Source organism: Euprymna scolopes, chromosome 1, assembly GCF_053919585.1.
Source record: "Euprymna scolopes isolate OS-2025 chromosome 1, ASM5391958v1, whole genome shotgun sequence".
Taxonomy (NCBI): Eukaryota; Metazoa; Mollusca; class Cephalopoda; order Sepiida; family Sepiolidae; genus Euprymna; species Euprymna scolopes.
In genome coordinates this window covers 101,983,648-102,109,272 of record NC_136482.1, presented here as the reverse complement: position 1 = coordinate 102,109,272, position 125,625 = coordinate 101,983,648, and the positions used below count along the sequence as shown (strand labels likewise).

General features: G+C 32.3%; 1 protein-coding gene and 1 pseudogene across 1 annotated transcript; one reads left to right on the top strand and one right to left on the bottom strand.

Moving 5' to 3' along the window:
- Window positions 1–5,926: 5,926 nt before the first annotated feature.
- On the bottom strand, window positions 5,927–11,428 carry LOC145281009 (uncharacterized; annotated as a pseudogene).
- A 16,491-nt stretch (window positions 11,429–27,919) lies between these two features.
- Window positions 27,920–117,429, top strand: LOC145260599 (mRNA (2'-O-methyladenosine-N(6)-)-methyltransferase-like). Its single transcript, XM_080118922.1, has 14 exons — window positions 27,920–28,032; window positions 76,802–77,500; window positions 82,650–82,864; window positions 84,378–84,532; window positions 85,936–86,167; window positions 90,573–90,672; window positions 98,071–98,233; window positions 100,007–100,182; window positions 103,924–104,010; window positions 105,450–105,634; window positions 108,304–108,397; window positions 109,366–109,466; window positions 115,492–115,566; window positions 116,928–117,429. The coding sequence occupies exons 2-14, from the start codon at window positions 76,826–76,828 to the stop codon at window positions 117,064–117,066; spliced, it is 2,397 nt and encodes a 798-aa protein (XP_079975048.1). The 5' UTR covers window positions 27,920–28,032; window positions 76,802–76,825; the 3' UTR covers window positions 117,067–117,429.
- Window positions 117,430–125,625: the final 8,196 nt, after the last annotated feature.

Genomic DNA, 125,625 nt, shown 5'->3' with positions numbered 1-125,625 from the left:
GGAGAGAGAACGCGTTCTTTGCCCGGCGCTGAAGATGAATTTTGAAGAGCCCTCCTTGAAAGAAGTAAACCCGGCTGTGACGAGACAGGCTTCTGGAGATTAACTACGTGGCTGCGGTCCTGCACGTATTTATTTTATTATTATTTTACAAGGAGTGAAATTTAAAGAAAATACCTTTTACGTGACAAGGTATTATGGAATTTCCTATCCGGACAAGCGACGAGGTCTTGCTCCTGTAATACCTGTGTGTCTACGGTTTTCACGCAGGAAAGGAAAATTCTAAAAGAACTTTGAACATTATTTTTGTGAGTACGTTCCTTTATTCAAGGCTTTATTTCGGAAGTACTTTTACTTTTAATATATTCTGTGGTAGTCGGGTTAACAAACGACCCTTCCGTTAAAACATTGTTTTATATAGAAGAACCAGCATTTTTTGTTTTGTTACTGTAATATTGCGAGCGTGTTTTGTCTTCGTTATTTTGGCGTTTTAAGTTTAATGCCCGCAAAGGGAAAAATTTGCAACTTATTGTAAATAAAGTTTCTTCTTCGTTTTAAAACAAGACATTTATAGTTTATTCCTTACCCCCCCCCCTTTTTGTTTCATGCTTTTTTTTCAGCCTAGTTACTTTAGCGTCGAATTTATCTGGAAGCAGGATAAATTCCGACATATTATTATTATTATTATTATTATTATTATTATTATTATTATTTATTTATTTATTTATTTATTTATTTTTTGGGGTTTGTATTACTGTACACATAGATTCGAAAAAGTTGTCAAAAAACAAATATATAACAAATAAATGTTATCAAAGGCAAGATAAGTTATTTTTCTACCAAACTGGATATATTTTTCGTGTTTTTATTCAATGTAACATGTTTATTCAGCTCGAAAACCATACAGTGTTTACCGATGTATTATAAAATTCCAAGATGGCGTCTGACTCTCTCTTTAACACGGTAAGTTTGGGAAAAGGTGTTATAAATAAAAAACTGGATAAAATACTGTTAAAAACTCGCTCAATATATGTTACCGTGACATAGGTTGACATATTCGGCAGGTTTTTAATAGTATTTTGTCTAGTTTTTTATTTATAACACCTTTTCCCAAACTTACCGTGTTAAAGAGGAAGTGAGGAGGCGCCATCTTGAATTTTCCAATACATCGGTAAACACTGTATGTTTTTCGAGTTGAATAAACATGTTACATTCAATAAAAACACGAAAAATATATCCGGTTAGGTAGAAAAGTAACTTATCTTGCCTTTGATAGCATTTATTTGTTATATATTTATTTTTTGACAACGTTGTGTATAGTAATACAAACCCATTTTTTTTTTTTTTTGTTCGGTGATGATGGTGTTTCTTAACATGGGGAAGTTGAGAAGGGATGTCTATTCCGAAAGCCGCTCGTAACATGAGGTTCGGGCGCATTGTGCGCGTGCATACTGCATCTGAGAAATATCTGAGAATTAGAAAAACATTTGTGATGGAAAATCATTTTTTAAAGTTATATTTGGAAAAATTCAAATAATAACTTTTATTCAAAAGAAAAATTCATAATAACTATTTTATTCAAAAGAAAAATTATGACAAATGATGAAGGTTATTATTTGGAAAATCGGAATCCAAATATGCCCTAAATTTATTGAAAACATCAGAAGAATCTGAATGTTTGTATTTTACTCTGAACAACCAATTATTTAAAATGTGTCATTGAAATTAATACTCATTTATTCCAACGATAAATGAATAAAAAGAAAGAAAAAAACCTTATATATATATATATATAATATAATTTGTGGGTTGGCGTCTCACTCTTTCTCTCTCTATATGTGCAGCTTGTCCCTGGGGGTGCTTTCGCGTGGCTGGTTGGTGTCGGCCCTCTGTCCTTTGTCTTCGTCTGCGCGCTGGACTGTCGTTCTCGTTTCTACTGTATTGCTCACTTCTCTTCCCACGTGTGAACAGACGATAGTGAGATGAACACACATTTCCTTTTCTTTCTGCACTGCCGGTCCCGCAGCAAACGATGGTTGCGACCGTGCGAACATGGGCGCGTGTTGTGTCTGGGACATTCATTCTTTCGGCGGTGGATGGGCGACGCGTTTGTCTTGTCCGTCGGTTGAGTTTTTGTTTCCTTCAATTCCATTCGTTTCATTATTTTTCTTTTGTAACGGGATTAGGATGTATATATATATCCTAGCCCTCTACAAGTCCAACAAAAACACGTTACCAGCGATTAGCCATCCAAAACACTCTTCACAAAAGAACACACTCAAAACATTTATTTTTTCACAAGCTCCACCAAAGTAAACCAGTCAATAAAACAATTTGTCACCGACATTTAGTAACGAGCAACTTAACGACGTCAAATTCCACTAGAATCGTTCAAATTTAAAGAAATTATATTTAATTCTACAAAACAAATTTGAACACAGCCACAAGCATCAAGCCTCGTGTTGACATAAAAAAACGGATTTTACAAGCAACTGCCATGGACGGACATATTACAAAATCCTCGCTACTTCAGAATTTTCTAAATTACAACTGACACACATAAAAGAACCTTTCTTTTATTTTGACAAACATTTTTGATTTTCTTTTGAAAACGAATCCAACAAAGGGGTATTTGTAGCAGTTGACACTTGCTACAATCACAGGCAGAAGCTAATTCTCTTGACTTGAGATTTGAAATCCATTTTCTCCCTATCTATCATGTGACAGAGTATATAAAAGGCGAAATCACAAACCTTTATTCCTCTTTCATCTTGACCCTGCCTTGGAGCAGACGTCGCCTGTGGCTTCACCCCCAGGCAGAACGTGAGTACAACAAGCTAACTATGGCTCTCTCCAAACTCACATTTATTTCCATGTGCGGTATTCACACAAACTTTATTTATCATGTTAAAGAACTGCTCTCGTCGATACAACTTACACTCACCCACGAGAACACGCAAACACACTGAATACCTTGCCTCTTTCTTTCTCCTGTAACTGGCTTCCTCCATCCTGTTGACTACTATCTATAAACACATGTAAACGGAACTGAACTATCCTCTCCTTCAACCAGCAGCATGATATGAAATCTTTACACAAGAACACTTCAACTTACTTACTCGTTTCTCTTTTCTACTAACGAAAATGACAAATAAAGCTGTTTATTAAATGTTAAAGTGAGACTTCCATCTCATTGTTTCTTATATTCTATAACCCTTAATAACCACTCAAAATCAAAAATTAAACATCAAATAAACGTCAACAATTGTGCAAAAATGTAATTTCTACTAGTATTTTGATTAGTTTTCGATTTTTTGAACGATTTTATTAGATAGGATCAGTGGTAAAAAAATTGTCAGTGTCCATAAAAAGTTAGAATCGGTTGGAAGTGATGGTCATTTTATGTTAAATTTATATATAAAACTGATTTCTTATTCAAAATTCTAAAAGAATTTTTTTTTCTTTCAGCCACGTAATCATCTTTTTTAGAATCTCATTTTGTGGAAGTTAAAGGCGTTAACCTACAGTGCTGCCATAATAATAATAATAATAATAATAATTATCATTACTACTACTACTAGTGAGAACTGTGGAAATTCCATAGCAGCAACTTTCATATGTATTATATTGCTGTTAGATATTCTGTGGACGTTCAGCGTGAATGGAGACCCTGCAATATTATTGTAGCACTTTTGTTAAAACTGTGAAAATATTTATCTAAGTAATCTGGTTAATGTAGTGTCAGAATATATCTGGTTTTATGGTTTATCTCCAATATCCTTATAGGTGTCTGTGACATATTTTCATTGTATGGACACCTGGCACAAACGGAAACACCACAATATCATTATACTATATTCAGACAGAATAGATGCTACTCTTGGATCCTAGCCAGAAAATCAAGAAAGTATATTTTAGTCTCACATATGGCCTCAAAGCAACATTATGTTATTTATTTATTTATTTTTTACATTGCGTATTCGGTGATCAGGAGAATAGAAAGTGATAACATACTATGGACATTAAATTATTGCATCTATATAATGTAATGTTTGTAGTATGTTATTACCTTCTATCCTCCTTTTTAATAAATAGGATCTCCCTATCGAATAATTTAGAATTTGGAAACTGTGATACACTTACGTACATATTTTAAAAGTACTACGGTGGTGATGGTGATGGTGATGGTGATGCCGTCGTCGTCATCATCATCTGTATCTTGTTTTTCTTTTACAGTAAAGCAAATCAATCTGATAACTGACTAAATATTTGGGAGTCATCTTCCCCATGTCAAGAATGGTTTTCTAAATAATAATATTATTATGAAGAAACTCATTCTTGATATTGTAGAGGACTGGTAGTATAGAAGGAAATGCGTGTTCATCTAATGTTCTGGTCACCAATTTGTAGTGGATATGTTATATAAATCCCCCAGTTGTATAAAATAGGAAAAATGAATTGAATTGAGGAAGGACCGAACAATGCGTTTATTGAAATAAACGAACTAGAATTTATTTCATGAAGAAACAAATTAAATGAAAAGGGTACAGCACGTGTTTAATTTGGCGTGCGTCTCTCGCTGTTAGCCGGTGAGAAAGAAGGTCTATTGTTATAAGAGAGAGAGAGAGAGAGCGTGTAAAAGTCAATCCAGTTTGGCACGCGTCTCTCATTGTTAGCTGGTGAGAGGGAAAGTCTATTGTTGTAGAGAGAGAGAGAGAGAGAGAGAGAGAGAGAGAGAGAGAGAGAGAGAGAGAGAAAGTCAATCCAAGCCATGGAGAGAAAGCATGTAAGGTGTACGTACTGTCTGTTGGCTCTTCCCTCACACCAGCGCGCCCCAAAAAGGAGCGGTTGGTCCGTGGACCGCTCAGCTCAGGAGCCGAATCAAAAAGGAGGAAACAGCTCAGATCTCTTGCTTTTGTAGTTGTTTCCAAAAGTTTTAAAAGGAAGTGACGTTGCCCATGTGTGCGTACGTGTGTGTGTATGTGTGCGTACATGTGTGTATGTTAGTGTGGGTGAGTATGCACATGAACATGAGTGTATATACATGAACGTGTATGTACGTGTGTGTATGTGCGCATGTATGTTTGTGTGCGCATATGTGTATCACAAGAAAAGTGGTTTGAAATGTGAACGCATGTTTTTGTGTGAGACGAGAAAAGGCTCGCACAATACTCCCTTTCCCAGGAAAAAAAATATGCAGTGTATATTTTTTTTTTTTTATAAGTAATGTTTTGGGCAATTGACTTTTTGTCCTGTTTTTTGCTGTTGGTGTGGTTGTTTAAAAATAAAATGGAGTGTGTTCATAAAAAAAAGTATTTACTTACGCATGGAAAACGCGTTTACTCTTTTTTTTAGGGTGACATTTGTTTTTTTTTTTTGTGCTAACATGTGCAACGAGTTGCTTGGACAGTGAAGTGAATTGTTCGTTTGGAAGGAAAATTTTGTTTGTGTTGACATGAGTCTTCGCAAGTGAGTCTGCGGTAGTGTGTGTACATTGTCTGTACGGGCATTTGTTCTGCATTCATTCGTGTTGAATGGTGAGTGTCCAGTTGCCGACTGTCAACGAAACATCCAGTTGTGAGTTTATTAGTGAGTGTGCGTGGTGCATCTCAACTCGTATTGTTGATTCAACTTCTTCCTATGTGTTGATAGGGATGTCCTGTAATTGTTTCTTTGTTGTTGCATCTGCTGTGCGGGAGAGAATCTATATAGGCCTATGTGATTTTGCTCCTCGCATTTGTTGCAGGGTAATGTCAGGAAACTGTGAAAAATGTTTGTCAAGCTCAATTTTTTTTTTAATTTGGTATGAAGTCGACAGCTCTGTGTTTATTTTTCTGCTGAGTCTGATGAGGGATTTCGTCATTGTAGTTCATCCGCTGCTAGAGAAATTCTTTTTCCTCGCCGTCTGTATACCCAACATTGGTTGTGTTTAATCAAATAACGAGGTGATGTACTGGTTGTCTGAAATGGAAAAAGAGTTCTGGAAAAATGAGGTCCATTAGTGCGAAGAGGAAAAGGGGGGTTCAATGGCATTGTTGCTTGTTGAGATTCTTGTCGGTAGTAGTTTACTTGTTTTTCTTTGTTGAAAAGTTTGTTTTTTTGTTTATCAAATAAAACCCGCGTCTCACTCAAAACAATTCATTAAAAAAAAAAGTAGGGTCACCATGCTTGTTCGTTTCACATCAGTCGGTCGCCAGTTTGTTGTGAACTAGTGGTATAGAAGGAAATGCATGTTCATCTCACGTTCGGGACACCAATTTGTAGAGGACTGGTGGTATAGAAGGAAATGCGTGTTTATCTAACGTTCGGATCACCAATTTGTAGTTGACTGGTGGATATGTTATATATATCCCTCAGTCGTATAAAATAGGAAAAATGAATTGAATTGAGGAAGGACCGAACAACACGTTTATTGAAATAAATGAACTAGAATTTATTTCATGAAGAAACAAATTAAATGAAAAGGGTACAGTATGGGTTTAGTTTGGCGTGCGTCTCTCGCTGTTAGCTGGTGAGAGGGAAAGTCTATTGTTGTAGAGAGAGAGAGAGAGAGAGAGAGAGAGAGAGAGAGAGAGAGAGAGAAAGTCAATCCAGGCCATGGAGAGAGAAAGCGTGTAAGGTGTATGTACTGTCTGTTGGCTCTTGCCCCACACATAGTGGTAGGGGACATGAGGCGAGTAGGCGCGCGCGCCCCGAAAGGGAGCGGTTGGTCCATTGACTGCTCAGCTCGGGAGCCAAATCGAAAAGGAGGAAACAGCTCAGATCTCTTACTTTTGTAGTTGTTTCCGGTGGTCTTTTGCGCATGTGTGGATTTCCTTTAAAGGGAAGTGACGTTGCCCATGTGTGCGTGTATGTGTGCGTACATGTGTGTACGTTAGCGTGGGTGTGTATGAACGTGAATGTGAGTGTATTTAAGTGAACGTGAATATATGTATGTGTGTGTACGTGCATGCGTATGTTTGTGTGCGCATATGTGTACAACAAGAAAAGTGGTTTGAAATGTGAACGCGTGTTTTTGTGTGAGATGAGAAAAGGCTTGCACAACATGGAGACGGTCTTTATTAACTATTCTGTTCCAACAGTTTTTATTTATTATACCAATCATCAATTGTTTATGAAAATTTGAAATATCATTAATGATGACCAACTGCAATTCGGCTTTGTTTTAAATGAAAAACAAACCCTGTCTCACAATTTTTAATCAAATGGAAAACATTGGTGAAAAATATTTAGAAAGATCTACTCTTGTAATATACACCCAACTCCAAAGTGTATTTTTTCCGTTTTGCAAAATATATGTGGGGTTTACCATAATTTTAACATTTTTTTAAAAAGTATTAAATCCTTAATTAAACATTTAGAAATTTTTAAAGAATTGGAATCGGAACTGGTACTTGTATTGGCATCGGGAATTAAAAAAAAAAAAATCAGGAATTTTATCGGAATTGGGGAAAATTTTAGAATTCTTTCATCATTAATTCTTAGTAAAAAATCACTGGCATTAGAAATAACAAAATTTTTAGCATGAAAAAATGTATGAACTGTTGGAAAATAATGTTATGCTGAAAATATTACTTGTACAGTTTTAACGTTATTTTAATAAAAAATTATTGTCTACCCTATCCTCATACAGAGTTTTTTTATGAGAATTTCTTTCTGTCATGGGAACATATTTTTTGTTTTTAAACTCATTTTCACCCCTTACAAAGCATATCGCCACTTGGACATAAGGGGCTACTATTTGGGGCTATGTCTAGGAAAGATTAACAAGATATTTTTTTATGTTACATTTAAACTTTTACATATCAGTACAGCCAGGGGAGCAGGCATCAGGAAGAGAATTCCAAAGTCTAGCTGTTCGAGGGAAGAAACTATTATAATAGAAAGCTTTCTGGCATTTAGGGACAACAACTGTGAAGGGGTGAGATCTTATTGCTAAACAGGTTTGTCGGGATATGTATGTCGAGGTGGTACAAGTGAAACAAATTCATCAGAACACATTTCATTAAAATATTTGTAAAACAGGCACAGTGATGCAACATTGCGGCGATGGGACAGAGGCTGGAGCTTAGTTGATAAAGTGGGACCAATTAGATTTACAACTGTTTTTTAGACTTTATCTAAGAGGGAGAGACTAGTGGTAGATGCACCAGCCCAGATGTGGCAACAATACTCCATGCATGGGCGAATGGTGGCCTTGTAAAAATACAGGATACTCTCAGGCGTGAGTAGTCTGCTAGCTCGATAGAGGGAACCCACCTTCTTTGCAGCAGCCTTTGCAATGTTCTCTATGTATTTGTTCCAGTTCATATTGGCCGCAAATGTTTGGCCAAGGAGTTTGAAGGTAGAATTCTCAGGTAGGTTGCTATTTGTCATTGATATAGGGGGTTGAAAAGGCGTCTTGTAATTGTTAAAGGAGAGCTGATCTCATCATACGGAATTTTTTTTATTTGTGTTTTTTACTAATGTCTTTGTAAAACTATACAAGCACCTTTTGTTCTAATAAACCAATGCTAGCATTGGTTTGTGCAACTTTCTGCCATTTCAGTAAAGTACTATGGCCTCGGTATTTATAAAAAAAAGGATTTAATAAAGGAGATGAATGTTCGTAAAATGTTTGTAGGTATGTATAAATTTACAAGGAATGAATGTTCGTAAACTGTTTGTAGGTATGTATGAATTGACAAGGAATGAATGTTCATAAAATGTAACTTATCTTTTGGACGATGGAGAGGGTTAGGGTAGGCCGGTCATCCTGCTGTCGGTGATGCGTGTCCTGGCTTGTAACTGGAAAGCGAGTCTCTTCTTTCATCAGCGCTAGCAGCCCGGCGTCTTCGTCTTCTTTCTCCTCCTCTCCTTGGTTTGTGTGAATTAGGCATTGTTTAGAATTGAAGGCGTTTGGCCCATAACATGAGAGCGTAGTCGGCTTCAGTTCACTAGTGCCTTATTTCTTTTTCTTCTTCATCTCTTTAGGTCAGGTGGGAAAATCCATTTGTGCGTTCACTGACGCAGCAGGGCGAATCTCTCTCTTTTCCCTCCTGTTCCCTAAAAACCCTCGTTTTTATAGTCGCAAACCGGCTCCCAGCGACTGTGATATTTGAGGTGTTTATTTTAGGCGCAGAGCTCTGCCATTAGTCGATAATTATTTTGTGGTTATCTTATTTTTTTCTTCCCAAGCGGAAGCGATGCATGGAGCCATGTGCAAAAAACACTTTTTCATTTTGTTTCTCATGGTGGATGCGTTAACATCCGGTTCACTGCTAATTCTCATCATGTTCCCACAGTACCCAGAAAATTCCATTAATAGAACTGTATTATTCCATTAAAATACCAATTTTTTAATAATTATTTTGACAACAAGGACAGCGACGACAATGAAGAAATAGGGCAAATATATCTTAGTCACACACACAAAAAGGGTAATTTGAAACATAAATTAATTTTGTAGTAAAAGAAAAATGGAGATAGATATTATTATTAATTATTATTATTATTATTATTATTATTATCATTATTATTACTGACACAAATAGGTCTGTACCGCTGACAAATAACTCACTTAGGGCGTCATTGTTACCATAAGAAAGTTTCTTGTCACACGGGGTAGCATGTCTCTATGGAGCACAGGTCTATAATACATTCCTCTGAAAAGGGCAATTTTAAAACAAGAGTAAAAGGGTCATTTGCTTGAGCACCCCTAGTACCCCTCTCTGCACATTCCTGAGAGACACCAATCAATAAATACCCCTTAAATTTCAGTTTCTTTAGGGTATTTTAAGACGTTTTTAGGGGACAAAATATGGGCACAACCTCTGATTTGAAAATTCAAATGTATCAGATTTCCATTTAATTTTATCCATAACTAGCAGGCCACCCGGCATTGCCCGGTCGTAAAATATGTTTAAATATGATATTTTGCTTAATGTAGATTTCGTATTTATTATTATATTGTATTGGACCCAATATATAGTAATGATTTAAAAAGTTAAAAAAACAAAATGACTTGTGCACCACCACCAAGAATTGAAACCAAAACGATTAGCTTACGATTTACTTTTCTTTTGATGTTAATGCCTGAGCTATGAAGACATGTTTACAACAAGGCTAAAAATTAAAATATGAACTAATAGCTATTACGTTATGCATGCATATTCATAAAGCGTCGTTCGACCTTCACCTGGCAAATTCCATAATTTTAATTTTCACACTTTTGCATGATTTTTTTCCGGCTAAAACCCAAATATAACGTTTTGCATGGGTTCGAATACCCTATATATTAAGTTTCATATCTATAGACCAAAGACTGACAAAGGAGTTTGGTAAGAAAATTTTTTTAAACATATATATATATATATATATATATACGCATACATAAATATATATTGTTGAGTGGTGCATTTTAGTGGAATAGAGATAAAAATGAACAGGAATTTAAAGGAGGAAAATAGACACACGTGTTGACTGATGAGAAGAACTCTTTATTAAGGGGAAGAACAAAAAAGGGATTATGGGATATGTACAGGGAAAGGGAGGTAATAGAGATACAAGAGTTATCGGACTTTCAACACCCCTGCTTGCTCTTAGAGTGTGAGCGTATTTTTTTTTTTTTTTTTTGGTGTTTATAAAAAAAAGAATATGCGTATATATAAGAGCATCATATCGGCAAAAAGACGAATTTAAAGTCCGAATAAAAGTGGTTTGAATTTTTCTAGTTTTGCTCGGGTGGAGGGTTTGGTCATGATTCTGTGAGCATGTCTGTTGTGGGGCAATAGATAATTTTTATGTTGCAGTTGTTCAAAGCGTCCCTGATGAAATGATATTTTATGTCTATGTGTTTGCATCTTTGTCGATGCACTGGGTCTCTAGAAAGTACTATAGCACTTTGACTGTCCTCAAATATTTTAATGGGTGTGTATTCTTTGTACCAGTCCATTTCTTTTAGTAATTGTGTGAGGTACATACCTTCTTGGGTTGTTTTTGCTAATGCCACGTATTCGGCTTCGCATGTGGATAATGCTACCGTGAGTTGTCTTTTCGACTTCCAGGAAATGGGTGGACTGCCTTTTGTTAAGCTGAAACAGTATCCAGATATACTGTGTCTGTCGTATTGGTTTGATACCCAATCGGCATCGCTGTATGCGAATAACTGGAGTTGATCGTTTGATATTGTATAGCATAGTTGGTGTTGCATAGTACCTTTTATGTACCTCAGTACATGTTTGGCTGCTGTCCAGTGCTGCTCATGCGATTTTGATAAGTGTTGGGACAACTTGCCGACGATATAGCTTATATCTGGTCTGGTACAGATCATCAGATAGATTAAGCTGCCGACGACTTCACGGTACTTTCTGGGGTCGATGAGGTCAGAGTCATTTTCGGTTAGATCACACTTTAATTCACATGGAGTTGTCCTGGGTTTGTGATTGGTCATATCGAACCTTTCCAGTATTTTTGTGACGTACCGTTCCTGGATCATCAGTATACGACTTTGAGTTATGTCGAAGTCTTTTCCTAGGAAATGCCGGAGTTTTTCAAGGTCTTCATCTGAAATTCGGACATCAACATCTGCTTGGTAGTGTTGAGCGAATCATTATTATTAGCTGCAATAATTAAATCGTCAACCCATGAGATGATGGTGATTCGTTCCTTGCTGTTGTGTCGCATGTAGACGCAATGATCCACTCTATTCTGAATGAAACCATTTTTGGTGAGGTGGTCATGCAGGGTTTGATTCCAATTTCTGCCTGATTGTTTCAGTCCATAGAGGGATTTGTTTAACATACAGACTGCTTTCTCGCCCGTTTTCCATCTCACTTCAAATCCCTCTGGTTGCTCCATGTAAATCTCATGGTCAATTGGGGCATGGAGGTATGCTGTTTTGACGTCCATTTGGTGTACGATGAGATCGTATTGGATAGCTACTTGCATTAGTATGCGGATTGATGTGATGTCAGCTGTTGGGGAGAAAGTCTCTGTATAATCTACCCCCTTGGTTTGGTTGTAATCCTTTGCAACAAATCTTGCTTTGTATTTCGGGGATCCATCAGGGTTTTCTTTAATTTTATATACCCATCTACCGCTGATTGTTGTTTTGCCTTTGGGTAGAAGTGTCAGCTTGTACACGTCGTTTTCTTTCAGGGAATTGATTTCCTCCTGCATTGCTTTGATCCAATGGTGTGCCACTGGGGAGGTCGTAGCTGCTTTATAGGTGTGTGGTACACCATGTGCGACTTTGTAGCAGTAGTCGAGATTGACAAGTGTGTGACCACTCTCGTTTTGAACTGTCGTTACATAGTCCTCTAAGTAGCTGGGCATCTTGTGTTCCCACTCTGGGTATCTCCATGTATAACTGCTTTCTTCTATGATATTGAGTGGTTCATCAACACTAGACTATTCTCGGTCTTCTTTCGGTTTTAGACTTTTTGTCAAATCTCTTTGGAAGAAGTCCTTGTCATTATTGCTTGGTGGAGAAGTTTGGTTTTGTTGTACGTCAGAGTTGTTGATGAATTTTACTTGTCTGTGTTTATACACTTTCCCACTTTCAGGGTGGTAGATTAGGTATGCTGGGCTGTTTCTGTCGTATCTGATAAATATCCCTCTCTGACATTTTGGGTCCAGTTTCCCTCTTGTGTTGGAGTAGGTGTAGCACACTGAACTGAAGATGTGCATTTTCGAGAGGTCGGGTTTCCTCCCAGTTATCTCGTAATATGGAGTTTGTTTCAGGCGGTTGTTGAAACACCTGTTTCGTATAACTGCGGATGTCATGACAGCATAGGTCCACAGGGTTTTGGGTAATCCACTCTCTATGATCATGCATCTCGCCATTTCGAACAGTGTCCACCAATTTCTTTTGGCTGTTCCATTCTTGTGAGGTGAGTACGGTGCTGAGGTCTCATGTTTAATTTTGTTTTTGCGGACTAATTTCTGGAAATCGTTCGACTTAAATTCTGAACCGTTATCTGTCCTCAGTATTTTTATTTCGCCATAGGGTGAGATATCTGCAATGAATTTTTCGGCGGCGAGTGTGGTGTCACTTTTATTTTTAATAAAATACACACATACAGAACCAGAGAAATCATCGGTGAACGAGACAGCGTATCGATTTCCGTTTAAGTCTGCCGGGTTTATAGGGCTGGCTAAGTCCGAGTTAACTAGATGTAGTATGCTGGATTCTCATTCGTCCGGGTCTTTGTTTCTGCTTTGAGAGAATTTTCCTTGAATGCAAATATTGCAATTTCTATTGTTTGCGTTTTTTGGTTTTATTTTCATCCCATGAACTACAGCGGGTAGTTTCATTACGACGTCATAGTTACAGTGGCCGAGTATTTTATGCCATGTATCAACGTCATAGCATTGATGGCAGCTGTCTTCGGGGCTTTCATTCTGTGTAGTCGTTAAATAGTACAGTCTTTTATGTACATATATTTTGAACCTTCTGCCGTTTTTATGTACGAGTTCATTTTTATTTTCTTTAAAAATGACTGTTGCTCCGTTTTTAGTAGCAGTTTTTACAGAGAAAATGTCTTGTGGGTAGGAAGGTATCAATAACGCCGACGCAGTTTCCATTTTCGTCTACGAAGTGTATTTCTGCATCTCCTCTTTTTAATGCAACGCCGCTGGTTTTTGTATGTCCACTAACTCCATGTAGTGGTTTTCTGGCTGGAATGTTTGGTCGAAATTTTTTAATTTCTTCTCATCTCTAATGATGTGAGAAGTGGCACCAGCGTAACAAGCAAACCTGTGGGTGACGTCGTCTTCCACACGTGGTAGTCCTTCATTTTGAGTGTGAACGTATATTCTTCTTCAATATCCACTGCCTTTCCATAGTGTCCCTACGTTTGTAGCGGCAAGACTCTCTTTTATGAGTGGTGGCTTTGCAGTTGTTGCACCACATTTTTCGTTTGTTGTTGTCACAGTCTGTAGATATATGCCCTTTTCCGACGCACATATAGCATGTAGTGTCTCGCTCGTCATGGTCGTTGTTACTTACAGCAATTCTCGAAAAGGAGGAAGTTAGTTTCATCATGTCGTCGCTGCTAGACTCGTTTTTGTGCTTTAGAGTCTCTTCAAAGCTGTGAAGCTCGGTTTTAAATACAGAGAACGTTAGTTCTTTGTTGCTGTGAGTCACATATATAGAAAATGAGTCGAACTGGCTAGGTAATCCCTTTAATATCATCACGATGATTAAAGCATCGTCCACTGTTGTAATATATTGGACAGGATTATCTCCCTTGCACTTCAATGAACTACGGATTATCTCCCTTGCACTTCAATGAACTACCACTAGAGGGCGCGACAGTCTTAAAATCTGTTCTTTTGTAAATAAAAGGACCGGGAGACGATCTTTCCCTACGAGACGTACCGTCTGCCGATCTATCTATAATGTTATTTTGTCTTGTGCATTTTTATTCATTATGCATTGTTAATGTTGATATACATCAATTGGCGATGAAGAACGAATAATGCGGAGGAGTAACAAGACAATTTAAAATTAAAAGCGAACACCCACAACAAATCGAACGAGGAAAGTTGCCGAGTAGCGGATAAAAATGGCTTTATTAGGCACCATTGGAGAATGGAATAGTGTGGAAGAAGAATGGTCGCACTATATTGAGAGAGTAAAGTTTTTTTTACTGCCAATGATGTGTTGAATGAAGGTAAGAAACGTGCTATATTTTTGTCGGTTATTGGGGCAAAAAATTATGCTATTCTCAGGGGTTTAGCCGAAAACAGGCCAGAGCAGAAAACATTTGAAGAATTATGTATTCTGATGGAGAGGCACATCAGGCCGGCCCCCAACGAGATACATGAACGTTTCTTATTCAACACAAGAGACAAACAAGAAGGTGAGTCCATTAGTGAATATGTGGCCACACTGAGAAAAATGTCGGAACATTGCAACTTTGAAGAAAAAGTAAATGAACACATACGTGATCGTTTGGTTGTGGGAGTGAAAGATGAGAAGATACAGGAGCGCTTGCTGGGCGAAAGAATGCTAACTTTGCACAAGGCCATTGAAATAGCAGTGTCTATGGAATCGGCAAGAAAATATTCCAAGTTGATGTTGGGAGCACAGACGAGTGGAAGTGAAACGTCCGTACACAGGTTACCATTAAAACGAGAGTGTTATCGTTGTGGAAGCACTGGCCACCAAGCGGACAAGTGCCAGTTTAAAAACAAGGAATGTTTTAAATGCAGGCGAATAGGGCATACTCGTCGGAAGTGTAGGCAAGAAGAGAGCAGGCCTCCTAGCTCCGCAACACGAGGTAAGGAAAGCAGGATGGTGAACAATGTGGAGGAAAATTGTTGTGAAGAAATGGAAATAAGTATGGAAAGGCTAGACTTGCACACAGTTGCTAACCTTCGGACACCACCAGTATTAGTGGAACTGCTAATTAATCAAGAGAAAGTGGTCATGGAAGTGTACACTGGAGCTGCATGCACAGTAATGAGCCTAGAAAAATTCAATAAAATTGGCCAAGTTTGTGATCTAAAGGAAAGCCATGTCAAGTTGAGAACGTACACTGGTGAATTAGTGAAACCACATGGGACCACAGACGTGGAAGTAATCCAGGAAGGGTTAAAGCATCGACTATCTTTGCTGGTGGTGAAAGGTAATGTACCGACACTTCTTGGCCGCAACTGGTTGAATAAGGTAAAGCTGGATTGGAGAAGCATGTTTCCTTTATACCAGGAAGATTCCCCTTCGAGGTTGGAAAGGCTTTTAAAAGAATTTGATTCGCTGTTCAGTGAAGAAATGGGGTGTTTAAAGGATTTTAAGGTCAAAATACTCATTGATAAAATGGTTAGTCCCAAATTTTGTCGGGCAAGACCAGTACCTTATGCCATAAAAGCGGATGTGGAAAAGGAGCTAGATCGCCTGGAAAACCAGGGAATTTACAAAAGAGTGGAATACTCTAGGTGGGCTGCCCCCATTGTACCGGTTGCCAAAAATAATAATGAAGGCATCCGGATCTGTGGAGATTACAAACAAACAGTAAACCGGGCATCACCATGTGACTATTACCCTCTTCCTCGGACAGAAGATATATTTGCTACTTTGAAAGGGGGTCAAAAATTTAGCAAGCTCGACTTGAGCCATGCCTATCAGCAGCTGGAATTGGATGCAGAAACCCAGGAACTGCTAACAGTAAACACTCACCAAGGATTATACCAGCCCACCAGACTACAATTTGGGGTACACAGTGCTACAGGGATTTTTCAAAGGGAGATGGACAAAAGATTGAAGAACATTCCTTTTTGCAAGGTGCGTGTGGATGACATCCTGGTTTCAGGTAGTGATGACAGTAGTCATCTGAAGAATTTATACAGTGTATTTGCTGCTCTAGATAAGGCCGGATTAAAGTTAAAGAGAAGTAAGTGCAAGTTTCTCCTTCCTGAAGTGACATATCTGGGTTTCAGAATTAGTAAGGAAGGCATAGCGCCTCTTCCAGACAAAGTAGCCGCCATGACAGAGGCACCTCGACCGCAAAACATCACAGAATTAAGAGCCTACCTAGGGGCACTTAACTATTATCATAGTCATTTGCCAAACTTATCAACTATACTTGAACCGCTTCACAACTTAATGAGGAAGGGTGCTCCCTGGGTATGGGGTGCTGGACAAACCAGGGCTTTTGAAGAAACAAAGAAAATGCTGTGTTCTGCACCTCTTTTAACTCATTTTGATCCATCTAGACCGATTCTGGTGCAAGTAGATGCTTCTCCCTATGGACTGGGAGCTGTAATGGCTCACAAAATGGAAGATGGAAGGGAGAAACCAGTATGCTACGTATCATGAACGCTGTCTGAGGCAGAACGGAATTATGCGCACATTGAGAAGGAGGGGCTGGCCCTAGTCTTTGCGGTGAAAAAGTTGCACCAATATCTGTATGGGAATAATTTTACGTTGTTCACTGACCACAAACCGTTATTGGGGTTGTTTGCTGAAAACAAGCCGATCCCTTCTCTTGCTGCTGCCAGAGTTCAACACTGGGCCATATTTCTGGCTGCCTATAATTACAGGTTGGAGTATCGTGCCGGGTCCCTTAATGGAAATGCAGATTGCCTCAGTCGTCTTCCAATCAGTGTGCAGGAGCAAGATGTCACACCTAATTCTAACAGGATACACATGATGAACTTGGTTGATGCTCCAGTGACTGTGGCGGCAGTGAGATTGGAGACAAGAAGAGACCCTACTTTGAGTCGGGTGTATGAATACATCCTGAATGGCTGGAGTAGGTGTATTCCAGACACGGCAATGAAGCCCTACTTCAACAAACGGACAGAGTTGACATGTGAAGATGGTACCGTATTATGGGGGAGTAGAGTAGTAATTCCGGCTATACTCAGAACAAAAGTGTTGCAGCAATTACATCAGACACACATAGGGATCGTGCGAATGAAGGCCCTTGCTTGCAGCTATGTGTGGTGGCCAAATCTTGATGCAGATATTGAGAGAGCCGGTAAAGCTTGTGGAACCTGCATACATTATCAAAGCAACCCCGGCAAGGCTCCCATTCACTGCTGGGAATATCCAAGTTCACCATGGGAGAGAGTCCACTTAGATTATGCGGGTCCATTTTTGGGGCACATGTTTTTGATAGTAGTGGATGCTCATTCAAAGCGGACTGAAGTTTGCATTACAAAATCATCTTCTGCTATGACCACAATTGAAAAATTGAGAGGGATCTTCGCAACTCATGGACTACCGGTATTAATTGTGAGTGACAACGGTCCCTGTTTTACAAGTGAAGAATTCAAAGCATTCATGAATGCTAATGGAATTCGACACATTTTCACAGCTCCTTACCATCCTTCCTCGAATGGACTAGCAGAACGCAGTGTACGCACCTTCAAGGAAGCGCTTAAAAGGATGAATACAGACGGCAAGGCAACACTTGAAACCAAGGTGAACCGATTTTTATTCACTTATAGGATAACTCCAAACTCATCAACTGGGGTTTCTCCTGCCGAGCTGATGTTCAAACGGCAGTTACGAACAGCGTTTCATTTGGCAAAGCCAGACACATACAAGGTTATGGATGTAAAAAATAAAATGGAAAGGGGAGCAAGGTAATGGTGCCGCTCCGTGAATTTAAAGTAGCCGATCCTGTGCTTGTGCGTAACTATGGATCTACTCAGCGATGGATTGAAGGTGGCATTACCAGACAGTTGGGAGCAGTGAATTTTGAAGTGGAAACTGGTAGAGGGCTAGTAAGGAGGCATGTGGACCAGCTTGTGAAACTCTCATCACCAGTAGCAGTGGAACTTACGCCTGAGATACAAGCTGATAATGCTGTAAAGAATCTTGAGAGTTTCGGCACACCTGAAGTTTCCAGCACACCCGACAGTCCTGAGGAAAGTTTAATACCTGAGAGCAGGCATATGGAAGAGGTTGCAGAGACTCCAGCAGTGGTAGAAAAATCGGCATCACCACCCTCTCGCAAGTCAGGGCGTATTCGGAGACCACCAAAAAAATTTGAAGACTATGTTCGTGATCCAGAGTAAGATTGAAGGGATGTAATATATTGGACAGGATTATCTCCCTTGCACTTCAATGAACTACGGATTATCTCCCTTGCACTTTAATGAACTACCACTAGAGGGCGCGACAGTCTTAAAATCTGTTCTTTTGTAAATAAAAGGACCGGGAGACGATCTTTCCCTACGAGACGTATCGTCTGCCGATCTATCTATAATGTTATTTTGTCTTGTGCATTTTTATTCATTATGCATTGTTAATGTTGATATACATCAACTGTCTGTCCAGCATTTCTGAGGGCTGTTAGAACAGTTTCTGTTCTTATAACGTAGTCCGTGACACTTTCATCGCTATTCTTTTTGAGAGACGTTAGTTGGGTGTATAAAGAAATGACCCTAGGCTTCCCTTTTCCTGCATAATGTTCGCGTAATATTTTTAGAGCTTTTCTTCCATTGTCTGCAGCTTCTCTCATTATCAGGGATAAGCTTTTATCATCTAGAAACTGTACCAGTTCGGCATACGCTTCCTCATTTCTTTCATTGTCGTGTTCATTTGTAGAGTTTACACCTAAGATGGTGTCTTTTAGACCGAGCGTACGTAAATGGCCTAAGAATTTTACTTCCCAAATTTCGTATTTGGCTTCATCTCCGTCAAAAGATAATCTGCTCCATCTGTTTCCATTATCACTTCTGGGCCCATAACCTGTTGAGTGGTGCATTTTAGTGGAATAGAGATAAAAATGAACAGGAATTCAAAGGAGGAAAATAGACACATGTGTTGACTGATGAGAAGAACTCTTTATTAAGGGGGAAGAACAAAAAAAGGGATTATGGGATATGTACAGGGAAAGGGAGGTAATAGAGATACAAGAGTTATCGAACTTTCAACATATATAGAAAGAAAGAGGTTTATATCTGCATGTAATATTACATGTAATAGTTAACTAAAGATGATCATCCCATAAGAAAACTGAAAAAAAAAACCTAATAGGGAATTGATTAAAACGAATGTTTAAAAGAATATGGAAATTAACTAGATCTTTTGCAGATGAATACAATTCCATAACCCATTTATAATGAAGTTGTATTTTCTTTTTAAATAAATAGAAAAAAATGCTTACCTTTTTTCTTTGTTGGCTCGGAGGCTAAGTTCAAAGTGTAGTATCAAAGTGTAGTATAACCACGGTCACCAAGAGTAAGAAGAAGGCCTGTTAACTGAAAAATGTCTGCAGGCTATGTAGGTAAGATTTGTCAGACTGTCAGTACTATATGAGGGCCATTTGAAAAAGAGCAATAAAACATTTTTAAAAAGAAAAAGGAACACAGTTCGATTGCTACTTTAACTGAACTTTATTCAATATAAAATATAAACATTATCTATGTAAAATTAAGTAATTTTAAAGTAATATACAATTTAATACTGATAAAACTGAATTATGAATTTAGTGGACAAACAATTAAAGAAACATTAAACAAATATTTTTTGGCCTTCGGAACAAGATCAGTGTAGTATCTGTTTTGATGCTACACTTTACCTTTTCTGTCTTCGGTCGGTGGAGGAGAAATCTCTCATGACTGAGATTATTTTTGTTCCTATCCAGAGTGCCCCTTATTGGGAAGCTGGATTTTCTCCACAAGGTTATATGTTGAAATATTTAAATAACTATTACTTTAAATACAGAAATTAGTTTTAGTTTTCTGTTCTATGTCCATTTTTTCCCCATGTTTTTCATCAAAATGTGTAGCGTATTAGTTGTCTCACAAGCCATCATCAGTGATTGCTTACTGGCAGTAACCTGTGGTGTTCCCTGGAGACCAAGTGACAAGTCTCCACAGATTTCCAGTGTTCTCCACCTCTTGACCACTTGTGCAGATGATTGCATGTTATCGCAACAGATGTTGTCACTGATTTCTCGTTGGCATCGGCCATTGGTGTTTCCTGGGGTTTGGATGACAAAATGCCTTCCCAAGGTACCAGATTTGAACTGCACACTTCCAGTAGAGATTTGGTCAGTACTCTCTCACCTCGGTCTTTCCATCCTCCTTGACCCTTCACAACTAGTTGGTGTGATGTGGTGTGGCGCGAGTCGATGTCATCTACACCAGTTTTTTTATTATTATTACTATTATTATTATAATAATAAGGGTGCTTGTGCAGTGTACGCACATGTATTTTAAATATTATTTTCAAGTTAAATTAAATTTTAGATTTGTATTACTGTACACATAGATTCGAAAAAGTTGTCAAAAACAAATATCACAAATAAATGTTATCAAAGGCAAGATAAGTTACTCTTCTACCTATCTGGGAAGGTTTTTAGTGATTTTACTCACTTTAAAACGTGTAATCGCTTCGAAAATCATACAATGTTTATCAATATATTTTAAAAAGAAAAATGTCGCCATGTTTGTAACTTATCTTGTTTTTGATAATATTTATTTGTTATATATTTGTTTTTTGACAACTTTTTCGAATCTATGTGTACAGTAAAACAAACTCCTCATGTAAATTATTTACAGTTAAAATGTTATAAAAACAAAAAATTGAAGTTTTAAATATATTTCAGAGAAATGAATTACGCCCTATGCTAAAATATTGATAATTCACCAATCGTAAAAAAAACAAAAAACAAAAAAAAAAAACACTGCCGTGAAAAATGCTTACTTTAAAATATTTGAAAATACTCAGTGAAAAGTTTTATTTATTATTAAAAGAACGGGCTGAAAAATATTATATAAAAATTGGGGTTTGTATTACTGTACACATAGATTCGAAAAAGTTGTCAAAAAAACAAATAAATATTATCAAAGGCAAGATAAGTTACTTTTCTACCTACCTGGATATGTTTTCAGTGTTTTATTTAATGTAACATGTTTATTCAGCTCGAAAAGCATACTGTGTTTACCGATGTATTGGAAAATTCAAAATGGCGCCCAGCTCTCTCTTTAACACGGTAAGTTTGGGAAAAGGTGCTATAAATATAAAACTAGACAAAATACTGTTAGAAACTCGCTCAATATATATTACCGTGACATAGGTTGACATATATTCGGTAGTTTTTTAATAGTATTTTGTCTAGTTTATTATTTATAGCACCTTTTCCCGAACTTACCGTGTTAAAGAGAGAGGCGGGCCCCATTTTGAATTTTCCAACACATCGATAAACAATGTATGTTTTTCGAGCTGAATAAACATGTTACATTGAATAAAAACACGAAAAATATATCCAGTTTGTTAGAAAAGTAATTTATCTTGCTTTTGATAACATTGATTTGTTATATATTTGTTTTTTGACAACTTTTTCGAATCTATGTGTACAGTAATACAAACCCAAAAATTGTTTGTTTTGCATAAAATAAATAAATAAAATGAAATATTCGCCTTTCTCCAATAAAAATAAAAGTTCAAACACGAATTCACTTACGATATTTTGATTAAAATTATCCCAAATGTGCAATTATAATAATTATTTTCCGAATGGAGAATTGTTCTTTTTCTTTAGAACATACATGTACAATCGGTAACACATATTGGTAGCCATATTTTTTATGCCTGTTAGCATGACCACGTGGTTGAATACCGGAAGCTGTCTATACCTACAACTTAATTAGGAAATGACGTTACGCTGTCACATGCATCGGCCTTCTTTCTCGTTAGCCACGGTATAACACTATCTTAGACCCTGAAATAGATAAGATAGGCGGCGACGCTAAAGGGTAGGAGAAGTGCGAGTCCAGCCTGGCCAATCTGATGGCTAGATGCGGTCTTGTCGACAGGTTTTGGGTCGAGCATCCAGGGTGGGAGATATGGACATGGACCAATAGTCTTTCCTCCTATTCGAATACTTATTTGGACAGGATGTTAGTTAGAAGAGGTGACATAGATTTCTTATCTTGTCCCACATTCACTTGGCTAAGCCAGCTGGACCATAAACTAGTTATCTCCCAGCTGAAGCTAGTAAATAGGCTTAAGTTAGCGGGGCACTGGAAGTTCAACACCTCCCTTCTGGAGATACAAGGCTTCTGAGATGTTAATAGAGTTAATTCAAAAGACACAAGTGGAGGCGATTATCGGGAGTAAGTGGTGGGTGGGTTTTAAAGCTAAAATGAGAAGATTCTCCATTAAGTAAACCCAGTGCCTCATACTAGATAAGGCTGAAATGAAGAAGCAGCTAGAGCAGAAACTAGCTAAGGTTATGGGAGAGGGTGATAGGGTTAGTAAGGAACTAGCTAAGCAGGACTTTCTGCGCAAAACTAGCAAGCATTACAAAAGTCAAGTAGTTAGAGCAAGGCTTAGAAAGATATGCAAAGAAGCAGTCAACTCTGATGTGGAAATGTGTTGCGAGGTTTCTAAGTGTGGCTCAGACAAGTACATCGGCAAAGGCAAACATCCAGATGGATGCACCTTATAATTGACTTGGGAGATTTGCGAGGGGTTTTGAAAACATTTTGAGAAGTGTTTTACCCAGCATCCCGACCTTCTCGTCCATGATTTTAGTGACTCTCCCCACCTTAAGGTGGCTAGAGCGGCTAGTTGCAAAGACTGGATGATAGTGCGGGAGATTTTTACTGCGTTGATGTAGGTCAGCTGTGACATATTGCCAGGACTTGATGGTCTGGCATACAAACTGTATTTGAGGCTGTCATACATCTTTCTGCCTCTTCTGACAGATGTGTTCAACCATTGGTTTGCTAAGGGATCCATCCCAAAGCAAGTCACCAGGAGAGTGATCATAATGCTGAAGAAAGATTATGGACATGGTGGGGAAGAATTAAATGACTTCAGACCCATAACTCTGTTGAACATGAGTTAAAGATTTTGGCCCAGATCTTGTCGAATTGGCAGCAGATTGTTATTGGCAACTTGATTGAACCGGAGCAGAACTACACTGTGAAGGAGAGATTGATCCAGAACAACTTGTACTTGATCCGCACAATCCTAGAGGGAAGGATAAAAGATGACACGGAAGCTACGCTGATCAATTTAGACCAGTCCAAAGCTTTTGATAAGGTCGACCATCGCTTCCTGGCATCTGTCTTAGAGGTCGCCAGTTTTAAACTGAACTTCTGCAAGTGGATCTCTGTGACGTATCACCAGCCTAAGGTTGTCATACAAGTCAATGGAAAACACTCGAAACCCTTTGTTAATTCTCGATTGGTGTGTCAGGGTTGTCTGCTGTCACCCCTAATTTATGTCCTGGCTTTGGAACCACTGCTCCGCAAGATGTGGGGAGGCAAATTCGACCCTGTATGGAATAGCTCTGCTTGGTACGAAAGAATCACAGGGGACAAGATAAACCACAGCAATTTGGTTGGACTGCAGTTGGGCACCTGGAGTGCTAACACAAACTTCCCGGTGGCCTTCAGCTGGACGGATGGTGTGAAAGGATTCCTTCCCAAGGACCTTTTATCACGTAAAAGTCAATTTTCAGTCACAGAACCAAATGTGACCTCTGATCTTCTTCTAAGCCACCATCCCAGTCAACGGCTACCAAGATGTGACCTCATTCAGCAGGACCCCATCTGATTTGTTTCCCTGGTTGTACTTGGTCAGTCTTCAATTGTGGTCAGGTGTTTCTCAGTCCTCCTGGCGTCAAGGGTTGATATGCTGTAATTCAACAAATCACCATCTGGCAGTAAGACAATTCATCAAGAAAAAAACAAAAAAACTTCGTTTTGTCTTTCTAGTCTACTTATTAAGTCCAAAAATATATATACAAGTTTTCTTTACAATTCAGTGTTTAGACAAGTCTAAATGATTCACATTTTCTTGTAGTCTCTTTCTTTTTAGCGGTGAGGGTTGTGGCGAGATGTAGAATCACGGAGAGGGGGGGGGGGCGATCCAATCTACTCTTCTGCGTGTACACACAAGCTATCTCAAGCTCAATCAATCTCAATCTCCAATCTGTCGTTTTTCGGCTCTGCTCTTGTTTACATACGGCGGGGTGGGGGTAGGTTGGGTGGTCTTTACAACCAATCACCCACGACAGTGTCAACTTCCAGGATATTTCGATTGGTCCCTGTCAGAAAGTGGAGATTTGCCATAAGTTGTACCTGCGATCCTGCAGGCGATTTTCTCATGACAATTCGGTCACATCTATAACCTTAGGTCAGGGCAACTGTACTCAAAAGACTAAACATCTCTTCCCTAACCTTGAGTCATCATTCGTTTGCACCGACAACGAAAATATGTTTTCATTACATCTCTCAAAATGGCATTGTTTGTCGATTGATTAAACAAAATCATATATTATATTTATTTTTTTCTCAGCAGGGATTTTTGCTGTCGCTCAGGCACACCAATATTTAATAAAAATTCACATCTGCCCGTTTTTCTTCAGTGATTTTTAAGTTTTCACCCCTTTTTGGGGAGCTCAACCGCCCCCTGGGACGGTCATGTCACATGGCCTGGTTCGGATTCCCAGCATGTGGTTTGGACCAGGTCTCCGGCTCAAAAAGAATTGGTCAGAGGTAAAGTCAAAGGTGAAGGCTGTGGTCAACTTGTGGCTTCCTAGGAAACTTCCCTAAAGGGTAAAGCTAAGGTGTGTGCCACATACGTCTTGCCTCTCATCCTTTACCAAGTGGCCGTACTTCCCCTGCCTGCACAACACCTAAAACCTCTTGTAAAACTCTTGTCCTCACTTCTTTGGGATGAGGGAAAACACTGGGTGCTGAGACAGGTCTGTATTCAATGTCTGTATGACTTATGTATGGCTTGGCAATGCCGGGCTTGAAGTGTCATTGAGACGCTGAAAGGCTGGCTTTCAACTGTGGAACCCTATGGTTACTGCCGCCTTTCCCGACCTCATTCTCGACCCCTCTGTTGAGAGCCATCACAGGCCATGGGGAAAATCAGCCTTCCTAAAGAAAATGCTGAGCTGCGCTAAAACGACAACCAAGGTCCAGCGACCTTGAGACTGCTACCCATAAGAAACTCCACAGAGATCTAGTGAGTGGGGGGGGGGCGCCAACGATTCGCTATGTGTGCATTTGGGTTGGCAGCAGAGTGAATCCGCTCCGCGTAGAGCTGGGTGCCAGGTTCAAGTCATCTAAACAATTTAGAGTTTTCTTTGACCTGGTGATTGGCCCAAAATGTACTACCCCTCAACAACATACAATGCAGTTCCAGTTTTTTGGAGTCATCTGCTTGTCCCTGTTGCAAAACAATGACCAAAGAAACGACTGATCACGCGTTCTTCGATTGCTGCTAACTCTGCTGGTACTGATCGTATGTCAGTGAGGATTTGATTCTGAGCATCCTTGCCCGATTACCTTATCCAACGTTGTTGACAACATGAAGCTGCCATGGGACCAGGAAAGAAAAATGGTGAACATTAAGATCCTGGCGAGAATGGTGAATTGGGACGTCACGACTGCAAGGTGGCTGGGGGATGTTGTTTTTTTCTGATCAGGAACTGATCACTTTCTTTAAACACCAACTTCAGGTGAAGATCAGATGTGATAGAAGAAGGCTGCATTGTGTAGCATTTGACAGAAGATGGATACACATAGCTAGTTTGTGTGTATGAAAAGGAGCCAAATTTGAATGCATGTTCCCCGCCTAGGTGCGGAATTCGCAGTTTCGTCAAGTATTTAACTTTTAGCCTCTTAGCTAGCCGAGTGAATGCGTCATTCCTCCCTGACTAGGAAGCCTCCAAGATCCCCATCCCCTTTTAATTGAAATTTTTCTTTTTGCTCCCCTCTCCCCCTCTAAATTTTGCCCATCTCGAAGAAAAAGAAATCAATCACTAACATTCCTCCCCGTCACCCACCAATTTTTCTTTTCTCCCGTTCATCCCATTTAGAGGGTACCCCCACTTAGAGACTGTCCTGCAGGATCTTAGGTTCCTTTACAAACCAAAGTGAAACTGGCAGTCTGTCAATTAGATGAGGTTGGGAGGGTCTTACTAACCAGTTTTTCATTTTTCTTCCCCTGCCCTCAACACAAATGAATTATTGTATCATTATTGTTATCTTTTTTGTTTTTATACACTAATAAAAAATGTTTTAAACAATTGGGTTCTAAGTGGAATGTCATCCAGTATGAAAGGCTGAATGTGCTATGATGGTGAAAGAGGATGCTAGCTAAGAGAAACTTTTGTTTAGTTCTAGAGTGGCAAGGATGACCAACAACGATTCCCATTCTTCCCCACTTTTTGAGTTGGCCGTGTGCCTAAATTTTTTGTTCATGTTGAATTTATGTTGTATTGTTACACTAATTAAAAGACTTGATCCAAGTGTAGGATCTGTTCTGATACACTTAAGTTAATTTGTCCTTGGTCAATACTTCTATACTGATACAATTATTATTCTTGGTTCCTACCAGATTGCCCTTTTGCCCCCCCCCATTAAAAACGACCTTGTGTCACATTTTCCTTTCGTGGGGAAGCACATAAATACTAACAGAAAAAAGGGGTTTTAATATGAATATCAACACACAAAAAAAAACAAATTTCTATATAGATTTCTAATATATATAATATAATTATTACCTGGTATTATAAATAGATTTATATTTTCACTTATAATTATCAGATATACATGCGTAAATAAATTAAATTTGTATGGACTACTTAATAATCAGAAGCTCAACTAATGCAAAATATGTTAATATGATCAATTATACTAACTTATTAATTAAAAAGAACAATACTCATTTATATAACTTGTTAGTTGATAGTGTGTTGAATTTGGATATCCTTCTAATAAAATCTTAATAAATTTTTATATCTTATCTTAGATTTTATTCAGTCTTTCAACCGAATTTTTAATTTCTTAAAATTCATTTAACAAAATAATTTATTAAATATGTTTTGTTTTCTTGAAATATGCTATTTAAAATGTATCAAAGAGAATATCAGGTTTGACAGTTTAGTGAATAGAAATTTTATTGAAATATATTGCGTCTCTACACCTTGTCTCCCTTGTAAAAGCCGAGCTCCGTGGCAATCTAAAGGCATCCCCTTATAATGCTGAATCTGTCATGCCACGTCCGTTACGTGGGGGAATTTCATATTAGTTGTTTACTTTATTCCTCTCAATTTCTGATCCTAAATTTACTATAATAGAGTGGGATAAGGACCAAAGATAAATATCTGATAGTTTACTGATTTAATTCGAAGCCTTAAGTCGTAGCGTACATTAGAATAGTTTGCCTATTTTAGTAAGTGGGAAGCCATTTCTTTTGGTGGCCTGCATTATGGTTATAGCTATTTCAAACCAGCCACTTCGTCTACGTCAGTAGCTATATTTTTTCTAGCTCTTCGCCGTAGTGGAACGAACTTTGTTTAATTTTTCTCGATACAGCAAATATTTATTTATTTATTGAAAGCATCTTTAAAGTACGAATCTGTCTAATTTCATTATAATGTGAAAGTTTCGCCAATTCGCAACTCCACGCCAGCATGCCACTCCGTACCGTAACCCAGTTTCTATTTTTGTATCGACACATTGTGTTGTTTTCATATTCCAGCATGGCTGACACAATTGCTGCCTGTCCACGGCTCGACCTCGACTTCTACTTGATGGAGTAACCGTATTATAGCCTGGAAGGTCAGTAGTTGTTGATTAAATTCATGCAAGCCATTCGTTAGTGTCTATGTCGGCATTTATTTCTCAGCTGTTCCATATTGCCTTCCTGGAGAAATGATGGCTTTTCATTTCTGAAGTTAATGGTGACTACTTGACTATATAGAGAAACTGACTTTATTGATGTATATATATTTTTTAGCCTTACTATTATATATTTAATTTTTTTTTCTACTTATATAAAGAATTAATGTATTCTTAACATTGTTTATTATATGCGGAACGTCGAGTGCAGTGGATTTATTATGTATTTTTAATTGGGCGGGAATTTGTGTTCTGCAGCTTGACAAGCTAGACGAAGCTGTTTTAAATTCAAAAAGTGGGTTTGGACTTTTAGCAGCAGCGGCAACTACCAACGAACCAGATCTTTTGGAGGTCGTCAATGTCATTTCTTCTTCACATAAACCACTATTTTTCAATTTCATCGTTTGTTTTTATTTACATTTCCCAACCATTTTTTTTTTTTTAATTTTTTTTTTTAATTATTACTCAAATATTAATCTTAATTTATCAGTTACATTTTCTGGCTAATTTAGTGCTTTTTGCAGATTAAGAGAAGCAACAAACTCTAAAAACAAAAACACTTCAAAATGAGCCCTTTTAAATATTTACACCAGAAACCCCCAAGCCGATTAAAATGACACTAAAAATTAAATCTTACGGTCATTTCAATCGTGTTTTCTTTTTATTTTACCATAACTGATCGTATGGTTGGTGCTTACGCACTCATTTTCAAATTTTACGATATTTTTATTAAATTGTTAGGTGAAAGCACAATTACAAAACACCCTCCCCATGTTAAGAATGGCTTTCTAAATATTTCGGACTGATAACATAAGTACAACCATATATTTTGATAATTACATTTCACCTTTATTGTGCTCTCAAGTTTTGCCCCAACTCGATACCCAGTTTTTTTTTTTTTTTTTAAGAGAGGGGGAGGGAGATGGATTTTCTCCAGATTAAAAATAGACTATTTAATGCTGCCCGCGTGAGGAGGTAAGTAAATAGGGAGCCCCCTTTTCACCTAATTTGCGCTTTTAATTTTCCTAACTGAATGGATAGCAGATTAACCTATTTTCGCTCAATGCAAATGAGTAATGTACCGATCCACGACGCCCCCCCCCAAAAAAAAAAGGGTGGGTGGTGGTATAAGGCTGAACAAAATTTTACTTGTATAACCTCTCGGATAAGTGTTAAAAGTCTTAAAAAAAAAAAAAAAAAAAAATGCGGCAACTATTACATTAAACTACGCCTTAATATTGTTTAAAACTTAATTTCCAGATGGTACTATTGAAACATCTCAAATGAGAAAGTAAACCCCTTTATCAATCTAAAGATTAAAAATTTTTTTTTATATTTAATTTCTTAATAGGAATGCAATCTTATTTCTGCAATTACTACTGTCTAATGGTAGGTTGCCTCCATACCTAAAAGCATTATTCTAAATTAGCTAAAGCTGTTGAAGAGAGGGTTGGAGCGAAGTAAGAATGAAAAAGCAAGCTGATACGTTTCTGGTGAAGCGCTACCACATAAGACGTCATTCGAGCAATGGTTTGAGGCCTTCTGACTAACTTTGTAGCATGTTGCTGGCGAGCTCAACCATTACCTCGTTAATATTCATGAGCAACACTCGCTGTTCATTGGTCGAAAATTGCAACTGGTGGGACCAATACCTGATAGCTTTTATTTAGCTGTTTCACTCTTGGGGTGAAACACTTTCTCGCTCCCTATCTTGCTGATTTTTGCAAAGTTAAAATGTATTAATTAGGTGAATCTGTACATGAATACTACCCCCCCCTAAAAAAAAAGAGATTCTACTTTTTAAGCTATTATGTGAAAAATTTGTCGAAAAAAAAAAAAAACTGTTTTAGAGTGGTGGTGGGTGGACTGGTGGTCGGTGGACCACTACCAGTTTCATATATAATATATTTAAGGTAAAATTGGATGCTTAGTTTAAAAAAAACAAATATTTATGTATGTACTGATTGCGAAACGAATGTATTTTATTCCAAAAATTGCATAAATTGGTCAAGTATTTTGTATTTATTTTTTAAGAAAAATCAAATTTTATGTGGGAGCTAAGAGGATCCGAGAGCCGCCATATAGGTAAATTTTTTCCAAAATTCAAGGGCGGCAATTCAGTTCCACTACAGATTTTTTTGTATTTAAAATAAAACTTTTTAATCACTTAAAATCGTAATTTTTTTTTTTTTTTTTTAAGTTAACAAAACAAAAGTATTTGATAAATTTACGTAATTTTTGTAATATGACATCGTGGTTCCGGTGCAGAGTACGTACTTACATCATAAAGATTTTTCTGTATTTTTGTTTTTAATCAAGCGTAATTTTAAATAAGCACCTAAAATTGACACTCCCCGTTTTCGGTCTATTCTAAATGTTTAAGGCAATTAACTATTTAAAAAAAATAATAATAAATAAATTTTTAACCATTATTAACTAAGTCCGAATGAATTGTTTAAAAAGTTACAAAATTTATCCCCCATAGCAAAAAAAAAAAAAAAAAAAAAGTTAACTGCTCTAAAATGGTACAACGGAGAGTGGATAAAATCATTATTCTTTTGTACTTAAAAAGGGGCTTTTATTTTTTTCTCCATCTAAGTTGAAATGGCAAAATATTTGTAACCGATGCCGAATGCCACGGTGTTTAAGAACGATTTATAGAAATTGCCTCCAATGAACCCATTGGCATTTCCAAGTCCCCGTTCTTAACGAGGAAGTCTTTTTCGCCACCTCCCCAAGTAGGACGTAATATTTTGGAGGATAATCCTCCGGATAGTGATTATTAGACATCCCCAAAGCGTTGTGTAAAACGTCACTTAACAGCAACGTCAACAATTCGTGTTTACTTACAGTCTGGGTCAATTTCTGTGGAAGAGCATTTGGCGCTCTACAATGAATAAATAAAATTTACAATAAAAATATGGATGAAATCCATATAAGATTTACCTTTTGTAAAACTAATAGATTTTTCTTAACGAACTATACAGACGATAAAATTAATTTTAATGTTTTCTGTTGGCACTTATATATCTGAATATAATGTTGCTTACAAACCTCTCTACTTTTTTGGGAAAAAGGCGCAACAATTGATTATCACCTATCATTTTAATTAATCAAATCCAAACAATTTTTTTTTTTAGTCGATTTTGCTTTTGCAAGTTTTATTATCTCAAGAGTCATATATTCTATTATATAAATGTATTTTTTATTATTGGAAACCTGTTACAAAACATCTTTGTTTAAACTTCATACCGCATAATATTTAAATTTAATATCATTTAAAGCATTTTTTAGAAATAATTATTCTGTTAGAATTCTGTTTTTTATTATAATTTAAATAATTTTATTACCGAGGAAAAAAAAATTATCCAGAAAAAGTCTTTATTTTTCTTTTTTAACAATAATATTGATTTTATGTCCAATTTTAATTACAACTTTAAGGTAAGTGAGATAAATAATGGGATTATATATATATATATATATATATATAATTGAGCTTTTCAGCTTTAAAAATGTTGAAATTTTTATCAACCTACATTTATTTTGTTTAATTTTCATATGGAATGGGGTAGAACACCTAAAAAATATTTCCTCTAATATATTTAATGAAACCTACTTTTATTATGTAAGTTTATTTAATAATGAATAAATATCGAAAATTTCAGCAATATATGACGATTATTTGATTTTTGCTAAATTTTAAAAACATGGGTGTCTCTACGGCTTAAAAAACGTCACTACATAGGAACATTGTTTGGTGCTTGTCTATAAATGGGCTGAAAAAGATTTTTTACAAGAAAAATCGGAAATTTTTTATAATGTACGTATTTGTCACTGCATGAGGATGTCATATTCCAAAAATTATGTAAATCGGTCAAGTAGTTTTTTTTTTTTATTTAAGAAAATCAAATATTATCGCATGGTTTATTGAAGATTTGCTCCACGCCATCTTGTTGAAAGCTAATGACACTAACGACAACAGGCGGAAATATGGGATCAACAAGGGCAGACAATCGACTTTTTTTTCCTTAAATGTTGAAAACATTTTTTTTTTATAATACAAATACAAAATAATAAATTAACTTATTTAATAAATAAAATTGACTTCTTTTAATAAAGAGAATGTCGAAAACACCAAGGTTTTTTTTTTTTCGTTTGAAAACAGACTTTAATAAGCGAACATGAAAAACTTAGATGAAAATATACAAGATAAATCAATCAAGTATATATATTTTATTTTGAAAATGATTGTCTGCCCTTGTTGATCCCATATTTCCGCCAGGTGTCGTTAGCTTTCAAACAAATGTGGAGCAAATCTTTGATAAACCGTGTGATATTTGATTTTCTTAAATATAAAAAAAAACTACTTGATCGATTTACGTGATTTTTGGAATATGACCTCTTCATGCAGTAACAAGTACGTACATTATAAAGATTTTTTTAAGATTCTTGTAAATTTTTTTCGCCCCATTTATAGACAAGCACCCATTGTTTTAAAGCGTCGATAATGTAAACACGATTTTTTGTCTCGCATTTTCATTATTTTTGTATGCTGTAAAAATTTTTAAAAATATTTACAGTTTATTTGAACCTTCTTTTAAATGGTAAAAAATTTAGGATGATAAATTAGTTACATTGTGTTGCATACAGGGGTGGTGTTAAAACTGTGGCACGCGTTTGAGGTACCTACTGATCATTAACCAGAAAATCAAGAAATAATTGACAATTTGGGAACTTAGCTTATTGTTCTAAGAGAGGTAAATCTATTTTACTAAGCATTGTAAGAAAAAAAAAACTTTTTCAACTACTTTTATTTAACATAACAAAGTTTTATAAGATTAATAACAACCAAAAAGTAAAATGCAACAATATTGTAATTTTTCTTAAACAAAACCTTCGAGTAATTTTAAGAAAAAATGATTTTTTCAACTACTTTACCTTCCTTAGAACAAAGAGTTAAGCTTCCAAATTGCCATAATTGTCATCGCATGACAAAAAGGTTTCAATGTTATGAGAAACAGTTAATAGAGAAAAAAAATAACTTTTTTGATAATAATTAAAAAATCTTTTTTTTGACACTAACTTAATCATATTAATATTGAAAACTAGAAGTTCAAGAACTATAATATAATTTGGTACTTGTTTGTCATTTACGATCGCCACTTGTTTTCACTTTTTATGGAATAATTCAGTATATAACATCAAACCATTTATTTTTTTTAAATTTGGTAACACTCGTCCTCTGAATGCATGCACTTTGCTCCCATGTTTAAACACTGCATGAAACGATGCCTAAATGAACCTGAAACACACTAATTTGTCCATGCAACAAAAACTGGCTAAAAAATGGAGCTTGCTAGCACCCAACCTGACTTGTAAAGCCTCTATGGTAATAAGGGAAAAATGTTAATGAATACTAAAGTGAAATGTACACAGGAAAAAAAAATGGTGAAATGGTGATCATATTACATGAAGTTTATATAGGAAGTGATTAATTAAAATTATTTTATAGAAATTTAAAAGAATTTCTTTTTCAACAGGTTCTACTGAATTTGTTAATTTACTGTTGCATTCAAAAAATTCTTAATTGTAATTAATTGTTAATTTGCCCCTGTAAAAAACAAAACAAAACAAAAAAAAACAGTAGGTGATCAGTTTACATTGAATTTACACAGAAAACTTATTCTTCCCTCCTAAAATGTAACATTTTTGAACAAAAAATGGAATTCTCTAGTGACATGATAGCTAATTGTATACAGAAAAAGGACAATTTTGATGGTCATAAAGTGGGTGATCAGTTCATGTTATAATTTGTATCTCCTCCCTCTAAAATCTGATGTATTTGAAAAATAATGATGATGATTATCATAACATTTCGCTCCATCTTAAGATTAATCATTAGGCAGTACTTGAGGTGTCCCTCAAGTCTGCATCGAAGCATGCCTCGCTTAGGTAACAAGTCGGTGAGGATGTGTGTGATAGTCTGCACGTTGGCGCCACAGGGACACAGTGTCCTGTACATAGCCCCACTTGTGCAAGTTGTCCCATGTTTTTGCAACCTTTGCTTGGGCTCAGTTGAGTGTTAGCCATTCTTTCTGCTGGGAGATCTCTCAGTGCTGAAAGAGTACTGCTGTTGACGTCTTTGACTGACTCATTCCACTAACGCAGTCAGAAGGACACAGGTGTTGGTTAAAAATGATAAGAAATGAGAAATTCTTTAGCGACATGATAGATAATCGTACACAGAAAATAAAAATGAATTGGTATGTAAAAAAAACAAAAAAATGTGAAAACAAATGATAGTGGTGAATAATAAATAAACACTAATAATTTATATAAAACGTATTAGAATATAATTCTCTACCGAACCCACTTGTGGTAACAATTTGTAAGAGTTTTTATTTACTGCTTAAATGCTCTTACAAATCATTATATATTATGTGGATTCCACTATTTTTCTTGGTTTACACATTTTGGAGTATGAGGTAATCTGTATTTTAACATGTAAAAAAAATCTTACAAATTCTCTCCGCTCTTAAAACTATGCATGTTTGGGAGAGAATTTTATTCTAATGTATTTTATATAATTTGTGTTTCTTTAAATTTATGAGTTCTAATGTGTTAACTGATCTGTAGTTTTACCAAAATGTTCTTTGAAAAATTTAAGTTGAAATAATGTTGAGAAAAATATAATTGAATAATAACAAAAAAAAATATTAAAATTGGTCAGGTGAGAAAAAAATTAGAGGGGGGGGTACAAAATAAGTATAGTTATGTTTTTATAAAATAAATGTCATAATTTTGTTGGTCTTACAGAAATCAGATTTTAATTTTGAAATTTGTGTTGATAATAATTTTCTTTGTAGAAAGTTAAAAATTCACTTTAAGAAATTTGATGCAAAAAGAGTGTTACTGTTATTCATTTCGATTTTGATTTGCCTGTTGAATTTTATTCACTTGATAATTAACATATCACTCGTGTGTATTTCACTTACAGAGGGGAGAGAGAGATTCCTGCATTTTTGTTTTTCTTTCAGATATTTATTTTGCAAAAGCCATTCTCTGCAACTGATGTCCTGATATTTCATTGATTTTTGCGTGAATACTTGTTAAGCAACTGAAACTGTCAGTGGGAATATTGCCACCTGTGTTACTCTAAAAGTTTTTCTAAAATACGTGTAAATGTATAGAATTGATTGAAAGGAAATTTTTATAAATGACAAAATTAATACAATTATTCTTTTCTCATCTGATTAAGAAGCCATAGTCTATAGTTTTTTTTTTATTTAATAATCAAAGATCGGAAGTTGAAAATTTTTTCCTGTCATAGCAGTTGGAGGAAGATTTTTAAAACCAATTTGGGAATAGGACATTTTCAACCAACTCCTCAATTTTGATAACAGTATCTGGTTTAACACCAAGTATATATATTTTTATTTCTTTGTTATAAGAATACACCTAAAAACAAATTTGACAGTATATTTTTGTTTCAATTTTACAGTCTTAGTGACATGGATTTGTTTTCTCAAGTTTGATTTTAGCTTATTTTTATAATTTTTAGTTTTGAAAGATAATTATGTTAGAAAAAAAAGAACTTTGGATGGGTTCTCCAATTCAAGACACCATTGAAAGTAAAGGAGAAGCAATAAATAAACAACCGTGAAACAACATAACCAAGTTAAAAATTCAAAAATAATGATTTATGTACATAAATACAGGAAAGAAATATAAAACAAAAAAATCAAAAACTTCTATGGAGAGGAAAAAGGTATTTAGAAGAACACATCTGACAAGCAAAGAATACATTTAAATATACAATCTTGATTTATGGAAGAATATGTGATTTTAACATACAGTATACTTATGGAAGTTCAGAACGTAATCCACATAAACAGTTAATTAGTTCAAAATGTAATAAAGTTTTCCCGGTGGTAAAATAACTAAGCATTAAAAAACGTGGCTCAATTCATTTAGAGCATGGGGGGTGGGTTGAGGTTTGGATAACAGGGTTGTCATTGCATTCTTCCAAGATCAATTTAATAATCACAGATAGAAGGAAACGAGTGTGTTCACTTCAGTTTGTTGGATGAAAATGATAATGGCATTTTTATTAATGAGATGAGTTGGCAGTTTCTGAAATCATTTCGATAATTCAACTTCAACATTCGCAATAGAAAATAGAATATTTAAATTGTTCATAGTGGCATTTCCATTAACTTGAAAATTCGTTTTCTTTATGGCACTTGTTACCCAATCTTTTACCCAAGATAATAAAGGTTCTTCTTTTCTCCTTGTTTTTTTTCTTCATCTTAATGTGATGTGGCTCGACCAACATGTAAGATAAAACTATGAAAAACGTGTCTAAGTCCCTATCTACAGAGATCTATATTGGTCATGTGCCTGAGTAGATTTGTGTCAATGCATGATCTGACTGCTAATTCTGGTGAAAAATTTGAATGTATTTAAATCCAAGGTTGCTGAGTGTGCTGATCTATACTTAGTAGAGTGATGAAATCAACAAGTCGTGATTGGGATTGGTGAGACGTGTATTTACAGGAAATAATATGCATCTTAACTCTCCTCAAAATTATATATTGGCTTCCTGCATATGCTTGTAAAATTTTAAGTTTGAATAGTTGTACGATATGACACAATCTGCCAATAAATTGAGCTTATTAAACAATAATTCATATGGATTAATTAATAAATAGTATTTAAATTAAAGCAACAGCTGAAAAAAAAAGTAATACCACTTTATCCCGAGTCATTTTGAGACAATTTTTATATTACATTTTAAAATATCTACCCAGTAGATTTTTTCGCACCTAATTTGAATTCATGTATTTAAAATAAAATTTTAATTTTAACATCAAGCTTAATTTCTATTTTTAGAATAAAAGTAAAATAAAACCAGAAATAAAATGTGAAATTGTCATTAACTTCCAATTTCATATCTTCTAAGTTATCACATTTATGCGGTGCCAATGTTGACAAAATCATTCTTGTTGCATGTCAAGTAGTTTTAGAGAAATATATTCTGATCAGTTTGATAGATCTAATTACTTGACTTTGGCTCCAAGTATTTTAAAAGGGTTGGACTCTCCAAATTTTAAAACTTTTAACTGATTGTGACCTTAGAAATAATGTTCATGATGAAAAGAGACTGGAGTTAGTAGCCCAAGTGGCAGACTTTAATTCTGACCCTAACTATTCAACTCTGACTACATATCCCTTGATTTACTCTAGATAGAAATTTGACCACAAAACAAAACTTTTGATTTATACTCTTCAGACATGTTATAATATGGGGTTTAAAAAAAATGAATATGCTGCCTTTTCTAGTAAACTCATGAAAATGAACTCTTTTTATGATGTTCTCAAATAGGGCAAATTTTTTTAATGGTAGTAGTCTACTAAATTTGAGATTTTGTATTTTGGCTTTTCAGCTGTTTTTCAAGCACTATTAAAAAAACAAAGATACATATGACACTCAACATGATTAGATTTATATATTAACTATTCACATCATTTCACAGCTTGACATATCATTTTTGGAGTGACGGACATTTGATCTTGATTGAAAATCTTATTTGACGAAATGTAAAAAAAAAATTAAGTGAAAATTCAAGATAAAGATTTGATGTGGGATTTCAGTATGCATTTTCTAAAAGAATACCTGATTTTTTTTTCAGAATTTTTTGAGGATGGAGTCACATGGCTATTGGCTGAATTTAGATGCAATGATCCATATATATGTTTGCGTGTGTTAGTGTTTATATTAAATAACACTTTTTCATCATTCAAATGTATTTAATTGAATAAAATTGACAAGGAAAGATCCAATTCAAGAATTAACTGCCAAAATGAATATTTTATTCCATTCTATATGCTAAAGAATTGTTCATCTCAAATTGTGCTCAAAAAGCATTTTATAATATAAAATTAGATAATTTTGTTTTAAAATAAAGTTGATATCGGAAAATTATTGTCTGATCTATTTTGAATTAAATGCTCTTAAATGTTAAAGTAAATCTGAAAGAAATTAATCTAGTAAAAATGAAAGTACCTAAATTGTGATAGTTTTAAAACAAAATGTTAAGTGTTTTAATATTGTGCTTATTGAGCAAGCATAGTATGCATTTTGGGCAATTTCCTTGTTTGCTATTACTTGTAATAAATGTGATATTACCAGATTATTCAATTGACTTGGTTAAAGGTCACTATATATATATATACTGATAAGTGTCATGTCAGCAATCTAACATAGATCTAACCTTATTCCTTTGTATAAATGTCTGAGTTGGTAACCCAAACACTAGACTCTGATTCTGACTCTGAAATTTTAAAAGTTTCAACTAAGCCCCAAGAAATCCTCTTTCATGAGTAATAATTTATATATATCTTATAATATAGCACATGTACACACTTTGAAAGATTGATAATATTACAAATATGTATGAGTCAAGATTGTTGAAGTAGATACTTATATGGCAAGCTGCCTGCTGGCAGGTCATCTCAACATAAATCAAAGATATTGTAGGGATTATATTTACAAAGAAGTGCAAAATTTCTGTCTATTTCTGAAAGAATGGTAATTGGTAATAGAAACTTTATGTAAGACAACCTTTGAAATCTGTTATGTATACAAAAGTTTAAAAAGGTATATACAAAATGGAATGTTGTTGGACTACCAGAATGAAAAAGTGACTGATATAGCCTAATGCGTGTGGCCAGAGGTTGGGAGTCAGATTTTTTTCTTTTTTTTTTTTTTCATTGCTTACTCCTCCAGATTAGAAGTTGGTGGTCACCAATTTTTGTGGGAGACTGAGCCAAGTTTTTTAAATTTACATTATTTTCACTATGGCACTTAAAGAGTAAAAATAGTATGTATCAACAATGTTGGCCTGAAAAAATCTTTCAAACTACAGAGAGAGATTTGGGGTTGATTAGAAAGTTAAATTAGTTTACATGTATCTCACTTGTCTCAGGAAGTGCAAATGAACTGATATGATAGAGATTTGGTGTGATACTAATAGATGTTGCTGCTGATGCAGGCATAAAAGGAAAAATCACGTTCATTTACTTTACCAGTGAGATTGATATCACGTAGTGGTCATGCTCAACTGTGAGGTGGCAGCCACTTATATGTCATTTAGACATTGTTTCACTGTAACACAGCTTTTCAGTATAACTAGACAAGCAAGTGCCCATAACTGGGTTCAAAACTTTAAACAAGTCAACGCTTTTAACCACTTAATCTATTATTTGGCACCTACCAAGAATAAATGAAATCTTAAAATGCAGGGCTCTACTTTGCGAGTGAAATAGTCACATTTACAAGTGATTGTTCAAAGTGACGACTAGAAATAAGGAAATGCTTATCTTTTGGCGATTGCATTTCTTTCACTGATAATCTTGCAAAGCTCACTACTGAGTGGAAGATATCTTTTCAACTTTTTTTTTTTAATAAAACGAACAAAGTTAAATTATTTAAACAATAAAAGTTTAATAGAACAATATACTCTTTTTTTTTTAAGGAAGGCTGTTTTAAAAAACATCTGAAGAAAACAGAATGTTTATACTTCAAGTGTCAACATAAAATTTTTTGTATATTTAGAATTACACTTATTTAAAAATATACAGAAAAATCTTTATGATGTACATACTCGAAGATTTCATATTCTAAAGGTAATGTGGGTTTGGCTAGTAACTTTTCTATCTGGCTTGTAAACAAAAGTATTTAGTTGTCAAAGGTCAACTAAAGATAAATTTGTCCATAGAGCCCTGAAATGTAAACATTGTCAATTGCCTCAGAGCTCCATTTGTCAAAGAACAATGCATTTCACATTTCATTTACCAGAGAGGTGGCAGTTTGTAGTTTCACTTATCAGACAGCTTAACCTTTTCAGTCAACTTCCCACCTCATGCACATATGAGGTGAGTAGTTGGTTGAAAAAAAAAAACAGTTAAAAAAAAACTTTGTCTTTGCATCCCTAAAAAAATTGCCTATTATCTACCTCAAAGGTGAGGTGTCAGCTGAAAAAAATCAAACTCTTCACTATGGAGTCCAATTTAAAAAAGAACATTACTTGATATGCAAAGTATATTATATCCAGAGAGAATAGGAAATTTAGCTAATTGATAACAGTAGTTCCAGACCTGAAAATTTATGAATTAAAAGTGTGATGAATGACTATTCTATTTGTATATTTACAGTCTTCATTTTCAAATACATATATGGTGATGAGCTATTATTGCCTTACAAATAGAAATATATCTCAAAATCACATCAAAAGTAATTCTGCAGAATGTTTGTATCTCTATACATTCTTCTTTCTTCTCAAATCTTATATGTCTGCATATCAACCTTATTTATCTACAAAATAGACTACTAATTTTATGCATTTACTTCAATTTTTGCTTTTTAATTATTTAAAAAATCTTTTTCTGTAATGTTTTATTTTCATTCTAATTGCTTTTCTATAATTGTTACTATTCCAGGAAGAAATTGATATGGTTTTATTTTTATAGCAAAACAAGATTATTAGCTAAAATCTACAAAACTTATTCCCCAATATTTGCTTGAAAGTGATACTTTTATATAAGTCAGCACTTGAAAGTTTTTTGCTTTTTCCACTATTTATCACTTTATCTTTGGTACTTATTCTAGTTGATGTAAATGTTTTGTTTTGCTTGCAGAAACTTAGTTTTAATAAGCTTTTATTACAATGAAGAGTCTAATTAAAACTACATCACAATTCCTTCTGAGATTTTACCTTATATTTCAGATGATTTTATTTTGATATTTTAATGAAGATAATAATGTGGTTCATTATTTACATGTTGACCTCATTTGTCAACTGTATCAAATTCACTTTACAATTCGCAGCAAAATTTTCTTTGACAAAATGGATGGTATAGCTTAATTAACATTGATTTTTTTAAAACTGCTTTTAATAAGTTACCACTAATAAGAATTTCTAATTGTTTGTTTTTAATGCATATAAATAATTTTGTGGATAAATCTTAAGGGAAGAAATAAAACAAAATTAATTTCTATTAACTACTTTCTTTAGTTAAAAAGTTAAATTTAGTAAATATTACAATGAAGTAAGAGTGAATGGAAGAATCAGCATTTCTGTTTTATTATTTATATGAAATGAATGATTTTATCGGTCTTTTCAGACTTTTAATGTGAAAAGTTAGTGTTCAATTGATCCAAAGAAAAATAGATGATTAAAAATATTAGTGGTCAGCTTTGTATACATCTAATAAACCATATTTTTAAAATATTAAAAAAAACTTGCAAAAGATACTTTTTTGACAAGGATTTTTTTTTTTTAAATTTTATGCAGGACAGATCATGTTACATAAAAAACATACTTAAACTGGAACCTATCTAAAAATTGAACAATGAGAAACATGAGAATTTGCTGCTCTATTTATTTCATAATTTGAATTTTTTTTTTTTTCCAAATAAAATAAATTTTTGAGATGATGAAGGTGGAGAAAGACCTTGAAATAATTTTGTGAGAATTGTTTTATGAACTTGTAAATTCAATCATTTATTTAGGTTTAAAGAAAGAAAATGCTTTCTTTTCTATCAGACGCTCAACCTTTTATCATTGATAGTTTTCATCACATTTTATCTTTATTGAATTTTTTTTTTTTTTACAAGAAAGCCATTACAGAATATTAGTAGCAAAAATATGCAATAGGTGGGAATATATAATTATGTATTTCTTCTAAGCTTTATCTGAAATTAGTTCAAGTTTTTTTCATGAAAAAAGGTTTACTGCTTTTTTTTTTTTTCTGGTTTCATTTTAGAATTGATAGCTGAACAATTGTTTTTGTGAAGTTGATTTTTGTTATACTAGATGGTTCGTACGATCATTGTCCACTTGAAGACTTGCTAATTAATATTAATGCAATGTTAACCAATTAAATGTATTTAATCTGGATATAAGCAAATCTTATATAGGAAAAGTAAACTTAATGCAAGAATGTGCACATTCAATTATTAAACAAAGTAATTTTTGTACTTTAGTAAAAAGGAAGAATATTTATTAAAATCATAAGTACATATTTAATTTCATATGGAAGTCTACAAATAGTTAGCATTTGCTGAATAATTATTTAATATTGTAAAAGTGGACAATCAGTAAGAATTATGAAGTACATCAAAGTACATTTTTAAATAATTATATGTACTAATTTCGAAAGAAAATGTACACTCTTCAAGGAATTTATTTTATAAAGGAGATTTATAAATATATTTTTGTTTAGAGAGAAAGGGGTTGGGGAGAGGAAGAAGTTTTAACAGAAATATATTACACTTTTGTCCCGGGTAATGCTGAATAGCTATGCTAATTCATTTATAAATTAAAAAAAAAGAAAAAAAAAAGGAATAATGCTTCATGCATGTTGAACTTTTAGGATTTTATATTGTGAGTTTGCTTATTTACTATACTGATAGTGATATGGTGACTCCAGTTGTTAAAAGGTTGCATATGTTATGCTGTACTCAAATGGAAATGTGGTCTTATTGATCCCCTGATTTATCGGAGAAGGACCTATGTTTTTAGTGGCTTCCGTGCGTCCCTTATTCCGGACGATTGCCAGATAACCATCCATTAATCTTCCAGAAATTTGGCCATAAATTGTATTTCATTAAATAGATGTGCACAGTAAAAAAAATTTTTTTTGTAAAAATTCCTGTTGCGTCTCCAGGGGCTCAAAAGAGGTAAAAAATTGCCCTATAACTTTTGATCCACCCATTAGATTTTTCTGAAACTTGGCCAAAATGTTGAGCCCATTGTTCTTAATATAAATCCAGTATGGGTGACCCTGGCAAAATTCTGGTTTGCGTCTCCGGGGACTTTCAGTGCTAAAAACGTCCCTTTTTGTGGCTCTTTTTTCATATTTCTCAACAAAAACTTGATATGTCTGACTATATAGTGGTTTTTCACGGTGGTCAACTGAAATATACATGTGTTAAGGCCTGAAACTGCACCGTTATCCATATACGCTGTGATTCGGTGTACCCAGGGGCTCAAAAGAGGTAAAAAATGGCCAAAAATGACACTTTTTTTTTCCCTCATAGTGTTTGATCCATCGATTAAATTTTCCTGAAACTTGGCCAAAATGTGGAGGCCATTGTTCTTAATATAAATTCAGTATGGGTGACCCTGGCAAAATTCTGGTTCGCATTCTTCTGGGACTGTTAGGGCTAAAAAAAACATGCTTTTTTGGAGCTCTTTTACTCAAAAACTTGATATGTATGTCTATATAGTGGTTTTCCATAGTACTGAATTCAAATATACATGTCTTAAGGCGTGAAACTGCACTGTTTGTTCATTTTCACTGGGATTCAGCATTCCCAGGAGCTCAAAAGGGGTCACAAATACCCCAAAATTGCAAAATTGACACTTTTTACCCCATAACTTTCACTCCACTTTCAATTTTTTTCTGAAACTTGGCAAAAATATGAAGGCAACGTTGGCCCTTCACACTTCTCGCATTCATCATTTCTTCACTATTTTTTGTGGCGTCATCTCACATGCAGTATTGGAGGGGGACTACGCATGTGCGGCTTGTGTAAATATGTGTATACATGTCGGGCTGGGCTGTGTGTGCTATATTCAAGCTTTGTGGGAACTATTGTATCACTTTTCCTAATACTCTTGGGAAAGATATGAAAACGTGTACTTCTTCCAGCTATATATGGTTAAACTAGATTCAAGCCTTGGTAGGTCAACTAATCTAGGAAATGAAAAAATGTGATAAAACACCTTAGACCAGGTCATTTTCTGTCATGTGGCATTGAAAAGTCATCACTTATCTGATGAAAATATATAATATTCTTCCCAGTGCACATATAACACGTTTAGCCGGTTACTAGTGTGTGACTAACCCACGTGTCAACTTAAATGTCTTAGAAACAATCCCATGATGATGTGAAAAGGAGTCAGTCGTTAGGGTCTGAGGATCAAGAGGAAAAGCATACCTGAGATGTTGAATGTGGCTGTGTGGCTCCTTCATTCTCTCAAGATGTCTTCACTTAGGTGGCATTCGGGTTGGAACCTTCCCTGTCCTCATGGCCGCTTCATTCTTTAATGCATACATTTATAGCAGACACAAAAACACACAACACAGGTTGCAATTTATGTGAGAATATAATTATTTATTTTATAAAATGTATACAATATATATATATATATATATATATATATATATATATATATTACAATATTAACATACAATTTACAGATCCTACAATTGATTTTCACCATTACTTCTTTAAAACTAACTTAACTAGTGTTGATGGAGGGAGGTGCTCCCCACTCCTCTCATTTACAGAGGGACAGAAAATATGTGCTCACCTCATGGTGGTCCGGACAGAAAAAGGTTGATAAAAGGAAAGGAATCATGGAATTGCATTTTTTTCTGTGTATCCGTCGGCTTACGGCCAAATTATTACCTGGCCATGCTGAAGGGTGTGTTAACAACTACCAAAACCGGGGCACTAAGATATAGTGCCACACACAGTTCACTTAAAACAAATTCACATGTGCATACCATCTGCTAATTTTACACTGTTATTCTCCAGTTTAAGAAACTGACTTTTAAGACCTTAAAATTCTAGTCATTGAAATCTATCAAAACATCTTTATTTCTGCTCCAATAATAACCTTACGTTTAGCCATGTATCTCAAGCTTGTTTTTGTTATGTATTTTTTCTTTTTTTAAGATTAAGCTAATATAAACATAATCATTATATGATAGTTTCATTTGTGCTTTTTATGTATAAAAAAGCATATTTAAGCAAATGGACAAAATAATTGGTTACTGAGCTTAATTGATATAATCTATTTGAATAACCATCTATTATATAAATGACACTTGTTTGTATGTATGCATGTATATCCTGCTAAAAATGAAAAATATGACAAAACAAATACTCACAAAGTTGGCAATTTCTAGATTGGCGATACCCTGGATGAATATCTAAAAGCTAGAAAAAATTATTCATTTTTGTTTTTTTTGCCTTAAACTGGCACAGCTTTTGTCAGGGAAGGTCAGTTTTTTAAAGACTGTTTTATGTACGAACTAAAGGACAGTAACTGATTTATTAATCAAGGAGTTACTTCTCTTATGCTGACTCATTCCTCCAGAAATCTATATAAACGAGTTTTCTGTGTCTCCAAAGAGAGTAATGAGCTGCGCAGAGAAGAAAGAGGAGTGGGGGATGAATGAAGAGCAAAGAGAAATATATATAGGTGGATAGATAGAAGTCTTAATAAAAATGTTATATTTTTGTCTTGGGCAATACCGGGTAACCAGCTAGTATGGTGTAAATATTTTAAATCCAAGGCAGTCAAATATATTCTTTAAAAAAAAAATCTGTGTTCTTTAATATATTTATAAGTTAATATTAAAATAAGTTAAATGATCATTAAATCTACATTTTATTTTAATAAGTACATTTAATTGTATGTTTGCATCTGGAGCATTTTTAATAATTTTTCTGTTTAAAATAAATATTTAATAATTAATTTTTAAAAAATATTTTTTATAATATATAAAATAGTCAGTCTATTTTTCAAAGTTTTTTTTTCCTAAACAACTGGAATGGACTTTTCTTGGTGGCCGAACTGTTAACGTTGCAGATGTTTTTTTTTTTTTTTTTGTTTCACACTTTATTTTCCTACTTTTACTCATGACTCCGGGTTTGATCCTTCCTACTTACCTACCATAACATTTTTTAACCCCCCCCCCCGTCCCGGAAACAAACACTCGGGCAACGCCGGGTACCCCCGCTAGTATTTATTATTACAGAGTTAATTCTCTATTAAATATTGTGCCTAATGTATAGTACTGATTTCAAAAGATTAAAAAAAATGTCTTGGTGCCATCAGCTAGAACTGAAACCAAAACATTTAGTACTCTAGCTACGATTCCTACTGTTTGAGCTATCGACAGATAGATAAGATGTAAAATCAAATCATTTCTTTTGCTTTGAAAAGCCTTATTTCTATTATTACCTTGAAAAATCCTTGAAAATATAGAAAATGTCTTCAAAATCATATTCTTTATGTCCAGTAAAAATGTATCAAAATATTAAAAATAAAATCAGAATAAATACTATTAAATTTTTATTTAAGTATTAATAAAAATACCATAAAAATATTTGTTTAAATATTGAAAATAAAATCAAAATACATTGTTCTGAAATTACATTGTATTATTTTGGATACAAGAGTTATATCCATTTATCATGATGCTATCTGATGTTTTCCAAATAATAACATTGGGTAGCTTTGTGATAAAGAGACGTAACTCTTGTATCCATAATACTGTAAATTTAAAATTAAGACACAGTGTAGATAAATCTACAATGGAGAAAATAACATTTAATTGCACTTCACTGCCCAAATATACACTAGCGGCCAAAAATCTGGGACAGTTTAGTTTTTTTTTCAATTTCTTCAGAACATTCGGGGGGGGGGGGTTACAACCAAACTTACACACATTTAACATATCTCTTATGTTGATACACTGTATTAATTACACTTCGTTATAAAGGATAGAAAAAAGTTATGAGCATTTCAATTTTTTTTTTTTTTTTTTTTTTGAAATTCAAGTGGCCAAAACCGTGGGACAAAGAAAATAAATTAAAAAAAAATAACATTGAAACATCAAAATACCAAAATTGGTGGACATACATTTAATATCTAGTGAACAAGCCTTTATTTTCTATAACTGCAGCACACCTTCTATTGCAAGATTGAATGAAATGGCGACATTCACCATGTGAAACTTTCTCCCATTCTTTAAGTTTTAGCCACAAATCTTCAGTATTGATAGAGTTTCTTGCACTCACACGGTTCCCCAAAGTAGACCATAGGTTTTCAATGGGGTTTAGGTCCAGACTTTGAGAAAGCCAATCAATCCAAAACATCCACATTTTGCTCATTCAAAAATTCTATTACATGCTTAGCCATGTGGCAGGGGGCGTTATCCTGCATGAAAATAGATTTCCACACTCAGAATTTTGAAGTATTGGCATGACATGATCTCTCAACAAGTTCTTGTATATTGTTCCATTAACTCTGATGTTTAGATAGACCAGATCAGGCTTTCCTTCCCAAGAAATCATTCCAAACCCCATTATGCTACCCCCATGAAACTTAACCGTTTTCTTTGTGCATTTTTTATTAAATCTTTCGCCAGCAAACCTCCTTATAAATTTCTTCCCGTCAGATCCATATAGATTAAACTTATTTTGATCAGAAAAAAATATATTTACCGCTGATCATCTGTCCACAATACATGCTTTTGAGCAAAGCTTAATCTGAGTTTCTTGTTTATCAATGATTTCTTAACTGGTGATCTCGCAAACAGACCAATTTCATTCAAGCATTTTGATACTGTTTTGTGAGATGCTTTGATGTTATGATAGGCATGTAATTCACAAGAAATTTTGGCAGCTGTCTGAAACCTATCGTTCAGTGCCATCTTAATAAATCAATCTTGTCTAGAAGTTATTCGAGGTCTGCTATTTTTCTTCAGTGGTAGAATTTTCCCAGTATTCTTGAAATCCTTTATAACTCTCCCAACGGTACTTTTTGACAGCTTCAAGTCATCAGCTATCTTCCATATTGAATGGTTTTCCCCATGAAGTTTAATAATTGATTGAGCATCAATTTTAGGTGTCATAATGATGGTGGAACCAGCTGCAATGACTACAAAGTGACGTAATCGACATATTTGTCATTTTCGTACTTAAAAAAGTAGAAAAACTAACTACACTGCCCACAAATTATTTTCTTTGCTTTATCCCACGGTTTTGGCCATTTTAATTTCAAAATAAAAATTGAAATGCTCATAACTTTTTTTCTATCCTTCATAATGGAATGTAATTAATACAGTGTATCAACATAGGACATATGTTAAATGTGTGTAAGTTTAGTTGTAATCCCCCGCGAATGTTCTGGAGAAATTGAAAAAAAAAACTGGCTGCTAGTGTAAGTGGGTCAGGGAATATAAATATAATTGGCGACATGCATATTATTTCGTATGAAAATGACTTCTCTTGTTTTCAATTATTCAGTTTTTTTAGTTTATTATATTATATCATTGTTTATATAACAAATTTTGTTTTGAAAACTATTTTGTCTCGAGAAGGCCTTGAAAAACTTTGAAAACGTTTGAAAATCTGTATGAACCATCCTTGGTGTATGATTACTATTTCCTATTAATTTCAGTGTTATATGACCAATAGTTTAAGAGTTTGTCGGTTAAATGTTTTCACACAGACACACATACATAATCTCTCTCTCTCTCTCAAATATGGGAGTGACACTTTTATTAGTGGCCTGGCAAGGCTACAGGGGAGACAACCAAGCAAAAAAACCTAAGCAAAATTCATCCCAAAGCAGCAAAACTGAAGCTGGCCTGCCAGGATTCTATATATACAAATGTAGGCAAATTTGGACATATTTTATTGGTTTGAAAGTATAGGTTCTTTTTTTTACCAATTGTCACAAAATTTTAACCATAGATTAGTATTATAATCTTCAAAAAGCTTGCGAATTTTCATGTAGTTTTGTCCCATAAAACCAAAGATATAAGCATTTCAATATTCAATTTGGCTACGAGTATAGATATATCCATATATTAGTGGCCTGGCATGGCCACAGGGGAGACAACCAAGCAAAGAAAACCCCTACCACCTTTTTTGGCAATTTTATAAGTTCTAAATCTCAGTGGCTATTGATCAGAATTTAACAAATGAAGGCTAGTTGGAAAGGCAATGACCTGAATTGTGTATGTGACATTTGTCCTTAATGTAAAGTCGCACATTAAGGGAATCATCCATCATCCAAAGCCTATTTTTGGCACTTTTTTACAGCCATAAAATATTTCTATCATAATTTGTTTTCCTAGTTTAGCATATGAATTACAAAATATCTTATGTTTCCCCCCAAACCTCTCCCCTTTTTAGTTTTCATACATAAAATAAATTTTACAGTGTATAAGGATTATTTAATATAGGAGATATTCGTAATTGTACCCTATTTCCAAAAGAGGAAAGATATATAACATATAACAAATATTTGGAATCAAGTCTCCCCTTGCTATTATTTCAGATCATTTCAAACCATAGCAGCAAGTCTTAGTCTCCCCTTCATCAAGGCCAGAGGTTTTAGGGAAATTTGTTTTATATATCTGAAAACTATCAATTTCCCAATCACTTTTTATACTGTGTTGAATATCTGCATCAAAGTAGCACACTTCATCAGTATTTTCGAGAACAGTGTTTATCAATTCCCATTCATCTCTTATGACGTCATAAAGGATAAATAACTTTTGGCTTGGCAAGTATCATTCATCCTTTCTGACTTTACATTTCTTGATAATTGCAAGGTGATAACAAGTCATAAATAGATAACATCCACAGACTTTTACTAGTATATACATATGTATTATAATTATGATAGGTATATTTTATAGCTTTTCTCATTTATTTCAATGAAGTATTTACTCATTAAAGTTTGTTATTTGAAAAAAAAAACATAAAATAATAATGCTTAAAATGCAGCTTAAAGCAGTTATATCAATTCATTTAACCCATCTCTCCATTGACTTTGGTTGATTTTTATGAATCTCCAAGTATTTTGGTTTTCTACTGGGATTCATAAATCTGAGATTTCTTTTAATTACAGCCTTTTTGCAAGGCTGATAATACTGTTTTCTGTTATTGTTGCCTTTAAGTGCAATCAATGTATACTTCATTCTTTAGCTGATTTTAGTGTAGTATTTCTCCTAATAGTATTATATTGTATAATAGTAAACTAGTATGTGTGTATATATATATATATTGCTCATTTACAAGCAGCAGTTTTGCCATATGAAATATAGATGGGTGCTTCCAATTTTGATTCTAAATTATTATTTTTTTTATATTACACTTTCATCCCAAACAAGGCACGTTACCACTTTGATGTAGGGGGTTACTATCAGGGACCTAAATTGCAGGGGTACTATATAGGGAGTTTAGTAGCAAGATGTCTGTTTACATTACACTTGAACTTCTGTATGTCAGTACAGTTGGGGAAGCAGAAAACTGGAAGAGATTCAAAGTCCTGCAGTTCTGGGGAAGAAGCTATTAGAGTAAAAGGCTTTCTTACGTCTAGGGATCTCAACTGTGTAGGGGTGGGATTTCGCTGGTTGTTGGGGGTATTTTTGTCAAGGGGGTACAAGGGCTTGTAGATCGTCAGAGCATCCACCATTAAAATACTTGTAAAACAAGCAGAAGGATGCAACATTACGTCGGTGGAACAGGGGCTGAAGTTTAGATGACAGTTTGGGACCTATTAGGTTGGCTACTCTCTTTTGATCCCTGTCCAGGAGCCAGAGACTAGTAGCAGATGCACCAGCCCAAATGTGACAGCAGTACTCCATACATGGGTGAATGGTGGCTTTGTAGAGGTACAGGATACTTTCAGGTGTAAGTAACTTTATAGCACGATAGATAGAGCCCACCTTCTTTGCAGTAGTTTTAGCAATAATCTTGATGTATCTATTCCAACTCATGTTTCCTGTGAACGTTAAGCCAAGAAATTAATTTTCAATACTTGGGCATTGTAATAACTTGGCCATCAACCACTGCTACATGTAAGGGAAATGTGTAAGTGCTTACAATTATGAGGCTACCTGAGTGCTTTAATCTTTCATAAAGAACTATGCGCTTAAGCTTAGTGGAAGCTAGTTATATCTCTTACTAGAGAGCTCAACCCATGAAGTGTAAGGAGCAAATGTATTTTGTTTTTTTTCATAGAGAGCAGTTTCATTACATCACAGTTTGTGTGTGTACATATATATATTATTTATCTCCTTTGAGTAGACCACAAGGTCACGTGTGAGTTTGATGAAAGTTTTTCTGTGGATTTAACTGGATTCGAACTTGACACACCCAGGTTTTCAGTCCATGCCATTAACTACTTAGCCACCATCACCACTAGTGTGTGTGTGTGTGTGTGTGTGTGTGTGTGTGCGAAAGGAGTAAAATTTTTTGCAAATTATGATTTACAAGATAATTATTTCCTTATTCCGTGGAGTTTTAAAAATTGGCTTTTCTTCAGAGGAAAAACAGCAGAAAATAATTATATAGTCTGACTATAATTATTGTGCTGGTTAGCACAAAAATCGAAAGTTCAAAAGAAGTAATATTCTAAAGATTATATATATATATACACACACACACACAGATTTAAAGAAAGACTATTGACATTGAAGTCCATGTATGAAGGTGTATTTAAACAGTAACAAGGTCCAATCAATTAAGTTACAATAGAACCCCAGAGTACAGCATTAATCCGTTCCGGAGTTGGGATCGTAAGGTGAAATTTTTTTTTTTTTTTACATGGGGGGGGGGGGTGGCACCACTTATCAAGGCCCGGAAGCCACTCAGGAATAAGGATTATTGCGTGTACAGTAATCAATGGGATAGTATCGTAGTAATCGTTAGTATTGGAGATTTGATAAAGTGTCTTACTTAAGGGGGTGGTTTTTCAGGAATTTGTTTATGTTGGACTTGAAGACACCCAAGTTGTAGTCAGGTGGGAAACAGGCAAACGGAAGAGAGTTCCACAGGCGTGCAGTTCTAAGAAAGAAGCTTTGTTCATGGAATCTATGTTTTGATTTAGGCACAGATAAAGAGTGGGGAAAATTACTGACAGTGATTTCAGCTAGACAAGTGTTTTTTGTGAATGATTGGCGAGGGGGTACCATAGATTGGAGCTCAGATGAGCACTTGCCATGGAAGTAACAATAAAACAAAGACAGGCTCACAACGTCTCTTCTGTGAGAGAGAGGTTGCAGGGAAGAGAAAAGGGCATCCTCCGACTAAGCCATGACGTCTATTTTGTACTCTGTCAAGGAAGGATATGTTGTTTTTAGCAGCTCCAGCCCAGATGTGGCAGCAGTACTCCATCCTTGGACATACTTGGCTTTTATACAGATAGAGAATTGCATCAGTAGTGAGATATCTTCTGGAGGGGTAGGATCCCATCATTTTCCCAATGACCTTGGCAACAGACTTGATGTACGTGTTCCATTTCAGATCAGGGGTAAAGGTCAACCCCAGAAGCTTGTCAAAACATGGAGCCCTCCCAAGACGAGAGTTATCCATTTCAATTGATGCCAGATGGGGATCAGAGCGTTGATGATGTAAAGATAGGAGCTTGGTTTTAGATGCATTAAAAGTAACCAGCCACCTCTTCCCCCACTGTACCACGCGATGGCGAGGTCTAAGCAGAATTTTATACAGTACATATTAAAAATTAGTAACAAAAATACAGTACAGTATATAATACACATGTATATAATCTAATATTGTTATAAATAACACCGTAAGACGGGGCAAATACCATAACCAGGGTCCGGAAAAACATCGTATTCCACATCGTAACCTGAAAAAAACGTATCATAGGGCTACCGTATCCCCGGGTTCTACTGTAATCGATACATTTTGAAATTGAGGGGATGAAAGGATTTCTAAGTGATTTCGAGTTGGTTACATTTTAATTTTTTTCAGGTGTTTGCAGTGTGAAATTAGCTCATATTTCGTGTTAATATTTTTATTCTGAGAGGAAGTAATTATCTTAACTGCTTCTTATGTGCAAAACTGACTGATTTTGACTTAGAAAAAGGTGTTTTTAGACCAAAGGTTTTTAAGTAAGGTAGTTATAAATGTTCCTATCTTTGTATCATAGCTATCATTATTAAAAGAATGCATTTGGTTTGATATGCATAATTTTATTTAAGTGGAGGTCGCAATAATGTAATAATATCTATGGGTTTTAAGGGGTATCTGCATTATGTTATCAGTATAATTACTCCTATTAAGGTTAGGTCTTATTTTGATTGGTTCATATTTTGGATTTGGATTGTAGGTGTGGGGATTGTAGAATGGGTATCCGGGGGAATTAGTGGAAGGGTATGGAATTTGGTAGTGTAAGTATTATTGTGGTAAAAACTTGGATCATTTATTGGATCTGAATTATGAGTATTTATTGGTGGAGAAGTTGGAATAGGTGACTGTTTACTTGAATCAATTAGAAAGTTGTTATTTGGTCATAATTTGGTTATGGTGCATGAATAAATTACGTCCTTGTGGATGCAATCATTATTAAGTGAATATTGTTTAGCTTTGCAGTAGTAGTTAGTATTGATCTTCTTAACTAGAGCTATCATGGCATTTTCAAAGTCATCAATGTGCAGAGAATGTTTTGGGGGTGAGATGTAGTTTTTAGTCTGTAGAATTTTGCTGCCTTTCTTTTAATTTGCTCACTGGACGAGTTAATTCAAAGTTCATTTCTTAGAAGTTCTGTATGGAGAGATTCATCAATAGAGGTTCATTTGTTGAAACTGTTATTAGAGTTTATTTTGCAATAGTAAGCCTTCCATCTTACATTTTTTTTTTTTTTTTTTTTTTTTTTTAGGAAAATATTTACAGATTGAACACATTTATGGATGTATGCTTGATTAGAAGGAATCCACATATTTTTAGCAGGCAGAGGGTGGGTGGGTATTTCTTGTCAAACATATCAGGAAATTCTGAAATATATAGGTGTATCGACCTGTTGTTGCACAGAAATCTTTTTACTTTGATTTTCCTTTGGTTTTTCATTTTAAATTGCATAAAAGTTAGCATAGAAACAGTTCAAGTGAGTCAAAAAGGACATCTAACAGTATACTTCCATTCCTCAGTCAAAAACCAATTTGGTTTAGTTTTCTGTAGGTCTGTAGACTATAGCAAAACTAAAAACAATAATAGTCTCTGTAAAAGTTAGCTGAATCTGTTTTTAACTGAAAAATAGAAAAATGTTTACTGTCAGCTATCCTTTTCACCTCAGATTGTTTTTGTCATTACCATGTACTTACATTTAGAAATGTCAGGTACTATATGTAAAACACAATCCTGGTGATCTTGCAACTTGAGGAGTATCAATTTGTAAATACAATAGATAATCCATGTTTATTAGTTATGATCTTCATAGACCAGAGTTTTTATTTAATTCTAAAATTTATAAATACTAATAATAAGCTGAGACAAAAATGTCAAATTGAAGAACAAGTTGATACAGAGGGGAAATTCTATTATTACTACTAATTCCTGCTACTTTTGAAATATGTGAAAACACTGTAAAAGAGAAATAAAATAGAGTTCTTGGGTTAGATGTTGAAAAATTAAGATAGCAGATTCTGTTCACAGTGGAAGGCCAAGGAAAACATGGGAAGAAGTGATATGGGTTGATTTGAGAGAAAGATGGATAATGAAAGACTTGGCCAGAGATAGATTAGTTTGGAAGTCAATTTTCTTATAACCGTCCAACACATGCCTTTATGTAAAACGGATGTTAAACCAATTATGATTTTGGTACCACATTTAATATTTTAATAACAAAATTTATTTAACAGCTAGTACATTTTGATTCCAGTATATTATTTTTCTAGGGAAGGGTGGAATAGTAAACTAACAATTATTTTTACAAACATCCATTTCTTGTTATTTTATTGCTGCTGTTATCATTTAAGTGGTTAACAATTTCATTGTTTATCATCAGAATGAGAATCTTTTAGATTTTGACTCCTATTCTACAAAAATTGGTTTTCACCAAATATAAATGCCCCCCCCCCCCCCAAACTATTAGGATTTCTTTTTTGTTTTCTCATTCAGTGTCTAAATTGAGTGATAACTTATTGACAGTGGCAAAAAAAGGTAAGAAAAAAAGGCAAGTAGAACTAATCCAGTAATACAATATTTTACATTTATTTATAATTGTTAAAGTGTTTTGAATATCATAAGCATAATTATATAATTATCAACGTTATTATTAATTATGTTCTGTAAAATCTAGTACTCAACTTGGGCACAACGTTGAGTTGTAACTTAAAATTTATGTGCAAATCTTTCCCAAATTTCTTTTAAGATATTTTCTACCTGCCGGAGTATCATTAAATGCAAATTTACAAGTCAAGTTTTTTTTATTTAATTCCGCAGGTAAGTTTTTAAATATATTTTATACAGTACACTCGTATATTCTTTAAAATCAATTTAATTTGTTTAATTAATTTTGTCTTGTAAATATCATTCTTATTGTTGAACACTGCATTTCGACTCATCTTGTATAGAATACTTTAAAAAGATGATCTTTAAAAGAAATCTTTCAGTCTCATGTGTTGACAGCTCATCTGAACTATTTGTTGTGTTCAGACCTTTTAAATTGGGAGATCTGTTGATTTTCTTTTAGATATGTCTGTCTGACAGAAGATTAAATAGAAAGTGAAACATTTTACTTTTGTGCTTCAATAAATGCATAAGAAGTTTTCTTTGTGGATAGGATTGATTTTCATTGTGATATTAAAAGAAATGGCTTGTTGGGGGCAAGAAGACACCTTTATGTGCCAGCAACACAGATGTTATTTGGCATAAGAAGTTTTCTAATCTGATATCCATTTAAAGAAATTTTTTATCAGACATTGATTTGATATTATTTTTCCTAGTATGCATATTGTAAATAATTGTAATGCCCTTAATGCTACTTTTGGATATATTTTTGATGAAATATATACAAAAAAACATTTCCTATGTATACTATTTCTCAGTACTTATAACTACAAATAAGACAGTAGAATTGCTTATTAGTTATAAGCAAACCTAATTGTTTATTAAGTTCATACTGTCAACTATTATACTTGAAGTTGCAAAACACTTAAACTGCTGTGAGTTATTTGATATGTCACTTTAAAGTGAGTAAAACCTCTCTTGTCTCCTGAACCTTTGGATATAAAGATGAAGGTTCTCTGGCAACATAATTTAAAAGGTATTGTTTTCAATGCAGATAGTATTTTTTGCTTTACTGGTTGTCTGAAGTGTCTTTTTTATGATTTTAAATCATATAATTTTTACCTATTTTATTTTGTGTTGTCACAAAGTGGTTAACATATTTTCTTTAAAAGTTGGAAAAATTTAAAACAAAAAACTTTTGGTTTTGATACACATAATGAATATTGTCTCTCTTTCTCCCCCTCTTTTTTTCTCTCTTGTTGCCTGACCTGATTTTTGAAACTTCTTTCCCATGTCATTCCCAGGAAATCAAGAATGTGGACAAGTTTGTCTTTTCAGCTGAACACGGCCTACACTCATTCGTCATTGAAGCTGCAGACGTTTTACTTTTTGTGTTAAAACACAAAAAAATAATTAAAAAAAAAACAGCAAAGAAAAAAAATCAATTACAGCAAGCAGCAAAAAGAAACTAAAAGAAAAAACCAAAAACAAAACAATGACAAAGAAAATCCAAAACATGATTAAAGCACATAGAGTTGCTAAAGTTTCTCAAACTTCTTCTTGGATGTAATTCTAATATAATTTCTGATATAAATTCTCAGATTGACATTGAACAATCGATTAAATCATTTCAATTTTTCAATTAATATCCCAAGTGATGGGATTTATATTTTCTATTACATCACATCGAGGTTTTTCTTTAAGTAAAATAAATGAACACATGAAAACTACAGGATGATTATTTTGTGCCATCATCAACAACTTTATCTACTGTAAATGAATGTACTAATAAAATTATTCCCCAAGTATTGGATGAGTTTGCTTGTGCCATTGTTATAACTTGCTAACTAAATTACAGCCATTAGAATGACTGATATGTGAATAGTTAAGGCCCTATTCTTAGCTTTTGACCATACCATTTTATTGGGCCAAAATATTATACTGTTGATTACTATAACTAGTGCATGATTGTCAGTTAGTACCAGTGTGATCATCAGAATACCAATATGGGATCACAGTAGAATTTCTTTTCTTTTTTTTTGTGTTTTTTATTATTTTTATTTTATTTAACTTTTTTTTTAGCAAAATTTTGACTGATATTTCTGAGAAAACCTTTTTTTTATGTCACCTCTACTCGTGACCTTTCTTTCATCATTTGAACTGAACTGGAATTGATAACTGACAATTGTCTAAAAACAAACAAACAAAAAAAAAAAAGACACTGTAGTAGAAAATTCTAAGTAATTCTCAATCCTTTATTTTGAAATCACCAATTAAAAGAATCCTGTGCTTTAACAAGATGAAAGCAACAGTCTGAAACGTGCAAAGAGCAACAATAGCTAATTTGAGAAAACCTATTTAATTTTAATATCCAAACTTTCTAACTTCATGAGACATCTCAAATTGAAATAATTTAAATTCACTAGTAAATATATGTTCCCTCTGGTTGCATGTTTTTGATAACCTGGCAGGATAGTATAACAAAAAAATACACATGAAAAAATTAAAATATCTCAGTAATGATATACATAGAGCTTGGTGATCTAAGAATTTTTAAAAAGTTTTTAAATCTGACTAAAAATAAGAAAGTTATGACTGTTTTTGCAGTTCGCACATTTGATATTTTTCCCTCTTTAAGATGTGTTAATGTGTTTCATCACATTCTTTACATTATTTTTTTCAGTAAAAATGTTATATCTTTGTTAAAGCACAAGATAAAGTAATGAAATTTGCTATATATGGTTACGTTTGTGTAAGGAATCTGAATATGGCAGTGAAAATCTTCAGAAATTAATGGTTTTCAAGTAATCTGTAGTAAATACACATAAATATGTTACACTACCACAAAAATTTCATGTATGCATTAAAGAAAAAAAAAGCAAACTTCATCTAATTAAAAAAAAAAAAAGGAGTTAGAGAACTCAAAGTTGAATTGTAATGCATTTTATAAGAAAAAACTGAAATTCAATACTAGGACTGTTTAAAATTGCATTAAAATATTGCAAGATTTCTTTTGTACTCTTGTAGAATAAAACCTGCTAAATTACCTCCACCCGCCTCCTCCAAATATGTAATTTTCCCTTTTTTAGACAATTACCTATGAACACATTGAAAAACTTGTCAAAAATGATTTTTGATTTTAGGACAGTTAATCAATTTGTTTCTAAAAAAATTTTTTTTAAAGACAATTAAATATGGTTTTAATAGTCTTTGTAGGAGGAGGAGGCTTCCCACTCAGACTTTGAGTTAATGGTAGGGCTATGGGCTATTACGTGTGAACATCCTGAAAACTTAACAGAAAGAAAAAAAAACCCAATTATTTTAGAGTGGGAGATTAGTTTCACATATAAATTTAATGTAAAATAATGCACCATTTCCAGATAATTCTAGCATTTTAGGGCACTTAATTTATTTTCTATGTACAAACTCTGTGCATTCTGTATTTTTTAGTGAGTGCAAGGTCTATTTTTTATTTTGTTACTTTTTTTTTTAGATGATTATGTCGTTTTAAGATGGTTTGTATGATGGGAAGCTTGCCATTCATTCTTAGGGTTAGTGGTATGGTTATGGAAGTTTCCAGAGGTTAAGTCCATACCTAAAAAGATATTTTCTAAAGAAAACACTCGATTTTTATTAAATAATTCTTCTTACATGGATGATCTACCGAGTCCGTTAGCGCAAAAAGTGTTATTAAAATAAACAATAAAATTGTACTCGTAGTTGCCATTATTTTCGGCCAATTCTTAAAAACTAACTTTTTTTTAACCCAGTGTGCCACTTTTTTTTATTTTTTAATCTTTTGTAAAAAAAATAATAATAAACAAGTTTATTTCTTTATTATTGAAATAAAAAAACAAAACGAATTTCGTCATAGTCACAACTTTAAGCCAAAATCTTTTTTTTTTTTTTTTTTGCGAATTAAATTTTACAAATAACCTTTTTCTTTAAATTTTGAATTTTATAATACAGTAAACAATGTAACACTAGAAACTCTTTGTAAAAGTATTATTATTGACTATTGCTTGGTTTTTGTTTGTTTTTAAATTAAACTTGAAACTGTCAAAGTTGCTTTGACTAATTAAACTGAAAATGACTGAGAATTATTTTTTCTGATACAGTGTGTTAAATAATTGTCTCAGTCTTTTAGGATTTAATTAGACACATAAAATCGTGTTTGATTTTTAGTTGTGCATAATTAGTAAAATCAAGGCACAACTAATCTAAAAAATAAACTTGTTTACTTTTTACAAAGATTTTTAACAAAAAAAAATGGAAAAAAAGTAGCACACAGAATGGAAAAAATAATTTTCAGTTTTTAAGAATAAATACTTATGTATCTATTTACTATCTGCCGCAAGAGAGAATATTTAAAAAAATAATTTATTTTTTGTAAATATTTTTTATATGAATCTCAAAATATGCTTGCCAAAAAATAACCTCTTGACTGAAATTTGTGAGTAAATTCATTTTATTGTTCATTTTAATAATACCACAACAGATTTTTACAATATTTTGCACTAATAAATCCACTAATTCGTTTATGTTGAAGTTGCTTTAATAGAAAATTCACAGCAAGAGCAAATAATTGTACATTATTTAGTCAATTAGTACAATTTTAGTAAACTCTCTTATGTATGACCAAAATCCGGCACAACTAAATGTCCGATTTGGCTCCTGCTGATTCAAGCAACTTTACACATTGTTTCTGTATGACAAACAGCAGGAGCAGTCATTGATCGGGCATAATTTTGGTTGTACATTTTTAGTAAACCAATTATTTACTAATTGAACTAAAAAAAATGGAATCGCCAACAAAAAAAACCTCATTACCTTGTTGCTCCCTTCTTGCAATTCTTTGAGGCATGAACTTAACTACCGAAACATAATACTTTTCATCAGGCTGTTTTAATTTTTTTCTTTTAGTTTTTTTTAAATGACTCATTGAGTTGATATGCTTGTCTTAAAGAAAACCTTCACAGATACCTTGCTATTCTGAAAAATAACTCCCTTAACATTAAAGATATCTTCTATTAATAGAATATAACAATTGTTTTATTATTTTAAAAAGTTCCTTTTTACTTTTACTCACCTTAAATAAGGCATTTTGCCAGTTAAACATAAAGGGCTACTGTGATTAATTTATAGGGGCATCCTAAATAGGGAGTTGTCTAGCAAGGTGTATGTTAACTTTACATTTAAATTTCTGCATCTTGGTACATTCGGAAGGAACAGGGAGGAAATTCTAAGGACAAATTGTCCAAGGAAAGAGGCTATTAGAGTAGAAATTTATCTGGCATCTGAGGACCTCTACAATGAATAGATGAGGTTTTCTCTGTTAATTGAAGGCATTTATGTGGAGACAGTACATGTGTAGTAAGTTCATCGGAGCATGTTCCTGGGAGTACTTGTAAAGAGTACAGGGATGCAACATTTCCGTGATGGGACAGGGGCTTGTACTTGTAGACAATATCGGATGTATTAGGTTGAAGATTCTTTTTTGCATCCTTTCAGAGAGAGAGAGAGGTGTGGTTAATGTACCATCCTGGATGTTGCAAAAACACACCATGCATGGGCAAAAGGATACTGGCAAGTGTGAGAAGTTTTCTAGCCTGGTAGAGTAAGCCCATCTTCTTTGCAGCAGACTTAGCAGTATCTTGTATGCAATATTAATGTTGGGATAATTAATCAGAATTGAAAAAAATCGCAACTTTTAAGGGTATTGTAATTGGAAAAATTTGTGCCTATTTTCTGATACTAAAAACAATTTTTTTGTTTTTGTTTAAAACTTAATTTTCCATGGCTACTGTTAATAATGAAATGATAAATATTTATTGATTTTAAATGAGTAAAACTAAAATCTATAGATTATCCCCACAAGTATATTTTTATTTTTGTTAGTATATGCACATATTACATGTTTTGTACCCCCCCCCCCCAAAAAAAAAACAAACAAAAAAAAAACAAACTATATTTCTGATTTTAAAGAATCAGAATCAATAATTTAGAACAGAATTGATAACTGTTTTGGAATTGTGTAAAATATTGGAATCATCCCATCACTAATGTATTTATTCCAATTCAAGTTGCTTGTGAATGTTAGGCTGAAGGGTTAAAACTTTATACTGTTGCAAATGTCACAGTATATTTGTGCATCAACTATTAAGGTAATGGTTCTCTTGGTCCTTTACCTGATATTTAATCTCATCTCAAATGACTGTGTGCTTTTTCTTTTCTCACCAGACATTCGTATCTATATAAACTGTTGAAAATGTCAAACAAAAATTCCAGCATTATCACTTTGGTCAATGCAGATTTGTGATAATTTTAAATTCATTCACCTACACTTTATGATTTCTTCTTTTTGGCCAGTCTTACCTATTTTTGTTTAGTTGTTACATTTTTATTTGGCCTATCTCTGTATTAATTGCATTACACACATTTATATCTAACAGCTATATTTCAAATTTTAAAACGATTAGTTATTAGTTTAGGAGTAAACCCTTTACATACACATATATAAACATTTTGTCCAGCAGAAATGCCACGTTGAAAGGATGGATTAGAGTTTTGTGGTTAGTAGATGAAGAACAGTTAAGGTAGCAGGTCCAGTACACAAGATAAGGTCAAGGAAAACACAGGAAAAAGACACTTAGCTTACTAGAGATAAATTAGTTCGGAAATCAATTTCTCAAAGCCATTCAGCGTATGCCAGCATATAAAATGGATGTTAAACTGATGATGAGGATTTTAAATAAACTTAGTAACTGCACCATTGTTTCCATAACAGTGGCTAACATAGACCATACATTATTGATGGTTAATTTTAGACCATATATGTTTGTGTATTTTAGAATATAAACAAACACTTTTATATTGTAAAATTAATATTTTTTATACATTGAAGATCTTTTTAAAATTATACTAAAAAAAGAAATGAATTAGATTTTAAAATTTAAATCAAATCTGAATTGAAACAATTTTTTAAAAAGATTTATATTTATCCAAAGTATTTTTTATTTACTGATTACTAATTCAAATTAAGATGGACCAGAATTGCTATAAGAAAGGTAATTTGAGAAAAATTGTTTCGTAATCTATTTCTTTAACTTTTGTTTGATCTTCCTGATAGTCTGTAATTTTCAGCATTTCTTTTAAAATATCTTAATCTATTGAAATATTAGTATGTAGGATATGTAATATTTCTGAATTCCAAGCCTCTGCACGGACTTTCAAATTTTAACAATTGAGTAATAACAAGATTGTCCTTTGTTTAACAAAAGGCAAAAAAATGAAACTGCCATGTTTTTAATCTTTTAGATAAATATTGATAATTTGGATTATTCAGATTACTATTTTCATCTTGCTTATTTTTACAATGTTTCGGCCAGTGTAATTTGCAACCTTCTTCAGGGGCATCTATTTGAACTTGGGAATCTTTATATCCAAGTCTGGAATCTATATAGAATTTTAGACTAAATCCTGTATTTAATTCACAGAGATAGATTGCTAGCAGTAACATACTTTTGTGGATACGAGAAAAAAAAAATGTTTGTTTTTGTTTGAGGAGGTGGTTCTACACAAACACTAAAAGGAAAGGAATAGTAGATATAAATGAATGAAATAAAATACCCTTCAATAACATTATCATTAACCCTAAATCCTAGAGAAAATACTAGAATGGAACACATTTTGCTCAACAAAATTGGTAAAAGTCAATTTATAGTATAAGGAAGTATTGAAAGTTAATATCTTAGTGTGTTCTATGAAACTTCCTCAAATTACATCAGGTGTGAAAGCAATAAACCTATCTCTTCCTTTGGTAGGAGAAGGCAATGCATGGGAAGAGAGCCTACTATTACCTTTACATGTACTAAATTCTAAGAAACATTGAAGCACTGTAGTTTTGTTATAATAATATCCATAGGTATTGGTAGGACAGTAAAAGGAAAAAAGACAAAAGGAAGTTGTAATGCCTTGGAAGGGTGGCTTCCTATTATCTTTAAAAAAATTTTCTTGAATAGAAAAATTATAGTCAAAGAAACTGGAATCTATCTTGAACCCATCAGCTTAGAACGACTTAGGTGATAGGCAATGCACCTGTCCCCCTTTTCCAAAGATGGTGGTGAAGCCTTAAAGTTAGAACTAATGTGAATATTACCATTTTAAAGTAAAGAAAATTAGTTGAAGGTAATGTACATAAAGCATAGTATATCTGAATATGCATTAGAATGTTAGAAAAAGGAAAGAATATGTCTATTAAAAAATGGAAAAGGAAGCATGCTTCAGTCTGAAAACTAAGAAAAAGTGAGAAAACATCTCAATGTGTATCGTAATAGAAAAAAAGAAAGAAGAATGTGTCAATCTATAATTGAAAGAAAGGATAGGTCTCATTCTATAAAATTAATTTGTAGAAATGAAAAAGGAAAGGAAAAAAATATTGCTGTCTATACGTAAAAATGTGTCAATCTAAAATAAAAAAAATTAAAGAAAGAAAACATGACAGTCATTGTTGGCTGCAGCAATATTGCAAAATCAAGTCAAGACAGTTTTAATTCAGTTTTTCTTTTTCCTATTCAAAAATTCCTTTTTGACTTATCTGTTTATTCTGGAATAGGAATATATGTATGACCATGATATTGTATAAGCAAACAAAAATACAGGAATGGAAAAAAAAATATATATAAGTAAATTTATATATCCGTCAGGATCCAGGAAATAAAGTTTTTGTTATTACATAAACCATGATTTGAAAAATGTGAAAGAATTTAAAAATAAAAATGTAGTCAAAAGTATGAATATTGTAAATCTCTGAAGAATGATCCGTTTTTTTTTTTTTTTTTTTTTTTTTTTTGACAACTCGTTCATTTATTCCATCAATTAGAAGAAAAGAGAAAATATTTGGAATAGACAATCAGATTGGCCAGAAGAAAGAAAGAATAGTTGAAGGAAGTGCTCTGTATTTAGATTAAAAATGTATAATCAGATAACAGACAATAAAATGCTAATGGTATTTAGCTGAAATCGTGAACCTATTAAAAAAAATTCCTAGTGAAGTTGGTGGCAGTGTGAGAATGAAAATACTTCTAATCTGTGTGTGGATAACTTAGGAATAGCTATTTAGCCAAACAAAGATATGCATCAAGAATTCGCTTAGGAAATTGGAAACAAATTAGCAAATGCTCTAATGACCAATACAATAGAGGAAACTTTGAGATAAATGTTAAAATACTCTTTGTTTTAAAATTTAAGTTTTGGTTTTTATGATTTTAAACTTTATGATGATGAGAAACAAGGTCAGTTTTTAATGTGGGGTATATCTAAAATGGAACTCTGGATAAAAAAAAAAGAGTAAAAATTGAAAGAAAAAAAAAGACCAAAACAATAGTCACTACATTTTGAATAATTTGCAGAAAAGCTAAAATTATACTATTTTACAAATTATACATTATGCCCGAGAGTGTGAGAAAAAGGTCTGTGGTCTTCTACTCTTACTCTTAACTAGAAAAATTTCAACTCCTTTGTACTAGCCTTATTCCTTTCATCCTTTTACTATTTGTCAATCACTTTCACTTTTTCAATCATCACCATACCACATTTACTCTAGTGACTATTTTACTTAGAATATCCAGTTTATCAAATGAATTTCATTTACAAAAAATACAATTTTGTGAAATATGATGGGTAATGAGACAAAAAAAAAAAAGCATCCCACAAGAAAAAAAAAAAAATGAACAAACCAAACAAATTAAATCAAGAGCAGATCTGTTTTCTGGTTTGTTTAAAACTGAAAACAAACTGGTCAATTTTAAATTCAAGTGGAACTTAAGTTGGAGGAAATTAAATTGGGTTGGAGTTTTGGGGTGCATGGATCTTTTGAAAGATAAATACAATTTGGAGAGGCTAAGTTCAGAATGAAATTAGGGTAAACATCTTTAGGGCCTCTATTACACTCATCCCATCCCTACCCCCAAAATGTAAAAATTGACACAACTCACTCACTCATATAGCTTAACTTGGCTGGGGTCCAACAGGATGAAAAATTTTGTGTGCCATATTTAGGTAGGGAACATGTACTCCTACCTGGTTTATTTCTGTACACACAAGCTTACAACCTTTTGTTGAATTTTATGGGATGTAATCTTTTTCTATCACATTTAATTTCAACTGAAAGCTGATGCTTGAAATATAAATTAGATTCTGATAAATGATTCAAACATATATAATCCCCTCAGATGTGTCATCCACACTACCATTTCCAATTATGGCAGGTCAACATTTTCAGTCATTCAACAATACCAACTCTTTGGAATTGATACAAGCTGTCATCATATTGACATCCGTCCAGAACAAAGTTTTCTGCAATTGAAGAATGTGTGCTCAAAGATTTTTTCTTCAGCAATGTTGCAGTGTGAACAATTGCATTTCTGCTATGCTTTAGTGGAAAAGGATACAATTAAGAGGTAACTAACACCAGATCAATTGCCGATTGGAGAGTACTCAGTTATTAGAATGCTTCAGATTTGATGTCCCAATTTTTTTGAGAGTGGCTCTCCTCAATCACAATCCCAGTTGCTGCTCAAATCTTTGCATAGTACCTTTCTAAGACTGTGAAAGATCACTAAACTGAGGAAGCTTTCTGACTGTGGCTCGGCACTCGGAAGAGCTGTACTTTTGACTGCAGGTTTGAGGATAAGGTTGGAAAAAGTACTCTCAACTTCAGGACCTCATGCAGATTCCTCTGTCAAAAATTGATTCAAGAAAGCCAGTCTTTCAGCATGTCAATGACTTAATAAGTCAGGCATCCCAAGCCTTCCTCTTCCAGACATTGTGTACAGGCCTGTCTGTGAACCAACTACCTTCTTATCAAAAGAAACAAAAAGAGAAGGTGCTGAAAAACTTAAGTGGTTTGTTTTTGTATGTAGAAGTACAGTCAATCAGTAATCCTTTTTTTTTTTTTTTTTTGCAATAGCTTTTTATGTCTATTCTCACAATACTAATTTTTTTCTTACTGATGCAATAAAGAACATTTTCAATTGATGTTTCAGTGTTTTTATTTTTATTTGTTCTAGCTCTTTCAGTTATTTCACTAGTCATTTTCAAAGAATAATTATTAATTGCAGCAATGATAAGCCGTAATGTTTTTGTGAAATTTGAAAATATAGCCAAGACATTAGATGTATTTGAATGCTATTTTTGTTAATAATGGTGATTCTAATTTTATAAGGGCAGTTTTGTAAAAAGTTAGTTCATTTTTATAATTGCATGTTTTTATGATTTTTTTGTGTTCTTGATTTTGCTACATGTATTTACATGTTAAATATTAACTTCATGTGTTAAACGATTGCTATTTCATTCAAACATGAATTGGAATTGTTTTATTTTATCAGTAAAATAAAAGTAATACTGGTAGGCACAAACACAAAAGCTACCGAAAAAAAGACTAAAAAGTTTCTCATTAGTCTTATATGGTACAACATGCATGTTTAAAGGAATGTTTGCTGCCTAAATATATGTTGACTTGTGAAGCTGTTGTTGTTTTTACAAATTTTTTATATGGCTTTTTTTCAATAATCCTGATATATTTCTGACTGTTATCCTCATCTTGATAATGAGGACAAGTGCAAAACATAAATCAGCACATCATCTCAAAAATATTTTCAAATATGATTCGACTATGTTTTAAATAATCAACCTATAGAAAAACATTACAATATAATAAAATCATTATCTGCAAGTCAAAAAGGCTCAATAATCTTACAAATTATGAATACTTTATTGATTCTTCTCTAAATTATACACAATTAATTGTACCTCCTCGGCATTGACCCCCAAATCAACAAAGAAATGTTTTTTTTTCTGTTGATTGTGGTGTGTTGCTGGTTCTGTGCAATTTTAGGAGGTCAACCTTCACAGGCTTTACCATTTCTTTTTGAAAAGAGGTTAGTTTATTAATAATCACCTAAGGTGCCCCTACTGAAGAATGTGGACAGGGTTGCCCAGGCATTTTTTACAGACCAGAGTGCTCCTCCTCTGGTGTTTTGGCTTTTCAATCACACTTTCAAACCCTTGTGTCACATCTATTAGAGGGAGATAAATACTACCCGGCATTGCTTGGTATTATATTTACTTGCAGTTTTTTTTCTTTTCTTTTCTTTTTTTTTTTTAAACTTTGCTATGTTTTTTCCAAAAATATTTTGTCTGCATAAAAGGGAACTATTTCCATATGGATGAATATAGTTATGTCCTTCTTTTTAAAAGATGGCAGCTGTTTGAAAATATAAAGTATTTTCTTGAAAAATTACATTGTTTTTAGCAACATACTGCAATGATCTACAAGAAAAACTGAGATATCAGAATCAAATATTGATTATGTAATGACAAATAAATGATAAAAAGACTGACTTTACATACTTGCTATATTAGTATTTGTTATTTTTTTAAACTCCAAACAAGATATATTGCCACTTTGAACATAAGGGACTATTGGTATTGTCTGACAGGGGACTGTCGGGAATTAAGCAGTGTGATAGCTGTTCACATTACCTTCAAACTTCTGCAGATTAGTACAGTCAAAAAAGCAGGAAATGGATGAAATTCCAAAGTTTAACAATCCAAGGGAAGAAACTATGAGAGTAAAAGACTTTCTGACATCTTGAGACTTCAACAATGAAGCTTGTTGGGTTAGTCGTGGGGTTGTAGGGTAGTATGTACATCGATGGTACCACAAGTGCTATGGGTTCATCAGAACACATTCCATTAAAGTGTTTGTAAAACAGGCACAAGGATGTGACATTGCAGCAATGAGACAGATGGAGTTTGACAGACTTTACTGCGAAGGACACTTATATTGGTCTACGAATCATCACCTAATTTCAAATGATCGTTCAATACTAATCACAGATCATTATTATCATCACGAATGAATCGTAAGCAAAACTGCAAAATGTAACAAGCGTGATAGATTTTTAGAATAAACAAAACGATTCCCATTATTATGGAACTGATATAAACCAAATTATAGTTTTTCATCTAATCTTATATTTAACAAAGATTTTCATGAATTGAAAAGGCAAAATCCAAATTGTTAAATAGTAACAATTTGTTGCGTTTATAAAGATGATGGATTATTTGTTTTTATCGCAATTGTTTGACAATCATAACAAGGTAAGCATATATATATATATTTTTTAAGTTTTGAGATCGTTTTAAATGATATTAGTATTCCATTGTACCAGGATTAACAAAAGTAATAGCATTGCTATATTAGATGAAAATGCTAAAAAAAAAATATTATTTTTCCATTTTAGAGATGAATATTCATAGAATAGGGTTTTTTCTTTTTTTTTTTTTTTTTTTTTTTAGAGAGTAAATCTTCCATCCATTTTACTTGGTCATTGCCCTAATGAAAACAAAAGATCCTTCATGCTATTTTTCTGCAAACCTAACAGTATGATTAAAAATACAGTCATGTCTTAGTTACTTTATGATTCTTTTTCACTTTTTCTTTGTGCAGTTATAATAGAAAAAAGTGTGTGATCTGTTGAAGTCAAGTTAAATTGTTTGACCCCCCCCTCCCAAATTCTCATTAAATATAAAAATGAAAATTTATCTATTTCTGTCTGCTATATCTCCCTTTCTCTTTCCAGCTGCAAGTTAAATACTATTACAACTTGTGGTGATATTCCCTTTCATTTATAATAGATTATTCCAATCTTTGTAGTGTTTCCTTTCTTTATTACCTTTGACTGTTAGTATAAAAGAGCGACAGAAGCGAGGGTGATAGATAGTTAGTGGGGAGGCTCAAACAACATACAGTGAGAGAAAGAGAATGGTAGATAGAAGCTTAGTAAAAGGTAGGACACTTGTTGAGTCAATTGAAACAATTAAGATAGCTTTTTTCAAAAGTTTTGCCATCTGTTCATCACAAAGCTAATAACATTAAGCACATATAATAAAAATGATCTCTATTTTTCCTGTACAACTTCAAACATTACAGGAAAGTAACTGGACACTTCCTATGCAAATCTTTAACAATCACCATGTATAACAACTAGTTACTAATAAACTTATTAAACAAGATTTTGTAGGCCTTTCTGTGTACTTCTTGTTTATATGTAACTTTGATAAATATATATTGAACTATTTTTTTTATTAAAAAATATTTTCCTGCATTCCTACAGATTATAGATGAGTTATGTCTCGATTTCATTTAAAAATTTACTTGTCAATAAAATATTTTCTTAAATTTTAAAATTCCCATTTTCTGACATTTTCAATTAATTTTGCTACAGCAAATAATAAAATGTTTATCGAAACACTAAAAGTAGAATCTGAATATTGCAATTTTACAAGTGTTGAATATAAAAAGCAGCAGAGGAAAGAAATTGAAATGATTTTATTATGATTAAAACCAGTTGTTTAACAATTTAGATTATTAAACTAAAGTTTAAAACTTTGACAGCTTTCATTTGATGGAAAGGTAATAGATTTAAATGAAAATACAAAAAATATATTTAATGAAATTATCTATTAAAAACAAGTAATGTTTATGAAATTTTGAGATGAGGATTAATAATTTGGATTATACTTAAGATGAGAACAGTAGTCAGAATAATCCAAATAAAAAGTTGTTTGCAAATAAAAATATAATCTTCAGTTAATTACCTTTTTAATCTTTGAGCAAAATAAGTTAATCCTTCTTAGTCTTTAAAACCTATGCTGATAAATAATATAAAAAGCTTAATATATTTATTTTCTAAAGAATTAAAAAATCTGTAAAAATTGTTTATGGTTGAGGTTAATTTTTTTTAAAATAGATAAACATTAGCCATTGTTAATTATAGAGACTCTTCAAATTATTTTTAATCATCAAAGCAATTCTAAGTGTTTTTTTTTTTTTTTTTTAGGATCTTAACTGTATTAGGATTGTTATGTCCAGTGTACATTCACTGAGCTTAAAAGAGAAGTGACAAAAATGCTCGCCTATTTTAGAAGGGAGGTAATTGTTTTAGTAGCTTGGTAATTTTTGATTACTTACCTTATTGTTAGTAAATACTACAAACTTATCGAAGTTGGTATGATTTAACTAAGTATTATAAATAAGTACTGGTTTGAGTTAATTAAAAATAACACACATACATATAACAAATAATTTATTTGGTTAAGATATTTGGATGTCCATAAATAGTTCATTTTTATTTATATGTTTTGAACTCTTGCCTTCATTATGGATGTTATAGTTCAAATGTTTTGGCCTTCTTCGCGTGTCTTTTCTGGTAGACTGCTAGAAATTCCAATCTGAATATAATTTAAAATGTGTTTGAATAGGAAACAGCTTTGGACCCCCCCCCCCGGTCTTCTCGTAAACTCAATATTTATTAAGGATAAAAATTCCTTTTTTTTCTTTTTTTTTTACATATACATAGGTTTGAAAAAAAATATTATTAATGCAAAACTTACCTAAAAGTTGAACATTACATTGAACATGATTATATTTAACCTAAGATATTTTTAATATTTTGAAGAAAATATTAACATGTTATTAAAGATGTTATAATACTATTATTACACTTTGCATACATTCACTTATCGCTTGAAATTCGATTACAAAATATTTTTTTGGCAAAGGAATATAATTCATTTAGATGTTTTTTTTTTTTTTTGTAAATTGTTTTTTATTACATAAGTAAAAACAATAGCATTTTATTAGCTATATTTGAGGTAGTACCAAGGTGGAATTCTACAATTTTCAAATGGCTACCAAGTCTTTAGTGCACAAATTCTCATTTTTGCTCTACATATATTGAAAACAATACTATCAAATGACAATTATGGCTGGAGCAGCAGTTTGTTACAAGCAAGAATGTGTGTATATGCATTTTTTAATTTTCTCATTTCAATCGAAATCTAATATATTTACAATGGATTATAGCAACAAAAAATTACAAAATGTTTATGGAGACACTGATAAGCTTCAAAGTTATCTTCAAATGGTTCATAAATAATGACAAAGTGAGGATTGAACTCTCAATATTTTATTACAGTTTTTAGCATTACGTAATGAGCTTTAAGTTCATAACTGATCATAATATTTGCTATTTACAGAAGTTTACAGTAGCTTTTTTGTTTTCTTATTTGAAAGCTAAACTGAATACATGTTAAACTGGAAACTTCAATAGGATTATTATTTAAAGCTGACTTTTAATTCTTTACAGATATTCTGACAATTCATCATGAAATATTTGAATAGTGGGTTCAGATTCTGTTTGTAGACTAACTCACACTGGCAATGATTTATTTGGCAACCTTGTAACTCTCACTTCCCTTATTTTGTCCTTTAGTCCTCATATTCCATAAGTGATGTTTCTGACATGAGAGAAAACTTGCTGCTTTCTGGGTTGGAATCTATCCATATAATATTTATCGTTGGCTGATTTTTTACTTTAAGTGATATTTGATATATTTTTAGCTTTTTACATCAAGTGGTTTCATGTCTTGTCTGAAGCAATTTCCATTAAAAACAATAATAAAACATCTTCAGCCTTAATGTACTTATACAATTTTTTTTGTGTATAAGGAGAGCACAAGGACGTATTTGAAAGTTTACATACATGTGATGCTGAGTAATTTTATATACAATCTAGAATAAGTGTCAACTTAGGTTACATTGTTTTAATCTGGAGAAAATGAGTTTGCAAAGCCAGTCAAATATGAAAAAATAAAAGTCAAAATCCAAAGTCTCTTTCTGTTTGTTATATTTTTAAATTAAATAGTATTATTATTGTGATGATATTCCCTTTTGTTTATAATCAACTATTCCAATCTTTTTTTTTAATTTTTTTTTTACTTTTGACTGTTAATAACAGAAGTGAGTGTGATAGATATTCTGTCAAATAAAAGCTGAGAATATTATTCCCTTGTCTTTTTTTTTTTTTTTTTTTTTAATGGAAGTCCCTTCAGATAAAGCCTGTGCCACTTGATGTAAGGAGCTTAAAAAATACTTCATGATCAGAAACTAGCCAACGATAAGTGTTAGATGAATAGATTCTGGCCCAAAAAACAGCAATTGTTTTGTCTTTCTCAGAAACATTTCTGATGGAATATGAGGGCTAAAGGACTAAATAAGGCAAGTGAGAGTTATGAGGCTACCTAAAGTAAACCCAACATTTACTTTCTAATTTCAAAATTATTAGAATTAAATTGGATTTTTCTCCAAACTTAACTCAATCTTAAAACTGAGGAACATTTTAACATGTATTTTGTGTAATTAAAATATATAGGAAAAAGCCTTAGGAAAACAAACATTCTTTAATTCAGCTTTGTTCATAAATTTTCATTAGAAAGTGATTATTATAATTTAATTTTTCATCTTCATTTCTCATGCTGCAGTTAGATGTTACATGAATGATTTCCAACGTGTATCTATTGCCATTTTGTTCATACCAGTCGCTAGGACCAGGCTTTCACTCCCGCCCTCATGACTTTGGCCATTATCATCAATGTGGAACACACTTTAGAACATTTTGGATAACATGGGCGTACCAGTTGAGATGTGCCATGCAATTTTTCATGTACGCCTTTAACACCAGCAATTTTTTTCAATTGTATATGCTGCAATCGGCATTGTGTTTTGATGTTTCTTCATCAAGCACATTTCACAGCTGTACAAGAATATGGATTGGATTACAGATTGACCTACACCAGTGGTTTCCAACCTTTCTTTTTGGTCTGCACCCCTCAAGATATTTTCTTCAAACCTTGCACCCTCTAAAATTTATATTGCGTTAAAGGATAAGTTTTGTGAATTTCAGCTAATATTTTATAAAAAGAAAATCATAACTTTATTCTTTAAATACACTTAATACTTAACCCTAAAATGGAAGCAAGGAGTTAACACATTGCAAAAGAAAAAAAGTGAATAACATATAGCCATATTTTTTTAATCTAAACTTTTCTTACACACTGGAATATAGTCTTGCAGCTCCAGATTGGGAACCCTTGATCTACACAGATCTTACAAATCCAATTATAAATTCTTAAAAACTAAAGAACAATACCAAAACTGTCCATTGGATAACGTTTTCTGATGATCTCAGACTTGTACTACTTTTGTAGGTTGTATGCCTGTTACTGATTTCCAAATTAAATCAGGTCGATGTTAGATGATGATTAATATTCAACTGAGTTTGGTGATGATTGGTCAAGCAATGTAAACACTAGGCTATACACAAACAAACTGACAAACCAATAAACTCGACTGAAAACATAACCATGATGGCGGTAATAATTTGGTCTATCTCAATCTTAAAATAAGCTAAATTTATCATTATCTCTGTATTAATAAAATTGTGTGACTACTTATCGTCTGTGTGTATGAAAAACAATTGAGATCCATATATTTATAGACACATATAAATATTCTGAAATGAAAGTGTTTAAAACCAAGAGAATTTCAGTTGATTTTTCCCTTTTGTTAGTGACCACCAAAGAACAAAAATTAATCAAAATATATTGCTCATCGAAAAAGCAAATTATTTATTCATAATTCCAATTGTGCCAAAAAACGCTGGACAGCATTTAAAAGTTAAAAAAAAAAAAAAAAGATGACAGTTGCAGTTTTCTGTGATTAATTAAAAATTTTTTTATTTCTTTCAAAAGACAAATGTTAAGTTCACTTCTAGTGTGTTAATTTTTCAAAACCTTACCTGGTCTTGTGTGTAACTTCCTTAAGAGGGGGTAAATAATAATAATAATAATAATATATGTATTAGTGGAACCCACAGGATACCTGGTGTTGCCTGAGGAAAAAATGTTGAATCCAGACTCCCAACTCTGAACCTCATATTACTATTTTTATTTTGTAATTTATAATTATCAATTTTAAATTTATAAATAAAATAAAATAAACAGTTGTATTTGCTGTTTGTTTAAAGGCTTCAAAATCATACTGAAATTAGTTTTCTTTTAAGAAAACAAATTTGGTATATAAATTTTAATCCTAGCTTTTGAATTGTCAGTTTTAGTGTTAACTAATCTGTACTTACATATGTTATGGGGACTTATGCAGAAAACAGGCCATGATATTTTTTTAGATAGGATTTTCAGATTAAATGTAGTTCTCATGGCATAATTTGTTTATTAAAATGTTAGATGAAAATACAGATTAGTTAGAAAACTCCTTCCCCTTCCTATGACCATTTACATATGTTTGTATGTGTGTGTGTGTATGTTACAGATTACGCAGTGTGTAGGCCACAGTCAGGGATATTACGCATAATTTCACAGACTAATGGCTAGCATCCAAAAAACATAACTTACTAAAGAAATAAAAATATATTGTAAAAAAAACCCGACACAGTAAAATCGTGTAAGAAAGAAAAAAAAGAAGAAAACAAAACAAATGAATTGATAATTAAAAAATAGAAAGTTAAGAAGAAAAAGAAGAAATGTTATCACATTGTCAGACGCATGCTCAACCGAACACACGCACACAAACACATGCATGCACAAATTATAATAACCATTAGCAAAGGGAAATATGCGCAGTATTAGAGAGAGAGAGAAGGGGGAAGAGTAAGCCCTTTACACTGTGGACCCCGTAGAATAATAGGGAACAGCAGTCCAACAGCTATAAATCCATTATTAGAGTGATTTGTATCATACGTACGTATGCATGTATGCGCACACACAACTGTAATGACCTATGGATTAAATGAACTTTGCACTGGATGAAATAAGTTTCTTAGTGATGCCATTTTTGAATTTTAGTTTTAATTACTATTCACTTTCGTCTTATTTGCTTTTTAAATGAAAATGTTTAATTCTATTTTTTTTTACAACCCACTACTTAAAAAATGTTCTAAGTTACAAATATTAAAATTAAAGACAAAAACGTTATAAGGTTTGATTTGAAAATTTTCTTTTATTTTGATTAGTAAACAAAACATTTTTAAAAGTTAATACAATAGTATTTACAATTCTCAGTATTTCTGAGTTTTCTAAGATTGCAACCTCAAAATCTGAAAGTAAATTTATTTACACCCCCACACCAAAAAAAACCCCCCAAAAAAACAAAGTATAAGATCAAAGAAAAGGTGAAAGTCACACTTTTAGCGATAATTTTTTGTTCATTGTAGAGATTCACTACTTGGCCTATATTGTAACCAATGAAGTCCTGCATCTTGTATGACCATGACCTTGAAATGTGTGTTCATATTTGAAATTCTTATGGAATTTCAACCTCCATTTTTCCAAATTTAATGTATGAGTCTGATGCTCTTTGATAATATTAACCACCATTCTGAAGAAATATTTGGAAAAGATTTTCTTACAAATATTTTAGAAATTATTGATTGGTGTGAAGTTCCACCAAAGTTTGTTTCACTGTACAATAACTAATTTATTTTCATTGGTATCATTTACATGTGATTGTCAAAACAGCTCTCCTCCTCGTATCTTGTGACTTAACAATTACTGTTTTAGTTTTAGCTACAACTTTTTGTGTTTTTTTTTAATTTTTAAAATTTATTTTTAAGCATAACAAAATTGCTTAAAGGCGAACTTAAAAGAATGATTAAAACCTAAATATTATAGAAATCGTATCTATTTTTTATTCTTTAAAAGAATTCTTGTGAAATCTTTTTTTTAAATCATATTTTAAGAATTATATTTTTAACAGAAAACATTGGAATTGTCAGCATCCAGTTTAAAAAATCATAATGATAAAATAAAAGTATTTTTTCTTTCCATCAAAATAATGAAAAACTATTGGAAAAATTCTATGTGACCTTTCTATGGTTGGTGGTTGTTATAGTGCTGATATTATAGATATAATTCTTTAGATGTTTTGTTTACATTTTCATCTTTTTGTTTCTTTTTACTTCAAAGTTCTCATAAATCAAGACCCACTTCTTGGGGCTTATACTGAATTTTGATACAAGATACATAGTGTTCATTAAATTCTCCTTTATGTCTCAAAATTTGAGTTGATAAAGAAGTGAAGAATGTAAATTTTTCATCTCATTAATTGACCAGTTAATTATAGTATAGTATATCTTTCTTGTGGTCTATTGGTCTCACTAGATTCCAGAACAAGAATTAATTTAGTTTAGTGAAGTATCTAGCTCTGTGCTGTTATTATAGGCAAAATCACTTTAAGAAGGTGCACCATTCCTCATATAAGCCAGTATGGTGCAGCCATATTGAGGGGAGGGGTCTTATTTGGGCTTAGAATACTATGTTTACTTGAATATTTAATCAGAATTTACTTATATGGAGAAGTATCCTAATGTCAGGTCTTGTGATTGGTTATTGGCATATTTAGAAACTAAACACAGGTAACTTTTGTATTATACTAGACTAACTGTTATCTGTTGAGTTCGTATTAATTATATTATTAAATATTTATGAAAATGTTTTGAATTTCCAAATATTTATATAACTCTCTCATAATGTAATAATAAACTTCCCCTTCTCTCTCTCCCTACCTTTATTTGTAAATTTTAAAATGTATTCATAAATATTTAGAAATTCTCCTATGATGTCATAATAGACCTTTTCTCCCCCTCTTATTTTTCTCTTCTTTTCTTCTACCCCTCTTTCTTTTAATTATTTACATTATTCGCTTCCTCTCACCATTTCTTAGTCGTTTACCCTTTATTTACATTAATCACCCTTCTTACCCCTATTTAAAACCTTCATGTACAAATAAATTGTATATTGTGACAAACAAAATAACAAACAAGATCCTCCACAATTTCAATATATATAGAGAGATTATGTATACATTGTACTTAAGAAATATTTTACTTGTTGTTGTAAATCTTTTAAAAAATTCCAATTGTTTTGTTACAGAAATTCTTGAATGGTGCATGAAATATGGCAGAATCCAACAAACAAGCAGATGAATTGAACTCTTTTGAAACTTCAGAAATGACTAAAGTCGAAAACTCTTCCACCATTGGTACCAATCCTGAATCCGCCATCCCTACTACTACCAGTATCGGCTCTGTCGCAACTATGTCATCGTCACCATCAACAAGTAAATTAGAGTCAGTGCCGGAAACGGTCTCAGAACAAGACACAACCAACAATCACGGACCATTGCCATCCTCTTCATCTTCATCTTCACCTCCTGTTGCTGCTGTTGTTGCCACAAGTACTGTCGAAAACTCCCCAGCTCCTAATACAATTTCCCTGAACAATAGCAATAATAGCAGCAGTGGCAGCAGTACTGTTACTGCCTCTGCCACAGCAGCCACCACAACCACAACCACAGTGTCAACTAACCCAACCCCTACAACAACAGCTACACCTACAACTCACCACCCACCATTCAACCATCAAAACTCGTTGCCCGCCTCATTGCACTCACCCCATAATAATGCATATCCAATGTCACCTCAACCTATGTCACCTGACCCTGTTCATGACTTACCCGTTGAATTGCTCCAAGCTGGATGGAGAAAATTCTGGAGCAAGCGGGAAAATCGTCCTTACTTTTTTAATAAACTCACCACTGAGTCTCTCTGGGAAATGCCACTTTCAGGACAGGTGAGTTATTTAAATAAAACAAAATCTTCTGGTATCATTTTTTTTGTGCCAAATTCAAATGTTTATCTTACTGAAGATTTTTAAATAGTCAAATGTTTATTTTACTGAAGACTTCTAAATAGTTGAATGTTTATTTTACTGAAGACTTCTAAATAGTTGAATGTTTATTTTACTGAAGTCTTTTAAATAGTTGAATGTTTATTTTACTGAAGACTTCTAAATAGTTGAATGTTTATTTTACTAAAGACTTCTAAATAGTTGAATGTTTATTTTACTAAAGACTTCTAAATAGTTGAATGTTTATTTTACTAAAGACTTCTAAATAGTTGAATGTTTATTTTACTGAAGACTTCTAAATAGTCAAATGTTTGTTACTGAAAGCTTCTAGTTGAATGTCTATCTTACTGAAAGCTTCTAGTCAAATGTTTATCTTACTGAAGGCTTCTAAATAGTCGAATGTTTATCTTACTGAAGGCTTCTAAATAGTTGAATGTTTATCTTACTGAAAGCTTCTAAATAGTCAAATTTTATCTTACTGAAGGCTTCTAAATAATCAAATGTTTATTTTACTGAAGGCTTCTAAATAGTTGAATGTTTATCTTACTGAAGACTTCTAAATAGTTGAATGTTTATCTTAATGAATATTTTTAAAGAGTAGAATAATGTTTATCTTAAGATTTCTAAATTATTCTAATCATTAGTCTTATAATCATTATCCTAAGTCTTTAAAACTTTGCAAGTACTGTATTTAGAAAATATTTTGGTGTTTCTTGATATAACTGTCTAGTAAATATGCTAAATAAATTACTATGGGTGCAATTGGTGAATTCCTATTTAATGGAATGTATATGATGATAGAAATTTGATCAATTGAATTTCATAAATGATAAAAAAAAAACAAGTACTAGATTGTTTACCATAAAATTTGATCACCATAACAAGTATGTATTTCCTAAAGTTAGAATTTTATTTAGTGTATTAATCGGAGGAATTCCATGTCAAGAGATATGAACATTTAGTTTTTTTGTTTTAATTTAATACTAGCAGGGGTACCCGGCGTTGCCCGGGTGTTTGTAGGTGTGTGTGGTGTTAAATAAAAAAGAAACCGGGGTGGGGGGTGGGGGGATCGAACCCGAAGCCCTGAGGCGAAGTTTGAAAATAAAATCGTCCAGCCAGAATGAGTTAGTGAAAGATGTTTGAAAGTCGTCGAGCGTTACGACGACGATGTAAGCATTGTTATAAGCGAAATAAGAAAAGAAAACGATGTTTTAATTAAGCGGGGGGGGGGGGGAATCAAAACATAAAAAGAAACACAAAAAAATCTAACGTAAGGCAAACGAGCGTTGAAAACAGAAAAACGAACACGTGAAAAATAGCTTAAATGAGCCTGTTTCGATATTAAAATTTAAAAAATCGGTGGATACTCAGGTGTCGATAAGAATAAGCGAAGTAAAAAAAAAAAAAGAAAAAAACCAGAAAAACGAATGTTACGTGAAAAATGGCTTAAATAATACAGGGTTCAATATTTAAATTTAAAAAATCGAAAAAAAAAAACCCCATCTCACACCACGATTCGAACCCAAAACGTTTAGATAATGAACAAACGCGTTAACCAACTGCGCTAAAGCGACAGAGATGAAATAACTCGTTTTTTCAACTATTTAAAGTAAATCGGGTCACGATCTCATGACGTCATCTGACGCATGCGTAGAATCGGGCATCGTTACAAGAAACCCGTTTTTGTTGACCACCCCTCTCCCTGTCGAAAATTGCGGATTTCGGGGTGAAAAATTTAACGTTTTTGGCCAATTTTTCGATATTGTTCAAGCGAAGGATGGGGCTTCGATATGATACCGAGTTTGTGAATTTTCGTCGCGTGTGTCGAAAGTTTTTAGCAGATACACAAACATACACACATACATACACAAAAACAAACATACATACATTTTCGCTTTTATATATATAGATTAGTGCGGGGAGGGGGTACCCGGCATTTCGGGGTGTTTGGAGGTGTGTGTGTTAAAAAAAAAAAGATTGTCTCTTTGTTTTTTGTGTACAACTTAGCGTTCACATTGTTTGACCAATCGTCACCAAACTTGGTCAAAATATCGATCATGCTCTAACTTAGAACTAATTTAATTTTGGGATGTCAAGGTCATAGAAAAGGTGAAAGTTACACTTTTGATGAAAACTTTGTTTCTGTTCATCATGAGATTCATTACTTAACTTTCGTTGTAGCCAATGAAATCCTGCATCATACACAGCCTTGGCATTGACTTTTGATCTTGGCTATGAAAGTTGAGTTAAAGCTAAAATTTTGAAGGAATTTCAATTTTTCCAAATTTAATGAATGGATCTAACACACTTTGATAACAGTAATCATCATATAAAAAAAAATCATCATGATCAGATAAATATGAGGAGTGTTTCAAAAGTAATGCCTCCTATTTTTATTCCGCCTGAATCAATCAGAGAGGGTCACAAATTGCATTGTTATAATGACTGAACTTATGCATTCATCACCTGAAAGTTTCATCTATCTGTTGCAGATATTGATGGTGTGACGCTCTAAAAAAGTAACCTCTGTCATGGATGTGCATCGGAAGCAAGGATGCATCATTGAATTTCTGATAAAAGTGTATTGAGAATAGTGGGTATATAGAAAAATAAGTTCTGTAGCATCAAAGGTTGGTTGTTTTAATGGTACCACTACCGTCTTCATAACTTTTCAACTTTTTTAGTTTAAAAAAAGTAACAGGAGTCTTTACTTTTGGAATCATCATCGTAATTTTTAAGTTATCAATGTTTCCATGGCATAACTTTGGGAATACTTCATAGAATATAGAAAAATAAGATAAAACTGTGACCCCTCCTTAAGCTATGCAGTCTCATGAGTGATTATGTTCTTGAAATACTTTTATTGTTTATCAGTGGTCAGAAGATGAAAGCAATTTAATAAACTGAACTTAAGTGAATGTGTGAAAAATATAAGTTGTTAATTTAAGATTATTTAAAAATCTTTTATGTTAACGACTATATAAACATTGTGTAAAATAATGTATATTTTTTAAATAGCTGTTGCATGATGATCCTTTTCTCTTTTTTAAAATCAGACCTTTGTAAAGTTTAATCATAATTATTTAGAGTATCATTTGGTCATAACATTAATCGAATTAAATTGTTTGAAAGTATAATTTACTTTTAAAACAGTTAATTTAAAATGTTATGTTTGAATGTGAATTATCACAGACAGATGATTTCTTGTTTAATAATTGTATTATATAAAGATAATAAGATTGTATCAACAATTTGGAGATTGTGTCAATAAAAAAATATTTTTAGGATTTTCACATTGTATAAATAAATAATTGAATAAAATAATTAGTGTTTGATATTTCTGTTGTCAACTACAAAGAAAGTCTAAGGTCTTTCTGTACAACAGTTTGTCAGGACAACCTGACATGAGGATACTTTCCTCTACAAGTAAAGCCTAACTAAATATTCCAAATAACATAATATTCGAAGCCCACATAAAATCCCCTTGATATGGCTACCTTACACAAGTTTATATGAGGTTGCCTATAGTAACAACACTAAAGTTATCCTGGAATCCAGTAAAACTAAGAGACGAAAAAAAAGGTATTATAATGGTCATTAAGTGAAAGGAAAATTAATATTCCTAACCTCTTTATTAAACGTTTGAGATATATAATGAAATATTCGAATATCCATTCATTTCATATAGAGATCAAGTGTTAGTCCCCTTGATTATTGAGAACTTTGAATGTTCAAATGAAGTAAAATGAAATTTAAAAACATGTAAGTTTTTAGTACATAGTAACGGTTTTACTGAAATATTTTGAGTTTTATTTAGTTTTATAATTTTATGATGCCAACTATCATGGGATCTTCAAATTATATATATATATGAAACTAAATGTTAATTAAGGAAATATCTAAAGTGCAAAAAAGAGACTATAACCATTGTTAAATGTATGCATTTAAATGGTATCTCTTCTAAAATATTCTTACCAACAAAAACATCTGGTTTGTAATTAAGTATTTTGTAACAATTATGAAAACATATTAAGTGAATAATTCTTATCTTTTGTATAATAATTTACTTTTAATTTTAGTGATTACTTTTTATTTAAGTAGATATAAATTTGATTCTATATGAGACAAAGATTTTAATTTTTTAAATTAGTTCAAGCATCGTTTTTCAAAATGTGTAAACCTAAAAATTATGATCAGATTAGATTTCAATGACCTATTTAAATACGAATAATTGACCTTTATCTTAGATTGACAACACATTTTCTAGTAATGTTTGCTTCATAATTTATATTAAGCTGCTATATTATAGATGCTATTGTTTGAACAGGTAATATTACTAAACAAGCAATGATTTAGTTTGTAGGGCTGGAAATAAGCAAAATATTCAAATAATATGATAAATTGAAAAATAAGATTTGTTTGTGGTATTCTTTGCTTATTTCCAACTCCTTGGGTTAAATAATAGCGTCTTTAGTAATATTATCCATACAAACAATAACATAACAAACTATACTTTTGGAAATAAATTTCCAGTATTTAAAACATAAAATCTTTATAATCTGTATTAATAAAATTATGAGATAGGCTCATGTATGTGCATGTGTGTTTCTTGTATAAGCATACATTCAATAATTATACCATTGAATTATTATTATTTTTAATTTCGTATTAATCAAATATTTTTTTGAAATGAAGAAGGCAATAGCATAAACTAAAACTAAATTGAAAAAAAAAAAAACTTATTTAAACTTCATTAATATTCATTCTCTTCTCTCCTTCAGTTGCTTATAAAACTGATAGTATGTAACCAGTTTTTTTTATTCCTACAATCATCGTATAATCACCCCTCCCCTTTGCCCTACCATATCTATAAATCTGTTTATTGATTTAAGACCTCTTGCTTATCAAGCAAAGAAATAAAAAAGATAAAAATGTGAAAGTATCTTTGCGAATCAAAAACCAAAGACAAAAAAAAAACGCTCTTGGGTAATGGTACATTTGTTGTTATTGTTGTTAATAATATTTGGATGTGCTGTTGTTCTGATTGATGGAATAATCATTATTTTTATTTATTTTTTATTTTTTTTTTTAGCCGGATCCATTGACTGATCCTTTAGGAATAAGCAATCCATCCTCCAGTGGAATGTTCTCCCCTAGCAACCAAGTACAGTTAGGGCGATCAGTAAGTACAGACACAGGTCTCCCACAGCATGCGCCACCATTGCAGCACCCTCAAGTTGGAGAAAAAAGAAGAGCCAGTTCAGAAATTATTACTAGTCCTTCAAAGCGAGGAGCTTTCAACTACCGGTAAATAATTCTGGTTTCAATTCTTATTGTTGTCAAGAATAGTTTCTTTTTACATTGCACAACATATCTGAATACATATTGGAATGTTATATAATATATTTCTAATATTCCAACATCCTAACGAAATGATTTGTTCAGTAATAAAATCACCCATCTAACATTGTTGGGCTGAAATTCAATGGTCTTTATCCTATTGTGGTTGATCCCTTTGTAATTTCGGGTACCTTTTGAGATTCTTTATAGATAAAAAGAACTTAATGGCACTAAGTTAATGAGTGAAAACCTCTAAAAAATATATCCCAGCAGAAGACATTCATCTGAAGTGAACATTACTCTCTCCAGCAGGAATTTTGGGTGGTATTCTACAAGAAATTTCAAAAAACAGTGGAACAGAGGATTTATACTCTTGAATACAAGTTCAGCACTAAAATCTTTTCTAAAAAAATATATATATATAAATCTTTTAAAAATAATTAATATAAACAAGTGGTCTCCCCTCCCCTCTTAACCAGAATCATAAAATGCGATAAACAAATAAAAAAAAAACAGACAATGAAGCATATTTATCTAAATATTTATGTATTTACTTGTTTAATTAGTTACATTCCTAATTTATTTGTACATGAATAAACTTTGTGATTTCTTTTCAGGATTCGCACAAACTTGAAAAGTCCTTGAATTTTGACTTTTGCCTTGAAAAGGCTTTATTTCAATTATTACTTGGAAAAATCCTTGAAAATATGGAAAATTTCTTGAAAAGCCTTGAAAATTGTATTTTGATGTCCAGTAAAAATTTGTGGAAATATTAAAAATAAAATAGAAATAAATACTATTAAATTATATTTTAACTATTCATAAAAATACCATTAAAATATTTTTTGAAAATTTTGAAAATAAACTCGAAATACATCGTTTTGAAATTGCATAGTAGTATTGTAAAATATTATCACAAAGGGAAGTAACTCTATTCGACCTAGTTCTCATTTATCACAAATTTTTTTTTCTCACTTTTGACCCCCTCCCTCTTTAAAAAAAAAGCTTTTCTTGTGGGAACGGGACTCTCCAACCCCCCCCCCCCGCCTCATTGTGATAACCTAAAATGAGGCCGTCCGGAAAAAAAAATGGACAAGACAGCAGCTGTCATCTTGGTTGGAAATTTAAAAGCCGTAAAGAGAGTTAATATTTAAGAAAAAAAACATTTTAAACTACTTAAAACACCAAAAATTGATGCAGGTAGATTGCAAAATAACTTTTATTCGCTATGGCAACATTTATTTGTTGTAGATTTGATTTTTTACCACTTTTTCGGATTGCTGTGGATTGTAAAACAACCCCAAATTTTGTTTTGAAAACTTGAATTTTGTCTGGAAAAGGCCTTGAAAAACTTTTAAAAGCCTTGAAAAAACCTTGAAAATCTGTGCGAACCCTATTTTTATCTCTTTATATATATATATATATATATATATATATATATATATATATAAAATGTTATTTTTATGATTTTCTCCATCAGTCCATTTTGGAACTTTGACATCACCTCCAATGTGGTCATCTATGAACGAGCTCCATGTCTTCTGCCGCCTGTCCTGCCTGAAATTGAGAACCAACGTGCTCAGCTGGTCTGCAAATTGAGAATGCATTACCAGGAACTTTGTAGCTCACGAGAAGGTAAATCAATAAATTAATTTTCTCTATCGATTTTGCAATTGCTGTTTATAATGACAACAGACACCCGCATATATATATTCCAGATATATGTTTTTATCGCACAACTCTTTTTCAAAATTTTTTTTCTCAGTGGTGTAGAATAGTATAAGAAGTAGAGCTATAATATTTAAAAAAAGTTCTTTTTAATATAATAATTTTTATGTATCGAGCACTATCTAAGCAAATACTGAAAATAGATACTTAAAATAATAATATATTAGAAGAAAAAGATATTATATTAGTGATGGGACGATTCCAATATTTTTCTCTTCTACATTTCCAGTTTTGATACAAATACTTTTAAATTTCTAAATATATAATTGTTTTATATTATAGGGGAGGGAGCAGATTACCGCAAAACCCATGTATGTACATATATTTTCGCAAACATAAAAATACACTTGTTAGGAGTAATCTATAGATTTTAGTATTACTGGTAGTTTAAACTTAATAAATATTTATCATTTCATCATTAATACAAGCTGTGGAAAACAAAGTTTTAAATACAAACCAACAAAAAGAAACAATAAAAAAAAATCGTTTTTGGCATCATTTTTCCCATTCTGATACTCCAGGAAGTTTCATTTTTTTTTAATTCCAATTAACTGTCAGCTGCTTTGTTTCACAAGCTATTTGTATATATATTCTGAAACTACATTACCCAGATTACTTGGATAAATATGTGAAAAACTGATTATGGGGGCTCCATTTACATTTAGCATCAATGAAAAAGAAATGTTTTACTTATTTAATTTATAACTTGAAAATTATAGGAAGTAAAAAAAAATGTAAGGGGATCAAGCTTGGAATAGAAATGCACAGGTGTTCTCAATGATTCCCAAAGTTTTGGTGTCTCTTGAGGAAATTAGAGACTATGAATTTATCAAAATGTATTTTTATTAATGTTATTATACTTAAACCCCTCACCCCCATTCAATCAATACTGACTTATATTATAAAATATAAAATAAAATAAAAAGGGTAATACAATGTTATGAACTGAATGTAAAGAAACAAAGAGTTCCCCATTCAATCATTGACAATGCTGCATATACCTGCTAGTATATTATATGAATATATTGATCAAATTCTATTTAATATTTCATCAGATAGACCCTGAAGGTATCCATCTAAATTCATTGTTTTACTATTATTTTTAAATGTACCCGGTTCATTCTTAAAATATTTGACACTACTAATAACCTGATTAGGATATTTGTCCCCAAAATATATAGGACTTTATTGGAGTTTAACACTTTAATATTTCTACAAACTTTGTATTAAGATGCTATGTTCTACTTTGTGAAGATGTACACTTGGGTTGGTTCTGTTCGTAATGTATTTTCTATTCTCTGACTCTAAAGGTATTGATGCCCCAACTGAATCCTTCAATCGTTGGTTAATGGAAAGGAAGGTGTGTGACCAAGGCAATGACCCGATGTTACCGAGCAATTGTGTCCCAGAAGTGTCACAGTCAATGTATCGAGAGATCATGAATGACATCCCAGTTAAACTGCATAATCCAAAATATTCTGGAGATATCAAAAGACAACTTTTTAAATATGCGGAGGCGGCTAAAAAGATGATCGAATCAAAGTAAGAACAACAAACATTTTTCTGATATTTTTAAATTTGTTTTTATATTTTGATTGACATTGTATTAAAGTGAAGTCTTCATTTTCTTCATATTATGATTGGATGGGTTTTTTTTTTATTTAATTGTTATTATGTTCGCTATCACAGAGTTGTATTTATCCAGAAAAAAGATTTGAATAAAATTTCAAGGACAAAATCATTGTAGTTGGAATTTCATCTTCCTTCAAATGACAGAGAAATCATGAAGTTGGAAATTAATCTTCCTTCATACAGCGAAGTGCTATGTGCTAAATTTAAGCGTGATGTTGGAAATTCATCTTCCTTCATATGGCAAACTATGTGCTGAATTTAAAATTCATCTTTTTTCAGACGACAAAAAAAGTGTGAAGTTGGAAATAGCAGTTAGGTTGTTCTATTTCTGAATTGTTACTTTGGGATTTGTTTTAAAGATGTCATTATTGTAAGCAACATCTTGTGAAACAAGAAAATTATATCTTCCAAAAAATGAGTGCACACAATTAAATTCTTATTCAATATATGATTTATTTAATGTAATCCATAATCATAACTATTGTTGCACAAGATTCAATTTCAAAGTAATTTTGTATCATTTAGCTTTTTACATACAAAGAAACAAAATATGGAAGAATTTGATAATATTTTATATATAAAGAAATGTCAATCAGATTCTTAAACTTAGACCTAAATAGCGTTGCATCTAGCAAATCGATATGTGATTTACTGTATTATACAGCAAATTGATATGTGACTTACAATGATTTATTGTAATTTTTCAAACTGGGTTTTTCAAAAACAAAATTTTGGTATTCAAATCAGTTTCATCAATTACATATTATATTTATTTGAAGATTTCTTTTGGTGACAAAATTTTCAAAATCTTCTATTTGTTTTTTTTTTTTTTTTTTTGGATAATCAACAAAGATAATTAATAGTATCAAAAAATCGCTAGGTAAAGTTTTCATTTCAAATACATAGTATGCACATATTTTCTTTTACATGGACATTAATTATTATAAATTACAAAAAATAGTTAAAAATTGAAATTCGCAACTTTATTGATGCCTCAGTGGATTGCTTAGTTAAAACAATAAATACATAAAAAACATACTCGTTTTCTACTAAATGTTTACAGTTGTGATAACTGTTACATTTCTTACTAAAATAACAACTTTTTGTCTGTTTCTTTCACCTATGAGAAATATGCATAAACAATTTTTGACAGTCTGCACATATTCTCCATCACCTATGTCTTAATTATCTAGTTAATAAAAAGAAAGAAAAAAGAAAGAAAGCACAAATAACATAAACGGTTGATATTTTAAGATTTTATGAAAAATTTCAACTTTCTATGTTGCCTGATTGATTTTGCTCACTACACTTAGAGACACAAGTTAGGAATTTGAAATCCCGGCAGGACTGTATTTATTTTCTTCTTTTATTTTTTTTCTAAATTTTAAACTACAATATTAAGCAAATGTTTCATTTTTCCTTTTTTTGCTTTTTGTATTCTATGTAGTTTGCGGGAATTAGGACGCCGGGTAAACCTTAATAAATCGGCATTGAAAATGCAGTTCTTAGCCTCTTATTTATTATAAAGTTAAGAGTAAAAAAGAACAAATTCGAAGGTAATTATGTGATTTAATTTTCATCATTTTATAAGATGTCCGAAAAATTAAAAATTTACAATATTTAATTGTGCTGGGCAATGAAAAACAAAAATTAAAATATAAATACTCCCGGGTATTGCTGGGCTGGGATAGCTAGTAACAAATAAAAATTGTTTTATTATTAGTTGATAAAATTCTACTACAATTTTGCGTACTGAAAAATATTAAATGAACTTATAAGAGGTTAATGTGATACTACAAACTCGTAGAAGCTTCCTAGCTTCCCTAGACCAGAGCACCTTGTATTATACTATAGCCCAATCCTCCCCATATACGACCACCACACTTACGCTAAGTTGATTTACTTTTTAGACAATCCGGTGGTCTGGAAAGCTACATATAAACTAATGATGATTTAGACAAATAGAAATTAGTGTTTAGTTGAAAGCTGACATCATTTTGTTGTCTTTGTATTAACTTCAAGCAGTGGAAAAGAGAGCCTGAATTTGATGAAAATACATAATTGATTTATAATCAAGTTGACAAGTCTCTTCTGTTGAGTTACTAACTGCAACAATGTTAGAAACACTTTGCCCCTTCCAGAACTCATAGAAAATTACACAATGCAGCAGTTATTTTGTTTTTACTTATGACTATATTCTTAGCACCCTAATGATTCCAATGTTATAACTCCGAAAGGAATAAACTGGAATGGCTATATATTATAGGTTTAAGGGACTAGTTCAAGCAATACAAGTTATGGGTCAACATTAGAGGTCAGAGATGAGCTAACTTCCAAAGCTCAGCAACACATCTTAAGCAACTATTTTGTATACAATCACATGATTTAAATCATAAATACATTCTATAAAAAACCTGCTGAAAATTTAATTATAAATAAAATTTAGCAAATATTGCATTGATATTCAGTATATCTCTAAATATATATATATATATATATTTATTTATTTATTTATTTATTTACCACATATTAATAGATGATTTTCAGTATACACTCTTTTCATCTGGTAAGTTTTTATATAGAATTTTTTGCTTAAACTCTTGATAAATACAGCAGTTGCTTGGTAAGTCACTCTTCACTCACTTCAAGCACCCAAGACTTGTGGGCTGGGACTTTAGAATACACCAACTGCAGCTGATTTAACTTCCCTATTAATGAGTCTGTCTGTTCACTGTAGGTGGCAGCCCATGATGCCTCATTCATGAAATGCATAATTCATTTCTAAAACAATTGCCAGAACATTCCTTAAAATATCTGTTACAGATTTATAATAACATATAGATTGCTAGCATCTTGAAAATATGAAAATAGTTATCTATATGAAGAAAAAAAAATTTTTTTAATGAACTTTAAATAAAATAAAAAAATAAAATCTTAAAAATGTCAAATTGCTTAAATTTAAAAACTATGTAAAATTTAAATTTTTAACATATTTCAGCATTGAATAACTCAAAAAGGGTTCATTTGTAGTAATCAATCATCTAATTACTAACCTCTTAGTTTCCATTGCTCCCGGGTTCATCTTGATCCGGCTGGTGATGCATGTCAGGCTCTCATCTCCAGGTAAAATTGAATCTCATTTGCAGACTATTTACAAAATATGTGACCGCAGGCATATTTGAAGATATTAGGAACTTGAAGCATGAAAACTTTTACCAAAATAACTAAATTAACATTAAATAAACTGAAAAAGGGTTGATATGCCGTAAAACATATAAACTAAACCATCCAATTATTATGATGGCCATTTAAAAGAAAATATTTCTTTTTAAAAAAATAGATCTGTTGACCCATTGGATTTTTTTGCTAATATATTATTATATATAACAAATTGCCAAATCAGATTAAAAACATTTTAAGGTAGAATTAGATGAATTCAGAAATATTGGTGGTACTTATCCGGTTTACAAGCCAATCTCTGGCAACTTTACATACACACATTCTAATAAGGTTATGTGAGCAGCTAAAGTAAGGACTGCCAAATGATTAATTCAAGATGTGCACACTCTTCCCCATGTTAAGAATGACTTTCTATTTACAAAGCCATTCTTAACATGGGGATTTCACATTGACGCAACGTGTTGAAAGTCATTTTCAGTTTAAAAAGTTTTCTTGATTTAGTGAATTTCACACTTTTATTGAAACTTATTTTCTGACAGCTGGTTGGCTAATTATTTTGGTGTATTCCTGCCGCCGGAAAATGCTGATGCAATGTTGTTGGAGATAGGTTGTAAACTGGATATAAGTATCATTGATGAAAAAAGAAATTAAGAGAGCATTTTCAGTAACTATCAAATGAAATATTTAACAGAATATGATGATGATGATCATCATCATTGTCATATTCAGTTTAATGCCCATTTTACATGCTGGCATGTGTTGGATAGTCTTTAGAGGTTGACTTTCAAAGTAACCTATCTTTGGCCAGATGCCAGATTTTTATTTATCCCTATTTCTCTCAATTCTATATTTCTCATTTTCTCTCCGGTTTTCCTTGGCATTGCTCTGTGAACTGAAGTGTTACTTAACTGTTCTACATCTACTAACCCAAGAACTCTTATCCATTCTTTCAACATGGCCATACCATTACAGTCTACTCCCTTGTACATATCTCCCTATATTGATATTGCATTAATAATGTACATGTGCTGTGCAATGTTTTTTAAGGTTTAACAGGCATAAAAAATAATAATAATAATAATAATAGTAACAACAAGTAATAATTTAGTAATTGCTTTTGTCTTTTGTTTTCCAGAAAAGTCTCTTCTGACAGCAGGAAAGTTGTGAAATGGAATGTTGAAGGCATGTTTACTTGGCTCCGTAAACCACAAAATGCCTCATTTGATGAATATCTGGTAAGCAATAACTCGTTCATTCTCTAATCTATATAATTATAAAACTCTGCACTTTCCACCCTTCCTTGACTCTTGTGTACCAAAAACACACTCTTATATATATATATATATATATATATATATATATATATATATATATAAATGTTTATACAATAACTGTTGCTTTTACAGCAGCATTGCTTCTAACAACGCCTTTATCAGATGATGATTCTGGGTTCAGGCATGATTTCGGGGCTGAAGCATCATTACCACTAGCCCAGAGTACCCTAGCAGTATCTCACGATACCACCAAACTTTTATGATGCAGATAAAGCCTTGTCTTATATTTCCTTTATGTATTTTTTCATGTCTGATGGAGAGCGACCAAGATTATCAGAGAACGTGGAGGTTGAGTTCGCAATAAAACCTTGGCATCCGGCTTTGATAGGAAATACAATCGTTTTCAAGCCATTTTTTATACATTTTTCTTGTAGATCTGCATACTTTTCCAACTCCAAATTTTCCTCGAATGGAATCGTAAATTCAATGAAAAAAACATTTTTCAAATTAATGGACCAAATGACGATATCCGGACGCAGTTCTGTTAACGTTATTTCAGTTTGAAATATGAGCTGGCATTCTAAGTCGAATGCAATGCGCCAGTCTGTTCAGTCATCAAACAATGATGATCTTTGCCTATTTCTACATAAAGATTTGGAATTATTTCCTTGTTAACAAAGTGAATTGCTCTACTGGTGATATTTTGAGCATTATTGGCAGTGTTTATATATATATATATATAATGGTTGTATAGTTTGGTTTCCTAGATGTAGATCCACTAAAACCCATGTGTTTATTAAAGAATGCTCAATGGAGGACAGAGCAGCTATTATCAATTATTATACAAATTTTATTGGTTACATATGTGCATACATGTTTCAGTAGAATCTCAATTTGGAACAAAGATATCATATTTAAAAATCATGTAAATTGATCCAATAGTTTTTTTTTTAATATAGAAATTCATTTTTTATGACTTTTAGTGGTTTTAAGTAAGTTGTATGTATTATTTTAAGGCTGATTTTGATCTCAATAGGTCGAATTAGGTTGGTTCCCCATTATTTATAAAATAATGGTGGATCAAAATATAGTACCTCGGCTTTGTAATAACATTTGAATTTTTTTAGTAAAAAAAAAAAAACCTGCTTTATCAATTTGTTATTTTGAATATAACATCTTCGTTCCGTAACAAGTACATGTATCATAAAGATTTGTTTATCTTTTCATTATTTTTGATTTCTAATTAAGTTGAATTCTAAATAAAAACCATCAGTTGTCTTATATTTTAAAAATTAATTGTGTGGTTCCGCGAAGGTAAGCCAGCCCTTTCTTTCTCACTGTCATGATACTCATTCTGATTGTGGGGCCTTGACAGAGTCCCGTGTTGTTATTTTTCGTCACTACCTCCCTGTGCCGGAAGTAGGTAATTTGCACGCCTGCTGTCTTCCTTGGATGTGGTAGCTGTTTCGCATGCTCTCTCTCTCTGGAATCGAACCCCGATTCCCCGTTAACCATAGTACCCACGGTAGGCACTTAACCGATCGTCGACAGTTCATAGGGCGGACCCTCAAGAGACCTGTCGCCAGGCGTGAAAGCCTATGTGATCGACCAGTGAGTTATCCAGAGTCAGCAAAGTGGAGCATGCCACCCCATGAGCCCTGCCACCGAACGAACCACGAGGGAACGCCGACGACGGGAGGACGGAATGACGGGCATCGGTCTCAGTCTAATATGTAGCGCTGCGACCCGGAACGGGCGACGCGGGTGCCAGCGCGCCGACCGATCACAGCCTGTGTCACATGTATTAGCTCTAGAATTGCCACAGTTATCGATTGCCTCCGAGGAGGAACGGTCCCGAGGATTAGGTCCGCTTCCTGAACCATTTGCAGTTTCGCCCGTTCTAATCTGTGGCGTGAACTTACACTTGCATGGCTTAAGCTTTAAAACAAGCATATGATTACTGGTAGGACCAACCAGGCATCACTGAGCGGTTTTCAGACTCTGAAAATCTCTGTGTCTGACGACGGGCTGGTTTGCCGTTTGTGGCCCCCTACGTCGACACTGGGACTAAGATGGAAACAACAACATCATCGCACACACGCGATTGAGCAAGGCGGCGTTGAGGTCGCATGGGGTGCTTTCTGTCATTGTTGACATCATCATAGCTGTTGTCAGCGGGGTTGCATAGGGCAGTGGCGGCATCGTACCCGTCTTTGTGTTCGGAAAACTGAGGAGAGACAATGTGCACATGGCGTGTTCTCGTAAGCGCCTCCTCGGTCCGATTTTTTTATTTTTCAGGTTTTTCTATTTTCGTTCGTGCGCAGCTGTGGCGGCTGCGTGCAAGGTGAGGCACGGCAGCATCAAAGGCGATGGTGGTGGCAGCGAACGTAGAGAGTGTGGCGGACTGGGTGAACAGCAATGTCGACCACAGATAGTGGCGACAATGACGACATCGACGACCGGTCCCCTTTTCACAATAGCATCGGGTGAAAATGAATACGTCCAATTTGAGCACCGAGTTGCGAGCGGAGACTGTCAGCGCAAATATCGATCACTGATGGGAGCGCTTCGCTGGACGGAGGAGATAAAGATTACTCATCCGGCAGCCATGCAAATCGACGGTATGGGAACAAACAAGAAGAGAAACAACTTGATCGGCAGCAGGGACTGTGGACGGTGAAAACGATTAAGCGACTGCGACGACGACTGCTCACTTGGTCCTTCGACGTTAGGAAGGTGGAGGTGGCGTTACCACTGTCCGCGTGTCGGAAGATGCGGCAGTCGTCGACACCTATGTGTTGTCGGACAAGAAATCGCTGCAGCACATGTACCGCGAGCAGTACGTCCAAGGTTTTGCCAGTTGGAAAGTTAAGAAATTGGTGGCAGGATATGTTCATGGCGACAGCGGGAGCGGCTGTGACATCGGACGCTGGCAAGAGGCAGTGGCGCATGCTGCTGCCACTGCGGTGACTTCCAGGAAGCGAGAGCATTGAACGGAGGAGCGTACAAGGATCATGTAGAAGGCAGGGTCGGCATTCTCCATCTTCTCCCCGGCTTTTCTGTTCGACGGGGGCAGAGAATGGTGGCATTTCTCCCTAATCCGGAGGATTAATCGGTCGCACAGCGATTGGTCGTTCGGCCGGTCATCTCACAAGATTCGCAAAAAGAGGCACGTGCAGCGAGAGGCAGACAATGACAGCGGCGGCTGAGGGGGCGGCTACTAAGGTGGAAGAAGCTGCAGTAAGCGCATTGGCAAAAGGGTGGATCGCAGTGGATGCGGGTACCACGACGACTTATGGAACTAGGAAGGAGCCAAAGTTCGACAACATCATTCAACACGTCCACGTCTAGGTCCACGAGCACGTATGACATGTGCCACATACCACGATTGCAGAGGCAGCTGCGCCGATGACGACGATGAGCAGGTGCACGGACGGCAGGAATGAAGGCGGGAGCAGAATAAGGGGGGTGGGCGGCGACAGGGATAAATGCAGCAGCCCTAGTCGGCGGGCTGTACTTTCTGACGCCTGTACGACAAGCCCAAGAAGTGATCTGGGCCACCACGATGTAACGAGTCGCTGTCTATGATGCCCCGACACACCGAAGTGTGCTTCCTACCGAACATTGTTTTTAAAACTTTCAAGTTGTCTAAGCCCAGAAGTGATGGTTGTATGCGTTCAGACCCCGCTCCGACACCGAAAAAAAAGCGCGATTATACGAAGCGACATTTCTGGTCGCCGATTTTCCGATTTTACGCCGGGACTTTGTCAGTTTTTTCTCCTCTCGCTCTGCACCGGTAGCGGTAGGCGCGGCAGAGACAGCGCCCTAGGGGAAGACTGGCACTTTGCAGATGTGTACAGTGTAGTTAGGCACCGCAGTGCTTGCCCAACGCCAACACCATGCGTATGGTGTCGCTAGGCATTGCCGGGAGCCTTGCAGAACTGCCTACTGTTGGTAGGCGTCTAGAAGTGCGCGGTCGACGCCGACGAGGCTCCCCACCCCGCGGGGCCCGATGGGCTTACTGCCCCAGGCACTCATGCCGCCTGCAACTGCCTACCGCAACCCTCGGTTGGGCTCTCGGCGAAGGCATCCCACCTATATAATGTAGAAAAAACCTGGAGGTTGTCAAATCCCAGAAGTGGTGGTTGTAGGCGTCCAGACCGCGCTCTGGCACGGGAACGAGGTTCCCCCCCCCCCAAAAAAAAAGCGCGATTATACAGACCAACATTTCAGGTCGCCTATTTTCCAATTTGACGCCTACTGCCACCTGAGAGTGGCAGTAGGCGTCGCAAAGTGCCTTCTCGACGTGTAGGCAAACCGGAACTTTATCAGCCTATGATGGCGTGCCAGTTGATCCGGGGGCCACAGAAACGCTTCTGGGGGGCGCCGGGTGTCGCCGCGAATCCGCTGGATGCCTTCTGCAACCAGTACTGTTGCTAGGTACCGCCGGGAGCCTCGCTGACTTGCCCGATGTCGGTAGGCATCTGAAAGTGCCCGATTGACACCGATGAGCTCCCCCACTCGCTGACCAGTGGCCGGCCGCCCCCTGGGGCCCGACCAGAGTGCCTCCCCTATTTTTGGTCGTCCGATTTTCCAACTTTGTGCCTACCGCTACCTGCACGTGGTGGTAGGCGTCACAAAGTGCTTTCTCGACGCCTAGACACACCGGGATTTTATTGATCCTTGACGACTCAAAGGTTGCCCCAGGTGCCGCCGAGGACGCGTCAGAGGGTGCCTGGCGTCGCTGGGGATCCGCCTGACGCCCTTCCACACCATATGGTTACGCTAGGCGTAACTGGGGGCCTTGTTGACTTGCCCAGTGTTGGTAGGCGTCTGGAAGTGCCCGATCGATGGCGATGATGTCCTCCACCCACCAACCTGGCTGAAGAGGCAACACACGCACCTTGAGAGAGTCACAGTTACTCCCGCCATTGGCCCTTGGTCTGCCAATCGGTGTGTATCGACAGGTGTTCAGTGTTTATTTTTTCTTCTCGCTCACTCGTCATCGTCGTTGCCATCAACAACACATCATGGCTTGCCTGCTAGGCGTCTGGCTGAAGAAGCAACACGTGCACCTTAAGAGAGTCACAGTTACTCCCACCGTTGGCCCTTGGTCTGCCAGTCGGTGTGTTTCGGCGTGTGTTCGGTGTTTATTTCTTCTTGCTCGCTCGTCATCGTCATCCACAACACATCACGATTATCCATAGACACATGTTTTGTTGTTTATCACTCATCAGTGTAATTGAACTGAACAAGATTTGTAACCAAGCCTCCACAGTCTGAAATCTGGTGCTCTACTACTGAGCCGATCTCTGCTAGTGCTGAAATATATTCCTTTTTTAAAGATGTTATTTTTTTATTTATTCTGTTTGCAATACTTTTGAACAAATTTAATTACTTATATGGAGAAGCACTTTTGTCTTAATGCTAGTTGGGAATAATTTGATGGCCCCAGATAGCTAGTGACATACATATATTTTAAAATTAATTATCCATGGACACATGTTTCATTGTTTACAGTCCAATGACTCAGTGTTGTTTTTATATGTATATATACTAGCTTATACTCAGGAGTCTTTTTATTTTTATTTAGGTTTTTTGATTTTATTTTTAACTATGCAATTTATTTTGCTTGTTGTTGTTTTTTTTTACTAAATTATTATTTTTAAAATAAAATTTTGAAAGTTAAATTTAATTATTATTATGTGATTTGATTATTAACTTATTTATTGGACAAATTTATTAAGAAAATACAACTAATTTCGTCAATATAATGTTGTTTTAATCTCTATAAATTATTGGCTGTAAATAGATTCCAAAGCTTTCAATCTTTTAATATGAATTTCTATTCTACAGAAAGTGCTATCAATTTCCTTTCAGAATTAGAATGTTGACAAAATAATTATTTTTTAAAGATTAAAATGTTTTTGTTTTTTTTTGTGATTGAATCAGTTTCTCTCTCTTAAAAATAAAGAAAAATTTTTTTATTTATTATACATTTTTTACCCCCTCCTCAATATTTGATTTTTTAAATCAGATAATTAAGCTTAATATTGTTCTACAAATATTAGTGCTGCTATTACAACTGCAAAATTCAAAATGATGTATAAAAAAATGATTTGAGGGAGTAGAAGTAGTAATAGTCTTCGTGTTGATCGCTAGTTCTTTGTAAGAATAAAATAGCTGAATTGTTTATGAATAAATCAAATTGTATAATAATGGAATTTAATTTTTAAATGGAATTATTTTTTTGATAGGATTTTAAAAAGTTGTTTGCTGTGGAGGGGTATTCACTGGCTGGTTTGCTTGGTCACAGTGTGTGTGTGTGTGTGTGTGTGTGTGTGTGTGTGTGTATATGTTTGGGATAGGTCTTTGTTTTTAATGTACAATTTTGAGCTGGATGTCAACTTGTTGAAATTGAAAATCAAGTCAGTAACCCTAGAAGTAAATTGATTAGAAAAGACTCCAATATACATCCAATATAACCTACAATATAAAAATATTTGTAAATAAAACCATGTGTTATGTTAAAATCCAAACATCCATTGAATTAGAAAATAATTAGAATAAATAATTAATTAGTGAGATGTCCTTTAGCAAAGCAACTTGCAACTTGGATTGCATACATATGATCAGTATATTAGAGGGATATTTTGTGAATTTGAATTGTTAGTATGAGTATGACATAATCACAGTGACACATTGTTCTTGTTAGATCAACAAAGTTAATTGTTGGGGAGCCTGAAGATGAGTGACTGATTTGGAATACTAAGCACTGTAGATAGCTTCTAGAATGTATATGCAATGGGGTCCGTTTCTGAATTTTATATTCTCTGTAAAATTTTTCTTTCAAAGGAGGATAGCATTGTTTGCCCAGAGCTAATACCACAGAAGGTATTATTGGTTCGGTTAGTGTGATAGATGATGCAATTATATGTATATATATATATATATATATATATATGATAAAATATACAGATAATTAAATTATTAAATTTAATAGACTCTATCTCATATTTAAAGTTACATTTTTTTTCATTGAAAATCTGCAGATCGAATGAACTCATTTTAAGAGATTTTCTAATTTCTTGCTATAAGTTGTAAATATTTTAATGTTTAAAATGAAAATCCATTTAATTTGATTAAAATTTACTTATAAAATTTTTTTTATGAGAAAAAAATACATCTTGAATTTCTCATTTTATAATTTTAACACTTTTATTTATGTTAATTCCTGAATATTTATTGAATGTTTTCTTCTTTCATTTACTAAACCGTTTTACCAACATATTTGAATCAAGTTTAAAGGTATTATTGACTGCATTTTAAACTTATATTATAATTGTTTATGTCATACAGGACCGCCTTGCCCACTTAAAGCGCCAGTGCCAGCCACACCTTACAGAAGCAGCAAAGTCCTCAGTGGAAGGAATTTGCAGCAAGGTTTACCACTTGTCGTGTGATATAGTCCAGAGGCTCCATGAGAAACACTGGGAATTGTTAAAGGAACATGGCATTCAAGGTATATATACATGTATATATATATATATATATATATATCTACATATGTAAAGTTAGGTGTGTGTATATATTTATATATATATTATGATTGTGTGGGGTAAACTCCAAAACTAATAAACAAATCATGAATTTTTGGGTGCAACTATTAGGCATGAGGATGAGTAATGTGGACTGCATTTATTTATATTAGGTTTTATGTAGATGAGGCTGAAAGCCCTTCCTGAAAATTCAGATACCTCCAATGTTTATGAAATTTGAATCACATTTGTTGGTATTGAAAAATATAAATAAATATAACCACACAAATTAATAAATATTCCCTGAATTTCAATTTTTTTTAGTGTTTTAAAGGGTTCTTAAGGGGCATAATATGGGCACAAAATCTCATTTAAAAATTCATATATTTCATAAAATTTGATTCCTTCAGACTACAGTGCAATGACAAATCCATGCTTTGATGGATCTGCAAATGTGAAATCTGTACAGTAAATCAATTTTACAATATATATTATAAATTGATCATAATTTTCTTTAGTAATAATTCTCTCCCTTATTAAATAATAAACTGAAAATTATGCCAAAAATGCAGCTTGAAAACGAAAACCGAAATTGCAAAAACACGAGGAAGAAAAATAGTAAAAAAATTTAATGTTCTTTTTATATGAATCAGCCGGTTATTTTTTAACTTTCTTGATTCTGTTATTGGCACTGTTTTTCCTGATTCCTTTTCTAGAATCAGGTACTTACATGAGGGACCATGTGAAGGTTGTCAAAATCCAAAGTAAAAGCGGTACTATGGATCCGGCAGAATTCAAACATGGCATGCCAAGTTGTCAATTTGCGCTGGTATTAACTTCATTACGGTCACTTCCTAATGCTTAATTATGAAACTATTAAAGTTGATTTTAAATAGTTTTGCAAGACCATACCGTCCCTCTCAACCGTCGACTTCAATACTGTTTGCCATTGTTTTCTATTCTTCATCTCTTCTTGTTTTGACTGTGTCGTCATTTCTCACATTGGCAATTGCCAAGAGGGCGAGTACTCGTTTACAAGTATAAACATAAAATAAAACAATGCAAACTCGCAAGAGAAAACACAACTCTGATATATCATGTATAGATCAATTGTGTTCGGAGTGTGTGTGTGATAAAGGACCTCCAAATATTGCCTGTTAAGACATCTTTGTCTTTCAGTTGATCAGTTCATCTTCTTGATCTGCTCTGAGCCGCAAACTGTTGCGAATTGATCCAAGCTGGAAAACTGTCCGTAAACTAATTCTGACTCCTAAATTTATTGACTCAAAATCGGGACTCCTATTAAAGAGTGACTAATAAGGGGAAAATGATTTGTCCTCTTAGGCAATCCAAGCTGACCACTCAACCCATTTCTGACCATTTTTATGTATCTTGGTGAATCATTTCTAACTATTGCCACATCTTTTTTTTTTTTTTTTACTTCTCAGGATTTTTCCTTTTCTTTATGAATCACTTCCTAATGCTCTAGGGGAGGCGTCCATAGTGCCACAGTTTTAAACCAAAAGTATCCTTTTATTTTCCCATAATAATTTTAAAGTTTTTTCACTGTATGAACAGCTATACAAACATTTATGCTTTCATTTAATTCACTGAAAAAAATGTTCAAACTTTTTACTAATGTTGTATTTGTTTCAGCTCTCGTAACTTTGAACAACTTAGTTTTCTATGAAGATAAAATGTTGATTTGTTTCAGTTTTGATTTCCATCAATGATAATCTGATTTTTTCTATTTGTAGAGATACATAATCCGACAAGTCCGCCTACTAAACGCAAAGTCATGTGTTATCCTGTTGTAATGGCTGTTCCTGCTCCCCGATTATCACAAGTTGAAGTGCAGACTGATAATGATGTTACAAATTTGAGATATAATGTTGAAAAACAGAAGATTAACACGTCACATTTTCATAAACTGGTAAGCTGCTTTTTTTTTTACTTTAGGAATCAAACGTTTTTTTAGAATGCGTTACTGTTACTTTTATTACGTTTGAGAAGAGAAAAAAGATACATGTTTTGCTCGCAACATTCAACATTGAATGGCATTTCCTTAACCTTTTCCCTACCATTATTCCTTAAATGAAACATATTTTTTGAATATATACCAGTAAAAAAAAACAAAAAAAACATTAATATATACAAGTAATAAGTATAGAGATAGATATACATTAATATATAGTAATAATTAGTATTAGTAATAAAATGGTGATATTTATAACTAGAAATACAAAAGTAGGTTTAAGGCTCCTAAAATTTATACTAGAATTGTCCGCAAGGACCCGTGGCGCAGTGGTTAGAGTACTGGGAAAAATCAATTGTAAAAGTGATATTCTCCTGAAGGTTGAAGGTTCAATCCTCAGTGTGGGCGACCGAAATATACATTTGCGAATTACTTAGGACCGCTACCCAGTCATGGCTGATAGAACAAGAACATGCTACCCCCGTGAAGTAAATAAAAGGTTCCGCTCGAAATTCCATTCAAATTCCTGAGTTTGACAGAAACATTCCTGAGTTCGACAAGATACACCTGAAGATGTGAAAAAGTAGTCCAATGACCAATCCTCATCTCAAAAATTCAGAAACGTCATAATTTTTGAAGTTGTGTATAAGTCATAATTTTATTCCAAATTTGATTATCACATATTTGCACTAAACTGATTTCAATAGTTCATGTATATTGCTTTCACATAAACCGCAGAAAATCATAATATATGATAAACTTATATTTAAAATAAAAGAAGGAGAGAAAAAAAACATGGCATCATTGAAATTCATGTTGAAGCAAAGGTTGCATAATCACTAACCGTTACAATTTTCTTATGCATTAATTTTGAAAATTTGCTGAGTCATCTTTCGAAAATGATATTATTTCTCTTAAAATTATGGTGCCGGTTGTGCGGAGAGAAATGAAACCCGGCATCATTGAAATTCATGTTGAAGCAAAGGTTGCAGAATCTCTAACCGTTACAATTTATTTATGTATTATTTTTGAAAATTTGCTGAGTCATCTTCCAGAAATAGTATTATTTCTCTTAAAATTATGGTGTCGGTTGTGAGGAGATAAAAGAAACATGGTATTATTGAAATGACATATTTTTGCTTAAAATTATAGTGTTGGGGGTAGTTTTGGTGGGATAAGAAACACAGTAATGACGAATTTTATGGTGAAGCAAGGGTTGCCTAATCACTAATCAAGACAATGTATTTATTTGAAAATCCTAATGATTCATCTTCTAATAACTTCATTTTTCTTAAAATCATGATGACCTAGGTGGGAAGAGAAATTAGTTCATATATGTTGTAAAATATCTGTCGAGAGTATGTGTACATGTTTTATATATGTATTTACATTACCCATCTGAGGTTAGGTAAAATTATTTTAAATATGTGTTGCACATTAACCATCCTAGGAAAGAAAAAATTATTTCATATACGTGCTGTAAATTTCCTGTCCTAGGGAAAATACAATTATTTCATACATATGTTGCGTAATATCAATCCTAGGGTAGGTAAAATATTCTTTTGCTTGAGATAGTAAATGATACATAGACATCAAAAATTCCTCTATCCTAAGAATAACAGGTATATTAAAAATTAACTTCAATTTTTTTGTTGTTTTATACGGTTCCAAGCGACGCCAAGTAGCCCTGCTGGTTCATATATAAATCAGTAAATATGGACTTATCGTTAAATATAACCAGGATGGTAAAATTTCTTTGATAATTTTGAGAAATGTCTCTCTTTTTCAGAGAAAACAAACCAAAAGTATGCCATAGAAATGGAACAGTGAATAAAAATTCAGGACAGCTGTCATGCAGACAAATAACGGGGGCAGTGAATTTATTAAAATTTATTTTTTATTTTTGAGTTGTAAGTCATTTTTGTTTCAGAAGCGAAGAGAAATTTTGTTCCAAACGAAATGGTAGTTTCAATCCAGAGAAGCTTTGAATTGTAAAATCTTGAAGATGAAAAATAGAGTTTCTGGTAGCTAGCCAATCCAAAAAAGCCTTAAGATGAAGAACAGTGTTCTTTCCTGTGTGAAAAAAACGAAAAGTTATGTGCAGAAATTCTTAAGAGTTTATTTTATGAAGTTATTCCACTTTCTGATTGGTTGGTAGCAGAGCGTGATTCCATCTGATTGGTCGGTTCTTATCACCCATGTTTATAAGTAGAACTTTCCAATTTTTTGTCATCAAACCCTCACACTTATACAAAAAAAATATTGCAATATTTATATTATACAACTTTTTGTTAATTTAATTATTTATTTGTTATTAATATTGTTATTTTTAATATTTTCTTTTATATATGTTTATTGTTTAGGAATTTAAACATGTGCCTAAAAATATATATGAAAATCATAAAACGTGATCAAAGTGAAATAAGTACTATAATTGGCATAGATGATCACCAGATAAATTAACTGGTTAATTGGGGAGAGGAAAATTAATGTTTTTCACTTTTTTACTAACTTAAACTAACTTAAAGGGGACTCTAATTGAACACTCAAATATCTATGTATCTCATGTAGAGATCATGTGTTAGCCTCCAGAAAAGGGCCCTTTGATTTCTGAGAACTTGCACTGAATTAATATAAAAAAATAAGTAAATATCCATTGGGTTTTATTATAGAATAGTGTATATAAATATTCTGTAATATCAATGTGGTTTATTCAGTATGTAAGATCATAAGCAGCTGATTCCAAATATTATATAAAAAGTAAAAATTATTGATGTATAATAGCAATAAATGTTAGGATTAAAGTAATTTTCATAAACATGATTTAAATAGTTCATTGTTTAAAAGGAAATAATTTTTATTGTGATATAAAAAATGTTCCTTTTTGTCTGATGGAATTAGTAATCAAGCAGCAATATAATAATTGCAAATGTATATTTTAATTTTTAATACTCTTTAAATAATTACCATATTTATACATTAACATATTTGGAAATTAAATTGTAACAAAAGGGTAAATTAACTATCAAGGAAATCTTAATTATGTATTAATTATGTAGAAAAAAAAACTTCCAGTATAATTTTCATTTATCCATTAATGATTCTGATTGCAACAATTTTTAAATCCTTTAAAAATTATTTTCGAGGAATATTTGTGCTAGATAGAGACTGACGCAATGCATTAATACAGCATATAATAGTCACAAACATATAATATTTTAATTTTTAATACTCTTTAAATAATTATCATATTTATAGATTAGCATAATTGGAAATTATTTTTTGACGAGAGAGCAAATTAACTTTAAAGGAAATCTTAATCATCTTTGAGTATAATTTTCATTTGATCCTGCATGCAACAAATAATTTTAAAATCCTTTTAATATTATTTTCAAAGAATATTTGTGCTAGAGACTGCAACAATGCATTAATTTGCATTTTTTTACATCTTTTAACTGACCAATATTTTGTTATGAATCTCTTCGTCAAAGGAAAATTAAGAATTGTGATCAAAGCTTATTGTTGTTAGTGGATACATGATTTCAGATCAACATTTTAAATGAAGACAATCTAATTGTTGGTTCAAGAGATTATTGCTAAAATATTGTCGTTGTTGTGATAACGATTTATTTGAATTTAACTTTTTTCTCTTTATTAAAATTATAATGATCTTATTAACCATTTCCATATTTATTTCAGGAACAACTTTACAGTTTGCATTGTCGAGATGACCCTAAATTTGAAAACTTCTTGGCCAGAGTTTGGTGCTTGTTGCGTAGATACGAAGTAAGTTTAATCTTGTAAATATAAAATTGAGGTATTGTTGCTGTTTTCATATAAAAGAAACAAAATTAAGAATTTTGTATTGTTTTTAATTAAACAACTTGCAGCACCTGCGAATTTATATTGTATCCAAAATAATTTTGTCATGTTTTCTGGGAACAAAGTTCAGTCTATTATATAACTGTAATATTAAGCTGTACGATTACATTATATCTAACAAATGCAACATGGACTGTTTTTTTTATATCTCTTGGTATTATAATATTTTCTAAATGTTAGCCTGTATCCACTAGGCATTATCCAGAAATCTCTATACTTTTATTTTTGTTTTACTATTTTTTTTTTGAATATGCTGTTTTTCTTATCAATTTCTTTTTTTTTTGTTTTTGGTTGGGATTTTGAAATTCAAATATAATTTTACTATATCGTTCTGATATTAAATTATTAATTAAATTCATTATAAAACCATTATTAATTTTCTTAATGTTTTAATCTCCATTTATATAATGATTGAATGTAAATAACTTCTAAAACTTTTAATACATAAGGATTTGGTAAAAAATTTAAAGCCTGCTTAGATGACTCCGGTTCAACAATTTAAACGTTGTATTTATTGATACAAGGTCTGTTTAATATGAGGGAAACTAATTCTTTTAAAAGGGCACTTTGGAAAAGTATAAAAAGTTGGCATTTCCAGTTAGTAGAGATCAATCTGTGATATAAAGAGCAGTTCTATGTTTGTATGTCTGGCTAAAACTAAAAAAAGATAGAAAACAATCCTCCACCTTACACACATGCAAAATTGATATTTTTTGATTGGTGTTGCCCGGACAATATCGAAAATTTAGAAAAAAATATTCATTCTTTGAACCTGAATTGGCACAAATTTTGCCAAGGGACTATTTTTCCAGTCATTTTATGTACTAAATGAAGGGAAGTAACTCTAACATTTTTCATCAAGGAGTTAATTCCCTTATGTCAATTCATTCCTTGAGGAATCTATAAATATGAGTGGTGTATATATGTATATCCAGAGAGAGAAAGAGAGAGAGAGAGGGGAATAGGTTGGGCACAGAAGAAAGGTGGTAAGGAGAGATAGTGAAAACAGAGGAAAGGAAAGAGAGTAGCTAGCAGTTTTAATAGAAATATATTACACTTTTGCCCTTGGTAACGTCTGCTATCTCTGCTAGTAGTAAATAAAAGAAATAAATCAATATGTAATTATCAAAGTTATATGGATACAAGAAACATGCACACATATAATTGTCTCATAATTTTATTAATAAGTAAAGAGATTTTGAAGTTTTAATAATACATTTTATTCCTGATATTTTATGTCTGGTTATATTCTAATGTGGTGTTATGACGTAAACACTGTTTACCCATTCAGTCATATATTTTTCAGCAATCATGTTTCTTTTTTTTTTTCTTCTTTATTCCAGACATTTTTTGGGATCAATTCTAAAGAAGGTTTGAGCATGCAGGCAGCCCTTCCTATTCCTGTCTTCCAATGTTTAAACCGGACATTTGGAGTGACATTTGAATGCTTTGCATCTCCTTTAAATTGTTATTTCCAACAATACTGCTCGGCGTTTGCAGATACAGACTGTTACTTTGGGTCACGTGGGTAAGTTTCGTTTCCCCTTCTTCATGGCCACAAAGCAGCAACCATCTTATTATCATAGTCATCTTGGAAATCTTATCTTTATTTTTTGTATATAAAGAGAAGAATACTGGATAAATTTGCTAAAACTAATCCAGATTAACAGACTTATTGAAACAGATTAGTTTGATAACGGCAGCTATAAAAAAAATGCTTAATTTTACAAGAACAAAGCTACTAATAAATCAAAATAATTAGTGTCCCTATTGAACCCATGCGATGAATCAGTATTGAGCTTGTAACACTCCTCAGATCCAGTAGAAGAGGATTACAACAATAAATGAGCTTGGTTTTTATAAAGATAACAAGGATAAAAAAAAATTTAATCCTGCAATCTGGGTAATATAAATTATTAATTCAGTCATCTGGATAAGTGGCAAACAACGCATAGTGACTTACACAAAATAAAATCATAAAGCAAAGGCATTTTGGTTTGACAAAATTTTATAACTGTGATTGAAACATATTTCGCAAATGTGTAGCCAAATTATATTTGTATAAATAAAAAATGTTACCAGTAAATACCGCTATTGATTATTGAGTACTGTTATATAAACACAGTAAAGATTCTCCGGATTTTTTTATTCTTGGATACAAACTTTACCTCGATTATTATATATATATATATATATATATATATATATATATATATATATATATATATATATATATACACACACACACACACACACTAGTTATATTTACCTGGTATTGTCTAAGAATATTTATTTTTTTGTATCACTCTGTGAAGACATTTTTGCCTTTTCTCTTAATTTCTTGTAGGAAAATATCTATATCTTTGAAAAATAATTTAATAGAGGAATGTATGTCATAGAAATTGATTTGGAAATAAAATTGATAGAATGTCTTAAATGATAAAATTTTAATCACAGAAATATTTTCAAGTTTTTTTTTTATTTAACAAATAAATAATTATGATATGAAATATAATTCTTTTAACTGGTGTTGCATGTTGTTTGCCTCTTTTCCATCTCTTTTGATAAATCAAATTTTTGTATGATATATTCTTTGGTCATTACATTAATTGAATGAAATTGTTTAAACTTATAACATGTTAAAAATCTTAATTTAAAAAGTTCTTTGAATATGAATTGCCACAAATCGATGATGTGTAGTTTGTTAAATTTATTAACTGCATAGCTTCAAAATTCTCAAATTTTGTTTCTGATATCAGTTAATCCAGATCTAGAGTTTGGGATTTTAATACATGTAAATCAGAATATATAAAAATCATGTATAAAAGGCAATACAATGCAGAGGTGTAATGGACTGATACAGACTAAAGCAAATGAAGATGTATAACAATGGTGCAAGTTATGCAGATTCACCTCTTATTAATAAAATATATGTGTACTTAAAAAAAAAATAATATTTTTAACATTATATTGCGTTCTTGCTTGCATCAGTGTAGTCTGATGCAAGTACTGTATCATGATATTTCGAGAAATTCCTTCTTCAGATATGTGTTTGATTTTAGTTCAAACATACATATGGGGGCTGTTGTAAAGGAGTTTTGCAGTTATTGAAATGCACCTGGAATTAATTTTTCTTATTTTGTTTTAAAATCTATCTTATTCTTTAAACCTAATAATGTAGAGTCAGTGTTAACATCCTATTTTATTTCATCTATTTTTTTTGTGCATTTATAACTTTACATTTTAAATTTAAATTTTATTTTTATTTATTTGTTGCATTCTTACTAAGTCAGTTGGTTTAAATTTAACTTTGTAAGGATCATCTTCTATGCTAATGTTTAGAAAGTTGTTGAACAAGATGAAAGTTAAAGAATCACTTTTATAAACTTCTAAATACACATAGAGATATTTACTATAGACTTGTCCAGCCAGTCAAGAGAGGTTACTTTGGGTGCATACTTAAGCAAATCATGCAAAACGCTATTTACCTATATAATCTTCAAACTATAAATATTAGTTCTAAGTTCCACCATTTCTATATTTTTATAGCATTTTTATTAATTTTAATTTATCTATTAACTCTTTATTTTATAATGTATCTCCCATTTGTGGAAGAGGTGTATTGGTATACTAGATACCATTTTTAACTATGGGATTGATTCTATTAAAGTTCAATACCCACTGGATCTATTGTGATCAGTTACAGACTAATACTATTGGGAAAAGGCAGAGATCCAATATTATCTACCTTGTCCAGCTATAAATTAAATAGCAACTTATATTTAATTAATTGTATGCAACAAATCACTTCAATAAGTATTGTGTTTCACCATTAAATATTCCCCTTTGCTATAAAAAACTTGATATACTATAAAACTGTCATACTAAACAAAAATGTATTTGTTTTATTTTTAGCTATACCTACTGAATAGTTTTTTGTTCATAATTATGTAGATAATCAAATTCTGCCTAACCCATCTTTGCTAATTCTCTCATCCAGTTTCTCATCGAACTAACAATCCTGTTAATCTTTATCCTTAAGTATCTTTTGACCTTTGTAAGTTTGATTCATTAATATAAAAAAAACAAAATATGTTATTTTTTAATTTTTTATAATGTTAAATTAATTATTTTTATTTTATAAAAAAAAAGAAAAAAAGAAAAGTGAATGTCTCATTTGTATTGACTTTATTTCAGTTCCATTCTTCAGTTCCATCCACTTAGTGGTTCTTTTGAAGCAAACCCTCCTTTTTGTGAAGAACTCATAGAAGCAATGATCGATCATTTTGAGGTAGGAAAAACTTCCATCCATTAAAACTTGCTACTTGGAGATTTCATTTATGTTTTGTTGAAATATCGAAAATCCTGCAGCCAATAACTGTTGCTCATGACATTTAGTTTGTTTAATTTGTGCTAAACTAACTTTTTCAGTTTGTATAATTATTATGAATGTTGAGATTTTATTAGAGAAAAAAAAGTGTTTTCACTTCATACTATTATTAGTTTTAGAATTATCGGAGTAATCTCCCTTAAATTGTGTCATTATTACACAATCTTAATGTTAACATAAGAATGTAGAATGAGGATGTTTAGCAATAAAAATGCTGCTTCAAACTAAAACTTGGACCAACGAAAATGATTTTTAAACTCCAGTGTAAAAGACAAATGCTATTACAATCTTAAATGTCTGATGAACAGAACCTCTTGTAAAGATGCGTAAATGCATACGAGATATTATTTGGAACATAAAGCTGACCGATCAAAGAAAATAACAATTTAAAAATAACTTAATAATTTTAAAGTCAATCTAATGTACATTGCAAAATCTGAATGACACGTTCATTTTTATGAAGCCTATAAAAAGTGTTTATAAAAAATGTCATGATTAATTGAAAAAAAAAAATGGCACTGATAAACCAACAAAAAAAAAAAAAATCTCATAAAGATTTGAGGATGCATGTGAAGAACAGTTTTAAAACAGAAAAAATCAAATTAAAATCTGACTTTTATTAAAAATATCTGCTCAATGGATGAAATAGATTACTTATATAACTTGGTCTCTTTCTATATGGCTTGACCAAATTAAGATATTATTGCATTTGTGTAACCATTCACCATATTAAGCTCTACTAATGTATTAAGCATTATTGAACCCCCGATATATTTAAATAAATTATTTTTTATTTTAATGCATGTATATTTTTCTTGTTTGATATAAAATTATTTCATATTTTTATTAGCCTTTTCTTATTCTTTCAGAGTTTATTATCAAAAGCAACAGAGCCACTTTCATTTATTATTTTTGTACCAGAGTGGAAAGATCCTCCGCCAGAGTTTCTAAATAAATTAGAAATCAGCAAGTAAGTATAATTTCATTTTTAATTCAGTAAATATTCTTACGAACAGAGATTTTAAAATTCAATTACATTTTCTAAAATGGTGTTACCTAAATGAATGTTACTTTCAAATTGTATATTCTATAATAACTCTCTTCCTGTCCACTCCTGTTATTTTTGACTATCCTCAAATTCTTCCATCATTTTCAATCCATATTCTAACTTTTTAAAAATATGGACCCCCCCCCCCCCAAAAAAAAAATTTCTTTTTAACATAACACTTTATGTAAGGATTAAAGAAAAAAAGAATTCATTCGCATCGTAAAATTGTTTATTAGTAATTAAATTTTATCATGTATACAGAGCGATACATGTGGGTGTGTAGATATACAGAGATACAACATTGTGATGGTGAGTCAAAAGTTGAATAGTAGAAGGGAGATTAAATATTGTCTTTTGCATGTGATATTTTATTCAACTCGGTTATCATCATCTGATGCTGTCAGCAATTCATTTTGTGTATTAGCTTCACTATAATATTACGTGCATGGGTAAATAGTAGACTGATAAAGTAGATATAGAGAGAGACTGTGTGACTGACTTCAATTTATAATAATAGTGGCACGGTTACTTAACATTGCCATCCTGAGATACATTTTTTTTTTAAAGTTTAGATAAATTTTTTTTTTCTTTGAATTTTAGATATTATGCACTGGGGTTACACCGATTTAAAAAAAACGAAAAAAAAAATCCCAAAATAACTAGGTATTTGTGTATTTTTCAAGTTTTATCTAGACATAGTAACATATATTTGCTCTTTCTATAATATATAAATATTGAAATCATTGGGTACAGTGGTCGGCTGCAATACAATTCATCAAAACTGCATATGTAATACCTAGGATAATGTACAATGTTAAAAGAAATCAACAATGTTTGCATCATGATATAAAAGGGGACATCAGGTGTAATTTGTTGAATTTCGGAAGCACAAGAATCTTAAAAAATGCAGTGCCTTGGCAAGCAATTCTAATCATAAATAATGTTTGTGAAGTCATAGGAGCTGTTTTTTGACTTTATAAACATGTCCATTAGTATAAATATCTTTGTTTCTGATAGCTAATCTTCTTTATAGTTCCCTAAATTTCATGGCGATCAAAGAGGTGCTCAGGGTTTGTTACAATATTTTTGTGATATAATGGGATATGATCCCACATAGTCAGAAGATTCTATTTATAAACGATGCTGCTAGGAACTGACGAATCGAATTAATTCACGTTCTGCTACCAACCAATCAGAAACCAGAATTACTCCATAAATATTAAACCTTTCTGTAGCAATTTTGCATATGTTTTTTCCGCCTCAACACGGGAAGAATCTTTTGCTCTGTGGATTCCAACTATCTACTGCAAACCAGTCAACTCCCAGGACTTGTGTAGAACAACGAACCATCGGAAACTGTTCTGTCTACTGCAAACCAGTCACCTCTCAGGACTTGTGTAGAATAACGAACCATCGGAAACTGTTCTGAAACTAAACATGGCTTACACGTGGCGTATGAGCCCAGCACGCTTACACTGTTGACAAGATGATGAATGATTTTGTGAGCGTTTACTAACTCAATTACTAGGTATTGGAACTTTAATGAATCAAGTGCAAGGAAGTGAGGTGTTCAGAGTATGGCAGGTGTTTGATTAAGAATTTTCACTTGGTTGCATGTTTCTGAAATAGTTTCCAGGTGATTTATATTTTAAATGAGATGAGAATTTTAGACTGATGGTGTGAATTATATGTGTGGCAGCGCTATAGTTATATACACTTTTAGATTAAAGGTTTTGCTGAGTGATTGCTGTCAAGACACCAGGCTTGACAATTTTAGAGATATGCTTTATCTAACACAAATAACTGCTGAGAGTCCTGCAAACTATCAGTTTAAAATGGTGGACATATTAATTTCTTTTATTGATTTGTAAAACTTATCAAAAATGTTTACATCATAATGAATTTATCAAATATATATTTAGCATTACAAGTTGATTTTTTCTTTTTAGATAATTGTTATTTTATCAACTTGCATGAAAAGAGCTATGTAAAAGATACTTAAAACCGTTTGAATTAGTTCAAAAGTGATGAGAATTTTAAGTGCCAAAATTTAAGCTTTTCCGTGGACATTTTTCTTTAGAAAAAGTAGGCTAAATTATTAACCTCAACATTTCAAGAAATTCAATAATTTTGCCACCATTTATTTATTTTTCAAGCTATTCTCATGAAACTTGGCACTCTTATGTAAAATTGTGTGCTCTTTCTGATTATGCAGTCAAACCTGATGTATCTCTTAATCATAAGCCATGAATTATAAATTCAGATGTACAAATTTTAATTTTTTTAAATTAGCGCATGGTATCATACAGTAGGTGTCTATTAATGAACAAAACTAAGTATCATAGTGGTATTTAAATATAGCTTTACTGAGAGCAGCCATTTTCCTGCCTCCTCACCAAAGGAGAGCTTAATCTGAGTATAGTCATTGAATGCCTAAAGAGCATTCATGGCTGGTACTTGCTACTCCTATCACAGAAAAAAAAAAAAAAAAAAAATTGAGTAGATATGAATTAATTTCAAAAATAAATCGAAGAAAATTTTTCATATAGATTTTGGATTTCTGTAAAAGATGGAAATTTCATTAGTCGACCAGAACTTATGCATTTTGGGACCAGTCCAATTTTCAATTTTGTAAATCCTCTCTATCTGGCCCAAAACATACCCCTAGTTTCTGAAATGCAACCATAAATCGTACTCTACATGAATCCTTGATGTAACTTTCACAGTAAAAGGATACCAGGAATGCTGATAAGCAACAACTATATATTCACCAGTTGATAGTGATTTTTACCATTTCTATTCTCTTGTTTTACTGAAAATTCAACTATGTAAGCAAAGAAATAAAGCAGTAATTTTTTTACCTTGTTTCCACCGTAACATTTAAAATGACTACTTTTATATGTTTTAGAGTATGCTGAAAACGAATATCGCATTTTAATTTTCTGCAAATAGGTAGTTTTCCAGATATTAAGCAATGTCATTTCTTATGTTATCGCTGATGGCCATCTTGGTACGCACGAGCGCACAAACGTAACCCCAAGAAACTATGCGGAAACGCATGTACCAAGATGGCCACCAACAATAACATAAGAAATGACATTGCTTAATACCTGGAAAGCTACTTATTTGTGGAAAATTTAAATGCGGTATTTGTTTTCAGCATATACCCGAAAACTGTAAGAGGTAGTCATTTTAAAGAAAAATGTTAAGGTGAAAACAAGGTAAAAATTTACAAAATGCATCACAATGAAATTCTTTATCGAACCGCCTAATTATTATTATTATTATTATTTAGATATCTTCAGTTAAAAAAAAATGGGTTTGTTTTACAGATTAAAAAAAATAGTCTTAACAATGAGTTAAAAATAAATTCAAGTTTCACGATATATTTTATTTAATTGTTAAGTGAAAGTACAGAATAGTTAACAAAACACCCTTCCTTCCCCATGTTAAGAATGGGTTTCTAAATAATAACATTATTGCAGCATGGTAGGATTTTTTTTTTTTTTTACCACTAAAAAACAAATGCATGTACTTAGTACATTTTATTGTTTTTTAATGCTTTTAGTACATTAAGCGTTAAAAATAACAAAATAGTATTGTTTGGAAATCAAATTTGAAAAACTTGATAATTTTTTTACATTGACAAACTCAAAATAAAAATAAACTTTTTTCGGCTTTCATTTTGAAAGCAGAAAAATCAATTTTCTATTTTTAAGCAAATACAAACTCATTAATATGCTAACAGCGATGGTTAGCGAAAAGCAAGGCGTTTCTCTTTTAAGTAGATTTGAATTTCTATAAAAAATAACATTTTAAAGAAATTTTCGCACAATTAATAATTATCAAATATTTACATATTATACATGAAAATAATTCTGAAACTATTATCTATATAAAAATGCATGATATATACTGATTTATCTTATCAATTTTGAAATATTCTTTGTCAACTTTGCTCGGTCATAACTTTGCTTCCTGTGGTTGTAAAAATCAAAATCAAACACCAGTAGAGATGGACTTCTTTGTTTATATAGTCTGTAAAATTTCAGCCATATCCAATCAAATTTAACCCTGTGCATATGTATCCAAACGTAACGTATAAAATGTAAACATTGAAAAAATAGTTTCCCTTTTTGCTGCTGTCATTTTTTACCGTTTTTTTCATTTTTAACTTGGAGCATAAAAGAAAAATAAATTAACATCATTAGAATGCTTCTTCTATTCTCTTTTCATCAATGTGATTCTTTCAAAAATTAATTTACAAATAAAAAAGATATGGGGTTTGTATTACTGTACACATAGATTCGAAAAAGTTGTCAAAAAACAAATATATAACAAATAAATGTTATCAAAAGCAAGATAAGTTACTTTTCTACCAAACTGGATATATTTTGCTTGTTTTTATTCAATGTAACATGTTTATTCAGCTCGAAAAGCATACAGTGTTTACCGATGTATTCGAAAATTCAAAATGGCGTCTGATTCTCTCTTTAACACGGTAAGTTTGGGAAAAGGTGTTATAAATAAAAACCCAGATAAAATACTGTTAAAAACTCGCCTAATATATGTTACCGTGACATAGGTTGACATATATTCGGCGGATTTTTAATAGTATTTTGTATAGTTTTTTATTTATAACACCTTTTCCCAAACTTACCATGTTAAAGAGAGAATCAGACGCCATCTTGAATTTTCAAATACATCGGTAAACACTGTATGTTTTTCGAGCTGAATAAATATGTTACATTGAATAAAAACACGAAAAATATATCCAGTTTGGTAGAAAAGTAACTTATCTTGCCTTTGATAACATTTATTTGTTATATATTTGTTTTTTGACAACTTTTTCGAATCTATGTGTACAGTAATACAAACCCAAGATATGTCTTGCTGAAGCCCACTAGGTATGTAATATTGCTGATGTCCACGAAAATACAGCATACGCTTGTAATGCTAATATATTGATTTTGTGTGTAATAAGAAAGAATATAAATTACCTGTAAGCAAATAGTAACAGTAAAACCTAGATCCTACGTTTCTGAATTTTTTGAGATGAGGATTGGTTATTCATATTATTTGGATTCTTCAGAATATTATTCTCATCTTGAGTGTCATTTTCACAACCTTTCTGTTAATGTAACCTCTGACCGCAATTACAAATTATGTAGAACCTCTATTCAGTCATGGCTGACGGAACAAGAGCATGCTATCCCCGTATAGTAAATAAAAAATTCCGTTTTAAATTCTATCGAAATTCCTAAGTTTGACAAACATTTATGAGTTCAATAAGATAACCTGAAGAAAGTCGGGGGTTACATCCACTGAAATGTGAAAATGACCAAAATGAGAGCAGTAGTTTGAAGAATCCAAATAATCTGAAAGACCTAGATTCTATTGTCATTCATTAGTATTTTTACATTGATATGTATATTATGATGTTGTTCAACTTCCAGTGGAACATATAAACTTACATTTCACAAATTTATATGAAAATTAACTTTCCAGGTGATTTTTAAATGAAGACACAAATAAATTCAAATTAGCCTAAAAAGCACACAATCCTGGAAACAGATATTAGAAGATTTGTGTAGAGTGTTAGTTTTTCATGCTTTATCATCTTTGTTTATGGAGTAAAGGTATTCTCTTTAAACAACGACTGACACCATCATCATTGTTGTTATATATTTGAAAAGTTTATGCTAGCACTATCTGTTTCTCATAATGTCCATATGAAAATAAGTTTAGTTTTTGATGAGATTATGGAATACATACATGTGTGTGAACACATGCAACCATATTAGGCATTAAGTAAAATGTATAGATGTAGACTTAGGCATGAAAAATACATACAAGTGCATATTTAATTAAAAAAATAATTTTACTAATGAGAAAACAAATTTAATATTTGAAGAATATTAAACAAATCTACCCTTGTCACTTACAGGTTTACCCAAAAGATTTTTGTCCTTCCAGCCAAGCAGCATGAATATAGGAATGGTTATCAGCATAATTGTTCCAAGTTAGTATTTCTCCATCTTGTTTATTTTCTTTGTTGCAAATAATTTATTTTTTCATTTGCAATTTCGTCTTTTACAATAGATCATTTCTGTTAAAATGCAATCTTTTAGTCTCTCGAAAGCTTTGTGAGATTTTTAATAATAGCCAACAAAACAAAAATAAAATGGAGTGAAAAAATATACAACAAATAGATGTTACCAAAAATAGATAATATTTTTTGTGCTTTAACATATTTTAAAGTGTTTTTTTTTTTGGTTTGCAATAAACTGTGTATTCAGGCTGTTCAGTTAAAACAGAAAGTAATCATGTTTGCCATAAGCCCTGCATGATGACCTTTGATAATCGTTCAGAATTGAAAATTAAACAAAATTACATTTTTGCATAATTGTTGCCATTTATTAGGTGTTTCTACCAATATTTTGTTTAATTATCAAGGATCCCCATGCAAGGCTTATGGTATCCATGATTATTTTCCATTCTAACTGAATAGAGTGAACACCTGGTTTCTTTTGAACCGAAAATACTTTAAAATATGTTAAAACGCAACAAAACATATCCAAGTAGTTAGAAAAGTAACTTGTTTTACCGTTGGTAATGTTTATTTGTTGTATATTTATTTTTTTGACCATTTTTTTTATTTTGTTGACTCTTGTTAAAAATGCCTGCTTTACTATATTTGATAGTTTCAAGATAAAAATTTAAACTATGTAAATGTATAGCAATGAATGTTGTTTTTTTTTTTTTTAAAACTCTTTCTCAACCATAATTCTTAAACAAATGAAATAACATCCAACAAATTTTGAGGATTGTACATTTGCTTACAAGTTCCTACAAGGAAAAATAAAGAGAAGCAGACTAATATGCATCTGGCATCATGAGCTGGTGACAATGCAAGGTAAAGATTGGAGAAGTTTGTTTAGGACTGCGATGCTTGCAAAATCTTTGTATGCAGTTCAGACATAACACTTTGGATAGTTTGCTTACCTTTATTTTGTTGTGATCGAGCCATATCCTTCATAATCTGATGCAACCAGATCTGCTCTTTGCTTGAACCCATAAGGAAAAATCAAGAGCAACAGACCAAAAAACACCTGATGTAATAAGTTGGAGGCAAATATGAAGAACACTGACCATATGTGGTGATATGTGTGGAGAAGTTTATTTAGAACTGGGATATTTGCAGAAGAAAGTTGTGTGACATGATTCAATGATGGGAAGCTGTACTAAGAATTCATGTTATTGCATACATGTTCAACATTTCTCTCTGATGCTTTTACATGTCAATTCTTACATGTACTACATATAATTCCCAATAGCTTTTATTTAAATATATTTTTTTTCACTTTTTTTTCTTTTTCTCAGAGAGGAAATCAATTATAAGTCAGCCCATGGAACAGTTGTGGTATTTTTGCAAAATGCTGCGGGTGCAGCCTTTTGGGGTCCTACACCAGAACGTTTAAATGAACTTTCTCAGGCAGCCAACGTGACTCCTGCATCTTAGATGTGTGTTTCCACAAACACCGGACTTGTAAACTATGAATGGAGAAGGAGGAGATTATTGCTAAGCCTATATAAGAAATATATATTGATATAAATGATATGAATCTTTTAAAGAAAAGTGTATGACTCAAATTTCATATTGAAGTAATTATTGCACAACAGCTAATCATATCATATATGAAGCTTGAATATTGCACTTAAGTCAACTCATGATTTATATCAATATAGAAAGTCTTTGTTTTATACATATTGAGTTGTGTTATTAAAAAAATATTATATAAAATAAAGACATTGGAGTATGATGTATAAATAAGTAAATTGTAGATACAAAATTCGTTGATCAACTATGGAAAAAAAAAGAAAATTTTTCAAGACATTTAGTTCTTTCATATTTGTTAACCTTGGGATAAAGACCTATACATAAACGCTGGGAGTATAAAAAAAGACAAATACAAACAAAATTACAAAAAAAAGACATTACAATACAAAAAAAAATCTCAAAAAAAAGAAAAAAAAAGAAAAAAATCAATTTCTCATTGTCAACCGGTTATACTTATTCTTTGGGTGCAGACGATAACTGTAATGATTATAACATAAACGATAAAGCACCCAACTTGTTTTAATATAAAGTATAAAATATTTACAAAAGAAGAAAACTAACAAAACAAATCCCCAAAATATCTTTATTTATTATTCTTAATATTGATATTATCACAATTATTATTACTAAAACCATTACCATCACTTTTCAAACACCATCACCTCCCAACCCCAGATCTAGTGTCAAAAGCATCATCATCAACAACAAGAATAAAAGCATCATCATCGTCATTGGCATCAGCAATGCTCTTCTTGTTGAGATGATGATTTTATTATTAATTGCAGAGGTAAATTTTAAGGAAATCTATTTGGTTGTTTTGGCTTCTCACATAACCATGTCCACCCACTTTAACTACCCACCAACTTTTGAATTTGCTGTCCATTTTTGCCTAAGCTTGTTTTCAGCCTTTCATCATCGTCATCATCGTTTAGAAAATTACCAAATTGTTTAAAAAGTCTGTAATGTTTTTTTTTTTGTTTTTTTTTTCAGATATTTATTTAATTTTGTTTTATGTCGATACTTTTTGTATAAGCATGTAAATAAATATACATAGGTTACAAGTACACACATGCACATATACACACACGTGAATGTGGTAATATGGCCACTTTGGTTTAATTCTACACAATTTACATTAGCAATCTTATAAGATTGGATAGCTAAAATTTTTATCATCTAATTCTGTTAACGAGATTTTGATATTTTATTTTTCAACAGAGGACAAAAAAAAATGAAGATAGCCTGTTGTAGATTCATTTTAATTAATATTATGGCTCTTTTCAACTTAGGCAAAAAATTCAAAAAACAAAATGTATGCTTAAAATTATCTAGAAATTACATAAAAAAGGTAAAAATTTGTAAATACAGTTTTATACATTTTAAAATTGACAGAAAAATGCATTACATTAACAGCTTCGTGAGCTGATGTCACATTTTTGACACATGCATTTGTCAAGTATATCTTATAGATGATCATTTTCTTCACTCACATTTCATTATATATACATTTATATACTTGTAAAATATGCATTGCAACAATTGTAGAAAATATGTTCAGTAGTTAGGCTTAGGCTTGCAACTATGCAAATGTCAGGATGTTGAGTTGATACCTATATATGCATCATCATTTGTGCTATATAGCTGTGTGTGTGTGTGTGTGTGTGTTTTCTTTATTATCCATGGTTTGGGATTTCAATGTAAATTTTAAACAAGTACTTCATACTTCTATTCCTCTTCATGAAAAATACTTTTGTACACTTATGATATCTGTTCGTATGAACATCTACTTTAAACTTGGTTATCAACAATGTTTCTATGCAGTTTGGATTAAATTTGAGGCTTATATTTACAAAAACAAAAATGATTAACTTTTTATAACATTCTCAGCAAACGGTTTTGTAAATTGACAGAAATATTACTTTACTGGAATCATGGTTATCAAAAATCCTTTTTGTGTTGAGTTTTTATCTAAACAAATGGTTGTTTATATTTTAGTGAGATTTCTACAGTTTAATACACAGCATAGTTTACTTATATACTTGCATATATGCTTGTCCATCAAACACTTTACCAACTTGTTTTGGACAGTTAACTTTAAAGCCAATGTATACATACATGGCTTTATATATATATATATATATATATATATATATATATATATATATAATGGAAAAGTGGATAGATCACAAAACATAAAACAAAATCATATCAAAGGCAGTTAATAAACTATTTTGCTTCTTTTATTGAACAGCAGCTTCGACAGAGTGATGCAATGGTATTCTATAACTTTTATGAAGAGACGAATTTGAGAAGGAAGTTAAATTTATTTACTCAATATTCTTTTTCCTCATCTTTGCCATCCTCATCTCTATTAGCTCTCTTTCATTTCCTTCCTCAAATTTGCTTTTGTATAAAATATACAATTTTTTCACTCTTAACCATATCTCTATTTAATAAAAGAAGTGAAATATTAATCTACTTTATCTTTTTTATGCCTTATAATTTTTGTGGTTTGTCCACCTTTCGATTTTACTTTTTCTATGCATCCAGTTGGATTTTATCCTTATATTCAATCTTACACACACATACATCTAATATATGTCTCTATGTATATATATATATATATGTGTGTGTGTGTGTGTGTCAAAAGAAGTTTATAAACTCCTTCAGTATAATATATCTCTCCTGCTTTTTCTTCTTAAGAGTTAATATTTATTTGGAACTCATATTTTAGTTTTCATGAGTCATTTTTACAAATATTGAGCACATTTTTAAAAGCTGTTACAATTTTTGATTGGGCAGAATTGATGAGTTCAGCCTAATAGATTTGCATAAACCCCATTTATGTAGAAAATATTATATTTTGAAACATCTTTAGTCAATTGTTTGAACAGTAGACATTGGAGGGAACATAATTCTCTTTAACAAAACAATATTGAATAAACAACCTAAAGATGATTTCTTTCACTTTCATCTGTATTAATTACATGGAAATCTGTCAAAGATTTTATCAAGTGTCTTGCTTTATTAACACAAAAAGGATATATATATATATATATATAGTCTATTTTTATTATACAAGCATTGCGCACTCTTTAATAATCACATGAGTTTCATTGGATTTACATCTAGGAAACTAATTGATACAAACATTATATATATATATATATATATATATATACTGACGATCCCTTGAAAAAAATTATTGATATTATAGTAAATTCGAGAGTGAGTTCATGCAGTGATTGCAGGCGATTAAATGACTTATTGACTAGATAGTTTTCTAACGAATGATAAAAAATATTTTTGTATAGTTTTAAAGGTTAAAAACTTCAAAGACTATATATATATATATATATATATATATATATATATATATATATAATGTATAATGTTTATTTTTGTGTTAGGGGATTTATTGAATATTTTAAATTTTTTTAAATTAAATATAACAACCAAATTGTTATAACATATTTGGTGTACCTGTTGTGTACATTTCATGCCTCTTGAATTAATATCAAAATGTTAAAATTAAAATAAATAATTACTAAAATGTCTCAATTTCTACACTTAAAGTAAAGTCACACACACACACACACACACACACACACACACATACTAGGCCATCTACAAGCAAATGATTACAAAGAGTAAATTAATCAAACAATATACATAAAAAATAATCTATTTGTATTATTAGGATTATTCAGACTACTGTTTTCATATTGTGTGTTATTTCAGTATTGTGGAAATAAGAATGAGAAAAGGCTAGTAAAAATTCTCAAGATGAGAGCTGTAGTCAGAAGAATCGAAATAATTTAAAGGACAAATGATGAGAGAAGTAGTGAGAGGAATAGTATAATGTAAATGATTAAAAGAGACAAAGAGGGAAAAATAGGGGAGGAAATAGAAAAAGATAAAGAGCAAGAGTAAGTATTTACTGTGACAGCACAATGTAAACCTGTTTCAGCATGGCCAATTTTATGTATTTCTAAATATGTAATAACATATGAAACATATACTGACCCAAAAGGTTACAGGTGATTTGGTATCACTAATCAATAATCATGGAAATTAGAGTGACTTATAATATAAATTATAATATACCACCTGATGAGTGTTGTGTTTGTATAACTCAGAGCTGATAGAAAACTTAGTTGCAGATCTCTTAGTCATTTTATATAAGTTTCAATAACAGATATGAAAACAGTATATGGTACTTACAAATGTTTTTGAACATGGTGAATATCTTTTGATATATTGATGTGTGAGTAGGATAATCTAATGAGTATTAGTTTAACATGAGGCATGAAACCAGCATTACAACAGATACAACACATTATGCATTCATAATGAAATAAATACAATAGATTTGAAAATGCTTTTCAAAAATAAGATGAAGGGGAAATAATAAATTTGTCTGTATTTTGCTTTTATTATTTAGTTCATTCATTTTTGAGCTAAATACAAGCAAATTGTTGAATATGTTCATTGTTTCTTTTCTTTTTCATAACCCAAACAACAAAGAAAAAACACACACACACACACACACACACACACACACACACACACACACACACACACACACACACACACACACACACACACACACACACACACACACACACACACACACACACAATTCCAAATAATGGTGAAATAGTATATTTACTGATGTAAATGATTTCCGGTTTCAGAAACTCCTCTTGAAGACCCCACTGAAAGTATAGATCAGAACATAAGAATATCTGTAAACTGATGTTTAAAGAAATAATTAATACTGAAAATAAAATATTTTTAAAGATAATAAATAAGAATATCCATAAACTGATATTTTTTTAACAATTACATTTATTTAGATTGTTTTTTTTTTTTAAAGAAAATGTGTTTATTTACAGAAACAGTAATGAAAATAAATCTATTGTTTAGATATAATAAATAAGAATATCCATAAATTGTTTTTTTAATAAATATATTTATTACATAATTCTTAATATTAATATTTTACATAATTTTTTGAATACAACTATTTACAGTAACGTTTATACAGAAATTAAGACTGAAAGTAAAATAGGTTTTCAAAATATAATAAATTAAAAATAATTAAAAAAAAAATGGAAAAGAAAATGAATGAACATAAACATAGTGAAAACATATGAATTTTACACATAATAAATAAAAGTAATAAAAAAAATGTGCATTTATCCAAATAAAATTTAGTAAAAGAATGTAATATAGCAACAGAGATTGTAATATAATTAAGTAAAAGAAAGTAATATAGCAACAAGTATTGTAATATAATTAAGTAAAAGAATGTAATAAAGCAACAAGTATTGTAATATAATTAAGTAAAAGAATGTAATAAAGCAACAAGTATTGTAATATAATTAAGTAAAAGAATGTAATATAGCAACAAGTATTGTAATATAATTAAGTAAAAGAATGTAATAAAGCAACAAGTATTGTAATATAATTAAGTAAAAGAACGTAATATAGCAACAAGTATTGTAATATAATTAAGTAAAAGAATGTAATATAGCAACAAGTATTGTAATATAATTAAGTAAAAGAATGTAATATAGCAACAAGTATTGTAATATAATGAAGTAAAAGAATGTAATAAAGCAACAAGTATTGTAATATAATTAAGTAAAAGAATGTAATATAGCAACAAGTATTGTAATATAATTAAGTAAAAGAATGTAATATAGCAACAAGTATTGTAATATAATTAAGTAAAAGAACGTAATATAGCAACAAGTATTGTAATATAATTAAGTAAAAGAAAGTAATATAGCAACAAATATTGTAATATAATTAAGTAAAAGAATGTAATATAGCAACAAATATTGTAATATAATTAAGTAAAAGAAAGTAATATAGCAACAAGTATTGTAATATAATTAAGTAAAAGAACGTAATATAGCAACAAGTATTGTAATATAATTAAGTAAAAGAATGTAATATAGCAACCAGTATTGTAATATAATTAAGTAAAAGAATGTAATATAGCAACAAGTATTGTAATATAATTAAGTAAAAGAATGTAATATAGCAACAAGTATTGTAATATAATTAAGTAAAAGAACGTAATATAGCAACAAGTATTGTAATATAATTAAGTAAAAGAATGTAATATAGCAACAAATATTGTAATATAATTAAGTAAAAGAATGTAATATAGCAACAAATATTGTAATATAATTAAGTAAAAGAAAGTAATATAGCAACAAATATTGTAATATAATTAAGTAAAAGAAAGTAATATAGCAACAAATATTGTAATATAATTAAGTAAAAGACGTAATATTGGCAGGGTTTTCAAATTAAGTAACATTGTTTACTTCCAAGAAGTTTTAAAACTTGAAGTAGTTTGAATCAGTAAATATGCTATTTTAACACTATACATGAGTTTGATTATCCATTGATACCTGTGGTTTTATAGAAACTAAAACATACCAAGCATGGTGAACAGTCATGCTTTGTATTTATTTTAAATCCCATGGGTTGCATTTTTATGGTTTCTATGAAACTGCAGGCATTGATGAATGATGAAACTGATGTACAGTGTTATTTGAAATAAAACAAATTGTTTTTACGTATGTCATTGCCATTCTTGTCATTTCCGTTGTCATACATATATTCACAATTAACATTTAATCATTTATTTTATATTTTATTTATTTTTAAAAAATTTTCCCTCCTTGAAATGTGATTATGAAAAAAAAAATGAAATTATTAAAATCTTTGATAGATAATCACTCATATATTTCAGACTAGCTGCATTTATGACATTGTCCAGGTGGAGAACTTAAAGGAAAATAAGTCAAAATATATTAAGTTTTACAACACTCTCACTTTTTTAAACCTGTTATCATCTTGGAGAAAATGCATTCTGGCAGATTTAATTTTGTACTGAAAATATTTTTTTAAGTATAATTTTTAATTTTTTTTTTTTTTTACACTATTGCACTTTTTGATTTCAAATTAATCATAAATAAAAAATAAATAAAAAAATTATTAATTTAAGATGTGAATCAAGTGAGGAACACACCATGAGTTTGTTTGAAAATTTTGATAATCTACAGATCGGTAAAAATAGAATCGGACTTTAAAAGAAGCCATACTTTTATGAGCCTTAACAAGCTATCTAATATAGTGTAATCAAATTTAAGCAGAAGTAAACTATTACCGCCAATAATTTTTAAATGAATTTAAAAGAAGACAGCATCTTCTAAACAAAAGATTAGATGATTAAAATCATTACACACACACACGCACACACACACACACACACACACACACACACACACACACACACACACACACAGATTGCTCATCTTATTCTGTCATGATGTATGTTGCATTTCTAACGTTTTTCGTCTGGCCTTTTTTTCTTTCTTTTGCATTGAATTATTGTCATTAAATTCATGATTGTTTAATGGGTTTTAAAATGAAGAAAAAATTGCTTGAATCAGTTCCATGTTTTGTTATTATTTTTAAAAACTTTATTTAATTTTTTTTTTATTTAAGTTTTATTTCATCATCTGTGTTTATGGCCAAGTTTTATTTCATTGCCTCTGCTAAGGCTGAATTTGTTTTCAGTTGGGTTCATAACTTTGTGTGTACAACCTAGCATTCATATTGCCTGACCAATCGTCACCAAACTTGGGTAAAATATCGATTATGGTCTAACTCAGAAGTGATTTAATTTTACAAAAACTGTTAAAGGTCATGAGAAAAGGTCACTTTTGGTGATATTTTATGTATACTCACTATTTGACCTATAGTATAGCCAATGAAATCCTTCAACATATGCCATTATCCTTGACATAGTGGTTTGTGATTTTTTTCCAAATTTAATGTATTGATTTGATGCTTTTCGATAACAATAACCACTGCACAAAACTTCAGCCTGATCAGATAAATAGATTTTGATTTATCAAAGTTTCTATCATGTTGTCAGATATGCAGTCTCATGACTGACATATGTTCTTATGTGTTTATGGCAAAATGTACTAATTTATATATATATATATATATATATATATATATATATATATATATATATATATATATATAAATATATATGGGCACTTTTCTCTCAGACAGGAAGCTGGAGTTTGGAAAAATAATGATGACAATTCATTATAAACTTAAAAAAAATTTCTTTTTTTTTTTTACTTAGCCTTCAAGTGGCAGGTTATAAACTAATCTCTCTGAAAATATGTTGTAATGGTTGGAAAGATTGTCTCCTGTTAACTTTGAAAGTTATAAATTCTTAATAACACAAAGTCAGTTTCTTTATATCCTAACATTAACCCTAAATCCGGGTAACATGTTAAAAAAGACAGAAACAGTACGTAACAAAACCATTTAAAGTCCATTTATAATCTAAGGGACCAGTAAAATCAATTTTGTGCCAAAATATCTTGGTCGGTACTGTACTAACATCCTCAC

Excerpts from the sequence above, each read along its gene's own strand:
- LOC145260599 (XM_080118922.1), top strand. The coding sequence starts at position 76,826 with ATGGCAGAATCCAACAAACAAGCAGATGAATTGAACTCTTTTGAAACT. Across the intron at positions 104,011-105,449 it reads GCTTGTTGCGTAGATACGAA|ACATTTTTTGGGATCAATTC; the intron begins GTAAGTTTAATC and ends TCTTTATTCCAG. Across the intron at positions 109,467-115,491 it reads AATAAATTAGAAATCAGCAA|GTTTACCCAAAAGATTTTTG; the intron begins GTAAGTATAATT and ends TGTCACTTACAG.